The 144,179-nt window shown below is 34.6% G+C and overlaps 10 protein-coding genes and 1 pseudogene across 15 annotated transcripts; 5 read left to right on the top strand and 6 right to left on the bottom strand.

Moving 5' to 3' along the window:
* The first annotated feature begins 6,856 nt into the window (after positions 1 to 6,856).
* LOC142628039 (uncharacterized) lies at positions 6,857 to 18,589 on the top strand. The gene is made up of 6 exons (XM_075801979.1): positions 6,857 to 7,190; positions 7,288 to 7,424; positions 15,508 to 15,860; positions 16,849 to 16,945; positions 17,034 to 17,315; positions 17,429 to 18,589. Exons 1-6 carry the CDS (start codon positions 7,049 to 7,051, stop codon positions 18,437 to 18,439), a joined length of 2,022 nt encoding a protein of 673 aa, XP_075658094.1. The 5' UTR covers positions 6,857 to 7,048; the 3' UTR covers positions 18,440 to 18,589.
* A 9,906-nt stretch (positions 18,590 to 28,495) lies between these two features.
* LOC142627994 (F-box protein SKIP14) lies at positions 28,496 to 33,074 on the top strand. The gene is made up of 2 exons (XM_075801914.1): positions 28,496 to 29,899; positions 31,399 to 33,074. Exons 1-2 carry the CDS (start codon positions 28,973 to 28,975, stop codon positions 31,951 to 31,953), a joined length of 1,482 nt encoding a protein of 493 aa, XP_075658029.1. The 5' UTR covers positions 28,496 to 28,972; the 3' UTR covers positions 31,954 to 33,074.
* A 5,624-nt stretch (positions 33,075 to 38,698) lies between these two features.
* LOC142630072 (uncharacterized) lies at positions 38,699 to 39,212 on the bottom strand. The gene has a single exon (XM_075804147.1). It carries the CDS (start codon positions 39,022 to 39,024, stop codon positions 38,836 to 38,838), a length of 189 nt encoding a protein of 62 aa, XP_075660262.1. The 5' UTR covers positions 39,025 to 39,212; the 3' UTR covers positions 38,699 to 38,835.
* Positions 39,213 to 39,862: 650 nt separating this feature from the next.
* Positions 39,863 to 42,438, bottom strand: LOC142629982 (uncharacterized). 2 transcript variants are annotated; one of them, XM_075804040.1, is made up of 2 exons: positions 42,069 to 42,438; positions 39,863 to 41,029 (listed from the first exon to the last, which is right to left on the bottom strand). In XM_075804040.1, exons 1-2 carry the CDS (start codon positions 42,208 to 42,210, stop codon positions 40,029 to 40,031), a joined length of 1,143 nt encoding a protein of 380 aa, XP_075660155.1. In that variant the 5' UTR covers positions 42,211 to 42,438; the 3' UTR covers positions 39,863 to 40,028. The 2 variants fall into 2 exon arrangements, with proteins under 2 accessions (XP_075660155.1, XP_075660156.1); XM_075804041.1 differs by having other exon boundaries at positions 39,863 to 41,013; positions 42,069 to 42,397.
* Positions 42,439 to 47,072: 4,634 nt separating this feature from the next.
* On the top strand, positions 47,073 to 54,165 carry LOC142628251 (trihelix transcription factor GT-4-like). Of its 3 annotated transcripts, none has more exons than XM_075802316.1 (5): positions 47,073 to 48,034; positions 51,034 to 51,072; positions 52,602 to 52,733; positions 53,016 to 53,240; positions 53,578 to 54,165. In XM_075802316.1, the coding sequence occupies exons 1-5, from the start codon at positions 47,437 to 47,439 to the stop codon at positions 53,799 to 53,801; spliced, it is 1,218 nt and encodes a 405-aa protein (XP_075658431.1). In that variant the 5' UTR covers positions 47,073 to 47,436; the 3' UTR covers positions 53,802 to 54,165. The 3 variants fall into 3 exon arrangements, with proteins under 3 accessions (XP_075658431.1, XP_075658432.1, XP_075658433.1); XM_075802317.1 differs by having other exon boundaries at positions 53,555 to 53,682; XM_075802318.1 differs by lacking the exon at positions 53,016 to 53,240.
* A 1,906-nt stretch (positions 54,166 to 56,071) lies between these two features.
* On the bottom strand, positions 56,072 to 58,170 carry LOC142628250 (mitotic spindle checkpoint protein MAD2-like). The gene is made up of 7 exons (XM_075802315.1): positions 57,895 to 58,170; positions 57,755 to 57,770; positions 57,527 to 57,657; positions 56,928 to 57,048; positions 56,698 to 56,801; positions 56,488 to 56,609; positions 56,072 to 56,398 (listed from the first exon to the last, which is right to left on the bottom strand). Exons 1-7 carry the CDS (start codon positions 57,965 to 57,967, stop codon positions 56,342 to 56,344), a joined length of 624 nt encoding a protein of 207 aa, XP_075658430.1. The 5' UTR covers positions 57,968 to 58,170; the 3' UTR covers positions 56,072 to 56,341.
* Positions 58,171 to 66,594: 8,424 nt separating this feature from the next.
* LOC142628984 (uncharacterized) lies at positions 66,595 to 67,778 on the bottom strand. The gene is made up of 2 exons (XM_075802997.1): positions 67,465 to 67,778; positions 66,595 to 66,958 (listed from the first exon to the last, which is right to left on the bottom strand). The coding sequence occupies exons 1-2, from the start codon at positions 67,776 to 67,778 to the stop codon at positions 66,595 to 66,597; spliced, it is 678 nt and encodes a 225-aa protein (XP_075659112.1).
* Positions 67,779 to 83,540: 15,762 nt separating this feature from the next.
* LOC142628982 (zinc finger BED domain-containing protein RICESLEEPER 2-like) lies at positions 83,541 to 84,857 on the bottom strand. The gene is made up of 3 exons (XM_075802996.1): positions 84,231 to 84,857; positions 83,804 to 84,116; positions 83,541 to 83,680 (listed from the first exon to the last, which is right to left on the bottom strand). Exons 1-3 carry the CDS (start codon positions 84,855 to 84,857, stop codon positions 83,541 to 83,543), a joined length of 1,080 nt encoding a protein of 359 aa, XP_075659111.1.
* Positions 84,858 to 102,849: 17,992 nt separating this feature from the next.
* Positions 102,850 to 106,350, bottom strand: LOC142629869 (receptor-like protein kinase FERONIA; annotated as a pseudogene).
* Positions 106,351 to 107,280: 930 nt separating this feature from the next.
* Positions 107,281 to 117,188, top strand: LOC142626915 (putative ABC transporter C family member 15). Of its 3 annotated transcripts, XM_075800639.1 has the most exons (10): positions 107,306 to 107,641; positions 107,731 to 107,907; positions 108,409 to 109,103; positions 110,261 to 110,531; positions 110,620 to 110,695; positions 110,814 to 112,723; positions 112,820 to 112,905; positions 112,993 to 113,153; positions 115,023 to 115,146; positions 115,389 to 117,188. In XM_075800639.1, the coding sequence occupies exons 8-10, from the start codon at positions 113,061 to 113,063 to the stop codon at positions 115,460 to 115,462; spliced, it is 291 nt and encodes a 96-aa protein (XP_075656754.1). In that variant the 5' UTR covers positions 107,306 to 107,641; positions 107,731 to 107,907; positions 108,409 to 109,103; positions 110,261 to 110,531; positions 110,620 to 110,695; positions 110,814 to 112,723; positions 112,820 to 112,905; positions 112,993 to 113,060; the 3' UTR covers positions 115,463 to 117,188. The 3 variants fall into 3 exon arrangements, 2 of the variants coding, with proteins under 2 accessions (XP_075656754.1, XP_075656753.1); XR_012842689.1 differs by lacking the exon at positions 112,820 to 112,905 and having other exon boundaries at positions 107,281 to 107,641; XM_075800638.1 differs by lacking the exon at positions 112,820 to 112,905 and having other exon boundaries at positions 107,308 to 107,641.
* On the top strand, positions 111,503 to 111,940 carry LOC142628981 (ABC transporter C family member 3-like). The gene has a single exon (XM_075802995.1). It carries the CDS (start codon positions 111,503 to 111,505, stop codon positions 111,938 to 111,940), a length of 438 nt encoding a protein of 145 aa, XP_075659110.1.
* Positions 117,189 to 144,179: the final 26,991 nt, after the last annotated feature.

The following is a 144,179-nucleotide window of genomic DNA, read 5'->3' as shown; positions in this document are numbered from 1 at the left end:
TGATTTGTCGGTACATATGATCTGCAATGGATGGTTTTGAATGGACTATATTACGTGTTTGCAAATTGCAATGTTTGGTGAAAGGTAGTTGACAGGCCACAGTGTTTTATTATGTCCTCCCTGGATCAAAAATTTATGATATATGCAGGCTCAGACGCCACCTAGCAGCCCATCAATAGTGCTTTAAAGTTTACTTTTTTACTTTAATAGTCTATTCTAGTCCACTAGATGTTTTAGATGGGCTGTATTTCATTTACGATTCATGTGTACTAATAGTCCGTTTGGATAGAACTTATTATTGAAAATTAAAAACTGAAAATATTATAGCAAAATAATTTTTAAATGTGTAAATAGTACTGTGGGACCCACTTTTAATAAAAAAAAATTACTAAAAAAATACATGCACAGTGCGCGCACTGCACGCTTGTCCCCGCAGCAGCCAAAAAAAAAAAAGCAAAACGTGGACGCAGCAACTTTAAGCTGCATCCAAACGCCCTCTAAAGCTCCATTTGTATAGCTGATCCACTTCTTTGCATTTGTGTTTTTGCATTTTTTTTATACCAGCGCCTTTTACTGTGTTTAGAAGACATGAATAGTACATTAAGACAAATGTACAGTACATTCAACAGTAAATAGTACCCTAACAATTAGGTTATGTTTGGTAACAGTTTTTGTTTTCTATTTTCAAAAATTTGTTTTGGGGAATATAAAGAAAAACATTTTTCTTGTATTTTTGAAATCAAAAATATGTTTGGTTAGATGAAATTAAAAAAAAATTTGAAGAAAAAAATAGAAAATACTAAAATATGTTGTTATTAGGATTTGAACTTTAATACTATCATTAAATAAGACAAATTCATTAAATTAAATGTGCATTTTCATTAACTTTTGAAAATTAGAAACTGAAAAACAGTCTTTTGCATGTTTTAAGTTTCCTTCACAAATTGAGACTTGAGAACCGTTTTTGTTTTCCATCTTTTAGGTTGCCAAACAAGTTTTTTAATTTCAAAAATAGAAAATTGTTTTTGAAAACATAAAATAAGGGGAAAAACAGTTACCAAACATACCCTTATTTTTTTTTATTGTTTTTAGCAATAAGTTTTCAGTTTTCAGTAAAATAAACGGTATCCAAACACACGTAAAGAAAAAAAAAATCATTAGTTGGCCAACTTGTTTAAATCGAAAGTTGTTGCAATATAATTGTTTATAAGCTATATTAGTTTTTTTTTTTTTGAGAATCATATATGAGAAGTTGCTGAATAAGAGATATCATGTTTAAACTTTGATGTTTCTCAACAAAAAAAAATATGTTCAAACCTTGTCCACACTAAAACTTGATTGATATCTTAGCTTAATAATAAATAATAAAAATAAACTTTTATTATGGAACATACACCATATGTTAAAAAAAAATAGTCAAAATAATAAATAAGAAGCAAGTATCTTAAATAGTTAGATAGTGTGGGCATCAAAAACACCAAAAAAATGAATTTGGATTGAAGTTCTTGATCAATATAACTAATTTTCAAGACGTGGGAAACAAAAATCCACTGTGGGAAGATCAGTAAGATAGTTGAAGATAAAAAGCAACTAAATCGAATATTTATATATGAAAAATGTATTCTTAAGGTACAAAGAGGCTAAGGGTTGAACAAAAGTGAAAAATTCCTAGCTTTCTCCCTTCTATTCTTCCTTAGGTCTTTTCTTCTGGATCTCCCTTTCTGTTACTCTCCTCTTCCTTTTATGGTCCTCTCCCTTACTTCTCTAATTGTCTAGCTCTTAGTTGTGGATTTAGGGGGAAGGTTGTCTCAATAGCCCTTTATCCTGTCATTTATTGATCATGAAGAAGGACTTTTGGAGATGTTTCTACTGTTCAAACCAGTCATTCCATATCTAATATAGCTAATATTAGGTAGGGGGAGCTTATTAATACGAGGGTAATTGTTACATTGGGCTCTACATTTTCTTCATTGTGCTCCTCGGGAAAAAGGTGAATAAAGGGTGTCCTCAGCTTAAGAAAAATGTAACTTCCCAACTAGTCTACTTTTCCTCGAGAAAAAAAGGTTTAACAGATTACCTCGGCAGTGGGCTCAAATGGTCCTCAGGAAAGATCGGTTTCACGGATTACCTCGACAATGGACCCAGATGGTTTTAGGTCCACTTCCCCAGAAATAGGATTTAAACATATAATATATATTTCATGATTATTATTGCACATAATTTAAGCTCTAATTGTTTCAACATTAACATTTTTTTTATAGAAAATGAATCATTTTTGAAAAAGCATTTTTTTAAATTATCTCATTTTCCTATATTTGGTAGCAACCTTAAAATGAGTTGGAAACTATCTTTTGACTTCCCTTAATTGGCACCTCCTCATGCACAACGTGCTTAAGGGTCTAGGTGAAAAGAGTTCGAGTTGTAAAGTTAGCAATATATTATAATTATCTAAATAAAAAAGCTATACATGAGATAGTATTGTTTTTCTTATTTAGCTTTGCGTGAGATAAAATTGTTTTTCAAAAAATTTTAGCGGAAAACAACTCTATCTCACCCAAACTATATTCGGGAAGTTAAGAGATAGTTTTCCTTTAACTCTATATTTCTTTTATATATGATACAACCAAATTGGAGAATGCTAAAAACTATATTTACATAAAGTTTTCCAATGAAAAAAAACGAAAAAATTTGACGACAAATTATTTTATCAATTTAAATAATTAGAATTGAATGACATCACATGAATTCAAAGAATGACTAAAAATATACTTTTAACTTTTTAGAGTAATGCTAGGGATATGACAAAATTTATAATATAAGACTTACAAATTAACATGTCACCTGTAAGTGCTCAAAAGATATAGGTCCAAACCCACTTAGACCAATGGTACCTTGTCCTTTTGGTCAAGCCCAAAAAATAGAATTTATAAAGAAAGTGAGAATCAAGTCCAAAAGCAATTCCAAATTAAGCCCAAGCTGATAACGCCTTAAAATGTATACTTGTTATATATTTATGTGGGCATTATCTCCTTATTACTATGCTTAATTTGTATAATTAAGCCATGATTTGCATTAGTCTCTTTTATCTATCTTTACATAATTTCTTGAATAAGATGTCATTCATTGTGTGTAATTTTTTACTTTCAAGAAATCAGTGAGAAAAATGAGTTTACAGGAATTTGTGAGAGAATGGAAGCCAAACTAGAATTAAAGTGGAGCTAAAGGACCATGCTTAAATGTCTAAGGAGGTGCAGCTGGAGTGCTTGGTGAAGGAAATATGCATGTGTGCAGCGGAAAAATAACAGATCTACTCATTCATAAAAGTTAACATGTACTACATAAGTTTCAGAATTTAAGAACAAGAGAGTATGCCTTGGAGCGGTAAATTTCAAAACTAAGATCAAAATCGCTTGGGAACACTTTCAATCTTCACTCCAATTCCACTAATGCCCAAGATGTGTGGTCTCTCAATCAGTTCCAAGGGGAGAATGTCAAAGTGTCTAATACTTACATACACCACTTCACAATAGTGTTCATCTAAAATTCTCTACAGAAAATTCTGTATGTTTTTCCCTTTATGTCTAACCGAGTATCTAATTGGGTTGACCTTTTGGGTCTTTCCAATTGAACTTAAGTGTGTGGCTTGGAGTGTGACCAAAAGGGACCAATAAGACACTAGCTCCAATGGGTTTTGGGTTTTTTTGTCAACTCTTGACAAGTCCAAAGTTACCATTAACTAATTTAATACTACTATATAAATATAGTTGCACTCTAGGCCTTATTTATAAATTATATCCCAAGACTTTATTGTACATGCAATCCCTTCATAAAATATTTGTAGTAACGCAAAATCATGAATATAGACTGACACTTTGTAAATTACTACATCTTATCCTTGAGTACCCGATTTAATCCTTTAAGTCATTCATCATATATTTATGAAATCCAATTTCATAAATATATACTCTAGTAGCTATTTACTAAAGTAGTTAGACCTAACATTCTGAATAACAAACCCATTAAACTTATCTCAAGGGAATATTTTATACCTCCGTTAAGATATTATGAATTCTATCTTGATAATATATGTTCCATCAACATTAAATGTGGTTTCCCAACATACTGAGATTTTGACCGTTACTTTAGATCTCACTCTTGGTATATCAAAGTAACCTACACCTCATGATCAAGTCCATTATTCTCTCGGGATTAAGAGTTCATGGAAATATAAGTCGTGAGTTTATTATTCATTTGACAGTCATTAGGAGAATAATAAATCTCACACCGGTCCAGTTTAATATGTTTTAACTCTTAAAACATATCAATATATCAACTATAAATCTTTATTTCCATGATCAAGACAAATCATCTTAGTTGATATGTTATAGTCTTCGCAGATGAAATGTTCGATTTCATCACCAACTACGAACTAAAATTCTGAGTTTAAAAAGAACTTGTAATTTATATCTTCTGTGACTTTTCACATAAATCACATACTATGCATCTCATGAACTATATGATAATGTCTCAATATTCATGTTACAATTATTTTAGATAATAACAAAACAACTTTATTAAACACAACATTAAGTCATACATAATGTCATACATAATAAAATATATAGCATTATACAATAGAATTTAAGGGCACACATCCTAACACTTGGATCGTCTACCATGATTGGAATATTCAAATAAGGAAAGAAATCAAAGAGGCAGAATCTGAAAAGGAAAATTTTGATTTGAGCACTACTCAGTATTTTGGGCATATCTCTCTCCTCAAAATCCCAATTAACACAAGACTATATGGGTTGGAACCGTGACGTAAATATCTACAGCTTTCCAATTTTGAGTTTTTCGAAATTCTCAATTTTTGAAGGCCGAAATTAACTCACAAGTTACTGTTGTAAACTTTGATGGAAATTAAAATAGTATAAGTTTTATTTTCTTTGGACACATTAACGTTAGGGTTTTATAGAGAGGCTGTGTAGAACGAATTTGGTAGAGAAAACCTTGTATTTTCCTTTCTCTAATGGCAACCTAAACTCTTTGCTAGGGCTAGAGGTTATGTTTCTTCTATAAGGTATGAATATTCAATGTGATTCTTTCTAGGATTTTATCAACGGCATATTTAATTACTCAATTAGATTTATTTTGATGTATTAGTTTTTCCATGTTTTCAATAAGTTCAATCATGTTTTTCTTATTGTTTAGATGAACTTTTAATAGTTTCAAATAGAAATCAGGTTTTAAAGTAAATGAGTTTTTTTGAAAACTTTTCTAACTGCATTATCAATCTAGGTTATCACGCGTTCTTAAATTATCTCAGTTCAACCGAATCATAAGTATTTAATTGTATTAGAACAATCAATTATGAAAATATTTTATTAGATCACAAAGAATTTCATATCAATATAGGGAAACACACCGATGCCCTAATATATACATTATTGATTTAAATAAGTTTTTATTATTATTCTTGTTAACAATCACCAAGCAAAAGTACTTTTCTTCTTCACTAAAATTGTTATTTAATTATATTGTCTTTGAATTTACCCTGCTCCTTGTGGTTCGATCTCGGTACTACGAGAATTATATTGTTACGATCTCCTACACTTAGGAGTGAGCAAGCACAAGCGTAAAACAACGGTGCTTGAGTAACAAATTGTTTTGAATGAAATAAAGCTTGAGAATAAAGACTACCTTAGGAAAGTCCGAGGATCTGTTACTTTGTATTAAATATGATTCAAATATACGTCTCACTATTCTTACTTCTTTTTCCTATTCTAGTGGTTTTTTTAGGATTCATCCCCTTTCCTCTAAAGGGTTCCTTTCCTTTTATATCCCCTTCCAAGGCATCCCAACCCTCCACTTGTATGTCAAGGGGCACTTCCTAGGATATTTGTCCCATCAGGATTTTGATGAGGTTGGTAGAAAGGGTTGCTAACTATGGAGTTGCTAACTATGGAGTTACTATTCAGGGGTTATTTTCACATTAATGCAACTGATAAGGTTGGTGTAGGGCCTTGAATGCAGAGATGGAAGGTATACCCCCCATGAAACTTCTTCCCACCATCCTTATTCCCTTCACTATCCTTTCTCCTCTCCCTGGGCCTTCACAAGACACTAAACTACCCTGATTCTATTTCCATCCTCGGGCGAGTGAAATCCTTGGAGTTTATTTACCCTTTCGGACTTGGATTATGCAAGTTATTCCTCGGTCCTCAAACCCCCCACATCACTGATCACAAAGAAATAATTCAAAATATTCATTTTATAGTAGTGTTTTAGCGACACTAATCATATTACCATATTAATTTGTAAGCTTTTTGTAGTAGAATTTATATTAATTTTAGTTTTTTTTTTAATATGATACTAGGGATACCAATACCATAAATTTTTTTTGATGAACCCAATACCATAAATTTTATTATATAGAACTTACATACAAAAATTGCAGTAGAATAAAGTATTAACAATTTTTTTTTCTTTTTGGCCATTTTGGATATACACCACTGTAAATTTCTGTAAGACATTCTCATCTCTCCCATTGTGTGTGTTAAAAATATTTAGTATTCTAAAAAAAAAAAACATTTTTTTCTCTTTTCCTTGAGTAAATACATTCATTAGTCTGACTAAAAGCCAAAAAAAAAAAAAAAAATCATTCATTAGGAGCAAAAGAGGGTGAGAGGACCATGGTCCATTTCTACTTAAGTTCACACAAGGGCTCAAAAACTTCTAACCCATCACTCAAAGCTCACAAAACGATGGGCCCAGCTTAACCCGGAAATTCGGGCCAACCGGTTATGTCCCGACCCGCTTACCATTTTCCCGAGAAAGGAAAAAAGTGAAAAAAACAGAAAAAGAGTGGAAAACTGCGAAAACGAGAAGAAATCGTAAACCCCAGCAGCCATCTCTGCTTATCTCTATCCTCACTCCAAAACCTTCGTCTCAATCCAATTCTCACTCATTTTATTTATTAATTTTCCTAACATCTGTTTGGCAACCGAGAAAATCACAATCAAAGCTCTCAAGTCCGGAAAAATCAATGGCTCCGAAGCCCAAAGACAAACCAAAACCCTCTCATTCGCCGTCACAGCCTCCTCCTCCCATCGAAGATCTCTTCGCTTCGCTTAGCAAACACATCGAAAGATCCGATTTCGAACAAGCCGCCAAAGTCTCAGATCAAGGTCCATTTCTCGGTTTCATCACCTTCTCCGAATTCCTCAATTTTATTTATTTATTCCTAAATTTCAATTTTTGATTTTTGATTTTTTTTTTTTGCAGTTCTAAGAGTGGCACCAGGTGATGAGGACGCGATTCGATGCAAGGTTGTGGCTTTGATCAAGGCCGATAGGATCGACGATGCTCTCTTGATGATTCAATCCACAAAGAAGGTCCCGATCGATTTCACTTTCTTTAAGGTACGTAATTTCAAGCGTTTATACTGTTATTATGAAATTATCTTAAATTTAATTTTGTGCCACTCTCTTTCTCTGCTTGAATTCGAAGTACATTGCATTTACATACTTTGATAGGTGAATTTTCTTATCAAAATGCTTTAGAGATATTTAATCACTAGGCATTGCCTTCAAATTAAGCGTTTTTATAAAATTTATAAATAAAAAAATCCTAATGTTCTTGCGATAGTGGCCCGGGTCAACTGCTCATAGATTTTATTGGCTAGAGATGCATCCAAAGAGCTCTTATTTAGTGTTCTAGTGTTGTTGCACACGTTGTGATATGCCTATTAATTTACCTGGAAAATGGTTGTGGCTTGTGGGTCAGCTGCTCATAGGTTTTACCAACTAGAGGCGCGTCCAAATGGCTCTTCTTTAGACATGGTCTGTTGTATCACCATTTCTATTCCTGTAGACAAATTCTTTTTAATGTTATTGTAATTTGGGTTGTTAAGAACTAGATCCTTTAATGACATGGTCTGTGGTATGATTCCGTTTTAAGCAAATGTGAGATCTTGCTACTCATGGACCTTTTTTCCAAGGAATATATAATAACATTCATGCAGGATCCTTCACTATTGATGTTGTCTGCTAGTGGTTACAGGATGTGGTTTCCTTCATAGCTCCAGTTTCATGTTGTCTGCTAATGGTGATTAGTTTAAGTTAGTGGTTTTCTTTCTTTCGGTCATGGGTGGCTCTTTATTTTTCTTTGTTGAGTCAAAATCCTTTGAATTTTCTGTGGAAGAAGGGGGTTCTTTCTTCCTTCTTCGTATTTTCGAGAGAGGCAGAGGTTCTCTACAGTCTGTTTTCATGGGCAAAGAGTCTGCTAAGAGATTGTTATCTTTGTTGGAAGACTTTATTTACTCCAAACCCCCTGGACACTTTGCAAAAACTGTTAGAGATGGAGAGACAGTTTTTATTCTTCAACTGGGTCTCAATGCACATGGCTCTTTCCTTATGATCTCTGAACTCCTTCATGGCCGGCGTAAAGGCTTCATTGTAGTGCCGGAAGGTAAACTGGGCTGTGGTTGGAGAGGTTTTGGTTGTCACTTGAGAAAGGCAATAGCTCCTGAATCTCCTGCCTTTAACCAGCCCCCCAAGTTCTTACCTGGGTCTGAATTCTTAGCCTCCAAATCCTTTGCGGCAGCTGTGGAGCAAGGCTGTTGTAAAGAACCCCTTACTTTCAGGCAGGTCGTGGCGGCGAATCCTCCTCTGTCCTAGGATCCCCGCGGAGCTGCGAATCCAACTCATTTAATGTTGGACCCTCGAAAGTCCAACTTTGCAAATCTGAATTCTCAGACCCAGGATTCTCGCAGGAACAGTCTTGGGAAGGTGGATTCTCCTGACAGAGAGAAGATCTTTTCAGCTGAAAGTGATGATGGGATGAGTTTGGAACTCTCTTTTAAGCTGGTCCGTGGGCCCAGTGGTAAGTGGGAGATCTGCTGGTCCAATGTCAATGAGGTGGTTCCTTCTATGGGCCTAGCTTCTAACTTCAAGCCCACCATTTCTTTTAAGCCCAACTGCCTCCCCCTGGTTAACCATATTCCAAACCCATTACCATCTCAAGCCTCTAACCCAAAGCCCATTCCTAACCCAAACCCCCTGCAATCCTGTCCTACCCGTGGGCCTAACTCCAAACCCAAAACACATCCTTCCCAGCCTAACTCCAAACCCAAACCCGTGGGCCTAACTCCAAACCCAAACCCAAAACACTCCAAACCCAAACTGAAAACTGCCTTTAAATGGAAACCCAAACCTTCCCAGCCCCCCGTGTTTAAGTCTCCGACCCACCCACTGGCTGTCTTCTCCTCGCAAGCCCCTCACTCCCACCTTATTTCGTCGGCGACGGCGGATACGGAGGTTGCGCTAAGCTTGTTGGCGTGCTGTCTCTTCTTGGAGCATCGCGCTGGAACCAACGTGCCGCAGAAGTCTCTCTCGGTGCCCGATATCTTCGAAGCCTCCGTGGCCCGAGTCCCCCTTTGCTCCGTGCCTCGGTGGAGGTGTCCACGTGCTCAGATAATGAAGTGGGTGAGTCCACGTGTTCGATAATGAAGTGGATGGGTCCTGTGCTTCGATAATGTTTTGGATGAGTCCACATTGCTCGGATGCGAAGTGGCCTTGCATCGTGACATCCAACGGATCATCCATGAGCACACGAGACAAAGCCATCGGGAAATGGGGTAATTCGGCGAGTGGGTTCTTGAATTACGAGACGGGAAGAGTGTGGCTGTCCCGATTCTTATTTCTTTGCCACGGATCTTGCGGTTGTTGGAACAAATGAGTCGAACCGGTTGGTGTTGGTTCCCGGAGGGAGTCATCGGAACCTAGGGAGATTAATTCGATATGGATAAAGGGGTTGAGGTTAGTGTGGAGGATTGGGTATCGAATATTGGTTCGGAGAGGATTTTTCCCGAGTTCTCGATTTTCGGCTCCTCTCAATGTTGAACCCACGGCCGTCTTCTTACCTACGGGTGTCGGGGATATTCTGAAGGGTCAACAACTTTGGCGGATAATTTGCGGGAAAGGACAAGTACTCGGTGTGGTTTCGGGAAAAATTCGGTGGCTTTGATGATTTTCTTGGGACATCCCTCAAGGTTTGGAAGAGCCGGCTACCAAATTCTGTTGGCATTTGAAGCTAAGTTACGGCAAAGGGATTTTAAGGTTCATTCGATAAAGCATTGAAGAGCTCGGGGGGGAAAGGGATTAGGGAATTGAGGGGTTTGTTTAGCTTTTGTCAATTATGGTCCGGCCTCTTATAGGCGCGGTGATAATGGTAAGGACGGGGCTCTTTTTATTTCTCAATGAATCGAAGATTATATCTTGGAATGTCGAGGTACGAATGGCAAGGAAAAACGACTCAAGGTTCGTAATCTTTTACGCGCTCTTGGAAGAGTGATATAGTTTGTTTGCAAGAGACAAAGCTGGAATGGATTACAAGAGGCCTTGTTAGAAGTATCGGAGTTGTCCTTTCATAGATTGGCTTTACTTGCCAGTTCGAGGGAGCTTAGGTGGTATTACGCTCTTGTGGGATAGAAGGGTGGTTGAAAAAATTGAAGAAGCAGTGGGGTGTTTCTCAATTTCGTGTAGGTTTAAAAACGTTAGTGACCACTTTGAGTGGGCCTTCACAGGTAACTATGGCCCTAATTTTTATAGAGAGCGTCAATATTTGTGGGAGGAATTGGCAGGCTTGATTAGTTGGTGGAATTTACCTTGGTGTTTGGGAGGGGATTTCAATGTCACCCGCTTTCCTTCGGAGAGGTTAGGGGCGGGAAGATTCACCCGCTGCATGAATGATTTTTCAGAGTTTATTTCTCTTCATGGGCTAATGGATAACCCTTTGGAGGGAGGCCTTTTCACATGGTCTAACTCTACCTCGGCCTCTAGAATTGATCGGTTCCTCTTTTCTCCGGCTTGGGCAGATCACTTCTCTCATTTCTCTCAAAAAAGGCTTCCTAGAGTGTTATCCGATCATTTTCCTATTCTATTGGAGAGTGGGAATCTTCGTAGAGGGCGAACCCCCTTTCTTTTTGAGAATATGTGGTTGAAGGCGGAAGGGTTTCTCGATAAGGTGCAGTCTTGGTGGGATAATTACCATTTTCAAGGGACCCCTAGTTTCATTCTTGCCAAGAAATTATTGCCCTAAAATACGACCTTCGCCGATGGAATGAATCAGATTTTGGCAATATCTCAGTTAAGAAACAGTTGTTATGGAGCAAGTTGAATGCTCTTGATGTCAAAGTGGACACTCAACCTCTTTCAGATCAAGAAATGTTGGAAAAAGCTTCCCTTCGTGTCGATCTTGAGAAGGCAGCCTTGTTAGAGGAGATTAGCTGGAGGCAAAAGTCCAAAGTGTTGTTTTTAAAGGAGGGAGATTCCAATACGAGGTTTTTTTATAGGATGGCGAATTCTAATAGAAGAAGTAATTGTATTGAAAACCTTAACATCGATGGGTTTTGTCTTCCAACCAGGATAGAATTGCTGACCATATTGAACAATTCTATTTGAACCTTTACTAGGAGCGACAAGAGCAGCACCCTTTCCCAGATGTTTTGGATTTTCCTAGGATTTCTAGGTATAATGTGGATTGGTTAGAGAGACCTTTCGAGGATTCTGAGATTTTTGATGTCATCATGGAGTTTAATGGGGTTAAATCTCCTGGGCTTGACGGTTTTTCGATGGCTTTCTTTCAATCTTGCTGGGGGATTCTCAAATCAGACATCATGGCAGTGTTCCACCACTTCCATGATACTAGCCAATTTGAAAAAAGCTTGAATGCAACTTTCATTGCTCTCATTCTAAAAAGGCTGGCGGTGGAGGTAAAGGACTTCCGACCTATTAGCCTTGTTGGGGGGATTTATAAAATTCTTGCCAAAGCTTTGGCTAATCGTCTTCGCATGGTTTTAGGAGAGATCATCTCAGCTCCTCAGAATGCCTTTGTTCTAAATAGGCAGATCCTTGATTCTGTTCTTATTGCCAATGAATGTCTTGATAGTAGATTAAAGTACGGTCGACCCGGGGTTGTTATGTAAGTTGGACATAGAAAAAGCCTTCGATCATGTGAATTGGAGATTCCTTAATTACTTGCTTGAGCGTTGCGGTTTTCGGATAAGTGGAGACGTTGGATTTCCTTACGTGTATCAACGGTTCGTTTCTCTATCCTTATTAATGGTACTCCTCATGGGTTTTTGGAAGCTCGAGGGGTTGCGGCAAGGTGATCCTTTGTCCCCCTTGTTATTTGTTTTGGTTATGGAAGCCATTAGTAGAATGTTGGATAAGAATTTGCCCTTGAAGGCCGTTTATCGGCTTTAGAGTTGGTGTTTTTGATGGTAGACCTTTGATCTTTTCCCATCTCCTTTTCGATGATACTCTTATTTTTTGTGATGCTAACATTGATCGGCTTGACTCTCCGTATGGTGCTCATTTGGTTTGAAGTATGTCGGGTACGAAGGTTAATTTGGGTAAGTACGAAGTGGTGGCGAGTGGGGTGGAGTGCAAGATATGGATCTTTTAGTGGCTGTCTTAGGTTGCAATCATGGGTCCCTCCCTATGAAATACTTGGGTCTTCCTTTGGGGGCAAAATTTAAGGACAAGTCAATTTGGATTCCTATTCTTGAAAGGATGGAAAGAAAATTAGCAGGTTGGAAAAAATTATATTTATCCAAGGGAGGTAGAGTCACTTTAATTAAAAGCACTCTCTCCAATCTTCCTACTTATTTCCTTTCCTTATTCCCTATTCTATACAGTGGCCAACCGAATTGCTAGACTTCAACGTGACTTTCTTTGGGGTGGTCTAGGAGATGAGCCCAAATTTCATCTGGTTGATTGGTCTTTGGTGTGTTCTCCTCTCTCTTCAGGTGGGTTGGGGATCAAGAATTTGAGAACCTTCAATATTGCCTTATTAGGGAAGTGGTTATGGAGATTTGGGCAAGAAAGGGATGCTCTTTGGCGTCAAGTGATTGAGGTGAAGTATGGTTGTGATTGGGGTGAAGTATGGTTGTGATTGGGGTGGCTGGTGTTCTACCTCTTTCTCTGGTCCTTATGGTGTCAGTTTGTGGAAAAACATTAGACGGGGGTGGCACTCCTTATCTCGTTTTATTATGTTTGATATTGGAGATGGATCAAAGGTCTTTACATTACGGCTAGATCATTGGTGTGGTTCTTCTTCTCTTGCCGTTCGCTATCCGGAATTATTTAGGATTTGTCGTAGAAAAGAGGCTACTGTGGCGGATCTTTTGAGGTACACCAATGGAGTCCTCCATTGGGAGTTTCAGTTTTGTAGGGATGTGCATAATCGTGAATTGGAAGCTTTCAGGAGCTTCATCAATTCCATTTATAGCACTCCCGTAAGGGGATTGGGGAGGACAAGTCTTTGGCTGCCACTGTAAGAGTAAGGGGTTCACGGTTAGTTCTTACTACCATCTTCTTGTTGGCCATAAGGAGCAAATTTTCCCTTGGAAAAGCATTTGGAAACGAGAAGATCCCCTCTAGAGTAGCTTTCCTTGTTTGGACCGCAGCTTTGGGGAAATGTCTGACTGTAGACAATTTAAGAAAAAGAAAGATTTGCATCCTGGATTGGTGTTATATGTGCAAGTGCAATTGTGAAAGTGTTGACCATCTCTTTCTTCCTTTGCCCGGGTTGCCATGGAATTGTGGGACATGGTCTTCGGTTTATTTGGAGTTTACTGGGTTATGCCAAGGTCTGTTGTGGGGCTTTTGGCTTGCTAGCAAGGTTGTTTTGGTCGCCATCGTAATGGAGATATTTGGAAGGCCGTTCCTCATTGCTTGTTGTGGTGTATTTGGAAGGAGATAAATAGTAGATGTTTTGAAGACATCGAGAGTTCCATGCCTGTTCTTAAGTCTCTTTTTTTCCGAACCTTTCTAGATTGGTTCTCCGTGTGGAGAAGCCTTCCTTTTCTTTCTATTTTGGATTTTCTTGATTTTTGTAATGTTCGTCTTTGATTTGTTCTCCCTTGTATACTTCCTGTGTACTTGGGTGACTCTCTTTTTTTAATAAATTTCTTTATTACTTATCAAAAAAAAAAAAAAGGCTCTTCTTTAGAGTTCTTGTGTTAGAGCACGCTTTACAATATGCCTATTAATTTACCTAGAAACTTGGGTTATGGCGTGTGGGGGTCAGCTGCTCATAGATTTTACTAGCTAGAGGCACGTCCAAAGGGCTCTTATTTAGAGTTCTTGTGTTAGAGCACATTTTGTGATATGCCTTTTTGTTTTGTGGACCCTCGTTTCTCAATGATCTTATAAAAGAATTAGGGAGAAATTAACCGGAAAAGAATGAACAAAATTTGGCAAGTTTGGTGCTTATTGATAGGTGATATCAAATACTCTTGCACTTGGGTATTTCTTTAATGGCCAAAATGCAAAACTCACCCTCTAATTTTTACTTTTTTTCATTTCAGTCCTAAGTTTGGGTTTTGTCATTTCAATCCTTTAAGTTTCATTCATTCCCAATTGAGTCCTCCGTTAGTGTTCCATTAGTTGCTGCCATCCACTTACAAAAACAATGTTGTTTTGGATTTTTTAATTATTATTTCTTAATTTCAAAAAAAAAAAAATGAAAAACGTTAATTAAAAAAAAAAACAGAAACTAAATTACTCAAGGGAACGACATCGTTCCCTAACCCGCTGAATAAAAAAAATAATCCTCACCCCCACCGATATCTGAGAAATTCTATGTGCTTTGAACAGTTTTGCTTCTTTGGCACTTTGAATTCTGAAACAGACATGTATGGCCAAAACCAAAATGCTCCCATTAATCATGCATGAAGAATCTCTCAACAATTTCCTTGTCCCATAAAACCCAATAAACAAACATAGATATAGAGCAACAAAGTTGAGACGTCAAACTTGGTACAGTTGGGCAACGATTTCCTGTCCCATAAAACTTATAAAACAGCAATTCCATTTCAAATCTTAAAAGGTTTTCCAAGGAAATTCTAGACTTTGCAAATGAAAGGTAATATAAAAATCTATTACATTCCAAAGTGCAAACTGGACCTGCAGACATGAGGAGAATTACAGAAAAGGAGTGATTTGAATTTGAGCCTTGTCACCTGGTACGTGGACGGCAGCAACTAACGGAATACTAACAGAGGACTCAATTGGGAATGAATAAAACTTAGAGGTCTGAAATGACAAAACCCAAACTTAGAGGACTGAAATGAAAAAAAAGTGAAACTTAGAGGGTGAGTTTTGCATTTTTGCCTTCTTTTATCTGTGAGCAAATGCTGAATTCAAGGGTCTCCCTGGTCATATGTTAATTTTTCACACTAGTGAATAGGTCCCCTCTCTAGAATTGGATTGGTCTACTATTTGAAGTTAATGTCAGATGGTGCGTCCAATTTGCATGTTTTTAAGTATGTGATCCATATATGAGCTTAATCAACTGAAAATGGCCCATATGCATTATTATTGATATATAGCTTGGATTTTCTTCATCAAACCTTTCTGAGGGTTTTAATTGTACATTTGGCTGAATACATTATGCATTGTTGATGTTCTTAATTTTGCTTTTGCTATCTCTAAATAGGCATACTGCTTATACAGACAAAACAAACTAGATGAAGCATTAGAGTCCTTGAAAACCCAAGAGACAAATTCTGCAACCATGCTGTTAGAGTCACAGATTCTGTATCGTCTTGGAAAAATGGACGCTTGCGTGGATATCTATCAGAAGCTTCAAAAATCCAAGATTGACTCCTTAGAAATAAACTCTGTTGCTGGTTTGGTTTCCTCTGGGAGAGCTTCCGAAGTACAAGGAATGTTGGATGCACTTAGGGTCAAAGCAACTAGCAATTTTGAGTTGGCATACAATACCGCGTGTTCTTTGATTGAAAGGAACAAGTACGCAGATGCAGAACAACTCTTGCTGTCAGCCCGAAGGTAATGTACTATGTTGGTTGCAAACATTGCCATTGGTTATGATAAGCAAGTTGATTTCAACTGTATTGAATAATGTTGTGTTTCCAGACTTAAGTCTAATATTATTTTCGATGCTTTGTATTGAGTTTACTGCATTATTTGTCAAGCTTAAGTTGGTAAATCTATAGCTTGCTTGAATTTGGCTGGTAAGTATGTTTAGAGAAATTTCATACGAGAATGACCATGCTAAGAAACATCTTTTTTTCTCTATGGCTAGAACCCTAACGTCTTTTGATAAGTGACTAGAATCCTAATCTTAGATAACCACTGCAGCAGTCTTTGATGTAAAAAATCATCGATTTGGTGTTGTATACGTAAGTTCCTTAATTTGTTAGGGAAAGAAAATTACTATTATTAAACATTTTAAAATTCCAGAATGAAACTATTTAAAAAAAAAAAAATCCTGAATGGTTCTTTTTTAGAATCTGGTATTCTGTCTTCTGTATCATGTCTGTGCCTTACCTTTTGTTAAGTTTTCTCTATTTGCTGCTTATCAGAGGGAAGAAAAATTTCTCTCTATTTGCCATTTGCAGCACATCCTTTAAACTGGTTTCGCTCTCTTTAGGTAGTAACTATAAATGGTACTTGGGGGGGTTGAAATTCAAAAGGAAATCACTTTGATTGGGAAGGGGTTTACATGTTGGTTAACGTAAGTTCTGTTTTGAAGTCTGGAAGTCCTGTTTTGCATTTTAACACCATCACTTTTAATCTATATTTGTTAGTGGCCGTGGAGTTAATCCATGCTAATAATTCATATACATTTTTTTTGGTTTTGCTCTGAATATGAAGTAAATGAGGATTGAAGTGTGGAATGAATTGATATGCTCTGAACTGTAAGCACATGCATGTACTTAAAAAATGAGGGGGGATTGGGGGCAGAGCAGGGGGAAACTTCTGTAGGAAAAGTGGTAATATCTCCACTGGATGCTAATGTGCTTGTTGTTGTCAGAATTGGTCAGGAAACCCTAATGGAAGACAACTTGCTTGATGATGACATAGAGATTGAATTGTCTCCTATAGCTGTCCAGTTGGCTTATGTTCAGCAGGTAAAATTATTACATTATGTATATATTCGATTGTTTCTTGTTTTGGTGATGGATGCAGCAAGTAATGCAAATTAGCTTTATTCATCAGCTCCTTGGGCACACACAAGAGGCCATTGAAGCTTACACAGACATTATTAATCGAGATCTGGCAGATGAGCCATCACTGGCAGTGGCAGTGAACAACCTCATTGCATTGAAAGGTCCAAAAGATGTTTCTGATGGCCTAAGGAAACTTGATAGGCTGAAAGAGAAAGATTCACAGAACTTCCAGCTTGCTCATGGACTTAACTTGAAGCTTTCACCAAAACAAAGGGAAGCAGTGTATGCAAATCGAGTTCTTTTACTTCTCCACGCAAATAGGCTGGATCAGGTTTTGCACTCTTTATTTTTAACCTTTCTAATTTCAATTTAATCCTGACAAAGTGAGCCATTGTTGGTGGGATGATTTTCTTGATCAACTCTATTTCTCTGGATTCCTTACAGGCTCGAGAACTTGTTGCTGCACTGTCTGACATGTTTGCTGATAGTGTGATGCCTGTACTGCTTCAAGCTGCTGTCTTTGTGAGAGAGAACAAAGCTGTGAGAGCTGAAGAAGTTCTAGGACAGTTTGCTGAAAAGTTCCCTGATAAGTCCAAGGTTGTTCTCCTAGCTAGGGCACAGGTTGCTGCTGCTGCTGGTCATCCCCAAATTGCAGCTGAGTCCCTGGCTAAGATACCTGATATCCAGCACATGCCCGCTACTGTTGCAACCCTTGTGTCTCTTAAGGAGCGTGCTGGAGATATTGACGGTGCATCTGCTGTGCTTGACTCTGCAATCAAATGGTGGTCCAATGCTATGACTGAGGACAATAAGCTCAATATCATAATGCAAGAGGCTGCTTCCTTTAAGCTGAGGCATGGCCATGAAGAGGATGCTGCCCATTTATATGAGGAGCTTGTGAAAAGCCATGGAAACATGGAAGCATTGGTTGGACTGGTAACTACAGTTGCTCGTGTGGATGTTAACAAGGCAGAAACCTATGAGAAGCAGCTGAAGCCATTACCAGGTCTGAGGGGGGTGGATGTGGATAGCTTAGAGAAGACTTCTGGGGCGAAACATGTTGATGGTAGTGCTTCTCATGCTGGGGTTACTGAGGCTTATGAAGAAGGGAAGAGTAAAGCCAAATCAAAGAAGAAGAGAAAGAGAAAGCCAAGGTACCCTAAAGGGTTTGACCCTGCTAACCCAGGTCCTCCACCAGATCCAGAAAGGTGGCTCCCCAAGAGAGAGAGGTCGAGTTACAGGCCCAAGAGGAAGGATAAGAGAGCAGCTCAGGTGAGAGGATCTCAGGGTGCAGTTGTTAGAGAAAAGCAAGAAGCTGGGACTTCTGGTGCGAGTTCTAACTCTTCAAATTCAAAATCAAACCAAGTGAGTACCTCCAAAGGAACCTCACAGAATGCAGCTGCAGAGCCATCCAAGCCTTCATCCAAGTCATCCAGAAAGAAGTCTAGGAACTAACTAGAAAGGATTTATAATTTTTGGTTGAAAATTTTGAATTGCTGCATGTTTTTGGAAATTTTATTGGTTATCTTTGGGGATTATGCGAAGATTTTAGTCATTTACCATGGCCATTGTGCCGTTTGGATTTAATTTAGGACATTCAAAACATACTGGCCTTGTCGTGATGCCTTTATATTTTGCTGTTGCTTCTTGTTATTATCTCGTATGCCAGCATTTTCATCAAAGCTTTTAAAATGCTAAAAAACTATATTTTAGCAACACAAACCACAAAAGAATCTACATCAACGATGTTAAATCTTAAAATTTTAACATCCAAGCTACAGTGAGCTGCCAAAGAAACTTTAAAAAAATTAATTTTTTATTCCATTCTCACTTTTATCCTATTAAATAAAATTTGTTTATCTTTCTTCTTAAATTTCTCTATTTCTTATCTTGGGAAATTATTGTGTACTTCCGGAGTATCATAAATGTGTGTTTCTTCCTCTCACATGAATGGTAGGTCCCACTAATTAAATTCATGGTGTGACTCAATAATTATGTGAAAAGAGGAGTACGCATTTATAGTACTCTAGGAGCACCTAATAATTTTCCTCCTATCTTCTTCTCTATTCACCACACTAAGCTGAAACCCCACCATATTATCCAAATTGAAATCTCAAACCATCTATAAAAGGTTATATCTCACCATGGACAACTCTATTGTGTGCTTACTCACGAAATTTTTTAGACTTTGATTGTCAAATTTCGCATCTCCTTCTCCACTGAAATTTGTCATCGTTAGATCTGCATGAGTCCTCTGGCTCAAACTCTCAAAAAAATATGTGGTGGTGCTAAATGGTTTTAGGGTCGTAGTTTGTTGTGCTATGGTGGTGGTAGTTGATTTTGGGTCATGGGTTTGGTGTGTTGTGGTGATGGTAGATTTTGGGCCACGGTGGTTATGGTGGGCAACAGTGGGGGTTTTTTTTGTTGTTGTTGTTGTTGTTGTGGTTTTTTGTTTTATCTATCTGGTGGTGGTGGTGGTCTTGGTGGATTCTTTAAGTTTTTTTTTTTTTTTTGGGTGGTAGCTTGTGATTGTGATGGTGGTTGCTGTGGCTGGTGGTGTTGGTTTATTGTAATGGGTTTTGTGGTGGGTTGTTGATGATGGAGGTGGTTGTTGTTTTGGTTGTGGTGGTGGTTTTGTTTTTGTTTTTTTGTTTGGTGGGTTGTGATTCCCATGGTAGTGGTGGTGAAAGTGGCTAGTGACGAAAGTGGCTAGTGGTGGTTGTTGTGGGTGGTGGTGGCTAGTTGCTATGAATTTTTTGTTGGGAAGTTTTATTTTATTTTAATAAGTTGTTTATATTATTTTAATGAGAAGAATGTAAAAATAGAAGTTTTAATGTTGGGTGTATTGTAAAATGAGTTGTTAAAATAGATAAATGCTAAAAACTATATTTTTTAAAAGCTTTTATGTGAATGCTTTTAAAGATCCGTTTGTTTGGAGAGGTGAAAAAGTGGGAAGATAGAAAATTGCGGGAGAATGAAAAAGTTGGAGTTAGGATAGAAAATATTTTAATTTATCTATTTTTTTTTGGTTGAGAGTGGAAAGTAGGAGGATAGAAAAAAGAGAGTTTGTATAAACTTACTCATATATCCTCATTGAAAAACTATGCCCAATTAAAACAAAAAAGTAACAAACAACCAAAAAAAGAAAAAAAAACAAACACCCAATTTATTAAAAATAAAATCATGTCTAGTTAAACAAAAAGATAAATGGAAAAAAAAAAAAAAAAGGAAACCAAAACAACTCACGCCCACAGCCCAGGAAAAAAAAAGATAAAAAAGAAGAGGCAACTGTTTGAAACTTTGAATAAAATGGCAAGATGTTGAAAAGAAAAAAAAGTCATGATATTTTCTCTTCAGTTTTCTCTCAAATTTGGAGAGAACATTTTAGTAGGTCCAATTTCTTTTCTTTCACTCTCTCCAACCAAACAACCATAAAAAGTGTTTTCTCTCCCCATCTCTCTCTCTCTCTCTCTCTCTTTCTCTCTTTCCATCCTTCATAAAATCCACCTAACCAAACATACCTTAAGGATACGTTTGGTTAGGTGGATTTTAGGGAGGATGAAAAATAAAGAGTGGAAAATAGGAGAGAAAATGAGTGGGAAGGGTATTTGGTTGAGAGGGGAAAGGGGAGAGAAAAGTGGTGGGGCCCACAAGTTTTCTCTCCTCCCCCTTCAAAATACAATCTCTCCAAATTGGAGTAAAAAGTGGGAAAAATATTTGAACAAAACTGCCCCCAACCTCTTTTAACATTTCTGGCTTTTTATTTTTGTTTTTTTTTTCCCTTTGTAATGCTGGCTTTTTGTTTTTTTTGTTTTGTTTTGTTTTTTCTTTCCTTGGTTTTGTCAGGTGGTGGGTTTTTTTTATTTTATTTTATTTTTATCTTAATTTTTTATTATTCTTTTAAGAAAACACTTTTGGATGATTTCTTATGCTATTTTTTGAAATGTCCACTTTCATCTATATACAATATTTTTTAAAAAGTATAATATATTACTTTTTGTTTTATTTAAGAGGAACACGATGGTAAATTTATACAAACCTTATTTTCAACCAAACTAAAAAAATTTTCATCTCTCCACTTTTCCACCCTCTCAACCAAACAGAAATGAGGAAAACTAAAAACTTTTTTATCCTCCCACATTTCCATCCTTCCTCTATTTTCTATCCTCTCACTTTTCCATCCTCCCAACCAAATGGCCCTAAAACTTCGTTTGGTTGGGAGGATAGAAAAGTAGAAGAGATAAAAGAGATTTTAGTTTCCTTCATTTGTGTTTAAATAAATTTACTCATGTATTCTTATTAAAAAAAAAAAAAAAGAAGTAACCAACTAAAAATAAATAAAGAAGGCAATCACCAAAGTTTATTAGAAAAGAAAAATCATAACTAGTAAATCAAAAAAGAAGAAAGTAATAAAAAAAATTCACGTCTAGGTAAACTAAAAAAAAAAAAACCAAAAAAAAAAAAAAAAAATTTGAGATGAGGGATGGTTCAATCTTTTGACTGCAACTACTCTTTTTCTTTTATTTTATTTTTCTCAAAATGAGGAGATAGTATTGTGATGGGCTCGGACACACCAATTTTTCTTCTTAAAATCCACCCATTCAAACACTCAAAAAAAAAAAAAAAAAATCTTATATCCCAACTCCTTAAAGTCAGAAAGAGTGTGACTAAAATAAACTTATTCAACGAGCTAACTGTTCAAGCAATTAAAAAAAATACCCAATTTTCTTGCACTCACAAGCAGACAAGTGGATATATACCACTACTAGCAATGGACAAATCTCAATAAAATCAACTCATTGGCTTTGCGGCAGTGAGAATGCTCCTACTAGTCAAGATGCATCACGCGGACAAATCTGGAAAACCAAGATTCATGAGACTATGATAGGCTAGAGTAGAAATACATCTATGGAGGCTGGCAACGAATTGTTTCCCTACTAAATCCTTTATGGCAAGATTTATGAACATTGGGGATTCCTTCTACTCATTTTATGGAAGAAGAGACTAGCATCCATCTATTTGTTTTGTGCCCTCTGATGAAAGCCATTATGGTTTAACAACCATTATGGTTTAAGGTTTGATGGTTTGGGTCTCTCTTTTTCTTCCTAATTCATCCAAATCTTAATCTCTCGTCCAGATATAGTTGGATTGAACTCAAATAATAAGGCATATTTTTTTTACTTTGTGATGCAGTGATCCGTGATGTGGCCTAGAAACTAAGAAACCAAGTACAATTTGAGGGATTGACTCCAAAGTTGGATGAGATTATGTTAAAAGTATTCAATTTTGTTTTAGAATTTATTAAGGTCTTGGACTATCCAATATTGCGTGCTCAGTCAGTTTGGTCTAAACCTGATAGGGAACTTATTAAAATCGATGTAAATGCGGCTTGTAACCTTGAGATTTCATCCATTGTAGTTGTAGCCAAAGATTGGAGAGGGAAAGTGGTATTTGCTTGCTCGGAAAAAGTGAACAACACACTTCCTTTCTAAGCAGAGGTTGAAGCTATAAGAGCAACTGCATCATTCAATGCAAAATTGTGTAAAATACAAAAAGTAGTTAATTTTACATATTTTAACCAAAAAAAAAAAAAAACTCAAATCAGTGCTTGCAAAATTATGTATTTATACAAAAGTGCTACATATTTTAACCGTACATATATGCACAGTTACTGTAGCTTTGCATACTAATATTTTTTTAATTTCACATTTTGCTCATTTTTCTCTCTCTTCTCCCTCTGCAAAATCAACGCATCTTCTCTCCTTCATCATCTTCTTCTTCCTCTGATACTCACACACGGACACACCAACAGACCTAGCACTGCAAAATCAACACAGACTCACCATGCACACAGACCCAGCACCGTAAAATCAACCAAAAATCAATGACAAACATACCATAAAATCAACCAAAAATCATATACACCCACACATGGACACATTAACAGAGATAGAGAGAGCATTTTTGTGAACTTTTGGCTGCGGGTTGGTGCTTGGAGGATATCAGAATGTTTGGGTCGACTGGAACAAATCTTTGTGAATTGGTGCTTGTGGATTGGCGAGTTTCAACTATGGGGGATCGGTGCTTGTGGATTGGCGAGTTTCAATTGTGGTTGATTGGTGCTTGGATTGTTGCTTGTGACTGTGAATAAAGAGAGAGTTTCAGATGGGGAATGGAGAGAGAGAGTTTGAGATAAATAAATAAACAAAGTGAGGAAGATATTAATTTAAATAACATAGATGATATAATAGACAAACTGATGTAAGTATTTTATAAAAATAGGTATGTAAAATAAAAAAAATATATAAATTTTTTGCAAAATAGACAAAAAATTTGCATTGATTGATGTGTTTGCTCTAATCTAGGTTCTCAACTTGGCATTAAACCTTGACGTTGATTCCATTTGCATTGAGAGTGACCTAAAGTTGTGTGTTGATGTGTTGGTATTTTCCAACTTGGGAGTCCCTTGGAGAATTGGAACCATTTGCTTTGATGTTTTAGCCTTATAGACTCAAATCTTAAATTGTTGTAGTTGTTGGGTAGCCTGAGATGCAAATGTTGCCGCCTATGTCTTAGTTAAGTGGTTTTCGTTGAACAATTCTTTTGGTTTTTCTGACGTAGGATTGGGGCCTCCTTGTTTTGTTTATGTAATTAGAGTTGAGACTTCTACTCCTTTTGCGTAGTTGCTATTTGTTTGTCTTAATAAAATTTACCTCTGATTCATTAAAAAAAAAAAGCATTCACTCTACCCTTTTTTCTCCCCCATTTTCCATCCCCTAAAATTCACTCAACCAAATGGACCTTAAGGAAGCTAATGATAACTTGAGACCAAGCTCAAGGGAACTTTTGTATTGGTTAGAGAGCCTTGTATAGCAATGCAAGTTTTGTGAGGTTGTATATCTTGTACCCGGCATATATGCCGAGTACAAGATATAATTTTTCAAGTTTTGCATTATTGGTATACTACTTAAAGTCACATAAAATAGTGCTTAGAGCACTACCAAAAATTTCCCAACTCCAAAAAACCACAAACATATTAGCATAATCCATTGTGCAAAATTCATTTTTGCTTGAGTACGATATGCAAATATGCACACACTGTATTATACATTTCAAAATTTTTTTTTGTATTTTTCGAGAAAAAATGAAGAAAATTGGTAACGTCTGAAAAGCGATAAACACATTTAATGCATGAATTTAGAATAAACAATATGTGAGTGTTTTGAAAAGTAATTAGATAAAATAGAAAAAATAATTGTTAAAATATACAAAATTTTTTATACGAAGTTGACTTCAATTGCCTTACTGTCCAAGCAAAACCATTTCTTCTACTTATTAATTGTTTTGAGTGTTTTTACCCAAAAAAAAAAAAAAAAATGTTTTGAGTGTGACGTTTCATTTATTTTCTACTTTATTTTTTGGGTGGATTGGGGTGTCTCTATATGGTAGAAAGTTAAACATCGTTTTAGAGGTGCACTGTATGGCCCTCCAAGAGTGGGCCTATGTCATTTGGGTTTGGCCTTCACAGGATGGCTTTGTTCCAACTTTCTTTCATTTTTGGACAATGGGTTTTATTCCACTTGAAAATATGTTTGCTTCTTCGGCAAGTAGATGTTGAGATCTAGCTGAGAAGGTATCCTAGTCCAACTTTTCCACAGACTTCTTCTAGTGGAGACAATCAATTTAATTATTTTTTTGTTCCACTTGAGAAACTATGTTGCTTTTTATTTGTTTTTAGTTGGAGCTTGGACTAGGGGCTTTGTTCCACTCAAAAATATGTTTGCTTCTTTGGTAAGTAGAAGACTAGTCCTTGTGATGGAAGGTGACTGTATCTGTATCCTGGTCCAACTTTCCATGGAAAACTTCTTTTTGGTGGAGACAATTTTTGAGCTTTGTCCAAAATGTCTGATGCCTTGTCTTCAAGGGGATGCCTTGATAGATGCTTTGGAATTTGGTTAACATCTTTGAGAACTTCAAGTTATTTAAGGATACCTTGGGCATCAACCAGTGTAAAAAAGGAACCAACTCTGCCTTGCTGTGATAGATATAGGATTTATTGAACCTTCACATCGGCTTTGTGCAAAAATTGATCTATATTTTAGTATAAAAGTTTTTATTTATTTTTCATACTCAATTTTCAAAATATCACACATTAGATTATTTATTTTACACTACATTTTATTAAAATATCAATTTTTTAAAAATATTTTTAATTGTTTATCTTTTTTCATATACAATAACTGCCAATTATATCTTCCTTCATACTCAGGATACATAAAGAAAGAATATAAAATTAAATTCAAAATAATAATATCAATGTTAATTTACATGGTTATTGTAACAAGTTTGTAAATTTACATAATTATACACTCATTAATATGGATCAGTTTTATGCAAAAATGTATAAATTTTACAAAATTTTCTATTATACACGTTGATGTGAGTTCTCTTAACATTTGCACTGCAAATTTCCTATTAGATGTGTTCCCTTATAATATATTTTCATTTTTAAAACCCCAAAAAGGGGTATTTACACTTCATTCCCTTAAGGTATGAAGAAATTAACACTTCTCTCCCCTCACTCTCTTCCTTTTTACTTATATTAGTAATGAAATATTCTAAACTTTTATAAGAATCTCTTTACAAAATCTTAACCATAGTTAGTAAAAAATAACTAATAAATTTAGAATAAAAATGCAAAATTTATCAAGAACCAAAACACTTGTAATGACAAATATCTCCATACCCGTTAAAAAAATTAATAAGCAAAATTCACACTTAATATTTTAAAATACACTTTAATTAAGAATTTAAAACAATAAATTTTAATTATAAAATAAGATAATTTGGAAACTTGGTAGGTTAGTACACAATATTTTTAATGTGAATTTCACAAAATTTGGTCAATTGGATGTTAACAGGGGAGAGTGTTTTTTTTTTTTTTTTTTTTTTAAGTTTGCAGTGAAGTGTTATTTCTCCAAACCTTAAGGGAGGAAAGTATAATTGCCAAAAATAATAATAAAGAATAAATTAAATCAACTTTATTGAGTTCTATCCAAATGATACTTCCAAAATGAATTTTTTATAAATACTACATATAAATCTATCCTTTACTTTCTTGTCAAAATATTTCATTATGAAAAAAGAAAAGAAAAGATTCTTACCTAAATTATAGATCAGATGATATCCCTTTAATCTAATATGTAAATGATACTTCTAACTTTCCTTTTCTAAGATTTTTCTTTTTATACAAGTTTTAATCTGTTGTTTTAAAAATAAAATATTTTATATAAAAAAGTAGATATATATAGTTATTTGTTATATTAAAAATACACCATTTCACCTTACTAAAAAAAAAAAAAAAAACTTGTAATGGCAATCAAATCAATGCATCGAAGTGTGTTTCGGTAGGTACACAAACACTACCACCAAACCAACTTATTTGCCTCAACAAACACCCGTGCCCCCAACACGCACCCAAAGAATACCAAAAAAAGAAAAAAGAAGAAAAAAACAAGGGTCGTTTAGTTTGGGTTATGGTATGGACCATTGTTATTGATTCCGTTCCGTTCCGGCCGGAACGGCCGGAATTTTTCGTTCCGGTATGCAAACCGGTACCGAGATACTTAACGTTCCACCTCGGGCCAAATTTCGGGCCATTCCGGTCCATTCCGGCCATTCCGGCCAATTCCGGCCAATTCCGGCCGAGATGTGAATTCCGGCCGGTACGTGATTTGGCCTATGGAAAAAAAAAAAAAAAAAAATTTATTATTTGATGGCTAATATTATGTTATAAATTTTGTTGGCTTATTAGTTATTAATTATTATGGGCTTATGTAATGAGTAATGATTTGTATTATTTGAAATTTAGTTATTTATTTATTAGAATTGACAATTTTATGTTTTACAAGAATATATATAATTTAATTTTTAGGAACCCGAAACACCTTAAAACGGTACGCCGAAATCGGCCGGTACCGAAATATTCCATTCCACTAGACAAACCGAAACGGGGTCCGAAACGGTATTAATAACAATGGTATGGACGAGTAGGTCAAAGGGCACTTCCAGCTAAGAGATCCAGTTCTGACTTCTCATCGCACAAACACCACTCGATATACCAAAGTTTAAGGATCCAATTATCAATAAACTCAACAAATAAAGGTGACCACACGGTTTAATTTTAACCCCTAAAAAAAAACAAAGTAGGATCTATTTGGATAAAATCTTAGCCAACCCTAGTCAATCCACGCAGTTAGGGTCCGTTTTAAAGGTTAGAAGTCCCAAGTTTAACTTGGAAGCTTCTTCTTCTTCTAAAAAAAAGCTTGGAAGTTTCAAATAACCTAAACAAAACTTTGACCCATTAACACACGTCACAATCATTTCACAACTATCTTATGGTCAATATAATTCTGTTTTTAGAATTATTAGATGTTTCTAGAGTACAGTAATATGGTGCTCTACTTTCTCATAATCATAGTAAATTCTATTATAAATTTAATTCGTGAGATTTATTATAAATATGAGAGGAGAGAGTCTAATGTCACACTAGGATCTATTATCCAATTATACTAACATATGTTTAAAAGTTGTTACGTGTCATCATCTTGACAAGTCTACTACAACTTTTGATTATTTGTCATTATCTTAACGAGTCAAAGTGCAACTGGACATTGGACTTGTCAAAATAATAACAAGTGTCTAAAAGTGGACACATATCATTATCTTATCAGGTGCAACTGGACACTAGAATCAAGCCAAGTCCCTTTTAAAAGTATGTAAATAATTACTCCTTATCCTAAAACCAACCAATCTCAGTCATCCACTCTACAATCCAACACTCCACAAAAAAACAAACACACACTATCAACGGTGTAGAAAGAAAGAGAGAGTAAACCAAACAAAAAAAAGAAAAGAAACGAAGAAGAAGTTGAAAAAACCAAAATAGTGGAGGGAATCCCAATTCCAATTCCCATGTTTTTTACCTCCTCCCGCCACATCTAGTTTTGTGTAGAAAGAGAAAGAAAGAGTAAACCCAAAACATTTCCACCCGACACGTGTCCGTATCCCCCTCCCCACCCATCTCTCCTAAATTGGACAATTCACCGTTACCCTTCAATTCTCTCTCTCTCTCTAAAAAAAAAAATTTCTTTTATTGTATTTCTCTCTCTTCCTCTCTCTCTCTCTCTCCCCTTTCTCTCCTTGACAGCACGATCGACAGCGCTCGGATCGAATTCCGACCAGAGAAACAAAACCCTAAAATCTCTCCATCTCTCTCCAATTTCAATTCCTCCCAAACCCAAACCCAAAAAAAAAAAAAAAAAACCACAAAAGCTTTTGCTTTTTCTGCAAGAATTCGATACCAAAAAGCAAAACGCACACACTTCGTTCCTCGCCGTCGATTGCGTTCGTCCCCCCCCAAAAAAAAAAAACACTAGGGTTTTTATCGCCGTCGTAATAATCACCTCGATTATTTTTCCGTTTCGTTTCGTCGCCGATTCAGGTTCTGTGTTTTTTTTTTCTCAAATTCCTATCCATTTTCTTTTGATCCCTATTTTGCAAACCCTAGTTTTTGATTAGCTTAGCTTAGAAATCCCCAAAAAATAAAAAAAAGAAAAATAAAAAAAGAGAGACAATATTTGATTGATTCTTTTTATCTTTGTGGATATATTCGATTAACGGCGTCGTTTTTGTTTTCTTCTTTTGATTCCATTTTTAGCTGATTTTTAGGTTCTTTACAAGAAACTCTGTGAAATTTTTGGTGCGTTGTTTTAGTTTGTCATCTAAAATCGAGGGTTTCGTTGTTAGATTAGAATTAGATCTTCCACTTCACGAAGTTTTGATTTTGATTTTGAATTTTTCTTTTTTGTTTCTCTGAAAAGAAAAAAAAAAAGAAATCTAGGGTTTGCTTTTGCTTTGTTGGATTTGTAGAGAGAGAGAGAGAGAGAAAAAGAGAGAGATTGGGTTAAGGTTGTGTGTGTATATACAATGGCCTTGAACTTTTCACATCGACCAATCTTTCCGGCGCATCTGGCTGAGGACAATTTGGTTGCGCCAATGAGGATTGCTAATGGGTATCTTGTTGAGGGAGTTTCGGAGAGGAATGGAGATGGGTTTGGGAGGTCTTGGCGTTCTAGCCGGGATGTTGAGGATCGATTTGATTATGGAAGGGATAGGTGTGATAGGAGTGGGTCGCAGGAGTCTGTTTCGAATGATGTTCTTGATCTTTTGCCTTCAGATCCATTTAGTATGGATATAAGTACCACTTTTATGGCTATCACGGGTTGGCTGGAGGATTTTCAAGCTGATTATGGTGGGAATGAGGTTGGGACAAGTGATGGGAGTTATCACTCATTCACGGGGTTGAATTTTATTTGGAATAATGCTTTGAAGTACCAGAGTTTTTCTGGGAATATGGGGGTTGATTATAAGTTTGATGTAGCGGGTGGAATTAGGGGGCGTTCTTGGAAGATGGAAGTTGGTGATACATCTTGCCGTGGTGATTTTGGATCAGATTGTAATGTGGATGGTATTCTGGGTTTGGGCAATGAAACTCCGGGAGTGTCTGGCCAACAAAGTGAAGCTTGTCCTAAAGGTAATGGGATTTGTTCTGTTGGAGACAGCGGAGCTCCTCATGGGGCTTTGAATTTCGCCCTTGGTTATCTGGGTTTGCGGGATCTTCTTGTTGTTGAAACTGTGTGCAAATCTCTTCGTTCTACGGTTCGAGGCGACCCTCTTTTGTGGAGGAGTTTACACATTGATCAATCTTTGAATGAGAAGATTACTGATGAAGTTCTTTTGCAATTGACTAATAGGGCTCAAGGTAGTCTTCAATGCCTGAGCCTGGTGGAGTGCCCAAGGATCACTGATGATGGTCTGAAACGTGTGCTTGATAGTAACCCTAGGCTAACCAAGGTCAGTGTGACTTCATTTTATAAATGTCAGCTGTTAAATGTGTCTATGCATGCATTGTATGTATCTATTCTCAAGTATCTTGTTTTAGATTTTAAAATGGTTGGGGTGTTTTTTTTTCCCTGCTTTATTTTTGGAACTATATATCCTTCCTATTAAAATTCTTTAAAAGGATTGTCCCTTTTTTTAGATCATTTTAATTCAAATACCACGACCATGTGCCAAAAATTTTACTGCCATAACAAAGATAAAGATAATTTGACTCGTGAAGAGCCTTGTAGCTCAATTGGCACCTCTTGGTGTTTCCAATGGAGATGTTCAAAGGTTCAAATCCCCCATTCCCCATTATTGTAACTATGAATTATTGTAAAAAAATAAAATAGATAAAGATAATTTGACTTGTCATACACAGCTTGGATCCTTGCTTGATGTTTTCTTCTCTTTAAAGTTGTTCTTTTCTGCTTCTGGAGCTGCTCTTGATCTCACTCTTTAAAAGGTTCTTGGTATAAAAAGAAATTTTGTAGTTAATAGGATTGGAAGGTGCTTTCAGAATGGATTATTCCATACATCTTACCTGCAGGTTTATATTTTACTAGCTGTTTTCAAAATGGATTATTCCATACAAAAGTGTCCGTATGTTTTTCTACATTCATCTACAAGTACATCTGGAGATGCGAATCTACTCTTGACTTGTACTTTTAATTCTGTGAAATTGGGTTAGAAATCAAGCATGATTTGAACCAACTTTAGCCAAATCCAAGCACTAACCGGGTTGATGTCATGATTTTGAGGTCTAAAGTTGACCTATTGCATCTCATTCTGTTTATTTAGTCGCAATGACCAAATCCTAAGGTCTAATTCCAATCACCAATTGATAACTTTATAATGGATTGTGTCCTTATGAGAACATAGAATATACCTATGATAAGCTTGAGTTTTATTTATTAAAAAAAGGAAAAAAAGAGGGGGAGGGGGGTGGGGTGTAATAGCTTGATGATGTGAGGTTGGGTCAGGTCAGGTGGATTATTGGTGGCACCAAACTGAGTTGCAGATTCCTACCTTTCTTGCCATGTTGACACTTTCTGGGGGATATATAATAGAAATTTTATTAAAATATAAAATAATTAATATTCAAGATGCTTTATAAGATATCATCTTTAAAAATTACAACTGAAAACTTGAAAGAGAAAAGATCACAATGTATGCTGCCCAAAGTGTGCATCCATTCAAATAATGAATGTGGGAAAATGGTTTTGAGTAAGCTGGGTTTACACACGTTCACACATCTTATTGATCCTTTTATGCTCTGGCTGCCATAGCCACTCTAGACTATTCATTGGAATTTGTTGAAACAACAGGTTTTTTAAATACTTGACGTGGGGATGCCCTTTCTCTTTTCTCAACTTGTTACTGTATCAATTTCTATATGCAATAGTCTGTTTGAGCTCCATATGTCGCATGTTGAATTGACAAACTGCTAAAATTTATCTTCCTTTGTGCAGTTGAGTGTGCCTGGGTGTACAAGACTCAGCATTGAGGGTATTGTGAGTTGCCTAAAGGCTTTCAAGTCTGTGGGTACTCTAGGAGTGAAGCATTTACGAATTGGTGGACTTTATGGTGTAACACCGAAGCATTTTGAAGATTTGAAGTTTTTGTTGGGCATGAATGATAATATACAGCAGAATGCCCGCAAGCCACATTTCTATCACAGAGGAAACTTTTATCTGTCCTGTGATGATGATCGTTCGATTGATATTGAAATGTGCCCAAGATGTCAGAACATGAGGCTTGTTTATGATTGCCCGGCTCAGGGTTGTCAAGGGAAAGAACATGCAACTCAGGTATGCAGGGCATGCACGCTTTGCATAGCACGGTGTGTGCAGTGTGGTCGGTGCATTAATGACAGTGAATATGAGGAAACATTTTGTTTGGAGTTGCTTTGCTCAGATTGTTTGAACCAGCTACCAAAGTGTCAGGAGAGGCATGATAGAAAGTTTGGCCTCTCCAAGCCTGCTCTTCTACATGAACAGAGTTATAGCTTTTCTCTTCATGGCTAGAGACGGATATCTGTGTATGTCTGCTGGTTTCACATTGTGGATGAGATATAGCAAGAGTGGTCATCTGGATCGCTATCATGAATATATGTAAGGCAGCTTAGAAGAGTATGTTTCCATTTCTTTCTCAGTATGTCCTTCTGAGTCAGTTGACTGTCGGGTTCTGCCTGTGGGTAGACTTCAACATTGGCTGGATGCATTTGGTGTATTCTGAGTATGGAGTTAATGTCTGTATTGATATGGAGGGAAAGGGTGAAAAAAGAAAAGGAAAGAAATAAATAGAAAATTGAAAGAATATTATGAAGAAATTCTCCAAATGAATTCCAAGATGATCTTATTGTTGTAGGTGGTTCTCGTGAATAAATCTGATTAGTGCATTGATTTGTACTTGGATATTCAGAAGTGTCAGTGAGTAGGTGCAGAAGTGGGATTTGATATTTCAGCGCCGTCTTGCAGGGAGTACGAGATGTTGTAGAGAACAAAGTGAAAAGATGACTCGTCTGTTGTTATATGATATTGGTAGTCATTCTTCAATAACTTGTATGCTGCATCGGGGAAGGAAGCAGAGATATTTATCTGATAGCAGTGAAATGGGATGACCTGTTGGTTTCTCAGTCACCCAAGGATGTTTAATGGTTATTCTTCTTGCCATACTTATGCATGTGATGCAGACCGTTGTTGGAGCTGTATTTTCTGTGACAAAAGGCTATGAATAATGGAGCCTCTTTTTTGCAGGAGGATATTTCTTGTTTGAGCTGGGAAGTCTTAATAAAATGTGTGCTTTTAGTCTCATTTATTATTATTTTCTGGCTCCTAGTCCTGGGTTCCTTCCTCGATTGTAGAAGTAACAGTTAATTTTTACCTTCCACGGTGATTGTTATTTTTCATTACAGATGGCCATTGTACTTTATGTTTCTTCCCATTGGATGAAGATTCTTGTCGGGCTCAGACTATAGTTGTCAAACTGGTTAAGTTTAGATTGTCATGCCAAAAAGTGCTCTTGTTTCTTTCTCTTGAAAGATGTCAGTTTTTGGCATGTACCTAGAAGAAGTATTGAACACTTGTCATTTATTAAATTGAATGTTTAACAATTCTACTTAAGCAATAAGCATCTATTATTGACAGATCTCTCTTACATTTTAAATTCTGATTCTTTAGGCTGCTTTAGATGAAAATTCCTTGCTTATGACTTCTTAACCTTTATTTATTTATTTATTTTATTTGAGATAAAATTTTATTCTAACATAATCTAAGTGTATATATGTATAGTGTATATATGTATGAGAATTTGTAGACTTGAATTTTGATTTTTGTTATGTTATATTCTGAGTGTATATTATAATTTTATACTTGTGGAGTAAATATCACGGATTCATGCCAAGGGTATGCACACTGTCATTTACTGATTTTCCTTCGCCCCTTTGGCCTTTACGTTCACTGTAAGCCTTTTGTCATCTCTTGGCACTGTTTTGGAAATGGAAATAACGAGTACTTTTTAGTTTTTACTACTTAAAAAGCAGGAAAGTACTGAAAAACTGATTAAATATTGCTTTCGTTCAGTGTGATAATTACTATTTGGATTGGCTCGGTTCCGTTGGGGCAAGTTGACTGTTGTCCTGTGACTAGTGTTTTAAATTTTGCAATGATTGCTGAAGCAATCATCTGAGGATGCACGATAAATTTTAGAGCCCACATCGAATACGAATAACTTTAATCGATTAAAATGGATTAAACTTCTTTGTTATATAGTACGACATTCGATTTTTGGGTGCCACATTGAATCAACACATTGTGTATACATATAAAGGATTTTGCTAATGTACAATAATTAATCATTTTTAGAAATATTTTATCGGAAAAAATATTAACAGTTTTTTCAATTATCGAGAAAATATTTTCCAAAATGGATAGTTTAATGTGTGCCTAAATGAAATGAGAAAAAAAGAGTAGAATGTGCAGGGGCGAAGGTACATATATTGTTGGGGGCCAAAACTTTTGAGATCCTCTTATAGTGTTGTATAAAAATAAATTGGGCCCCTACAAATTATAATGATTGGCCCCTCCAAAAAATTTCACAGAACCTTCTTGCTATCTATGGAAGAAAATTGGTCTAGTATAGTTGGATAGGATCTAATACATGAGTTTAGTCTACTCTTAACTCAATTTAAATCATAATAAAAGAGAAAGTAACCAAGTTGCCCACTTACTTGCACAACATGCCACGAACCTAGAGTTTCCAAAATATTGGATAGAAGATAGTCTCTAGTTTTAGAGTTCTAATTAGCTATAAATATTCATCATTTTCACAATTCATGCTATTTTTTTTTTTACTGTTGTTTTGCTTAATTTTATCTTTACTTTGATTTTGGATAATGACTTTCCTTTAAAAAAAATGTCATTGAGATCTGTTCATTGTTAGTTTTTATATTATTTCCCTTTAAAATATAACAATGATTGCATTTAGCCATTTACAATTTCAATATTTAGTTAGTTTCTCAAGTGGACTCCACTCAGACAATACACACACTTTTACCAAAATCTTATAAATCCCTAATTTCTAGGTGTCTTTCTTTTTATTTTTTCTAAGAATAGAAAAAGGACGTTGTTCCTATTGTTTTCAATTTTTAAATGCAATGCACATTGTTCGAATTGGTGTGTTTTTCTTTTCATTCTTAGCCTTCAAATTCATTTATTCTGGTCCCATCATCATCATATTTTCACAAAATTTTATCATTTTCTCACATTTCCAATTTTTTTCCTTATATGTTTTTCTCTCATTATCATCATCTCATTTTATATATTTTAAGTTGATTTTTTGTCTTCCTTTTGAATCTAGGTGCCTTATAAGTTGTACCAACATTGATATGCTTCTATAACAGAATTTAGGTTGCGCTAGAGATAAGAAAGATTCTCAAGTCTTAACCCCCTCCCAATTTAAAAAAAAGGGAAAATTTGTTAAGAATTTCACTATGAAAATGATAATGAATGAAATTTATTTTATGAATGGTCATCATCAAGCACAATTCTAATAGGAGATGCTAAGGCTTTAAAAAAAAAAATCTTTTATATGTTTATAGCAAATTGAACAATTTTTTTAAAAAAATCTTATTTGAGTTATAAAATATTATAAAATGTTAAATTTGACTATTTTATATAGAATATAATTATTGTATTAATTATAAGTTATGACTAGTATATAAATATATAATTCGCCCCCAAGTGAAAAATCCTGGTTACGCCTATGAGAATGTGGTTGTGGTGGTAGTGAAAAGTGGTGTTGACCGGTTGGTAAAGATTCAACACATTGTGAGAGCCACCAGAGCAATATAATAAATGGCATGAAAATTTTGCGATTAGAAAGATATTAATTCCACACTTTTAATTCATGAACAAAATCAATATGTACGAACATGATTTTTTATGCATGAGAATCTAACTTGATGATATAACTTGAGGTGGTACGTTGAATATATAAATATCCTATGTGCATGATGCTACTTTATGTGTCAGATTCCAAATTTAAAAATGAAACACTTATTCCTCTAGGTGGTGCATGGGAATATTTACAGTAATTAAAACATGGCCTTATTACCAAAAATTTTAAAAAGTAAAATAAAATCAAAGGTTAGCTCACTATATAATAACTATTACCCTTTTCATATAATCAATAAATTTTACTTCCATGCATTCATACTTACTTTAAAATCATATTTCAACTAATGGAAATTCTCTCATGGGACTTAGTCAAAAATTTCAAATTTCACATATAAAATGATCAATTTGTCACTGAACTCCATAGCAAGCTATTATGATGTCAATTTTTACTTTATGTATAATATGGAATTTTCTGAACTCGTAAAATACTTAATATCTCTAAAATGGCCATCTCTTCTATTTGGAAATTTTTTGCCCTAAAATGAGAATTTTCCCATGATTACAAAAATGAGATATCTACCTACGATATCCATGAAGTTAACTACCCTAGGAAATCTCCTTCAAGTAAGAAAAGATTAGATAGCGGCACTCACTAGTCACTACATCCTCCTTAAAATAAGCTAGGCCTTTTTAAAGATACAAACTATAAACGCATCTAGAGTCTAGATTTGGAGATTTATTGTCATCTAATCAAATGTCTAGATCCACAATTTGATCCTTTCACAAATGGGCAAGGTTTAGATATAATTCTTTTAAGTATTAGTTCTGTTATATTCAAACACATTGTTGTATTAACAAGTCACTAAGAATGATTAAATTTAAAACTGTACTCAAAGATTTGCCTTTGCATATTATGATTATCCCCTTTATTTTAAGAAATTTGAAACATTCAACAATTGGATATGCTACTGCTTACCTATGCTCCAGAAAGCTAATGGCCAAAGCTGCCAAGAAAATTACCATAAAAATTTACAGCCCAAGCCTTTTCCAGGTCATCCACCTTATTCCAGTCATTGTCAAACAGCGAAGCAAGTTTCAATCTTGCATCTGTTTGTCACGTTGTGTGATTCACAGGTTGCCTTTATGACCTTGTAGTACACAGATGATAGAACAGCTGATGACAATAAAAGCCAGAATTAACTCTTTCAGGCTTTTTGAGCTGATTACAAGTACAAGATGTTTTGCGTTTTGCCATTCAATTCTGAATGCTGAATGAGTTCTCAAAGTACATAAAAAGATGGCAGATGTTAACATTTAATAGTCCTCTATTATTGATTATCTCTCTGTCAAGGACAAGCCTAGAAAAAGAAGTTACAAGTAAATTATGAGAAGTACCACTCAGAGTAGTTAAAATATTGATAAGGGATTGAAAAATTTAACACGGTACTGGTGGTAACTTTCATCCACAAAGGCATTGTTAGCAACAACATGAGCACATACCAATTATGTAAGAACAAGCTAGAACATGAACAGAGAAGAAGAATAGATTTTGCAGCTTCTACAGTAATTTGGTTGACTTTTTGAATCTTCGAAGACAACAAAATTGTTTTGAGTGTTTATATATAGTTAAAAGAGGAAGGGGAGCAAATTGCATTTTGAAAATCATCTCTTTGTGTGTCTAATTTGGTGAGTAAAACATAATGCTTAGTAATTTGATAGAGTCGAATTAGTGTCAATAATTAATTATGTGTGTGCATAGTTGATATAGTTAAGAGTACTGGAAAGTGGAAACCGATTACACTTTGAAAATCATCTCTTTTTGTCTGTGTATATTTTGGTGAGTAAAACTTGATGCTTAGTAGTTTTGACAGAGCCGAATTGAAAGAATTATTTTCGTGTCAATTCATCATTTTATTTTTCTTTTTCAAAGTTGATTTTTTCCCCTGTTTTTAATTCGGGTTGAAATTAGGTACCAAATTGGATATGACAACAAAATGTGGTTATATTAGAGAATTTTTAGGACTTAGGAGAGCCACAAATTTAAGAGTCAAGAAAAATTATTGCTAAATTTAGTATATGATCAATCATAGATGATTTTCAGAATTAAAGAAAAATTTTGAGCTACATATATTGATAGGTGGTTAAGTTGAAACTTGAAATATGGTTAAGTTGAAACTTGAAATATATTAAGAAATAATTTTTTTTCTTTTATTTATATTTTGTAAACACTAAATGAAAATTAGTTTTATTTTAATTTAGTGTTGAATATGAATATAATTCTCTTTCTTAAATGTTCTTTTTTTTTTCTTTGTGCTTTAGCCCCAAAGATGAAATTTCGATTTCGTCCCTTAGATGATGGTTTTTTTTTTAAGGAAAATGAGGAAGAGAGGAAGAGGGATCCGAATCCTAAAATCTCCTAATGAAGAAGAGCATGTTATGCTATTGAACTACAATGCTCTTAACCTAATAGGTTCTAGTTAGCTCAAATGATAAATAATAAATCTGCAGTTTGAATCTCATTTAACCCAAATGTCAATTAATACCCTAGAATATTGGTAAGAGCAATCATTATAAGCTTAACGCTCACATGAGGGGCTTGCATCTTACATATGGTAATTTATGGCATTAATGACCGTGAATATATGGAACAAGAACAACCATACTACGAATATAATAATTTTTACACTCAATTTCACAACTTTCTAACTTGTGTGACTATAAGTGGTTGACGAAAAATGATAACACTTAATTGGCTTAAAGTATCCATCACTCATAGTCACATAAGTCATCAAGTTATAAAATTGAGAGTGCGATTGAGTGTGTCTCCATAATGATTCGGTGAGGATTGTTTTCTTTCGGAGTTGATTAGTTCAGATTGTAGGAAACAGCTAATTATGTGACAAAAGAGGCGTGATAGAAAAGTGGGTCTGTCCAAGCCTGGCTCTTCTCCATGAACAAAGTTATGGCCAATAGCTTCGTCTTTATTACGAAGGAAAAAGTTAATTATCCAAGTCATTCGAAACCCATTATTCATGTTTTTAATGCCAACCACGGAATATCTTTGAAAATTTTTGAACGTAATCATGGTAACACGCATAAGATAAGAGGGCTTTGTAAGCAATGACAACATGTGCACATACCTTGCTTGTGCCACCCTTTAAGAAAGTCCAAGCAAGCATATGAACAAAGAGAAAAGAAAACACGAATGGTTGAGTAATGATGAAAGCTAGAGATAATTGAAGTAATCAGCTCTATAAAGCATAAACTATATATGTGGTAGCCTATCATTAGGCTTTTAACAATGTAACTCATGATACAAATAAAATTAAAATGGAAAAGAAATTGAAAAAAAAAAAAAGAATAACAAAAAGAATGGAGGATAGATTATAGTTAAATATTATTGAATCATATATGAAGTGACAGAGACCCCGGAAGCAATATGGGAGGGTGAAGCCTATAGAATGTATCTTCTTTTGTAGCAAAAGAGGCCTTCATAATCACAAGCAGTCCTCATTGTTTCTGAGATTTCTTGCGGATATCTTTCACCCATTTGAAATTTAATATTGACTTCCCAATCTTGCTCCCTTTAGACCCATCCTTGTTCTTCTTCTTGTCATTCTCTGATGCTGCTGCTGATGATGGTGGCGGGGGATCGGGGTTATCGTCCCATTGATCAGCCCATGAAAGTCCAGAATCCATCTCTCCTTCTTTTATTTTTTTCTAACTCTCTTTGAATTTCCTGAATTGGAACCTTTTTAGATAAACAGCTTTAGAAGTTTGTTTTAAAATTCATTTGCTTATTTTAGGCTCATGTTGGCTTAGCCCTTAATTGGACGGACGCAAGGAATAAATTTGGTGGATGGTGGTTATTTTGGATGAACAGCCATCGAAATTTGCTTAAGCTACCAGTTGCTTAATCAAAGTTGCTTAACTCAATTTGATTCTTAACGTGGTCAAATCCTTTTCTTTTGACTAAAGGAATGAATTTGGTTATTTTGGTGAACAAGGGATGTCCCTTCATGTAGCCTTTTTGACTGGGTCTCTGTTGCTCAAGGCAATGATCAAATCTACATCTATGCCAAACCTTACATTTGCCTAATTATCTCAGCCACTAACTTAATTACTGGCTAAATTAGGAGAAAATACATCATGTATTCGGAGCATGTTTCTTCCCTTTCACATGAGGGTGGATCTCATGCGTGTGGGGTCCACCTTGATGCGAAAGGAGAGATGCATGCTTCGGATGCATGGTATAACTCCTCACTAAATTGTGGGGTCCACCGCGACATGAGAGGAGAGATACATGCTTTGGATGCATAGTATACCTCCTCAATAAATTTTAGGACAGGTTTTTGTTCTTAAAGTGAGATTCATTTTAACTGTTTTAGAAAGCAAAGATTATCGAATAAAGGGACTTTCTAACTTCTTATTAACTTGTTTGCTCCAACAAACAACTCATCCTCTAGATAACAGGTTCTAACAACTCCAACAACACGAACAACAAAACTAACTGCAAAACAGGGACCCTGAATTCCAATTTGTTTGCGACATAATGAAAAGAAAAATATCTTATCAATAAGATTTGTAAGTTTACAATGAGAGCCAATAAACAAATACATGGAGAACCAATGGAATACAGATTAAAAATAGGGAGCACCAAAACAGGAGTCATTTGCTTAGCCTTTTTACTTGGGCATACATTATCACCTATAAAATTCAACATGACCAGCAATCTCCCTACACAACAACTTTGATTCACTAGCCAACTTCAGGCTCTTGACAATGGCAAGTCCTGTTTGTTTGTGTGTAGATGATGGCTTATATGACATGGCTGCTTCTTTGCTCCCCAGCAACAGAGCCCCCCTGGCAGGAATCACATTTTCCCACCAAAATTCACGTAAAATGGCATGTATCATATCCCAATAAGCACGGTCTCTATGTACACGGAATATTGTGCTTCCATTTGGTGTCCAGCAATACAAATCAACCCATTCTCTGTCCATTATCTCCATTTGACCCTGCACTTGAGGCATGTAATAGAATGGCATAGTTGACCAAGGCAGACCAGTCTCGGGCTTCCCCTTGTTATATGGGCACTTTACTTCCAGGATCCCACCTCCTGGAAAGCAACCAAGAAGACCATCAGGGGAAGCACCCATCCAACCAAAACGCTCCTCTGAATGAGTTGCAAACCCTAATAAGCTCACCTCACGACCTGTGATGCTTCTGTACCGGTCTATAGCCTCTGCTTCATTGAGCACACCCCACTCCATGGCACACTTTTTAGAAGTTTCCACAATTTCTACTTCTGATTCAAAGACTTTCTCATGCCAGAGCTCAAAGCGACGGGTTCCTTTCCAAAAGCCCAAGGCAGTGCTGAAAGTGCTTGTGGTCAGCTTGTCCTTGCGAAGGGCAAACCATTCTTCTGAACGTTGGGGAGCCTCAGATGGAGTAAGTTGTGCAGCCAACACCAAAGATGAGGGTGGACGGCCAATGAGAGGAGCAGTTGGAGAGATCAACGTTGACTTGCATGTGGAAATGGTTTTCAGGATTCCATTTCCATGCTTTTCTTTTGGAGACAGCAACAAAATTGATTGATGGTGAGTGCCACATGGTCTAGAGACACAAACATTGCTCATTGCTGAGATAATCATACAGTTGATAGCAACTTTATTTCGATGAAGGATCCTACAAAGGCCACATACTGCTTGAAAGTTTAGTTGAAGAGTTCAGCAAAAAAAATTTTAGGAAAATCTTCCTACACAAGATAATATTGTAGGAGTACAACATACTGAGAGAAATAGAGAAATGATTTTATAAAATTAAAACAAATAATTGATCTAAAATAAATATGAAAGGAAGCATTATGTGCTACTGCTAAACCACTAACAAGGGGTGTCAATGAAATCAACAGGCTGGACAAATGCCTTTTTATTTCTTCACTCTCAAGCAACCTTTCATCGAAATAAGCATATTTGATAAGCAAGGATTTGCAAAAGATTTTTGTGTCAAAGTAAAGAATTGAATTTATCATTCCTTATCCTACAGCAGCATTATGCAATTCCTTTTCTGGGAGAAGAACCTCGTAAAACAATGAAAGTGTATACTTGACTAAGCTATATTGATACAGGCCAAAACTATGAATCTGAACCCTTCATGTTCCAAAGGAAAGAGCCACTAATTTTAGTCACATATGGCCCATGCGAAATACATGTCAACACTTGGCAATGACATAGGCAAAAATTGATCGTTTCATGTCAATTCACCTAACCTTTTCTCAAACATGAATTTTATCACGTAACTTGATGCACTTATCAACTACGTTACTCTAACAGTGACATTCCCAGGACTTGTCAAGCAACTAGTTTCGCAAATAAACATTGCAAAAAAGAAAAGAATAACTTATTTGAAATTTGCTGCAAATAATCCTCAACCCTCAATAGTTAGAAACAAATTATTCACCCCCCAAAATAACAACTTTCTTACCCATAGCTAAGTTAATCTAATTGGAGGTTTTCAATAAATATACCCCACAGACCAAAAAGCAAAAAGATAAATTAAACAAGCAATTACTTCCCTTGTTTCCATTAGTGCCAATTAGAGGTTAATACAGCACACAAACTAAAATGGGCATGAGCACAAAAGCAAATAAACCAATCCCTGACAATCAAACAACACTAATTACTCAGCAGATAAGAGCAAAAAAAAAAGAAAAAAAGAACGCAAGGTGTTTGATTTAATACCTGAGAGAGACCTAGAGTTAAAGGAATTGACTTTGGGGAATGAAAAGGCAGAGGGCGGGCTCAGAATGCAAGTGGGTCCTCCATTATTAATCCAAAAATGGGAAGCTTTGGGTTGAGAGGAGGCGGCTTGAATGAGCTTCATCGCTTAAAGTTTGCTCACAATCATGACCAAAGCCATGAAAGAATAAGAAGATAAAGTTAGCAAATTACTGTAAAGTTCAGGTTTTTGTGCAGCTCAGTTTGAGGCTATGGCGGTAGTTGAATAAGGGCTTTCGCTGCAATTCATGGATGAAGAGAGGGAGAGAGAGAGAGAGAGCGAGACTGAGCCTATCAAATGATTTCAGATGCGCAACGTTTTGGATACTCATGCAATACGCCGTCGTTGCGATATTTTTTGTTTTAACTCTTTTTCACTTTTTCTAATATAAAGATTTTTTTTTGGGGTGTAAATTATTATTATTTTTTTCAAAATGATAAATTACTTTTTTCAACATAAAGTATTTTATTCCAACCTCAAAGCAGTGGTGGAGCTAAAATTTTAGTTTAGAGGGGACAAAATTAAAAGACGGTATTAAAAGTAAAATTTATCTAAAAAATATTAATCAATAATAATAACAAAATATATAAACAGTTGTAAGCAAATATGAATATATTTCATATTATTAAAATAAATAAACAAAAACAACCAATTCATAACTACTAAAAAATTTATAAACTGATGGAGTAAAAATATGATTAGTGTTACTTAAAAATATAATGAATAAATGTTTGAAATTATTTTTTGTGATTGGTGACATGCCAATTTGTAAGATATAAGTAGTAAAATTTGTAATATCTCTAGTATCATTCAAAGATAAAATGCTGGGAAAAGTATCATAAATAGTAAAAATGGTGTAAATAATGATAAAAAAAAAAGTGAAATAGGTGGTTTGGTCACTTTCAAGTTTCAACAAGTAGAAGTTTTTTTTTTTTTTTTTTCCTCCATGTGGCTACTAATACAAAAAAAAATTAGGAGTCAGGGGGGCAAATGCCCCCCTCTGGTTCCGCCAGTACCTCCAAGTTAGAAATTTTTGTTTAAAATTTCTATCATATATACTTATTTTTTCTATTAACACTATTGAATATCACATTACTAACTTTTTTTTGAGAAACAGACACACACATATACAGGAGAGAGGAAAAGGGGTTCTAACACAAAAACATACTACAACTTTACTCAAAAGTCATACATTACTAACTTGTTTCAATGAAATTTGAAGTTTAAGTGAAACTTACTATAATATCAAAAATAAAAATAAATTTACCGAATATTTTAGGATTTAAATAAAACTAAATAAAAATAAAATTTTATTAAAGGAAAATGGTTAAAATATACTATTGAATTAATTCAAAACTAGAACATCATATAGGTAATGCTAAGTAAACATTCTTATTTTTAATGACCTTTTTATGGCTAAGTGGTATGTGTGTGTGTATATATATATATATTTTTCTCTCTCTCACACTTGGATATTTAAATTTTAATCCATTTTAAGTGTTACATGGTAGAATTAGGTTAATATTATTATAGATTCTCAAAAAAAAAAAAGGTTCATATTATTATTATTCTATCTTTTATCTCAAAAAAAGGTTTATTAATTTATTTGAAACTAAAATGCTAGTAGTAAAAAAAAAATGCTCATAATAGTTTTAATTAATAACTTTTTTAAAGACAAAGCTACAAAGATGATTTGTATATAAAAAGTAGACCATAAAAAAAAATTCACTTACAAAACTAGTCAAAAAAAAAAAAAAAGAAGCAAAATTTCACTCACCTTTTTTTTAATGAGAAACAAACAAATTTTGATTTTTAGTCTGAGTAGACCTCTGGATATATGTTGGACTAAAACCTGTATGACCAACTGGCTCCATCATGTACAGCGCCACAACAATCCATTTAACAATTGGCATTTCTTGGACTTCTTTTGAAGGAGCCATTTCATGGATTTTAGTATGAGTTTTGTTGAACTTTGAACAAATATGACTTCTTTGGATTCAGATTTGGCGCAATAAAGAATCAATTGAAAGTTAAAAATTCATTTTTAACCTTAACCTTAACCCTTAGATTATAAATTTTTTTAACCCGTCAGACTTTTACATCTCATAACTATAAGGTAATTTGACCATGTAATTATTGCATAAGATCCAAATCTAACCAGTTTTTATTTTAAAAGATGATAAATTGGAAGTCAAAAGTCTTGTAATTTGATAGAATTATCTAAACAACTTGAGTTAAAATGCTCCTCTTCGGCTCTTCCATTTGTTGTTAAAAAAGTTTTTTTTTTTTTTAAGAGAAAAATGGAAATGGTGTCATCAAATTGATTTCAAATTCCTAATGCATTCACAATCAGCTTCGTAATGCCACCGCATACCTTTGGTGTGATGGTCACTCCACAAGTATAAGTGCTTGTAGGGTGTGGGCGCAAGGGCCGGGGTTCAAGTCTGTAGAAGGGAGCTTCACACACCTATACACTTAGATTAGGCTAGAGTAGAATTCTATCTTGTATAAAAAAAAAAAATCAGCTTCGTAATCATCTAAACATCATTATTTATTCTAAACATTAACAATGTCATAAAATTTAGTGCAATTAAAAAGATAAATGTTTAGTGCATTCTTAATTGTTCCATTTTCTCAAATATTTTAAATGTATTAAATGAAAACGTTCATATTCAAATTCTCTCTCTCCTCCTATCAAATTAAGAAAGAAAAAAGATAAGATATTTACTTGATATTTGCAACATATTAATTATCTAATTGATATAATTTCTTAAAAAAGTAAAACTTCTGCTAGTCTAACCCTTAGAGTCTTGGATGTCAACCCCAAAAAAAAATCATTTTGAACAACAATTCTTTTCTTTTGGCAAGTAGTAAATTTTTTATTTAGTAACATTGGTACAAAAATAAGGGTTTTACTAAAAAAAAGTATATACATCTTTTATGGTGGAGACATTTATAGTTTTCCTTATAGTATTCATAATTGAAAATTATTCATATTCTTTTGGCAGGTAGATGTGCCCCTTTAGCTCTTTTATGGTGGAGACATTTATAGTTTTCCTTAAAGTATTCATAATTAAAAATTATTTATATTCTTTTGGCAAGCAGATGTGCCCTTTTAACTCAATAGCATTAGGCGTTTTGAATGAAGATATTCAAATTTCCAATCTCTCGTTGCATTGCAAGTTTTTTAACTGTCAAACTATTAACAAAAACATATTTTATATATAAGAGAAAGTTTAGCTACAAAATTGGTTGTACCTTGAAACTCCAACCTTATTCAATATATTTTTATTGAAGGTGAATTTTGACAGATCCACCATTGGGTTACATCTCTTCTTATATTCTCCATGTTTACAAAATTTCTAGAAAATTAAAAATTTATAATTATATCATCAATAAATTGTTTAAATTGTAAACTTTTATAGTTTAAAATTATGCATAAAATATAAGCTTATAGATCATATAGTAAATAATATCCGATTGATACAAAATTTGACATATGTGTTAAGAGCATAAAGAACATGCAATATAACGGTTAAATTTTCAAAATATGAAGTAATATTTATTTTATTAAGGAAGATTGTAGTCTTAAACTACAACTAATTTTGTAGCTAAACTTGTCCTTATATATATATAGACACGCGCGCACACACACACACACATATATATATATATAGGATCTTGTTAATGGGGTTTTAAAATTTTTTTTAAAAAAATATAGTTTTTGTTACTAGAAATTTTTTTGAGTAATGTTACCGGTATAAACTATTTTACAATATTTTTATAAACTGTTGATATAACAAATTCTTATTGGTACTCACATGAGCCCATCACTAACATCATTTTTTTACTTACCAATAACCATCTATTACATTAGTAATTGTAAAAAAGTTTGTAAAATAGTTTATGCATGTAGTATTACTCAAAGAGTTTCTAAAAATATTTCTTAAACTAATGCACTTAGGATATTCCTTAACTTTTTTCTTTTTTTATATATATAAAGATTGGATCAAGATAACAAATGGTATTAGGACATTTGTTATTGAACTATTTTAAGAAAGTTTTGATATCACTTTTATAAAAAATATAAAAAATTATTAAAAAATCAATTGCTTTTTTATTTTCCCATAAATTTTTTATTTATTAAAACTTTGTTAACTTTTTTCCATATATATATATATATATATATATATATATATATATATATATATATTGGATAGTTCTTCCTTGTGGCTCTATGCCTAAAATCGTCCAATAAAAGTTAATAGAGTTTTCAAGGATTTTTTTTTTCAAAATAACCTTAATTTGCAAATAATTTCGTGAGTAAGCGCATTTTCAAAACTATTTAGCAAACTAACATCTCGAGTGCAACCAAGTCGATTTTGGAGTGCTAAATTGAGTCCACTGAAGTCGATTTCCTATACAAGTTGAGTTTGTAGAACTCGATTTCTTAGCAAACTCGAAAAAATCCAAAGAATCCAGATGCAACAACAACAAACCCAATGACAATAAACCCAACGACGCAACAATACTCCATCAATAACAACAAACCCAACGAAATTCAGAGAATCAGAGAGAAACATCAACAATCAAGAAACCGAAAGACCTAAAGAGAAACATCAACAAACCTGTCGCCGCCACCTAGAGCCTTTGCCATTGTCGTCGTCGCCTGGGTTTGATTTTTTGTTTGTTTTTTTGGCCTTAGTAGTTTGAGTTTGTTCTTCATGGGAAGAAGAACGTTGAAAATCGAGCCTTACAAACTCGATTTGTATAGTCCAAAATCGACTCATTTGTATTTAAGATGTTAGTTTGCTAAATAGTTAACTTATTAAATAGTTTTGAAAACATGCTAACTAACGAAATTGTTTTCAAATTTGTGTTATTTTGAAGAAAAAAAAAACCCGAGTTTTCAAGGATAGTACATAGGAGGAGCTGAAATGAACAGTTGAACACAAGAAAGAAAGAAAGAGAGGAGTCCATTTCAAGTTCAACCGATTCCCCCATTTCTCCGCTAATCAAACACAAAGCTTTTACTTCACGCACTTCTCTCTCTCACTTTTTCTCTCTCCCTTAGCTCACAAGGACGCTTGTTTGCTAAAACCCCAAAATTACCGTTTGCAATAAAGTGAAACCAAATCCAACAAAAGAGAAAAAAGAACCGCACTCATCTTCAATCCCCTTATTGCAACAACAAAATGAACTTTTTTTACTCTCACTCCCACTTCCTCATCTCAATCTAATTCTCACTCTCACTCTCACTCTCACTCTCTCTGAGGCATTTTCACAAAGACCTACATCAGAGAAAAAACACAAGAGCCCACCACTATCACTATGTACTTGTCCGAGAAGCCGCGCCCCATAGACTTATACAAAGAAGAAGGTGCACGCGACATGATGATCGAGGTCGTCTCCAATGGCGGCGGCGGCGGCGGCGGCGGCGACCTGGGACCTCACCACGCTCCTCAACCTCACCCTCACGCTCACGCCCACTCTCACCACCAGCACCAGCAAATGATTCTCGGCGACAGCAGCGGCGGCGACGAGGACCATGAAGTCGAAGTCGAAGTCAAGGCTCCCAAGAAGCGAGCCGAGACGTGGGTCCAAGACGAGACTCGTAGCTTAATCTCTCTGCGAAGAGAAATGGACGGCTTGTTCAACACTTCGAAGTCGAACAAGCACTTGTGGGAGCAGATTTCATCGAAGATGAGAGAAAAAGGGTTCGATCGATCTCCCACTATGTGCACCGACAAGTGGAGGAACTTGCTTAAAGAGTTCAAGAAGGCTAAGCACCAGGATAGAGGCAGTGGGTCTGCTAAGATGTCTTATTACAAAGAGATTGAAGAGATTTTGAGAGATAGGAGTAAGAATGCACAGTACAAGAGCCCCACTCCACCTAAGGTTGATACCTATATGCAATTCTCTGATAAAGGTACAGTTTTTGAGCTTTGTTTTTGGCAGAATTGGAAGTGGATATTGACCAAATTTTACTTTTACTTTTTTTGGTAGAGGTATTTGATTTGAATATGTGTTTCTGGATGTGGGTTTTATTGGGTAATGCCTGATTTGTGTTATCTGGGTGTATATGATTGGGATAGATAACTTACAATATTTTTTGTGTTACTTGAGATTGCCATGTGTAGTGTTTGCTGTCTTATGGAATAATTCTATTAGAAGCTATATTTAGAGGCCTTGGAAATGGGTATAACAGATTAAGTTGAAAAAGCAAACCTACCTTATCGAAGCATGCTCTTGAAATTGCTATTTTTAGTTATTCCTCATTTGCAAATATATATTGATAGTCACATGTTGACTCTTTCTGCAAGCCCAGTGTGAGACATTACCCAGAGTGTTGTCTGCAATGTTATAGTGCTTACTTTGAGTTTTCTGTACACCGCATACTTTGGTTTTCATATTTGGGTGGGTGGTGGGTGGTGGGTGGTGGGGGGGAACTGGGTGGGTGGGTGGGTACTGAGTGTGGGGGTATGTAGCTCAGTTTGTGGTGCAAATGTATGTTCTAGTTCTGTTTAGAAACCAGGATATCTCATCAACGTTACTGGGTGTAGGGGTATGTAGCTCACGTTTTAGTGCGAATGTCATGTTCTAGTTGTTTTTAGAAACAGGATATCTCATCAACCTGTTAAGGGATTCATAGATCAATGTACTTGAATGAAAATAATTTTCTTCCCAGTTTCATATGCATGTCAAGAAGGGAAGTCCATGCTAATGACCATTTATCTGCCTTGGCTTCTTGACTAGACTTGTCCCTTTTACCTTATTTTTCCCTAAAAGCTTACATTTTATTGGATTTCAAATCACTAGGTCTCAATTTATCTACAGGAAAGAAGTTCCTTTTGAATCATGAAATTATGTTTTTTAGTTTTAAACCTTGCCTGTTTGCAATTGTCTGATCTGAATGGAAAATGAATGGGGACTATCATTTCTGATAACTCACATATCTTGTCCTTTCAATTTCCTTCCACTCGATGATTATGACAATTTTCTCTTCTGTCTTTTTTAAGAGTAAAAAATACATGGACAGTTTTAGAGCTTTTTTCATTAGCAGCCTATATGTTGCTGATTAGTCAATTTTAAATGTTAGTATTTGTGTATCAATAATGATTCTTTCTGCAAAATGGTTCTTTTGGGTAAACAATGTTCAGAAGATTCTCACTCCTGTGATTGCGTATTCTTACAATCCTTGTGCCTTATTTGGCTCTCTGATTATCTGTAGTGAACATGCGAGACTGGATGATGCAGAGCATTCGGCGATTTTAATTGTTTCCGAATGTCATATGCTCCTGTGTATCGAGAGCATCTGTAGCCTCATCATGTAGATTATTGAATACACATCTATGGATATTAGGATAATGGATAGATGACAGTAACCACGTTGGATAATTTTCATACTGACTGATGCAAAATTCTTATATTTTTGGATTTGGAATATCTAAAACCCTTTATCCTTACCTTTCAGATCAAGTGCTTAGTTATTCTTCTTATGCCCATACAATTTCATTATATTATAAGCTGCTCTGGCTGTTCTTGCTCCCATTCCTATCCACAGTTGAGATTGTTAACCTCTGCAAATAGTGAAAATACATCTTCTATACAAGACCAATTTTCTAATAAAAAATTTCAGTAGGATCTGTGATGGATTACCTATATAAAAATAAGGAGCATCTGTGATGGATTAGTGGACTTGATTGCCTAAGTTTCTTTTAATCCTTCTAACACCATGGTCACGGCATTAACAGATAGTTGATATTCTGGCTATGTGGGTTAACTTTCTTCAGTTCTTCTCCATAAAGGAAGATTTAACATCTCTTCTTTTTGAAGTAACCATGGCTCATCCTGTTACTCTTAACTCTTATCATTGGTAATAGTTGAGAGGGGATTACAATGGCTAAGATTAAGCTTGGAACTGATAGCTACAGTGCTTTGAGTTGGATATTACTGGAAGTTGCAAAATGGTTAGAAAAGCCGTTTTGCATCTCAGTTGAGCCGACAACCCTAAGGGGTGTACATATGAAGGAGATTTAGATGCACTTTTCAATAATTTAGTTCTTGATTTTGTATTTCTGTCATTTTTACTTCTGGTGAAGTCCAATATAATGCGACGCAGAAGTGGGATCTCCAAGCAGTCGTATATAAATGTTTGCATGAAAGACATTCCTCCTGGTCAGGAAGTCAGGAATCTATTGTGAAGTCTAGCTGAGCTTGTTAATTTTTTTGCTATTGTTAGATTAACGTTTTTGTTAACCCAGTGCTAGTGATTTATGGATTTGGAGTACTTTGCTCATGTAAGTCTGTCTGATTTATTCTCCTGAATGCTCCCAATGACCCAATATCATAAGTTTTTAACTGAAATTTTCTAAATGGGGAGCCAAACTTTATGAAATATGGCTTCTGTAGTCGGTTATCTTTAATAAAATCTGAACAAGGTCTCATGCTTTTGAATCGTGCCATTCTAATGTTTGCTGAAGCAACACATGGCATTTGGGATTTCCTGTGCATGATTTAGTTGAGCATCCTTTTTTACCTTTTTCTTTTATTTTTTTTTAAAACACTAGTTGAGCATCCTTTTATGTTCTACTTCATTAGTTTGTTGCACACTTTCATATATGATTTACATATTTCCACTGCTTGGGCATCCAGTAACTAGTGTACTAAATGTTCTTTACAATTGGTTTCTTGAAATTCGCAACACCTTACCTTCTGGTTTAAACTGCAGTTTATATGGTTGTTTATATGTATTCACTTTTTTCTTGTAATAATATAATAGGCAACATGGATAAATCTTTTAATTGTATGATCTGACATGGTTCAAAAACATGTATAAATCTTTTAATTTTATTATATGACATGGTTCTGTTATTATGAACTGGTGCCAATATGGCAAACTGCTTAACTCATTTTGTGCTCACCCAGGTATTGAGGATGCTGGCATTTCTTTTGGACCAGTGGAAGGTATGGAGATATTTGATTGTCATTCTTTGATTTACATTTTATGTTTCTTTCTATCATATTTACTGGCTTGCTGGATTTTTTGTTTTTGTTTTTGTTTTTTGCTTGGGTTGCTCATGACTAGTGTGGATCTTTAAGTTTAGTGGTTTTTGTTTTATTATGTTTTTAGTTGTGCAGAAAAAGGAAATAAAAAAGGAAATTGCACACCATTCTTGTTGCATGGGACATGCATGTTCACATGCTCATTGTTGTTTGAATTTTAGTCTACAATAAAATATGGCTATATATTGGATGGAATCGCCAATGACCTCTAGGTCAAGTGGCATTTCTGAGTATTTTTAACGGAAACGTCCAGCATTTGAATTCCCCCTCCCTCACTTAAAATATATTAGAAAATATATATTGGATGAAATCACCACCGCTACCATAAACAATCATTTAGCTTTGAATTATATTATTTTATTGTGGATGCTGAGCTTTACATGTTAAAGGAAGTGTGAAGTATTCTCTACCCATTGTCAAGATACAGAACTCTTTTAAAGTTGTGATTACAAATAATTGTAATGAATCACCTATCATTAAAGAATTAGTTGCATGTTGAGACATTAAATCTGGGTTTTGGAAGTTTAGTTTATAAAAGAGCTCATTTCATATCAGCCCCTTATTCTTTGGTCTACCATTGTTACTTGATGACAGCTACACATAATGCTGATCTGAGTTTTTACAGAAAAGGTTTCTTTGTCATCATTGGCTGCTTCTTTTGTTTTTTCAACTCTGTAAATGAGTGAGTTGGTATAATAGCAATTGAAGCTCCTTATGCCTGGTTCTGTTCTCCCCTAAAAACAAATACCCTTATAAATGAAAATAGAAGAAATGGAGAAATGAGAGCAAAAAGGATAAGAATTAGCCATATTGGGGTAAATGATTTATGGACTTGCACTTACCTAGTTTGATATTGACTGAACTTGATTTTCTGCATGGATATACAGATGCAGTACCACTATTTGTAATCAGCATTTCTGTTGTCTTTCTTCAATGCAAACACCATTTTTCATTTCCTGACTTGAGACACTTTATTGGAGGGTAGTTAAAATGTATTGCCAAAGTTCTCTTGATTATCTCCTAGTTATTCTCTCTATGTTTCTCTAAGTTTTGAGTGGATAATTTCTTTACTTGTATTGATTTGTTGTTTAGGTCTAGTCCACTTCAATAATCCATAGAACAATCTATTAAGGTCCAATAGAGAGGACAGAGGCTTGACGATACTACTGCCTATATCAGAGTTCAGTATTTTGTTGATACTTACCTAAGTATATCATACAGCTGAGACCTGAATACTTTGACGCAAAGCAATCATCTGAATTACATGTATCTCTGGTTGTTTAGATACTTTTGCACAGCCTTTTTTTTAATTATTTTATAATAATTATTATTATATACTTTATCTGTTTTGGGAGAGAGAGGTTTCTTTATTATCTATGTATCTCAAAGAAAAATGTTTTCCCCTCCCATTTAAGTTCCTTCATGTGCAGCTACTGGCAGGCCAACACTCAATCTTGAGAGACGTTTGGATCATGATGGACATCCTCTTGCCATTACCACAGCTGATGCAGTTGCAGCAAGTGGTGTTCCTCCTTGGAATTGGAGAGAAACCCCTGGAAATGGTAACTTTGCAGTTAATCTGACTGTTTTGAAATTATCTTAACAGACATCTTTATTTGTGACTTCTCCTTCAAGTTGTGGATAAGACGATGAGTACCATTTTGTTAATAGTAAGAACATTTTGTTTATGGGTGGAATGTCCTCTGTATGACCTGCCTAAGTGAGTGAGATCAAGGTCACTACTATGGATCATGAGCCTTTTGACTTCTTTTCTTTTTGAGAGGACAATATAATAAATGATTTCTTTATGTTGACTTTATAGTTCTCTATTCCCTTACTTGTAGGCGGGGAGAGTCAGTCATATTGTGGGAGGGTAATATCAGTCAAGTGGGGTGATTACACTAGAAGGATAGGTATTGATGGCAGCACAGATGCCATCAAGGAGGCAATAAGATGCGCTTTCAGGTTGAGAACCAAACGTGCGTTTTGGTTGGAGGATGAGGATCAGATAATCCGAAGTCTTGACCGGGATATGCCTTTGGGGAATTATATGCTTCATCTTGATGAAGGTACAATTATATGTGGTTTCCATAAAGGTCATTATGATTCTAAATATTTCTCAAGAAAAGGATCACCCCAAAAAAATAAAAGTTGAAAGGTAGCAGCTTTTATTGATGGGATTAATTATCACATTTCTTTTTGTTTCACCTTTTCAAGAGCTGTAGTGCTGTTACGAAATTGGATCTTTCTAATGAAGTATGTTCCCTATAGCCGCATTCCCTAACCCAGCATAATAACTTTAAGAGGTCGACAATAACCTGGAAGAGTTGTAAATATCTTTTTCCCCTTATGCTGAGCAATTTTTTTGATTGGGGCTAAGCAGAAATGTTGAACTCCTAATTGCAGGATTAGCCATTAAAGTGTGTCTTTATGATGAGTCCGATCACATACCAGCAATGCATACTGAAGATAAGATTTTTTACACAGAAGATGATTACCGTAATTTTCTGTCTCAACGAGGCTGGTCATGTCTAAGGGAGCTTGATGGGTATCGAAACATTGATAGTATGGATGATCTTCGACCTGGTGCAATATACCGTGGTGGTGCCATATACCGTGGTGAGAGTTGAAGACAGCTCATCATTGTCCGGATGGAGGGACCTCATTCTGTTTTCTTCTTGATATGAATGCGACCGGCTTGGAACCGTCTAGCCCAGTTGTGTATAATGCTGTTCTCCGGTTAATTTGGTTAAATTCTTACACTGGAGGGACTTTGTTATTCTGTTTACCATACCTACTGATCAGGTTCCATGTTGCTTAGTTGTAATTCAGTATTATATAGTAGCACATGGAAAAAGGCCTGTTGCACAAATTCTGATCTCTATGTATAGTGGCCTGAACAGTTTGTGTGTAAATATGTATTTCCAATGACAACAAAGGGTTTCCAAGTTCATTACCAGTAAAATCATTTTTCCCACTATCGATTTGCTGCTATTTGCTTTGCCGATTCTGGGCTAATGTATTAGTTGCTATTTGCGTTGGTGTGTTTCTGAGCATGCGGTATTACTGGTTCTTGAAAATGAGCACGTTACTAAACCTGTTTCTTGAAACCCGTCATTAATGTTCAAAACTATTCGTTAACAAGTTTATGTACACAGGTACAACATGCCTGGGAAGAAATACATTAAAATTGATTAAATTTAGAGACAGGTACAATATGACGGGGAGAAATGCAATATGCCTGGGGAGATTGTTCTAATTACATTTTAGACTCAAAAAGCTACTATCTTTAACAACTTACTTTACAAACACCTAACAACACTTGAGAATGAAAAAGAGAAAGGTAGTGAGAGAACTGAGTTGAGAGAGAGAAAAAAACTAATTAATATTGAGAGGAATGGGGAGTGGGATAGAACTGGAGCCACCATTGTGAGAGGAGAGAGTTGTGAGTTGTGACAGAGGAGAGAGAAAAGAGGAGTAAAAGAAGAAATTAATAAAAAAATGTAGCAACTTACTGTACTAGAATTTTTTAAGTTTGGCACTACTAATAAAGAAAAGTTTTTTGGTGTTTAAGTTGTTAAAATAGCTATTTTAACGCACCAAAAAACATATCAGTGGTGCCCAAACTTAAATTTTTTAGCAACTTGCTATATGTTAAGTTGCTACTAGTGCTTTGGTTGCTACCATGGTTGTCAAAATTGCGATCTGGATCGTAGGATTGCATGATTTTACGATCCCACCTCATCAAAACGTTTAGAATCGTACTAGGATCGTATGAGATCCTACTAATTCTACCGATCCTGTCAAAACATCAGTTTTTGGTTTTTATTTTTTATTTTTTATTTTTTTTGAGGGATAAATTTTTGGTTTTGATGAAACTTGGGTTTTTATTTTTCTATGTTGTGATGGAATGTCTTTTTATTTTTATTTTTTATAAAATTATGTTAACCTAAGCAAATTTTTTCTAGTTTATAATAAAAATGAAAGAATGCTTCATCATTTCTAAATGAAGAATTTATATTGGCTTTGCTACATTTTAAGCTATAATGTTGTTAAATTTATTTGATCAATATACTAATTTGTGTTATAATATTGTTAAAATGTTTTTCTTATATATAATTTTATTTAGTATGCTTGTATTTGTATATTGATTGATTGATTTTTTTGAGCACATTTTGTAATTGTTGTTGAGCGGTATAACTTGAATAATTGAGTGTTAACTTGGATATTTGTTGCAACTCTACTATACAAATATACAATGTCTACATAGATGATAAAATGGTCGATGATGATTAGATGGTGGTCATAAAAACCCTATAATGAGTTTTAAACTTGGAACTCAAACTTGGAAAATATTTCCATATTGTTGATAAATATTTTGGTATTTGGTTGTTAATTAAACATTTATTAAACTTTTTAGATACATTGGGTCAAAACGTAAATATATTTGTTTCGTTAGTATAGACGTAGTGATGTAAGATGTGCAAATTACATCATATAATGCAAATCTTTGTTTTTTTATGGATAAATTCATAATTTAAGTGATTATTCAACATACAAAGTCATTATCAATGTGTTTTTTGTTTTAAATATGAAAATATGTAAGATCTTATAATCTACAATCCGATCTTACGATTCACGATCCCACCTACCTTTTACGATCCTATGTAAGATTCTGATTTTGACAACCTTGGTTGCTACTAGTGAATGCTCTTAAAGACTCAATTGCCCTTTTTTAACGTGCAGCCACATTTTAGTGTTTTGGTTGCGAAAAGATCGTAATTACCCTTTTTTAACGTGCAGCCACATTTTAGTGTTTTGGTTGCGAAAAGATCGTAAATGCTTCATTCAAAACTATTCCTAGAAAATGAAAAAAAAATCGTTCAAAAAGGCTTAAAATGCAAAACAGATGTGCTTATACATAACAATGGGGGAACGGATTACAATGCAAGAAATATTTTTTACTTATTCTCATGTTTATTCCCTCAACAAAACAAACAGGCTTAAAACTCATATTTCTTCTTCACTCAGTGTTTTTTCATCAACCACTACAAAATGTGAATAAAAGATTCACAATGACCACACAAAGAGGTAAAAAAGAAACAAATGCAATTTGACCATCTGTGGCTCTACTGCTCATGTAAAAAGGCAGCCTTCTCTAGCCTTCTCTCTACTGCTCATCCCATTCGTCATTCTTGTATGACACAAGAGTGTCAATCTTGTGAATCTGCATAACCCAAGCAAACACATCACATCAACTATAGCTAACCAGAGTTTGTCACTTCAACCAAATCAAAAATACCATTGCAGACTCACCTTGGTATCAAAGGAATGCAATTTGACCATCTGTGGATTAGCAATAAGTTTGGGGTCACTCTCGATCCAAGTGAATGGGACTGCAACATCTTTGTCAGTGTAGGCCAACACATCAAAGACACCTAAAAGGAAGTAGGCACAAACAAAGGGTTGATTGGAATAAACACCAAGCACAATTGACATAATTGGGGAATGATGAATGGTTCTTACAGGCTTCGTCGAGGCATGGCAAGTAGGTAATGCTCGAAGCAATCTGTCGCATGATAGCTTGTATCTCTCTCATGATTTCCTTGTCACTCTTTTCCCTAGACACACTGAAACCAGAAAAAAAATGAAAACAATGAGATCTTACCCACAATTAGAACATTTCAGTAACTTCTTATTAAGAAGCATACTAAGCAAAAGGAAGAAGAAATTAAAACTAATATTTGGTTCATTACCCTTTCTCAACGACCTCGCTATCAGTCTCAATGGTAAAGTTCCACCTCTCTAGGACCTCATTGGTAGCCTTACTCATTATCACAAGAACAATCCTTTGCAACTGTCCAGCTTCCAGCCATTCTTTACAAGAAAACCATAAGCATTTCAGTCACGAACATTGTACACAAATGCATCAAACGTAATCTCTAGTACGGTTTCTTAGTAATTGGAAGAGAATACAACCCAAACAAATGAATAAAAATCTTAGTTTTTCTTGTTTTCTACACTCAGAAATGAAAAACAGAAGTCAGCGAGTAAAGTCAATTCTTTGTAAATCCAAATGAAATAAATGACACATTCTTTTCTCCTCCTTTTTCATGTACATTTAAATCGACCCATATCATGCTAATCACATAAAGCCAACAAACAAATTTGTGTCCCATGACTTCTATTGAATTGTTTCATGATAAAGAGAAACTGGCCTCAATAGAGCCGTGAAACTGTTCTAGATCCACTAAATAATTTCCTGATTCTTTATTTCTTATATATATTTTTATACCAGAAAATCTCTTGTATCCAAACAGAATAGAAAATGCCTGTTCTAAAAGGCAAAACTTACCAGAAAGCTGAGTGTTTAGATTGGCAATGAAGGATTTAACACCCTCATCCTGAGTAAGCAACATAGGAAGCCCATATTTCTTCACCTTCACAAAACTTTCTTCCGGATAAACTCCGCGATTGTAAAGAATACTAAACAATGTTCAATCAACATTAATTTTCAAAACCCATCAACAACAAAATTCCAATAAAAAAAAAGAAAAGAAAGAATATTAATATCCGATCTTACCTATTCGCAGCATACCCTGAAAGAGGAATTGCAAAGAAATAAAAAGATCAGCCAAGATCTTCTTCAAAACCCAACAAAGAAAATAGAGCACTGAATTTCAAAAGAGGGTTTATCTAAGTATATAACGCACAATAACATACCAAAAAACTCGCTGACAATAGCCGCTGAACCACGAAGAGTGATGATATCTTTAGCCACTGTTTTTGAGGCCATAATCTCTCACCTTCTCTTCTCTAAGCCAAGAAAATCAAGATTCGTTCAAAGAAATATCAAACAAACGCACAGAATGATGGGATTTCGTGAAATCGATGGAAAACGAAAATTATGGGTTTTGTTCAATAACCGAAGAGGAAAAATGGGTTTGGGTTTTTTTTTTTTTTTTTTCTCTGTGTCTTTAGGGTTGAAAAGAAATTTGCAAAAAATAAGGGTTTCACAATCGAGCAATAGCAAATATACGATGGATTAGGGGCAGAGTTGTGTAACGGCTAGTTTTTTATTTGGCTGGGAGTGGAGGTCCAACGGTAGCATTTTAAAATTAAACGGGAAGAAAGTGGGACCGGACCAATGGGGTGTTTACTAGATTTCTTTAGATTGGACGACGGATATCTTGCACACGTGGCTGTAGTAGTCTTGAAAAGCTGCCACGTAAGAGCATTAGTGCATTAACAGTAAGGTTCTAAAAAAAAAAGTAAAATCGCAAATTACACTTTAAATTTAAATTCTGGAGTACCATGGTGTAAAATCTAAATATCTTAAATTTCAGAGAGTAAAATCTAAATTTTAAAATTTTAGATTGTAAAATTCAAACACTCCAAAATCTTAAGGAGTAAAATCTAAACAGCCCTAAAATTCAGGGGATAAAATCTAAATTTTGAAACATCAAGGTGTAAAATCTAAATACCTCTCAAACTTCAAGGGATAAAATCAAAATTCTAAAATTTTAGAATGTAAAATCCAAACATCTCTAAACTTTAAGGGTGTAATTTGTAATTTACCAAAAAAATATAGTTTTTAGAAATTTAAAAACCTATTTTTATCTATTTTAACAACCCACTTTACAAAACAACAAACATCAATGGTTTTATTTTAGCATTTAATACAATAAAATAATATATCCAACACAATAAACAATAGCTACAACCATCACTGCCATAGCCACAACCACCCATAACAATCACCACTATAGCTATGGCCAAAACTCAGCCAAAAGCAAATCACAACAAAGACCCATGAACCTACCAAATCACACCCATTGAAATCAAATCACAAAACCCACTAAAACAACCCAAAATCAAATTACAAACCACAACCACACTTGCTCAACCACCATAAATCTAATCAAAGCCCAATTGGCACAACCCATCAAACCTATTAAAAACCAATAGTCATCAACCAATGAGACCCATCATTCAGCACAATGAGACCCATCAGCCACCAATCGGCACAACCTATCAAAACTGGCAAAACCCACCATCCACTAGCTCTTTGATCTGTTAGCCATCAACCAATGAGGGGGGGCTAGGCGGAGAGAGAGTTAGGCTAGGCAAAGAAAGGGCATGAGCTATGGTTGGCTTGCTTGCGAGTGAGAGGGCAAGAGTTGTGGTGGGCGAAGGGTAGACTTGTAGAGGAGAATGCGTGAGAGAAAATTAGGGGAGAAAGAGAGGTTGGGCTGGGCTGGGCTAGGCGAAGGGGAGAAAGGGAGGGCTGGGTTGTGTGGGTGAGAGAACGAGTGAGAAAAAAATTAGGGGAGAAAGAGAAAGAGAGGCAAGCACTCGTGTAATGAATAAACAACTATTTTTTCCTTTGAGTTTTAGCTACAGTGAGCTGTTAGAGATAATATTGTAGCTCAATCTCAAGAATTTTTAGCAATACTTCTTTGATGTAGTTGGTGTTTTTAAGGTGTTGGTTACTAAAATGACTTTTTAGTGAATGCTCTAATGGAACCAAAGTTTTTAGCATCTTAAAAACTTGTTTTATTTAATTTAACACACCACTTTATAATACACTCAACATCAATAGTTCTAAATTTTTAGCACTTCATTTAAATATATTTTGTATTCTTATTCTATGCTCTTTCTCTATCTTCTTTTCTATCTCTTTCTCTCCTCACCCACACTACTGCCACCATCTCTTCTTTGCCACCCACACCCACTGCCACCAACCACCACCGCTGGTTAAAAAATAAAAAATAAAAAATAAAACAAGAACTCACAACCCACTGCTAGCCACCACCACCGGGAACAAAAAATCCCATAAAACTTCAAACATAAACAAGAACCTAGCAACCTACAACCCACTACTACCACTACCACTAGGAAAAAACCCCCACAAAACCCATCAAAATCACACCCAAAAAACTTACGACACAAAAAAATTACAACCCAGACAAAACCTTATCCACAACCGGTCATAAAACCCATCACCACCACATCCACATCCACATTCACATCCACAACCAACCACAAAACCCATCACCACCACAAAAGAGAGAGCCAAGAGAGAGGAAAAAAAGTTTTAGTTTGAGGAGAAGAAGTGAGGAGAAGAAGAGAGAAAAAAAAAGAAAAAAGAAAGAGAGAGAGAGAAGCGGTTGGGATTTGGAGAAAAAGAGAGAAAAAAAAAAGATAAAACAAAAAGAGAGAAACAACTAGGATTTGGAGAAGAAGAGGGGAGCAAAAGAGAGAAAAAAAAAAAGATAAAAGAAAGAGAGAGAAGCAGCTAGGAAAGAATTGGAATATATATATATATAACTTTGTAGCTATAGTAAACTGTCATCTTTGGTAGTTTACTGTAGTTTAAATGCCAAAATTTTTAACTTTAACATCACCATTGTAGCACATTTTTTTTTAGTGTTTTGGTGCTAAAGATAGCAATATAACCTTTTGGCACCACCATTGTGAGTGCTCTAACAATACCAATAAGGAAAGACATTTCTAAATGCATTACGTGGCAATTGGGTACAGGGTGTTTGAATCTAGATATTTTAGGTTTGAATCCCCACTAGCAGTTCTCTTAGAGCTTTCACTAAAACCATAATAACTAATGTACATATCTTTTGATCCTTACATGGTTTGCCAAACTCAATCCTTAAATCCCAAAAATCAACTCCCAAAACTTATTAGAAACATTGGATTGGATAGTGGGACACCCAAAAATTTATCAAAACAATGTCTCACTAAACCAATACATATGTGTTAGGAGCCCAATCTATGCTTTATGCTTTGCATTGTGCGAAATAAGGCCAAGCAGTACAACCAAGCCCAAGCCATTATGTACATTGTTTGGTTCTATATCTATAGGATAATTGGCAAATAGGTGAACACAAACTTGTCAAAGTATAGATCATAGTGTCTATAAGATAGATTAGACAATGCTCAAGATGTTGCAAGTCAGAATACAATAACAAGAAAGTTGCAAATGTAAGAAATCAAAATATGACAATTTCGATTGATTGAAGCTATTGTTCGACTGATCGAAACATGATTCTGCAAATTTTAAATTCACCCAATTAAGCCTATCAAGTGACTAGAGTTTCAGTCCATATTCACTAAGTATATAAAGAAAATCCTAATGCATGTTTTTCAAGACTTGGATAGCTATTCTTTTGAGATTTGAGAGGTGCTGTACCTTCTACTTTTTCAAGCATCTACTAAAGACCACATTCACCCTCTTAGTACGGTGGAATCAAGTTGCAACCTAAGCTTTAGCTATTAAGTGTACTGGAGATCTAAAGCGTGAACTGAGGTTCATGTAGGAATAGATCCATATTAGAGAAGTCTTTGAGATTCAGAGCTAAGTTTGTTAACTCTAGTTAGGTTTACGATGAGTTAAATATTCTAACTGTAAACTTCTATTTGATAGTGGATTGTTTTTCTTGGGATTGGTCCCCTTAGGTTTTTCCTTTGGAGCAGGATGTTTAATAAGGTTTCCTAGGTCATCATATCATTGTTTGATTTACCTTTTTGTTATGCATGATATGTTTGATTATTTGTTTAACCTAAAGCTTGCATAATTGACGTAATTAATAACTTGTCCTTAAAATTGGTTAAATCATAATTTTTCTCACAGGCCTAAATCTAACATACATTCAAGCCCAGCTTGTGTGCCATGTGTAACCAAGTCAAAAGCCAAGTGAAGACACATGTTCAAGGCATGTGTGAAAGTGGTAACATGATCATGTGTAGGAAATTATGACATTTGAGGAAAGCGGGCAAGAGTGCTATAGATTGATTGTTGTTAAGAGCATCCACAGCAGATGTGGTATAAAAAATGCCATTTTGTCACACAAAACCCTACTTTATTATTTTACCACATTATTTTACAACATCCCATTTATTGGATGTTTTATCATTCCATTCTATACATTAAAATAATATTTACTACACATTAAAATAATATATTATCTGCCCCTATCATCATCATCAACAACATCAATGTCACATCCGCCACTGCCGCAACAACGGCCACCAACAGCAACAACACTAACCAGCCACTACCGGCACAAACCCACATCCACCAGCGCCACCTTAAAAAAAAAAAAACACACACACACACACACACACACACACACACACACACACACACAACCAGAGAGATCAGCACAACCACAAATCCCAAAATTAACCAACCACCACTCAAATTAGCCAATCACGAGATCGGAGAGCCTTAGACGACCTGGATGGCGAGATGGTGGCGAGCGAGATCAGCAAGACCTGGACAGCGAGACAATGGCAGGCGAGATTGAGTAGAGTTTGACAGAGGCGAGAATGACGTCGTCCCATTTGTGGTGTTTGGTTACGCCGCTGAGGCGAGAACGACGCCGTCCCATATGTGTGTTGGAGTTTCCATTTGCTTGAGATCGAGATCGGGTTTGTGTTGTTTCAGATTAGGAAACTTAGTTTCCTTTTTCGGTTTGGGGTTTTTGATTGTTGTGGGGTTTATTGCAAGAGGGTTTGTGATTTGGGAAAGTCCACGTTGTTACTTCAATCTTGGTGAGAAGAGAGAGAGGTAGATTGTGATTTGAAGAGGAAGAGGAAGACTAGAAGAGGAGCCAGGAATCTGATCTGAAGAGGAAAGAACACCAGTTGGGAGAGAGAGATAGATTGTGAGGAGAGAGAAAAAATTAATTAAAGAAGTGAGAGAAGAGAGAAAGATGAATAAAAAAATAATAAACATTATGCCATTTGGTGTCCGTACCGTGCCAAAATTATAAGGGTACTGTTCAATGTTGCAAAATTTTGGCACATTTAACATATTTGATAAAACTCCGTTTTTGGTGTTTGATGTGCCAAATGTGTCATATTATAGCATTTAGCACATATACCACATCTGCTGTGGATGCTCTAACTAGAGTAATTTTGAAGCTAGTTCAGGCTAATCTTAAGCATATCTTGATTAAGGCTTTGTAAAAGAGCATGAGTATGAATGGAACCGTGTACTTGTAATTGCTCATTATGACAATATTAAGCAATTTCTCTAGATTCTCATGGAGGCCTGGCTACCTCAAATTTTGCCATCCTTTTCTAATGTATAAACTTTTTAACCAGGCGCTTTGACTACAACCACAATTACCAAATTTACATATCTTTTAAACCTTACACGCTTGGCCAAACCCACTCCTTAACTCCCAAATGTCAACTTCTAAGATTAATTTGAAAATTTGGATTGGATAGTGGGATACCCAAAATTTTTTAGAATTACAATGCTGAATCACAACTTGTTAGGTTTCTAGTGTGTTGGTATATTATGTACTAAAGTTTTCTTATCATTAAAAATGCGAAATATTATGAAATTTTGTATTTGGTGGGCCTATGTGTAATTGGGTTGAAGTTTTAAGTGCTAAAATTGAAGTTGTAAAAGTTGGAGTTTTGGTCAAGCAAAGTGGAGAAGTTGTCTAGCGAAATGGCAGGTGATAGCATTTTGAAAAGCAGTTAAGGAAGTGATCTCGTGGGACACTTATTCGATTGAAATTGCAAAAATTGTAGAGAATTCTATAATGAACTCTCTCATGCTGTAGTCTCTGCCCAACTTATAAATACATAATTTCCCACAAAATTAAAAAAAATTCCCATCTAAAGATGGAGAGAAACCCAACAAAAATTGAAAGCCAAACACTTTCCATTTTCTCTACCTTCTACTTCTCATCATTGCCAAATTTTAAGAGAGGAGATCATATCCATCACACCTATCACTACCTTTGAGTTGTGAGTATTGATTGGAGTTTTGGGAAGCATTGGAGCTACCACAGGATAAGCCATGGAAGCTTGAACTTGCAATTGAGGCTCAATTGCAGATCTAGATGCAAAAGTAGAGAAAGGACTTGAGGAGTTAGTTGCAGGTAGGAGTTTCGAGGCTTTGAGCACATCCTTGCTACATTACTTGGAGGGTTTTGTGAGTAAATTGTACTGCAACTATCTACTCTAATGATTTGGTTTTGGTGGTGAGTTCAGGGAGAGGTTTTTACACTTGGTAATTGGGTTTTCCTTTTCGTAAACAATTTGGTGTCTTTGTGAGTGTTTATTTTTCTATAGTTGTGTTGATTTTCTTTTTAAATGTTATTGTAGAAACCCTTCCACAGTCTCTCACAGTTATTACAAGCATGCTTATGTTAATTGGTTAATCATGTAGACAATTGGATCTTAAATTGATAGATTAGCCTAAAAATAACATTAGCCATAATTGTAACTTGGGGTCTAAATCATAATCAAGTTGAATTTGATTGTTCTCGCAACTAAATATGCTACAATACATTAGATGCTATTAGACTGATTAAATTTCAAATCTTGGTGGCAAGGGTCCTCTTTTTGTTGGGGGATATGGGAGTGGCACATGTTTCAGATTGGCATGTGTCTGGCAATCATGACAACTCTTGACATAGTTCATGAAATCGGTCTCCATTGTAATCTAATAATACCCCATTTTTAGGATCTTCTTTGCTAAAATCCTCCTATTCATGTGAGAACGACAAATTTCTTGGTGGACTTCTTCCATGATTCTTTCAGTCTCACCTCTCTTCAAAAAATGAAGGTGTCTGCCATCGTAGGATCTCCTATAAAGTTGACCTCCACATAGGATACAAAGCATTGCCATCATCCTTATTGAAAGACATTCCTTCTTGTCAACCTTCTTGGGGTAAATTCCTTATTCCAAGAATTTCAAGATTCCACAGTTCTAAGGAATCTCCTCTTCTTCTATGGCTAGGATGACTAGGTCTTGCGTCTCCTTGTGCACCACTTGGTATTTCTGCTCAATCTCCAAAGGACAAGTCCACACTCCATTGGGTATTTCACCAATGTAGGCTAAAGTAGCTAAAACATCTGCAAATTTATTTTGAACTCTTGGGATGATGGTTTACTCAATTCTACTTATGTGCACAAAATATATTCAATAAAATACCCTCATATTTGCATCTTTAGCCTCATTATTATGCTATTTTATGGCTGATTATAAATAATCTTTGTTTTATAGGTGATAAAGCTTTACATGATAATGTGAATAAGTAGATGAGATGGAATAGAAAAAACATTGAAGAAGCAATTCACGTGAAAGTTAAATGGTACAAGATGGGCCCAAAGTCAAGCCAAACCTTGAAGAGATCTTGCGAAGCAAAGAAAAGGAAAAATAAAAGAGAAGAATGAAAAAAAGCGCAAGTCTGATGTCCAGGCATGAGGTGTAGAAAGAATAAAAGAACAAACAGATGAAAAATTAAAGAAATAGAATGGAGGCCAGGTCTAATGTTCTGGACGTGTGGCCTACAATTAATAATAAAGTTCTGGATGTGTGGCCCACAACTAATAAACTCCTTGTCTGACTTGTACTAGGAATATTTTAGGCGACTTCTCTCTTTTAAGTGCTATAGGTTGGTGTGTTTTTGGGAGAATATATATATTAGCAAACAGAAAACTTGTAACCGAGATAGAGGTGGATTGCCAGGGGTTGAACGTGTAGCATGTAGAGGCAGGTCAGCAGGCAGCAGCTGCATGTGGCTTCTTTGTAACTACTCTCCATGACAACACTGTGGCTATTTCTGTTTCTATTTTATTTATCTAGTTTAATGCTTAGTATTTTATTTTTGTGTTTGATTTCAATTACTATGAGTAGCTAAAATTATAATTAAGGTTGATGATGAAACTTTATTAAAGATTATTAGTATTATTTATGTGATTTAATTTTTCCCACAATAATTATCTTTAATGATTTAAATTGTTCTTGCTTTATATCAATTGACTAGGATAGAATTCTTATATAAGTTCAATCATGTTTTTCTCATGATTTTGGATTTATCTTAATTGATTGAATGATTGGTTTATTAATTTTTGATTTTAAAATTGGATATCTTGCGATTCGTTTGTCAATGGATACAATTGATGATTTGATATTATATCTAGGAAGTGAAAAAAGAAAATGTTTTAGATTTTTAAAATAGAGGTTTTAATGATAATATTTTCCATGATAACAAGATTGATTTCTAGATTATCATGCAGTGGTTGGGGAAAATTAATGATCATGAATATATGATGATATGAATTAACAAGACAGATTTCAAAACCTTAGTTCATTTCTCTTAATTGTTTACATCTTTTTACTTCTTCAATAATATCTTTGCTTATTAATTACTTGCTTAGCTTTATTTAATTTCAAAACAACCAATTTTTATCAAACTAGATTAGGAGTATTTTGGGTAAGATTTGATTAATTTTCCTACGTTCATACAAGTCTCTGTAGGTTCGAACTCGTTCTTGTCAAACTATAATTTGGTACAATTTGTGCATTTACGAGTACATTAAAATTTCTCAACACCTGCCAAAGGTTCCTGTCAATTTTTCCAAGTACTATTGGTATGGTTAGAGATGCTCTTCCTTCACCTTCCATAACTTTTGGGCTTGTGCTATAACAAACAGTGAATCCCCATAAACTTTGGCTTCCTTTTCCCCTAGCTCAGGCAGAGCTTCGATTCTGGTGATACAAGTTTCATATTTTTTCATGTTGTTGGTTGCCTCAAAGTTCAACTCAGCAGCCATGGGTATGTGTGATCCATCAAGGATAATAAAAAACACTCCTGTCCCATTCCCATACCAATTTACTGCTCCATTGAAGTACATCTTCCATGCTTCAAGTTCTATGTTCAATATATCCTCATCTGGAAAGTCTTCTCTACCACTTTCTCCTTCCACGGGGTTTTCGGCACAGAAGTTTGATATGACACTCCTTTTGATAGTTTTCCATGCCGCATACTTCAAATTGAACTCGGCCAATAGGATTAGTCATCTTGACAATCTTCCAATCAAGGCGGGTTTCTTGAATAGATACTTTAGGGGTCCATTCTGGCTACAATCCATACTTGGAATGGTAGGATAACACGTCTCAATTTCTATATGGCCCACACAAGAGCAAAGAAAGACTTCTCCTTTGGTGTGTACCTATTCTCATAATAATGTAGCCTTTTACTTAGGTAATACACGGCTCTCTCATTCTTGCCATCGTCCTCTTGGGCTAACATAATCCCTATGACATCTTCTATGACGGATCGGTAGAAAAGCAAAGATTTCTAGGGCTCTAGAGCTACTAGGACAGGTGAGTTGAGGAGGTACTCCTTAATGTTCTCAAAGGCCTTTTAACACTCCTCATTCCATGTGTGGGGTTCATTCTTTCTCAATAGCTTAATGATGGGTTCACAAGTAGAAGTAAGCTTGACAATGAATTGACTAATGTACAGTGGTTGACCTAGAAATCCTCTTATCTCCTTCTCACTCTTGGGTTGAGGCATGGCCAAAATAACTTTGATCTTTGATGGATCAACTTTGATTCCTCTATCGCTCACTAGAAATCCTAGTAACTTCCCAGTGATTACTCCAAAGGTAAGCTTTTGGGGGTTCAATTTGAGCTTGTATTCTTTGATCCTTTCAAAAAACTTCCTCAAGTTGACAATGTGGCCTTTTCTATCTCTTGACTTCACTATGATGCCATATAACAAGGCTGTGACCATATTTTGATAAGTTTCTCTTGCATTCTTTGATTTGAACGACATTACTGTGTAGCAATAGATCCCAATTTAGTGGTGAAGGTGGTCTTGGTCATATTCTCAGGAGTCATCTTGATTTGGTTATATCTGGAGAAACCATCCACGACGGCGTTGTTATCTACTAAGACATTTATATGGGAGAAGAGGAAGTCATCCTTAGGACAAGCTTTGTTTAGGACTTCGAAGTCCACACACATCCTAACCTTTCCATCCGTCTTAGGTATGGATACAACATTGACTATCCATTTAGCTTGGTGCATAGGTTTGATGAACTCTATCTTTAATTGCTTAGTAACTTCTTATTTGATCTTAAGGAGTCACTTGGTTCTCATGTGTCTAAACTTTTACTTGATAGGCACTATATGGGAGTGAGTGTTAATACGGTGCTGTGTTATCTTTGGATTGATCCCTGACACATCTTCATAGGACCATGCAAACACTTCCTGGAATTCACTGAGTAGTTCTTTGAGATCTTTCTTTTCTTGTTCATTTAAAGTGGAGCCAAATTTAATTGAGCATGGACTCTCATTGCCCAAATTAAGGGTTTCAAGCATTGGTTCCATAGGTTCAAATTTCTTTTTCAATTGTTTATTAATTTTGTTTTCAAATTCATTGGAATCATTTAAGTACATAATTTCAATATTATAGGGCACATCAAAATAAGTCAAATCAAATTTCATTTTGTTAAAAGTATATCAGAACTTGGATTACATGACATTTTCCTTATGACTTTAGAAAAATTGACCCAAGTACAAATGCTAAGGTGCTCATCAGTAGGCATAATGAATGTAGACGGATCACTTTGCTCTTTATTATGCTCCTCTTCCTCCTAAGCGTTGGTAGCGTCGCGTTGCTCCCTTCCTTGAACAAGGTCTTCAACTCCATGGACTAATCTTCATCTTCCATAGGACTTCGCACGTGTATTGCTTTAGCTAAGTCTTTTTGAGTGTCTTCTTGATCAAAAAAGGTGTAATCTTCTTCTCCAATGGAGTAATCGTGGACTCTCAGTCCAATGCTCATGTTGTTGTCTTCCTTGTCCTCGTCATCATCAGCTAAGACAATATTGCCCTTCATCAATGGGCCAATTGGGTCGTGCTCATCCAAGTGCGAGTTGGGGAGTGCCTAACTTGTCCTTCGTTGGTCAACTCATGATCCTCCCAATATCCATCACTTTCTTCCTTGGGGAAGTCATTAAAGCTCATGATGGTTCATGGACCTAGAGCATCCCTTAATGCGAGAAAAAGCAAGCAAGCCACTCCTTTGACTGAAGCGTGGTCAGTCTCCGCTTGAGTTGTGTAGTTAGACATCGTGGCATGCGGAAAATGTCCTCCAAGACATTCTCAAGATAAACACAAGTCCCAAATTAAAAGCTTTTGTCCATAAGATAATCTTTAAGTTCATTTTAATGAAGGTCCAATCACAAAATTCACTCCATTTTCTCTCATCGGCCTTACCCCTTGTTTCATAGGGCTTGGTCCATTTACAAAATGCTCTCATCTCACACTCATGGGCTTTCATTAGAATGTGCTTATAAATTTCCAATCCTTTGTCTCAAATATGGGCCTATAATGCATTCATCACTGTTGGGCATTTTTTTTTCATTTATTTAAATAATTTTTTTGAAGTAGCTTTCTAGTTATAATAAATTATGAGATTACTCTCAAGGTCCATGAGTCGTTCATCATCTTGGCCTTTACAAACAACAAAGAGGCTTAAGATTAAAGAGGTTCATCGACTTTGTAGAATCTTGGATGCTAGGTTCATAACATACTTGTTACCTTAGACTCAAAAATTCCTTTTTTAAAAAAGGCTTTGATTTTGGGCTTATGATAGTAAATGGCTTATGGTCATATGAACTTTTCAAGTTAAGACATACATTTGGGCTTTGAGATAAGTCTCTTATATGTGAGACACTTATTGTCTTTTCATCCCAAAATCTTAGGGTATGCCATAACTTTTAGGTCATCATTCCAATTTTAATTTTTCATGTCCTTTAGAATTAGGTGATCATAAGATATATGGTTGAACAAATAAGAGATATAAAAGGTACCATCTTTTAATAGGATTTATGATCTCTTTAAGTGTAGGTAAGCTCCTTAAAGCTAAAAGAATAGGTCAGTTGGTCACTCTTAATTAGGTGGACCATTATTCCAACCTTGAGCCTAAATGGACCCCATATGGATTGATGGACAGACCTTTAGTGTACTTAAAGTCCATCATAGGCAATGGCATGGATTGTGAATTGGTGGAGTGAACTTCGGAAAGTCTTGGCCCTAGATGGAACCTTCACTTTCCCACTCACCTCCAACCATGGCAAAGGGATAAAGAACCAAGTGAGAGTATCTGCAAAACCATATTAGAAAAGCCTTTGTTAAGATTTGGAAATGGAACACATTGAAGTCAAACTTCTTTATCCCCAGTGGAGTCTCCACTGTGAGTGTAGGCGCCTCCTTCAAATGAAGGAAAGTGGTTTCCTAATGGAAATTACGTCTCAGCCTAGGGTGGACCAGGCATAGGATATAAATGGAGTCGCCACCTAGATTAAGTCTAGGAACCATATGTATAGCGTCCTTATGAAAGGATTGATCTATACTAGAGCATATTTCCAGAGTTTAGGTATGAGGATAAGAAAGTGTTAGGCACCTAACCCTACCTGACCCATAGGTCGGCCTCTACTCTTTGTGTTCCAAATCCTAATCCCATCAAAGGGTCTTCTAATATGTTGTTCTAAACTCACACACACACACACACATACACACACTAGCATGCATCTAAACACACAACATGACATATTGTCCCAAGGGCCTAGCATTCATCTATCATGGCATTCTCATTCATTTATCTAAGGGTAGCAAGTATATCAAGGCAATATCATGGCATTTAAACAAGCAATCAAGCATGGCATCATAGCACTAAACAAGGATGTTCATCATTTTACTTAACCAATTCATAATTATGTTAGGCAATTAAATCAAATTCATGTTCATGTGATTATGCATGACTTACTTCACTTACCTTACTGCATCATAGTACCTATGCATCAATGCATGTTCATGGTGTTCATCCAAACATAAACCCTAATTATTCAATCTAAGCAAAAGCAAATAAAAACATGTTAATTTATTGACTTAAGTCCTAATCATGCAAAATTTAATTAAATAGGAACTAAAACATGCATTTAAATATAAAGGAAAATAAGAACAAACAAATGTGGGTTTCTGGGCTGAGCCTGCATAAGCATGTAGAAGTATGCATGTATACGCAGGGTCATGAAATGCGTACACATGCATGAGCCTATGTACGCATCCCTACCCAAAAATTCAGCATGCAACACCAATCAAAACCTAAACTAAACAACCTATCATGCCTTCTAATTATCAAAGTAGTAAACCTAAACTACACATAAGAATATTAAATTGAAAAGCAGCAGTTAAAAAAAAAAAGAAAAAGAAAATCAAAGCAAAAAAAAAACTACCTCACAAAAAAGCTTTAGAGCTTGATTTTGATCGTTTCCCTGTCAATCTAAAACAAAATATCTAGAGGGTTAGTAAGTTTAATTAGAAGGCTTTAGATTAAAATAAGTCCCAGCTAAGAAACTTTAGTTTATGATGCTTTTTAATGTAAAAAACCTCTCTTAAATCTCTTTTTTAGAGTAGAATCTATATTTTTGGGAAAAGGGCCAATGGGCCTTTTTATATTGTTCAAAGAGAAGGGGCAGAGGTATCTCCAAGTGATGTGGGATTGTCTTTGCTGTAAATTTGATAAAAAAAAAAAAATTCATTATAGAAAATTTTGAAACCCTAGGTGTGTACGTATGCTTGTAACTGCGTATGCATGGGTTAAGGATGCTACACACCCTTATGGGTTTGTAAGTTTTTTTTTTAATTTTTTTTAATTTTATTATTATTATTTGTTTTTACAAAAACATCCTTCAACTAAAGAGTTTCCATAGCTAGGCCCTAGATTAGCTCTAAACCTTTTTGTGTTATCGTCATTGGGGAATGGGGGCTTGAGTTGTAAGGGGTTAAAATGAGGTGTCCAAAAAAGGATCCATTATGACTATATTATTTGGTTTCAAGGTGTGTCCTTATATTTGTGGGATGTACAAGGCAAGAAGGTATGCCTACTCAAGATTTTATTAAGGAAAAAAAGAGGATTGTTGGAAACTTATTAAGGAACAAATTGGGGGGATGGTAATTGATTCAATTGATGTTGTAAAAGAATTTTATAGAAAATATATGTTGATACCCAAAATATTGAAGGAATAGCTTCAGCCCAAGAAACCAAATCATGGGCCTTGCATGGATATAAGGGACCCATGGCTCATGAATATGCTTTTACAAAAGAGGCAAATGAACCAAGTAGAATGGGGCCAAAGCCCAACAACAAAAGAAAGAAGAAATAGGGCCTTGAAAACAAGGTGCAAAATACCCCACAAAGGGGGGGCAAGTGAAGAGGTCCTCGAATGAGATCAACCTAGCAAATGTGGGAGCCCAAAAAGGGTTCAGTAGGGAAGGGGCCATAAAAGGCCAACTTCCCAGGAAAAAAATGATTGAAAGGGATAAACGATCCCACCAAACCTTGGGACCAAGAGGTGAAAACCAACCAGTTCATAAAGGAGAAACTTGAGGGACCTTAGCAAGAAAGAGAATGTTAGAAGAAGTAAGATGCTTGGGGGCTTTAGATGTTCTCCCATCAAACCTTAAGAAGAGATCCTTGTCATTGACCTCAGTTGACACCTGGGTTGCCTGGAAAAGTTAACTTCCATGAATGGAAATTGATTAGAATAATTTCAAGCATGGGTTCCTAGGAAAAAGAAATAAGAACAAAGAAGAGAAAGAAAGCACATAGGGACTCAATCCAAGGGAAAATGGCAAGATCAAGAAGAAAGGAGGAAATAGTAATTTTAGGCCCTCTATGACTAGTATAAAAGGGGAGGAATCGACCATGGAAGAAAAACAAGAAGCAAAGAACGAAAAAGAGAAACAATAGAAAGAGAAGGGTAAGAGAGAAAATTGGCAATTATATTGAGAATATAGAGCTTAGATCAAGTTCCCAGAAAGTAGTGTGCCTTGTTTGTAGTATTGCTTGGGGGCTATAAACTGATCCAGGGATCCAACCTTTGCAAGTTTTTGTGAACCTTAGGGTCCAACTAAGTCTTTGAAGTTTAGGACTTTTGGGCTTTGTACCATTCTCTTGAAGAATTAGTATTTGGGGTTCTTTGACTTGTTAATAAGATTTCATTGAATATATTTATATTTTTCAATATTTCTTTGCTTCTATAGTACTTGCAAATATATGTCTATATTGTTGTATTTATTGGACTTGCTTGTGTTCAGATCAGTTTATTGACACAACTTAATTGGCCGTGGTAGGACCCAAGGACAGAACCACAATTGGACTAGTGGGGGCAATGGCCCCCCTTAATTTTTTTTCTTAAAAAAATATTATTATACATACGTGTACTAATTTTTGTAATTTTGTTCTATAAAATTACATTTTGTTTTCCTTTAACAATGTCATTGATTCTTTTAAGGGTAATACTATACTCACAAACTTTTTTATAATATTTTTACAACCTTTTTTGTAGTAGGTTCTTATTGGTTCGCATATGAGCCCCACCACTCACATTATTTTTCTTCTTACCAATAATCACTTAATACATCAGTCATTTATAAAAAAAACTTGTAACTTCAGCATTTTTCTCATTTTAGTGACCATAAAAAATTTGTAAATCTAAAATCTAAAAGAAAATATACAAGCCCAAAAGAAAATAGCTCAACAACAAAAATTACATGTAAAACTAAAAATAAATTAAGCTCATTTAACTAATTTTATCCAAAATAAATAACCCCACTTTTTAAAATATTTTAAACAAAAATAATTTTGTTCTTACTCTCAGTAGCTAAATAGTAGAGTCAGAGGTTAAAACCGCCGCACAGAGTCAACAATAAAGCTGCCCCCTTAACTCAAAATTCTGGCTTTGTCCTTAGTTGGATCGAGCCTAGTTCCCTCACTCAGCATCTCACAATTTCTCTTGCCCTTCAATAGATCCATAAATTTGCATTGGGCTTGGGCTTAAGAAACCTTGCAAAAAAGATATATATATATATATATATATATATATATATATATATATATATATATATATATATATATATAATATGAAAGATCATGATGCGCATTCGAACTATATTAACTTAAATAGTAATAATCAAGTGGGAACATATAGATTCAAAAATTATGATGCTTCTTCGCACTATAAAATAAATAACTAACTGCCTAGCCCACATCAATAGCCCTTTAGTCATGTCTTAGTTGAAATTAGAGGTTTTTTGGGTTTTGCGTACAAGTTGAAATTAGCTTGAGAGCCCTCCACAAGTGGTAATTAGCTTGAGGGCGAAATAAGGTAGCAACAATTTTATCACAATTAATATACTTATTTTAAGTTGTAAATGACTCGTTACATATTTAAGTAAAAAATAATTTAAAAAATTATATATGAAACATAGAAAAATTTAAATAATGTTAAACAAATTGAATAACAATGGTTGTTCACATGACTACATGAGAATCTACTAGGCAAACTGGAAGTGTTTTCCAACGAAATATACATTGACTCACACATGCATATACATATATGGATTCTCAGAATCCTTATAGGAGTAATATAACATATCTTCTGCAGAACGGAGAAAAGAAATTAGGGAAAAAGTACTAGAGGAATGGGAATGGGGATATAAGTGAAAAACAGAACAGCTGAAAAGAAATACACTGCCACTGCCACGATTCAGGGGGGGGGAGGGGGGGTGAGATTACTACCGTGGCTAGCTATCAGCAGCGGCGATTATAACCATTGGGTTTTACGCACCATTGATGCAGTCATTATATTGTTCTGGGTCTCTACTTCTCCCGTCAAGGAAAGAGATGGTTTTTAGGATCATTAATTTGTAGGACCAGTACGACCACTGCTTTGGAGCATGCGGCTTCTTAGGTAGGGATCCACAAGGAACCCCATGTCATCCTCAATAACGCACTCATCAAGGCTGCCATTGCACGAGGAACTGGTGTCGCTCTGCAACCAGGATAGCAGAAGCACAACAATATGCACAAGTGAAAATCAGGAGGACAAAGAATGCCATAGGATATATCCTATTATAAGCTTCCATTTCAATATATTAATATTGTCCCTCTATTTAACTTGCCACCACAAACTGATCTCCCTCCACAACTCATTCACATGCATTGTCTACTGGAAGTGAACATAAAAATAAGGATATAGAAATTATGTATGCGAGATTATCATCTGCCCCCCCTAAGTAAATGGCCCTATTGCGAACTGGAAATGTTTTCCAACAAAAGATACATTTATTCACACACGTGCCGAAGTGTCAGAGATATATTAGTCTATTAGCACAGGTCTAAGTCTAATTCTACTTTGTGTAAACTAAGTCTCTTATTTGTACTAAAAGTCTATTTAATCTAGGGTTTAATGTATTATATATACTCATGTTAGAATTAATTGTAACACAGGTTTTGTAGTATACTCTTATTTTATAAAAATGTAGTCTTTAAGAATTTCTTCTGTGGACGTAAGCTGTAAGGCTGAACTATGTAATCCTTGTGTTCTTGCGTTCTTATTTTATGTTTCTTTCTTCCGCATCTATTCAAGCTTATTCAACATAAAATATATCATAGCTAATATTTAACATGGTATCAGAGTTTCCTTCCTTTGACCGTTATTTTCTTTCCTTACAGTATGTTTAAGAGTAATCTTTATCTTCTTTGGCTTCCCATTGTTACAGTCAAAACTCTCTGATATAGTCATGTCACAATTAGAAGTCCCATTAACACTGCAAGACTATTGCCTTTCACAAACCATTGTCACAGAACCAAACTTCATTCAAGGGATCTTCTCAATCTTATTCAATCTCAATGTTTCATCAAACTTCTATCTTGAGTTTGAGAGAGGGTGTTAGAAATATATTAGCTCATTATCATAGGACCAAGTCTAATTTTACTTTGTGTGCAAGTCAAGTCTCTAAATTGTACTAGAAGTCTGTTACTTTAGGGTTTAGTCTACTATATATATATATCCATGTTAGAATTTTTTGTAATACAAGTTTTGTACTACACTCTTATATAATAAAGATGTAGCTTAAAGAGTTTTTTCCATGGACATAGGTCGTAAGACTAAACCATATAAGTCATGGAACAAACACCTATAGAATTGGAAACCTTAAACTCTTACTCGTCCATACTAGACATTACGAACACCATACTAACCAATGCAACTTTACAGCACACATTCAGAACTGTACATTTAGCCAAGTTCCCCCAAAGATAAAACTATTGATTACTCTGGCCTTCCTGTCAAGCTCACTCTACATAAAGCCTCACAGCTATGATTTTTTTGTAGTTGACTCTATCCCAGAATTTGATTTCAAGTCGATTTCCTTGAATTCTTGCACTTCTCAGTTCTCTGGGACCATATATGGTAGTCTTCTAAACTCAATACAATTTTGAAAATATAGCATTCAAGCTTTCAGGTTAGCTAGCTAGACCCAATCCACCAATCTACACCACTCAGCTTCAGGACTATTAATTAACAAACATCTCATAGCTTCTCTCCATATATATCCAGCAAGTGCGTATTATTTCTATAGAAACACACCTTAGTTCACCTTGATACCCCCACCAAGCTAAAATATCACTTCTAATAAGCCTATTCCTCACAGCCAGGGAAAGAATAAGGGATGTCTTGGAAATTTCTACAGAAAACCATAAGCCTACACCAATTCACTTCAGGCAATTAGAACCTTATGGCATTTTTTTTTTGTCTCTGTACTTGGAAATCGACTTGATTTAGAGAGAATCAAAACAGTTCTATCCCTGCTGCCAATTGTTACCATAGGTAGCTTATTTCATTTAGTAACTAGATCCTCATATCTTTCTAGCATCCTCACCTTTGTTTTCTCCTTAAGAACACTTGGTACCTATGCTTTAATGTTGTTGGCAGCATTATGAAACACCGGCCATCTAGGTACCACCAATCTAACCCATAAACAGATGCTGCTTCCATCCCCCGTTTCAAATTTTAGTAAGGTTCCATCATTTTCTCTCAATTTGAGCAGCTTTCACCAAACCCAATGTCGCCTTGGAAAAATATCACAACCTGAAGACTTCTCCCTTTCAACAAAATCACTTTTAATCCATGCCACTGATATGGAACTGGCTTGGATAAATATGTTCCAAATATGTTTCTTAATGGCTGGCTTGTTCAAATACTATACTCTTTTTAGATTTAACTTTCCTTCACATTTAGGCACACAGATTTCCAAGATATTTTAGCTCCAACGATTATCACTTGCATTTTGTAAGAAGCTATGAGAATTTTGTTCCATCATATTGATTAACTTCTTTGGCAGAACCAAAATGCTTGTTTAGTAAACTTAAATATGGTCCATAAGTGAGGGAGTAGCTGCCATCTATCGGGGAAATGATTGATGTGTTGAAATCTTTCCAATAGAGGCTTGCAATACTAGGATCTAGTCTTTGAATATTTTGAGGAACCCCTGTATTGAAAATCTCACTCTTTTCCTGGCTTAACAGCAAGTCCTGAAAGGGAGTTTTACTTTATTGACACATTTGTGAACGTTTGAATAGAATCAATAAGAATGCAAAAACCATAAAAATTATTTTAAAAAATTATGAAAGTATTTTTAAAAATTATAGGTGTGCACTAATTATAGAAGTATTTTCTATGGTTATTTTATTTTGAAAAAATTTATATAAGAAAGCAAAAATATCATGTGAGAGACCATGCAGCTCTGCAATGTGGAACTTTGTTAGAATAATTTTTCAAATAGTTTTCCACCTCACCTTCTTTACATATTTTGGATTATAATAAAATTATATTTGCATGATATTATTATTTCTAGTGAGCGTTAAACCTACCACAAGATCTTGTATTCTTATTTTATGCTTTTCTCTTATGCATCTATCTAAATATATTTAACATGGAATATATTATAGTTAATATATAACACGAGGTACATTGATTCACAATCCCTATAGGAGGTACTCTATATAAAGCATATATTTTGCATAACGAAAAAAAGAAATACGGGAGAAAAAAAAAAATACAGGAATGGGATATATAAGTGAACAGCTGAAATGAAAAATACGGCCACGTTTCAGTGGCCGTCCCGGTAAGATTACTACGGGCAGCCGCGGTAAAGGTCATCGGGTTTAACACACCCCTTGAAGCACTCTCTATATAGTTTTGGATCTCTATTTCTCCCACAAGGAATGGCTGCGTTGTTAGGATTGCCGGTGCCACTAGTACGACCATTGCCTTGGAGCATGCGACTTCTTAGGTAAGGATCCACAAGGAACTCCAAGTCATCCTCAATCACGCATTCTCCAAGGCTGCCATTGCACGAGGAACTGGTGTTGCTCTCAGCAAGGATAGTAGAAGCACAACTATATGCACTAAAAGTGAAAATCAGGAGGACAAAGAATGCCAGAGGATAGATCCTATTATAAGCTTCCATTTCAGTAAATTAGTATTTTTGTCACTCTAATTGACTTGCCACTAGCTACGAACTGATCTCACATGCATTGTCCACCATGAGTGATACATATATTTATAGTTAATAAAAAGGTGGGTGTTACTAAATGAAAGGACGAAAATTAATAAGCTAAAAAAAGTGGGTGATCTCCCTCCACAAACTGAATCACATGCATTGTACTACACTTGAAAAGTATCTTATCTTTCTTATTTGTTGTCGTAATTATTTTAACATATGGACCCCCCGGGTTTTTGCAAATGGCATTGCATGATTAGACCTTTTTTTGTTTTTGTTTTGAATAACACGATTAGATTTTGGAGTAAAGCAATTTATTCTTTCTTATATTATTACCTAGCCATTCGAACAGTGTTCAAAAGCGACTGGGCTCTCACATTGCCTTACACCAGTACACCACTATATGCCTAATTTAAATTTCAAGGAAAAAAAAGATACTAAAAATTTCAATTAATTTTAGGCTCTAGAATGTAAAGAGTACGATATTGGTTTGGAAGCTACAAGAAATAGAACACGTCTACTTCTAGAAAGTAAGAATACATCTCTTTTTTTAAATTTTATTTTAGGGGTCGCCATCAACTATTGATTTTGTATTAGTAGGTGTGATTGGTTACTTATGGGTCTAATTCATTTTAATTTATCTAATTAACTAAACCAATATTAAGGATTTATTAATTAATGTAAACGAAAAGTCTCGAACCAAAAATCTTGGACTCGAAAGTTCAGTGACATGCTCGAAAGTTCAGTGATGTGTGTTGAAGGTGTTAGGCACCCCATAAAGCCTATCCAAAGGATAGTACCTCATTTTAATTTATTTCAAACATTATCTTTTGGTAAAGATAGAAATGAGATACTTGAAATTTTGATTTTTGAAAAAGGTTGTGACCAATCAACACACACACACACACACACATGTGAGTATTTTTTTTTATAAACCACACATGTGAGTATTTATTTACTTATAATGTACCATGTGAATATTAAAGTCAAAGAATATTTACCATCAAAGCATGTGGGATATATACATAAATATCATGTGAGGAGGCATGCAAAATAGAGGAATAGTATACAATAGCATGTGAGTAAAATATTTATTAAATATCATCCACATTTTTCTCATTTTTACCATGCAAAAAAAAGATGACAATAAAAATATGTTAGTGCCAAAGAAAAGAAAGGGGCTATGTAAGGTTGATGGGTGCCTATGATTTCAATGGAGATTGAACCATAGGCACAAATTCTCAACAATGATATTCTAAGGAAAAGTTTTAAATTACAACGCATGAACAATTTTTACAAAGTTAACTCTATTTTCATTTTTGGAAGAAAAGTTTGATAGAAAACACATATCTTTGAAGAAAAAATTTATTGTTTTAAGAGGATTTTCAAAAATTATTTTCAACATTTTTTTAAGGAAAAGATCTCTTTTGAACAAGCGAAGTTTGCAAAGAGGGAAATAAGTTTTCATCTATTAGAAAAAAGATTTTTTGAAAATACCATTTTTTTAGAGGAAGCAGAAAATTTGGGAGGAAGACTTGAAGTTTCAAAAAAATCATTTTAGAAAAAAAGAAAAGAAAAGATATTTTAGTCTTAAGAAAACAAAGATTCATGGGTTTATTTCCAGAAAAAGAAGATTTAACTTTGAAAAATCCCACGATTTTTATGGAGAGAGGAAGTTTGTGTAAAAAGTCTTTTTTTTTTTTTTTTTTTTGTGGAAGATTTGAAAAGATATTAAGAAACAAAGTTCATGGGTTTTCATTTTTGAAAGAAAAAGTTTGGGTTCTAAGAAAAATCCCATTATTTTTTATGAAAAGGAGTATTACCTTTTGAAAATTTTCCCACTCAAAAGATTATTATTATTATTTTTTTTTGAAAGAAGTTCCAATGTAGTATACGAAAACATTTTAAGATTTTTTTTTTCAAAAGGCTTGATTTTTCGGGTTTAAAGGAAATGGAAAAAAGAAAGTTTTTCAGCATTTTTGGAGAAGGCATTTTTGAGGAAAAAGCATTTTTTTGAATGAAAGGTTTAAATGAATTTTTTTTTTTGGAAATTTCAGAAAAGGCTTCATTTTAGAAAAAGAAAACAACTTTTGGAAAGTAAAGGAAAAAGAACTTTTTGAAAACCATTTCCTTAGAAAGCATGTAAAGAATTTACCCAAGCATATTAATCTATAGCATATTTATTGATGAGAAAAGTGAAGAGAAACAATAGTAAATAGTAAGAGTGCTATAAACTTAAAGACGAGTAACATAAAGTGTTGGAAAATAAATAACAAAGAAAATTAATTGTTGGAATTTAAATGACAATAACAATAAAGTACTAAAATTTAAATGATATTAATAGTAAAATTTCATTAAAAGGGGTTTTTATTTTTTATTTTTATGATTATCCCTCTTAAATAAGTCTTAATCTCTTTCAAGACCTATGGGTGCTTCATCAAAAAGAGATGGAAGTTCAAAGCTATCAACCATCCTTAAGAGACATACCCATATTGGTGTAGAGCTAATCTCACATCAGTTGGGAGCCGCCCTGCACCCGTTTATGATCACTATAAAAGGCCCCAAAGGCTCTTTTTCAAAAGGACACCGAATTCACTAGTAAGAATCAAAGGAGTTTTTATTCTAAAACTTCCTCATGTTAAAGTTTATTTGGTTGGGACTTCTTCTGGTCTTGAGCTTAAAGTTTTAAGCTTACTAACCTTCTGGTTTAGTCTTGATTAAATTGACTGAGGGGAACGGTCAAATTAAAACTGAAGGAGTTCTTGTGTTTGAGGTAAGGGTCTAACATTGTCTCTCTCATTTTGGTCTGTTTATTTGCTTGCTTATTACTTTATTTCTTGCTTTGATATCTCTGCACTAGTTTAGGGCTTTATAGCTTTCATATTAGAAACATGATAGGTCATTTTTAACTGCAGTTTTGTTGGTGCTTTAGAACTGTCTTTTTGAGTAGGTATGCTTGGGCATGCTTCATGCATGTATACGCATACTCAAGGCATGCTTATGCATACTTCATGTATGCGTACACCTGCTCATGTTCAGAAACCTATATCTTAGGGTTTTCATTAATTTACTATTTTGTCTTGTTTCAATCACCTACATAGAGCCTGTTTAGCTTAGATTTCACATGCCTAAGTCTAGGGTCAGTAGAATAACATATTTTATATGCTTTAATTGTTAGCTTGATAATAAAGGTTTATGCGCTTTGATTAAAAACATGAACATGCATAGGTTATACAGACATGCATTAATGCATAGGGGCTATGATGTAGTGAGGTAAGTAGAGGTGAGTCATGCATATGAATATGAACATGCATCTCTTGATGTGATGATTGGTTCCTTCGAATAATGAATGCCATGATTCTATGCTTAAATGATTGAATATGCTTGATTAATGTTATGTTGTTGATTGGCTTTTTTGTTGATGTTATTGCCATGTCTATGCTTGCTACCCTTGGTTTACATAAAGCATGATGTTTAGATGAATGTTAGGACATGAACGTGATGATGGAAATATGTATGTACGCAGCGGAAAATAAACGGATCTACTTTATTCGTAAGTGTTAACATGTACCATGTAAGTTTCAGAATATAGAACAAGAGAGTGTACCTAGGAGTGGTGAATTTCAAAACCGAAGATCAGAAGCACTTGGGAACACTTTCAATCTTCACTCCAATTCCACTAACGCCCAAGATGTGTGGTCTTTCAATCAGTTTCAAAGGGAGAATGATAGAGTGTCTTACTCTCACATACACACCATTTCACAATAGTGTTTCTCTTTTTTCATACATTAAAATTCTGTATGTTTTTCTCCTTATAACTGATTATCTAATTGGGCTAGCTTTTTGGGCCTTTCCAATTGGGCTTTAGTATGTGGCTTGGAGTGGGACCAAAAGGGACTAATAAGACACTAGCTCCAATGGGCCTTGAGCTTTTCTATCAACTTTTGACAAGTCCAAAGTTACCATTAAATATAGTTGCACTCTAGGCCTTATTTATAAATTATATCCCAAGACTTTATTATACGTGCAATCCCTTCATAAAATATTCGTAGTAATACAAAGTCATGAATGTAGACTGCCATTTTGTAAATTACTATATCTTATCCTTGAGAACTTGGTTTAATCATTTAGAATTATTCAATTTATATTTATGAAATCCAATTTCATAAATATATAGTTTAGTAACTTCTCACCAAAGTGGTTAGACTTAACTCTCTGAATAACTGATCTATTAAACTTATCTCAAGGGAATATTTTATATATCCGTTAAGAGACTATGAATTCCATCTCGAGAATATATGTTCTATCAACATTGAATGTGGCTGCCCAACATACTGAGATTTTGACCATTACTTTAGATCTCACTCTTGATATATCAAAGTAACCTACACTTTATGATTAGGTCCATTATCCTCTCAGGATTAAGAGTTCATGTAAATAGAAGTCATGAGATTTATTATTCAATTGACAGTCGTTAGGAGAATAATAAATCTCATAGCGGTCTATTTCAATATATCTTAACTCTTAAAATATATCATCATATCAATTAAAAATCTCCATTATCATGATCAAGACAAATCATCTTAGTTGATATGTTATAGTTTTCGCAGATGAAACACCCAATTTCATCACCGACTACGAATTAAAATTCTGAGTTTATAAAGAACTTGTGACTTATATCTAGGGGTGTCAATTCGGGTTAGCGTGTCGGGTTCGTGTCGTGTCGAGGTAGGGGTATTCTGCTAAATGACTCAACCCTAACCCGACCCATTTAATAATCGTGTCAGGATCCTTCAACCCTAACCCGACCTGTTAATAAGGCGGGTTGACCTGACCCAACCCATTTAACATGTTTAATAAACGAGTCATGTTAGGTTGACACGAATATAACACAACCCATTTCAACCTGCATAATATTAAATATAACATCCATCTCTAAATAATTTTTTTCACATCCCAAAAAGCAATGCATACACTTCAAGTCTTTAACCCACATTCAAAATAATATAGTTCAACAAAAATATAATATTCATCTAGAAATAAGTTCTTTACACTCCAAAAGAAGTGCAACACTTCAGCTCAAAATCAAAATAACATAGTTTAACAAAATAACATAGTTTAACAAAAATAAAATAACATAGTTCAACAAAAATATAATATCCTTGGAACTCGCCAAATGCTAAGTATCAATATTGAAAAAATTTGAGCAAACAGTAGACTGATCTTGACTATGACCATGATTATCATCCATAGATTCTTTGTTGATATCCAAATTCATAACATCTTCCACAAGCTCATCCAATTTCATTTGTGCAAGTTCTATGCAAAAGAAAAAAAAAAAGTATTAGTAGTTACAAAATATGATCATGCATCAACAGTTTTACAAGAACTAAATAATAATAATGTGAGAGTAATAATAACTAATTAAACAAATAAGATTACCTTTCTCTCCATACAGCCAATCTCTAGTGCAAACCAATGCCTCAACAGTGTCTGGCCTCAATGAACTCCTAAATTGATCAATCACTCTCCCACCAACACTAAAAGTAGACTCTGAGGCAATAGTAGAAATAGGAACACTCAAAACATCACGAGCCATGGAAGCTAATTCAGGGAATCGGAACTGATTTGCTTTCCAAAATGAGAGAATATCTAAGTTTGCACGCCTATCCACTCTTGACTCATCCAAATAGAGTTCTAATAGACTTTTTTGTGAATGGGCAGACTCTTCATCGATTTCAAATGAATCAAATTCCTAAATAAACAACAATGTCAATAAATATCACTCTTACAAAAGAGCAAATAACTTATTAAATTAAAATAAAAAATAGCAATATAAAATAACATATTAAATTAAAATAATTTTTACCTGCATAACTGCTCTAGTCTCTTTGCTAAAAGATTGAATTGGACTCACATGAACAACCTTTCCACCACGTTTTCTAGTAGCTGCTAATGTTGTAGGAGCATTACTTGCATATTCCAAGTAAAGAGAAAATAATTTCTCATGCACATTCAAATATGCAGGGGAACCACTATATCCATAAAGCTTCTTATAGCAAAAATCCACAAATTGAAGCTTATAACGAGGGTCCAAAGTAACTGCTATAGCTAGTAGTGCATTGAAGTCCAACCAATACTTCTCAAACTTGGCAAGCATTTGGACTGCCATTCTTCTCATGTACTCATCTTCATTCTCCATATGTTGCCTCAAGGTTAGATAAATCATGAACATTGATGGAAAGTACAAATTGGCAGCAGGATATTTGGTTTCAGAAAATGCACAAGTAGCATCATAAAAAACAGCCAAGAATTTGTCAATCTTTTCTACCTTACTCCACTCATCAACAGTGGGACAATTCTTATAATTAGAGTCCGTCAATTCTAAGTGGCAAAAAGCACGCTTGTAGTAAAGAGCATTCTCAATCATAAGAAAGGTAGAATTCCACCTAGTGGGAACATCTTGTCTTAAGCCTCTCTTACCATCTAAAGACATTTGATTTACCGACTCTAAAAATTTTTGCTTCCTCACTTGTGAACCTTTCACATATTTAACACTTTCTCGAATTTTTTGGATAGCAATATTAATCTCCTAAGCCATCTTGTACTATTAAATTAAGAATATGAGCACAACAACGAAGATGAAAAAATTCACCATTACAAACAAGTGCTTTCCTAATACTCAACTGAGATCTCAAGATGTCAACAGAAACATCATTAGAGGAGGCATTATCTAATGTCACAGAGAACACCTTGTTCTCAATTTCCCACTCACAAAGCAAATTATACATTTTCTCAGACAAAGAAACTCCATTGTGTGGTGGAGGCATAAAGCAAAAATTCAATACCCTTTTTTGTAGAACCCAGTTTCTATCAATAAAATGTGCAATAATGCACATATATCCATCAGTGATTACAGAAGTCCACAAATCAGATGTTAAACTAATTCTACTTGGAGCATCTTTTAACATGAATTTAAGCTTTTCTTTCTCCCTTCTATGCATCTTAATCAAATCAGCCCTAGCAGTATTTCTAGTAATAATGGTAGCTTCAGGGCATAAATAAGCAAATATAGCTCTTATGGCAGTATACTCAACAAAACGAAATGGTAATTCATGCATAACAATAGCAGCAACTAGCAACTCCCTAAATTTATCAGGTTCAAATTTAGATACAACCCCACCATTTTTACTCAAAAGTAATTGACCCACATCTCGTGTATCTCTTCTCACACATGTTTCCAAATAACGCTTTAAGTTTCCAGTTCCGTAATTACCTGGAACCAAGTAAACAAGTCCACATCTCTTACATTTGCATCTTGGCTTCTTGTCTGGTCCAGGAGAAATCATTTCAAAGTGTGGCCAAACTAGTGAAGTTTTCCTACGCCTTTTCTTTTTTTGACCCTCCATTAGAACTGTTACATCTTCCAAGTCATCAACTTCTTCCTCAGTTATAATTTCCACATCATTTGTATTTTCCACGTTATTGCTATTATTGGTTTCCTCCATCTATACCTACACAGTTTACAAAATGCAAATAAACAACACATTACAATACAAATATAAACACGGTTCTTGATGTTTTATTCTTATTTCCATCACAAACACTTTTTAATTCTATAATTTGCAACATATGAAAGACACTTCAAAAAATAATATACGAATCCAAGGGAATTAACACATGTTTATGAGATGGCCAACAAGCATAATGTCAAGTTGTCTTATTATCATTCAAAGAAACTAAAACAAGTGGGCCATATCATGCAATCAAGAAAAACACAAGGCACATGGGTTCAAACTTCAAAGTTTATTGTACAAAAGCTGAAAAGCATTATGCAGAAAAAAAAAAAAAATTAGAGAGAGAGAGATAACCGGCTGGAGAGTTTAGTTTACACTTGAGTATGAGAATTGGCGTGTGAAAAAAAGTACGGCTGAAATAAAATAAAAAAATTAGATATTTATAAGAAGGTTTAGAGGTTTAGGGTTTGTAGGGTTTAGAGATTTAGGGTTTGTAAAGTTTCAATTTTCAATTATATCCCTTGTAAATTTTTGTAATTACTCACTTTTATTTTTAAATTTAAAATATATGTTGGATATAAAAGGTATTTGACAAATCTAAAATAAAATAAATATTTATTTGTTATATGAGTTAAACGGGTTGTGTTAAGCGGGTCATTTCAGGTTTGACCCAAATAAATTGGCGTGTCAAACGTGTTTATTGCGGGTTACACGGGTTGACTCGCTTATGACCTGTTTTTTATCGTGTCGCTTTCGGGTCGACCCGTTTATGACCCAAATCCATTAAGGCTCAACCCTAACCCGAAAAAATCCGTGTCGGGTTCGTGTCGTGTTCGCGGGTTGGGTCGAACATTAACACCCCTACTTATATCTTCTGTGACTAAATAACATAAATCACATACTATGCATCTTATAGACTATATGATAATGTCCCATATTCATGTTACCATTACTTTAGATTATAATAAAACAACTTTATTAATCACAATATTAAGTCATACATCATGTCATACATAATATCATACATAGCATTATACAATAGGATTTAAGGGTACTAATCCTAACAATCTCTCACTTGCCCTAAAGACTATTGTGCACCAATCTAACTCCCATTCCCTCTAAATGTGACTCGAAAGTCCTTTGAGGCAAGACTGTGGTAAAGGAATCTGCTAGATTATTTGCACTTTCAATCTTTGCTACCACTACATCTCCACGAGCAACAATGTCTCGAATGATGTGGTACTTCCTCTCAATGTGCTTTCCTTTCTTGTGATTTATTGGATCTTTGGATTGAGCAACCGCTCCACTATTGTCGCAAAACAATGTGATGGGATCTTGCTCCATTCTTACAACACCAAAATTGGAAAGGAATTTCTTGACCCAAATAGCTTGCTTTGCCGCTTCACAAGCAGCAACATATTCAGCTTCCATGATGGAGTCCGCAATACAAGATTGCTTAACACTCCTCTAACTTATGGCTCCACCACCTAAGGTGAAAACACATCTTGAAGTGGATTTCTTAGAATCTAGATCCGATTGAAAATCTGAATCTGTATAGCTAATAGGAATCAAATCCTCACACTGGTAAACAAACATATAATCTCTCATTCTCCTAAGATACTTGAGAATATGCTTTACAACTTGCTAATGTTTTGGTCCTAGATTTGATTGATATTGGCTGACCATGCCAATTGAATAACAAATATTTGGTCTAGTACAAAGCATGACATACATAATACTTCCCATTGCGGAAGCATAAGGAACTTGTCTCATCATATTTTCTTCCTCTTGAGTCTTAGGCCTTTGGTCATCAGACAGAGGAACTCCATGTCTAAAAGGAAGTAATCCTTTCTTAGAGTTTTGCATGCTAAACCGTTCTAGAACCTTATCTATATATCCAGCTTATGATAAGCCTAACATCTTATTATTGCGATCTCGCCAAAGCTTGATCCTTAGAATAAAGTTAGCCTTACCCAAGTCCTTCATATCAAATTGGCTAGACAACCAAACCTTTACTGATGATATTACCCCTACATCATTCCCAATGAGTAGAATATCATCAGCATAAAGCACTAGGAACATTACTACTTTGTCTTGATGTCTTTTGTACACACATAGTTCATCAAGATTTTGTTCAAAACCAAAAGACTTAATGTTTGCTTAAGTCCATAAATAGATTTTTTCAACTTGCATACCATATTCTCTTGGTTCTTTGCTATGAAACCTTCTGGTTGCATCATATAGATTTCATCTTCAAGATTACTATTGAGAAATGCAGTCTTGACATCCATTTGCCAAATCTCATGATCATAATGAGCAGCAATAGATAAGAGAATTCTGATAGATTTAAGCATTGCTACTGGTGAAAAGGTTTTTTCATAATCAATACCTTATTTTTGTGTATACCCTTTCGCCACTAGTCTTGCTTTAAAGGTTTCAACCTTTCCATCTATCCCTCTCTTCCTCTTGTAAACCCATTTACAACCAACATGTTTAATGCCGTTCGGCACCTTTACAAGATCCCAAACTTGATTGGAATACATGGAATCTAATTTAGATTTCATAGCATTGACCCAATGATGTGTATTTATATCATTCATTGCTTCATCATAAGTGTAAGGATCCGATTCAGCCTCTTCTGAGATAGCTTCATAAGTTTCTTCCAAATCTATAAATCTCACGAGAGGCCGAACAATTCTTCCACTACGACGAGGCACCTATGTACTAGACATCTCATGAGTATTATCTTGTGGTGTATCTAATACAACCACATCATCCCTAGTTTTATCCAACGGTTATTGATTTACAGATTCATTCATTTCAGCCAATACAACTCTACTTTTAGGAGTAAAATTATTCATATAGTCATTTTCCAAGAATTTAGCATTTGTACTAACAAAAACTTTGTTATCATTTCTGCTATAGAATAAATAACCTCTAATTTCTTTGGATAACTCATAAGCAAACATACTTCTGATTTTGGTTCCAACTTATCAAGCTTTCCCTTTAACATATGTACTGGACAACCCCAAATGTGGAGATATCTCATATTAGGCTTACACCCATTCCACAATTCCATGGGTGTTTTGAGAATAGTTTTTGATGAAACTAAATTCAAAAGATGTATTGTTGTATTTAAGGCATACCCCCAAAAAGAAATTGGTAAAGTTGAGTAACTCATCATGGACCTAACCATTTCCAAAAGAGTCCTATTCATTCTCTCCACTATACCATTTTGTTGAGGAGTTTCAGATGCAGTTAATTGGGATACAATCCCATTCTGAATTTGGTAATCCTTGAAATCCCCAAGAAGGTATTCGCCACCTCGATCAGATCGAATGACCTTTATGCGTTTACCTAATTGATTCTCAACTTCAGCCCTAAACTCTTTGAACTTTTCTAAGGCTTCGAACTTCTGTCTCATTAGGCATACAACCATATCTTGAGTAATCATCAGTAAAAGTGATGAAGTACTCATAACCTCTTTTTGCTTGGGTTGACATAGGACCACATATATCTGTATGAACTAATTCAAGCAACTCTTGGGCTCTTTTACCTTTTGTATTAAAAGATCGTTTGGTTATTTTACCCTCCAAACAAGATTCACAAACTGGAAATTCATTAAAGTCCATGGGCTGTAAAAGTCCATTTTTGATTAGTCTTTGAATCCTATTTGAATTAATATGACCCAAATGCAAGTGCCAAAGATATGCATAATTTGTAGAAGAAAAATTTCTCTTTAATGATTTTACATGAGAGTCATTATCTAATTCAGAATTATGTAATTCATGCTTATCAGGAGTTAAAATATAAAGACCATCCACAATATTGCCAGAATAGATAAACATTTTATCATTCTTTATTACAACATTGTTCTTTAGGATAACACAATATTCATATTTACCTAAATAAGTTGCAGAAATTAAATTTCTATGAACATTAGGTACAAATAGACAGTCTTGCAATATTAGAACTCTAGAATTAAAGCATAAATTAACAACACCAACAGTTACAACTGAAATCTTGCTCCCATTAGCCAAAGTAAGAAACGATTCCCCTTCATTCAGCTTTTTGGTCTCCTAAAACCCCTGCAAAGAATTGCAGATATGATTAGTACAACCTAAATCCACACACCAGGAATCCGTAGGATTCTGCACCAAACATATTTCAAGATTAAAGGCACTTTTCATACCCTTGTTCTTGGTAGCTTTGAACTTTGGACAATTCCTCTTCCAATGTCCTTTCTCACCACAATGAAAATACTTTCCTTTGTCAGCAACCCCTAAGGCAATTTACTTACCTTCTTGTTTAGTGAAGTCCTTCTTCTTCTTTTTCTTACTCTTGCCTTTCGACTTAGGTTGAGAAGTAGAAACTTTACCCACATTGGCTTCAACACTAGTAGTACCAAGGATGCCTTCCGTCGCCACTAACTCATTCATCAATTCAGACAAAGAATAAATCTTTTTGTTCATGTTATAATTAAGTCTGAATTCCTTGAATGATTTCGGTAGTGATTGGAGTATTATATCCACTTGGGATTCTCCATCAATGTCGGCACCTAAAATCTCTAATGTATTCAAATTAGAGATCATTGTAAGACAATGCTCTCTTACTGAACTACCTTAAGCCCTTTTGGTATTATAAATTTGCCTCATGGTTTCTTGCCTTACTGAACGACCTTGCTCACCAAATATCTCCTTCAGACTATGCATAATATCCAAAGCTAGTTCTACATCCTGCATTTGATGCTGTAGAACATTTGAGATGAATGCTAGGATGTAGCACTTGGCCATTTCATTAGATTTCTGCCAACGATCATATCGTTGTTTTTCCTTAAGAGGAGCATCTAATGAAGGAAACCTAGGACATGGTTGTGTAAGCACATATTTATGCTCTTCAGCTGTAAGAACAATGTCCAAATTTCTTTTCCAGTTAACATAGTTGGATTCAGTCAGTTTGTTTTGATTAAGAATAGAAACAAGTGGACTAAATGATACCATGTTCAAATCTGAAAATAATAAACATGAATATAATAAGTAAACTAAACATTATCAATTTAGCATATAAGCATATAATATGGAACCTTAATAAAACCATAGAATAATATATGTAACGACAACTCAATCCCATGTTTAAAATTCCTTGGAAGCAAGTAAGTTATAAACACTATGATTGATTGAGAACTATTCTCATTATTAGTGCTGTCATGATAACTCTTATCAAATACTAATAATATGTCGTTTTTCCTTTAGCCTCTAAGTAATAATGACATAGCTCCGAAGGGAGGTTAACATTAAACTTAGTCTAGTGTACACCATTGACTGAATTCTATGTGAGTCATTAAGTAACTCCACGGTGGTGTGGTTGTTCTTAATGTAAAACACATATTATTCATCATTAAGAAGTTTAATCTGTAGTACCATGAATTAAATACCCTTCGAAGGGAGCAAGACATATACGCCAAGGCGAGGTGCTTAATCACACTATTATAAACCGACAATGGAAGCCGTGAGATCCAACCCTTGTATCTCTTTTTCACTAGATGTTTTAAAAGAAAGGTTTTTAATTTATAAACATGTATAATTTAATTACACATAGCCTTGCTCTTTATACAATTGAAAACAATTGGAAAAAGTTTAGAATTCCTTTCAGTGGCATTTTTGCGGGTATCTCGCGACTAGGCTCTTCCTGCGAAAATGAATTAAAGCAAAAAATTGAAAACAAAAAATTCAGACAGAGAGTTTCGCTACTATCTCGCGAATGTTTCGTGAATAAAACTTACCCGCGAAAGTTTTTGCACAAAAACAAAATTCAGACAGAAACTTTCGCGACTGTCTTGCGACTATCTCGCGAGTAAGGCTTACCCGGGGAAAACCCGTGTTTTCAATTTTTAAAGGGATGATCTGAAACGTTTCCAACGGTTTTCCATGAACATACAACCACCATATGAACACAGTAGATGGAATTTGATATCTAAATTGAATTCTATTGATGCTATAGCCTTAAAGATCAATTTAACATACTTAAATTAACAATTAAATAACATCATAACATCAATATCAGTTTTTATCAAATCATAGTTTCAACAACCATGCAGAAAATTAAATACATATATAATCTTCTAACATCATGAAACTATTATCTCTAATTCTAAAACTCACAAAACATGTTATACAGATTCGAATTGAAGACTGCTCTGATACCATTTGATGGAAATATGCATGTACGCAGTCAAAAATAAACGGATCTACTTTATTCGTAATTGTTAACATGTACCATGTAAGTTTCAGAATATAAAACAAGAGAGTGTACCTTGGAGCGATGAATTTCAAAACCAAAGATTAGAAGCACTTGGGAACACTTTCAATCTTCACTCCAATTCCACTAACGCTCAAGATGTGTGGTCTCTCAATCAGTTTCAAAGGGAGAATAATAGAGTGTCTCACTCTCATATACACACTATTTCACAATAGTGTTTCTCTTTTTTCATACATTAAAATTCTGTATGTTTTTCTCCTTATAGTTGATTATCTAATTGGGCTAGCCTTTTGGGCATTTCCAATTGGATTTTAGTATGTGGCTTGTAGTGGGACTAAAAGGGACCAATAAGACACTAGTTCCAATGGGCCTTGGGCTTTTCTATCAACTTTTGATAAGTCCAAAGTTACCATTAATTATATTTGATACCACTATATAAATATAGTTGCACTCTAGACCTTATTTATAAATTATATCGTAAGACTTTATTATATATGCAACCCCTTCATAAAATATTCATAGTAATACAAAGTCGTGAATGTAGACTGATACTTTGTAAATTACTACATTTTATCCTTGAGTACCCGGTTTAATTACTTAAAATTATTCAACATATATTTATGAAATCCAATTTTATAAATATATACTTTAGTAACTTCTTACCAAAATGGTTAGGCCGAACTTTCTGAATAACTGATCTATTAAACTTATCTCAAGGGAATATTTTATATCTCTGTTAAGAGACTATGAATTCCATCTTGAGAATATGTGTTCTATCAACATTAAATGTGGTTGCCCAACATACTGAGGTTTTGACTATTACTTTAGATCTCACTCTTGATATATCAAAGTAACCTACACTTCATGATTAGGTCCAGTATCCTCTCAGGATTAAGAGTTCATGTAAATAGAAATCATGAGATTTATTATTCAATTGACAGTCATTAAGAGAATAATAAATCTCACAGCGGTCCAGTTCGATATGTCTTAACTCTTAAAACATATCAACATATCAACATATCAACTAGAAATCTCCATTTCCATGATCAAGACAAATCATCTTAGTCGATACGTTATAGTCTTCGCAGATGAAACGCCCAATTTAATCACCGACTACAAACTAAAATTTTGAGTTTACAAAGAACATGTGACTTATATCTTCTGTGACTAAATCACATAAATCACATACTATGCATCTCATGGACTATATAATAATGTCCCATATTCATGTTACCATTACTTTAGATTATAATAAAATACAATATTAAGTCATACATCATGTCATACATAATATCATACATTGCATCATACAATAGGATTTAAGGGCACTATTCCTAACATGTGATGAGATGAATGATGATAAGACACCATGCTAGATGAATGTTAGGATGCATGCCATGAATGTTTTAAGATGAATGTTGAATATGAATGCCATGTTAGATGTTAGATGCATGTTAGGGTAGACTTAGTTTGTGTGTGTGTATAGAATAACCATTTAAAGGAACCTTTAATGGAATTAGGATGTGGAATACAAGGAGTGGAGGCCGACCCACTGGTCGGGTGGGGTTGGGTGCTTAACACCCCATCCCCATACCTAAACTTTGAACACGTGCTCTAGTAAGATCACTCCTTCACATAAAGGCGCTATACATATTGTTCCTAGGCCTAATCTAGGTGGCGACTCCCTTATTCACCCCTCTGCTTGGTCCACTTAATCGAGGCTTACTTCCTGAGGAGAAACCCTATCGCGGGTGCTTGCACCCACAGTTATTCCATAACAATTATTAGATGTTCTGATTCCTCATAAGAGGCACTCTCCCACATCATTTAGAATTTCACACTTATTTTTCATGATTATGACATTTAACCCATTGTCACAAATTTGACTGATAGTTAACAGATTTGCTTTCAAACCTTTAACATACTACACATCTTCAAAAACTAGTAAGCCTAGGAAGTCAACTTTTCCAATTCCAAGAATAAAAGATTTGCTTCCATCTCCAAAAGTGACATATCCAACTTTCCTTTCAAGGAGTGTCATGAAAAAAGATTTGGTACCTGTCATATGCCTAGAGCAACCACTATCCAAATACCAAAAAAAAATAATCCTCACTTAATTTTACAGCAGTTAAAGTAGTAAAACATACATAATTGTGTTTAAAACAATTTGTGTTTAGTCTAAGTTTTGTGACACCTAAACACTTTAGGATAACGTTTAGACAAATCTTCATCCATACTTTCCAGGAGCAAATTTATTACCATCAGCATGAGATGGAATCACATGTGTGAGATCACAATCAATGACAACAGGGTTAAGGATCAACTCAAGGTATAACTACCCTATCAAGAGCCAACCTGCTTTGATACCACTTGTTAGATTTTGACCCCTGAACAAATAGTGTTTAACTAATTTTAAGGCCAAGTTGTTAATTAGATCGATTATGCACACCATGAGTTAAACAATTACTTAAACATATATGCACAACGGAAAAGTAAATGACACAAGATATGATGACTCAGGAAACCTTATGAAACAACTTGTTCCAAAGGAAAACCCTGGGGGACTTGACCTAATCAATCTTGAGGTAATAGTTTCATTATAAGATGGAGATTTACAATAAAAAAATAACAATTCGTAATAAGTCTAAGTTCAGTTATCAAATTGAGCTCTAAATCCTATAGACTTTCTTTATAGTGAACTGCTACAACATGAACCTCCAATCCATGCACTATAAAATCCCATTGAAGCTTTAGATCTATAGTACACTTGTTAGCTAAAGCTTAGCAACTTAATTCCACCGGTTCAATGAGTATGTATGTGATCTCCGATAGAACCTTGAAAGAGCAGAAGGTACAAAACCTATTAGATCTTAAAAGAGCAACTCCAAAATCTTAGTAAATGTGCATTAGGGTTTCACTTAAGTATTAAGTGTAGTTGGAGTGAAACCCTAATCACTTAATGGGCTGAATGGGTTGAAATATTGATTTTGGAAAATTGACTCTCAATCGGTTGAAGTTAAGTTTCGATCGGTCGAAACTATTGAATTTTCTATTCTTGAACCAGTAACCTTTTTGCTCTTGTACATTTATTAACATCATCTTAAGCATTGCCCAATCTTACCTATAGACACTATGATCTATATCTAGACAAGTTTATGTTCAAATGTTTGCCAATAAACTTATACACATAGAACCTAACACATATATTGAATTTTCAAAGAGGACTATATTTTGAAATATCACAAAACAGAATAAGGGGCCAAAAAATTTGGGATGGAGGAAGTATGAGCTTATTCTCCATTATAGTTGATTCCTTATGTAGATCTATATAAGACTTGTGAGGCTGTGCTTTGATACAATATATTATTGTTTTCCTATGGCCATCTATTATTAGTACTTAATTGGTTGGTTAACACACCAAAATATGAAGGCAAAAACACAACAATAGAGATAGAGGCACTGACCTAATTATGTGAAAAGGAGCCTCAAGATATTTGTCTCGTATAGTTTTTTTTTTTCTTTTTTTTTCAAGTATAAAAATGCGAGTTGTTAAAATGGCAGTGTACCCTTTAATCAAGTGAAAAAAAAAGGAGAGAGAAAATGCTAGTATTAATTACGAATGTGATGGAAACCAATAGCATTTAATGATATTTTTTTAGTTGTTAGATCTCTTATGAATCTATGGTATAAAAAATGAGTAACTTTACAAGAATTACACCAAGTGTAGCTTGAACCCATCTCATATATATAGTCTTATTCAGATAAATGTATCACTGATGTTAGTATGTGCATCCACGTATGTTTTGAAAGTTGAAACACTAGTAAGTATTCTATGGCCAAAATGTAAAGCAGCCATGCTAACTGTATCTAAAGCATCTAGACTTAACTTCATCTATGTTTTGTTTGAAGAGGATTCCCATCTCACATTAAAGGTAATCAATGAAGAAATCCATTTGAATTGGGAGCTTTTGTTAATTGTCAAGAATATAAAGTGAGAGAGAGAAAGATTGAATAGTCTGTATATTGATGTATATTCTATCTAAACACTGTACAGTAAAGAGATATAGGCTAAGTATGTGTGACATACAAATAATATGAGTATACTACAGGTACAATATACTGGACTAAGCCCGATGAGATAGGCTAGACTAAGCTATATGCTAACATCCTCCTCAAACTCAAGGCAGCAAGGAGGAAGCCAACTAGAGTTTGGATATAAGATCTCAAAGATGACCAAGTGCTTCCTCATAATCTAGCTTATTGGGCAGCATCTTGTAATGCTTGGTTCTGTTCCCATCTCCTCCATACCCTCTTAGGTTTTTCCTAAAGAGTAAGATGTGCTAGTCTCTTTTTGGCTTCTGTCCTTGTCCTTGTATTTGATATGTATTTTGTTTTTTCTTCTAATGAAATAATTTATTCAGCAGAAAAAAATAATGAGTCCTAAGCAAGTTGTCCAGTAATGTTTGGAAGGAAATAGAGAATTTGTGCTACGCGCGAGATTTTTGGATACTACGTTGCAATAATGTTTATGCATGTGCGCCACTTGCCATTCGAACAATATTCCAAAGATATTTTTGGGTTCTAATCAATTTCATTGGTAAATTTTTTGTCATCAAATAAAAGATTTATGTTCAAAACTCACCTCCACCAAAATCAATTAATGTCTATCAAATACTAGTTGGTATTTTGACCTAAATGATAAAAAACAATTATCATAAAACAGATATTATTAATATAAATTTTATCATATTTATATAGAAAAAATATATATACATTCAAAAGATACCTGTCAAAATAACTTTCCAGCACTATATACTTATTTTAAATTTCAAGTAAAATTAAAGAGATTGAGTTTCAACAAACTCTAGGATCTAGTTTAGTAAATGAGTTCATTAATTTTTTAAGTTAAGAACCCCATAACTTCACTAATCTCTAGAAATACACTATCTAGGGATTTTGAAAAATTAGGAATTTGGCATTTTGGGATTGATCTGTTGATCTTTGATCTCCCTTTGTCAAGACCAACACTTTCCAACTATCATCTCTTATTGCATTCAACTGTTGGACGATAATTTTTTTAATTGAAAACACCCACAATTTTTGAGTTTGTTTCTACTTGACCTTAAAAAAAAAAAAAGTGAAAATGCATGATAAAGAAAATAATTTTCTAAATTCTCTAACAAAAATATGAACATGTATGTTAAAGAAACTATAGCAAGAAGTTTCAATTACGCGTTTATCTTATTTGTTTTCGATTTTTATATCTAATTTTCTTTAGTGATTCATAGTACATAAAAATGCTAAAATATTTATATTGTAAAAATTTACTATTTAAAAAAGAATATTAAATGTGTCAAAGTTTTATCTTACATGGAATTTGTATAATATGTTTTTAGTGTTTAATAATTTTCTATAATATGATATTATTGTCTTTTTAAAACTCTTTTTAAATATTTTTAAATTACATGGCTTAAGCAAAAACTATCCTATGCAATCCATACATAATCTTACCATGATTATTTATTTTTTGGTAAAATTAAAAATTCTAGTTATTATTCTATTGACTTTATTTCTTATTTTATTTATTTATGTATTATTTCAAGTCTTTGTTTGATGTAGAACAGACAACACGTGCCTTCTTGGAGCAGCAAGGGCATCAAAATTTACAACACAAGATTAAAAAGGGGTGTCAGTAGAGGCTATCGGGGCAATAGTGTCGTAATTGCATGAAATTTGGCAAGTTGAATAGAAATGGAATTCTAATTCAAACTCGATTTATCTCGAGCATTGCTTAAATTTAGGCAAATTCCTTCATTAAGGGCCCAAAAACAGTGTTTTTGCTATTTATAATAATCTTTGTTTTTCCTTAATAACTTTTAGTTTATAAGTCAAAATACGGTCATGTCTATGTTGGGACGACCCTTAAGGTTACTAGTTTTATAATTTTGCATTTAACTCAATTTTCCTATTTTTGGTAAAATTCGGTGTTTTGCCACCTAATTTTGTAATTAGTGCGAATTAGGGTTTGAGATGTTTTCTAATCGTTCTAGGGTTTTATTTTCTTAGTATTTATATGTTTTGTAGCCTCTAAAGGCAAAAACAAATTATTATCAATAAAATTGTAGAGTTTTTCTCAAACTTTTCTCTGTTGTGGATTCCAGTTTATCACATTGTTGTTTCAAGGAACCCCTTATAGATTCGAGGTTTAATACCAGAAACTAACAACTTAGTTTCCATTCCATAAAAGAGAATATCATGTGTGCTTTCTTCTGGCTTCTGCGACATCATTATTTTCTTATTTTTATTAAAAAGAAGTAAGCAGAATATATTTAAACTTTTTTAATTTTTACAAATAAAAAAGATACAAGTAAATTCGATTTGTGAAAAATCAAATAAGTGTAATAGGTCTGAAAGACCATTTAAGTTAACTCGCTTCTCTAAGCCCAACTGAATCAAACCTGAAGCTGGTTGAACCAAACCATTTACCAGGTCTAACTGTATCCATTGCTTGCAGATAGGATGGCCCCGTCAAAATTGTTTGGAAGCTTTCAACAAGTGGAAAAGTAATGACATAAGTTGGAGGTAGATGCTTGGAAAGGGAATCTCCCAACCCATGCATAATATCGCCCAACTTTGATGGGAAATGATTTTGAACCCATCCTCATTGCTTATTCGATATAAGCTCTGAAAGTCACCCCTGTCAAGTGAGGACAATGACCATTCATAAAATCAATAATCACATAGATAGTGTATGGGTAAGAAATGGGGCATGGGATGAATTATTAAAGACTAGTCTAGCTTTGGGGGCCAAAGAAAAAGAATATCTATGATGTAAGCCTAAAAGTTTTCTTGGTGTTATTTGAGTGGAAAAGAACTATGCAAATAGAATGCAATGAGCACAACCAAAAAAATAAAAAAGTTAGAATAATTTTACATCATTTTCAAATTAGTATGCCATATAATTTAAATTAGAGATTGTGGAAGGCTCGTGTGAATTGGCGTCCTAATTTGAGAATATTGTGAAGTTGTTGTAACTTTTTGTTATATCTATAATATTACACATATTGTAGCAAGAATTAACAACAAAAAGAAACATTTCAAAAGATGAATACCATCTTAAAATATGTGATAAAAGTTGAGGATTAAGCGTGCTTTTGGGATTAGTTTATTTAGTTTTTTACTATATATATATATTTATATTTATTGAGAGTGTGCCAAAATATTTTTGTATTTCGAAAAAAGTTGCAAAAAGTGAAGAAAAATGGAGGTTTTAAAAATTTGTACATAAAAGCTACAAGTTAGCCAAAAAGCTGAACCCAAACCAACACTAAATATATAATTAAACCTAAATTTTGTTATCTTACAAGATAATTCTTCATTTTTAAACATAATGTATAGAGTATTGTAATAAAAAATCTCACAATATTTTTTCAGCAAAGTTGAGATGTCAATTTACCATATATTAAAATAAAATTATACCCAAATTCACAACAGTTCAAAATAGATTATTGTGAAGATATTGTAAGATTTTGTTGTGTCCTTAACATTTCTCTAATATATAAATAAATAAATAATAACTAACTAAATATTTATTTATTAATTATATTATTGTTTTGACACTGATCACATTTATTGATATTTTGATTTAAGCTTTGATCATTTCATATTTCAGTCTTCGTACTCTTTCACATTTGTATAATATAATTGTTGATGTTTATTATGCAGATCCTATTATACATAAGTTTACGCGTATGAATAAAATGCATTGAAATTGAAACTCACATATTTCAATGCTTTTTATAAGTGTTATTTATTTACTAAAAACAATTCTAGTGTCATAGCAAAAGGTACAACTTGTGTCATAACTCGCCATGTGATAGAAGGGTGATGATAGGTCCATGTGAAAACACATTTTCATCAGTCACAACTCGTCACTTGAACGAATCATGGCACAAATTATACCTTTTGTTGTGACACCAGACTTTTTCATTTACAAAACGTGTGTTGTAGTATTTACCCTAATATGTGTCATGTGAGACATTTCACATCAAGAAATGGAAAGGAATAGTTGATAGATGTATGAAACCATGACCTTACACCACATGTGAAGATGGAATACAATTAGTCTACGGCCCATGGGAAAGAAACTTTTTTCCATTGGAAAAGTTGTTTAGAGCTTCTTCTTGGAAGTATCAGAGAGAGAGTACCCTAGTCCGTGATTGTGGGTCCAATACCTTTCTCAGCCTTTCGGCTAAGATCAAGTGTTGTGATTGTGGGTCCAGAAAAGTCTTGCCAACATTTAATTTTGTCTCATGATGGTCTTTTCGCATTCAAAATTCCAAAATGTCTCATTTACTCTCATTTATGATTTATGAAGTATGGCCCGTTATTGTGGTCACGGTTTGGCTTTTTCTAGTAGAAAAGTCTCTTGTGGATAGATAATAAAAAAGACAAAAAGTCACGCACCTCTCAATTATTATGATATTTTCTTTACCCTTGTAAAAGATGAAAGAAATGAAGGTTCATACCACCTACGTTATAGGAACCGTAACCAAAAAGAAAACCTCGAAGAAATACTGTAGACATTTTAATCATTTATTTAATTGTTGTTTTAATAATTAATTGATTTAAAAATATTAGTAAATAAATGTAGATGTCTTTTTTGTTTCACTAAATCAAACCATTAGGCAAGTCCGATATATGTTAAAAAAAAAATCCAACATATGTCATTTTTTTTTCTAGCTTTATTATTATTATTATTATTCTCTCTTTGCAGAATTAATTATTCGTTAAAAATATCATTTGGTGTTAGATATCCTTTAACTGGGCATCATGCGCATGTAAGACGATAATTTAAAATATGCTTTAGAACCAAATATAATTGTATTACGTTTCTCAAAAAAAAAAATTTATATTATTATTTTAATATCAACATTAATAGTAACATTGGTCATTAAAATCAATGTTCATGGTATATGTAAATGTTTTATCTTAGAAATTCAAATAGATTCGATGAGCATGGAATGACAATTTTGCCCCACCACACTTGACTTGCCCCTCCATGTTTTGTCCTGCGCTAGTTTTGCCCATTCAGCAAAGGTGGTGGAGCATAATGGGAATGTGTTTAAACTTTTTAGACCCACCTTGCCCTATTCTTGCCCTGCATTGATAAATGTTATAATTGTAAATTTTTCATACCCTAAAACTCTACTAGTTAAACAAACATATCAATATTAATTTATTTTATTCTATCCAACATAGCTCTCTTCCTCTATTTTGTTATGTGTTATACTATAAGATTTTTGTTTTTGTTGTGATATTGTCTTATAAAACACTCAGATAATATTATTTAGTTTTTGCTAAAATTAGTCTGATTTGATATGGGATAAATTTAGTTGTAATTTCAAAAATATTTTTATTATGAAACAAGTTTTATTAAAAAAATTGTAATAGTTATGGGGGCAAGTTAATAAGAAGTAGAGTTTTACGGGATGGGGCCGGGCTTTGCGGGACCCCAATGGGGCAGGGATGGAGCTTGAAATTTTTTCTTGTTATGTGGGAATGAGGTAAAACAAAATCATGTGAGGCGGGAATGAAGATCCCATCTTTTGGCCATGTCTTACCCCATTGCCATCCTACCGAAACCATCATGAGAAACAAAGTGTCATGCTGCAAGGAATATATTCCAACAACCTAAAGAATATACATTAAGTGAAAGCATAATCATAGTTTTGAAGCTCCTCGTAATTATTTTTCTAAACAATTCAGAATATCACAAAACTTCTTCACTGAAATTTTTAGAAAAACTCCAAGCAGATACGCATTTACCATGAAAAGATTAGTAACAATATGAGTTCCTTAGAATAAGTAATAAAGTTTAAATCGAATTAGCTTGCACAAGTTTAAAATCAGATTCAACAAATACATGTGGAAGACGAACTCATAAGTTATTACACTGAAAGATAAGTTAAATCATCCAAAGCAATGGTAGCCTTTATCTTTTTTGTATCTGTGCGAACCGAGAAGTTTCTCCATCTTAAAAGATATAGATATTTTGCTCTAGAAAAACAAAATAAAAATAAAAAGTTTATATTAATATGACAAAATTTATATTTAAATTAAAAAAAAAATTTCACTTAGTTCAAATCCCTTGTGCCGTTATAAAAAAGTCAATTAATTGTCCCCCCCCCCCCCTTTAATCAAGAAGTCTTAATTTCAACTCATTAGAGAAACATCTTTGGTACTGTTGCAGAAAAAGCAAAAGGGAAATTTTTTGACTTCATAGTATTTTTTTTCTTCTTCTAAGTATTTCCTTTTCTAGAACAATAAGTCAATAATCACACCATATTATAACTATTTATGACTTTAGAAAGACAAAATAATAAGGCTAAATGTAAATTGCACTCTCTAAATTTGGCTGAAATTCATTTTAGTTCTCCAACTTTACTTTCATTCAATTGAGTTATCTAAATTTCAAATTTATTCAATTCAGGTCTTCTTTCTAATTTTTTTTTAAAATTTCCCTTGCAAAAATATTATTTTCACATTAAAAAGAGCTATAAAATTAATAAAAAAAATTTATAGCTTTTTTATTTAAGATTTTTTTTTTCAAAAAACACATTTTCATTACAGTATTTTTAACAAAATTAGAAAAAAAAATGCCTGAATTAAATAATTTTGAAATTTAGAAGATTCAATTGAACGAAAGTAAAGTTCAAAGACTAAAATGAATTTTAGTCAAATTTAGAAAGTAAACTTTGCACTTTAGCCAAACAATAATTATAAAGCTTAAGAAATACTGTTTTTAGTGCTCGAGGAAACATCTAGACTTGTGATACTAATAGTAACAGAATCAAGACTTGGGTAACTTAATCCAGTACTAATTGTACTTAACTCAGTTCCACTAGTCGACCCCAACACTTGTCCATGGTAAACACTGTTGTTCCAAGGAGCTCCATTGTCAGTGGCAACACGAAATGATACCACTTCTGAATCGTTATCCTTGGTCACTTCTGCATGCTCTTGGAGCTCTAATGCAAACTCCAACTTTTCCATCACATCATTCATCGTGGGCCGTTGGATTCCATGATCACTTACACAACTCTCTGCAAGTTCCACGTATACCTTGAAACACTCTAGTGCTATCTTGTTCGTTAGATATGGATCAATGATTTGACTGATGGTCCCATTCTCAATACATTTTCGAGCCCAACTTGCCAAATGTCGTTGCTCTTCTTTGAGTCTTTGATTCAGTGCTTTTCGAGCACACAACACTTCAAACATCACTACACCAAATGAGTACACATCAGATTTCTCAGTTAATTGCTGGCGCCTTGCATAATCTGGATCCAAATACCCCCATGTCCCCTTTACTAGGGTACTAACAGCACTGTTATCCAAACCCATTTTGGACAATCCAAAATCCGAAACCTTGGATACCCATTTATCATCCAATAGAATATTTGTTGTCTTCACGTCACGGTGGATAATAGGGTGCTTTTTACAAGTGTGGAGGTAGTGCAAACCACGTGCAGCTCCTATGCATATCTGGAGCCTTTGTTTCCAGGTGAGGGGATCGTTAAGGGTCTCATAGAGGTGGTGGCGGAGGGTACCATTTGTCATGTACTCGTAAACAAGTATCATCTCACCCTCATCATTGCAGTATCCAATGAGAGACACAAGGTGCACGTGACGAAGTTGAGAAAGCATCTCGATCTCTGTCATAAACTCATGAGCACCTTGTCGAGATTCCTGTTTCATGCGCTTGATTGCCACCATCATATTACCTGAAGGATGAAATATTTTATTATTGTGTTTCTAAAGCCTAAGAAATGTGGCAAAGAATATGTTGGTGGATTTCAATAATTTAATGAATAAGTGTTGGAATTGGTTTTATGTAATTGAGGATACATTAGTTTGTATATTTTATGCATTAAATTTTGTACTGTCCCTAGCACCACTCTTGTATTATGGAGTGTAAACGATATATATGACTTATGTCTAGTTCATACGCTATTTGAAAACTATAATATGCGAAGACATTTCCTAAAATCTGACAAGATGATCACATGTTTACAGTTCACATATGAGTAATTATACTCTATCATCGACCTTTTTAAAAGTGGACATTTTCTTTTAGTCTTATAAAGTGTGTACATTAGTACATCAATTGTGAATATTGTGTAAAACAATTAATAGATGTAAAATGAGTGGAAGATAGTATTTTTCCTTCATCATATATGGCCCTGTCCAATAAGCATAGGAACTGGGATACAAGCAGGATTTGATCAAATTATTTAACAACTCAACAAAATATGGTATAAGTAATCTTCATTATATGAAATTAGAATTCCTAGTATATATAACTACAATTAGGACAAACTCGGGGTAAAAAAACTAAAAATAACTGACAATCATGGGATTATACATTACCTTGCTCAATAAGACCCTTGTAAACATTGCCAAAGCCACCTACACCGATAATTAAATCTTCATTGAAGTTGTTGGTTGCTGTTTTGATTTCATCTAGTCTGAAGTAGCGGCATAGTTCTCCAGGTAGTGATGATGCTGTTCTCCTTGAGAACTCTCTTTTGTGAGGATCTGGCCTAGACCAACACCACCACTTTGCTAGTGGATGGTAAGAACCATAGCGCTTGGTCTTCTTCAGTTTACAGAGAAACATGCAACACACTAGGATGAGCACGACTAATAAGCCCACACCGCTTCCTATGGCAATGAACGTTGTCTTCTTTGTCTTGGACTCGTTGGCTGCTGTAGGAGGTTGTTGATCCAGCTGTGGAGGCACCATATGTAGTCTGGCAAGATTGCCATCTGGGTTGCTCAATTTGAACGCTTCCACACCGTTTAAAATGGCATCGATCAAAGTTCCCTCTGATGTTCTAGGTTGTAGATCAATGGAAAGCTGATGCGTGTCCTCACCTTTGTTTTGGATCATTACTACGTAGTCCTTGTAGTAAGGCGTATCGTTACTGCCAGTCCACAATATTACATCGGCCCTATCTTCAGCTAGCTGATAATCTATATAGATGGCGAATTCCCTATTGCCAGTGGCGTTTATTTTGGACTCTACTTCGCAGAAATGGAGCCTCACCAGATATTTGAATCCCGTATCAACAGGTAATCCCCATGTCAAATTAGACTGCTTGTTCTTGGCTCTATTCGGACCCATTGTTATTGCAGACTGATAGATAGGATCAGGTGCAGTGTAATTTGGTATTTTTGAGTATTTGGGTTTCAAAGATGGATCACGAGGGATTACACCGACACTCCACGAATGTTTATCTACGGCCTCAGACCATTCTCTAAACATGCCAGTGTCTTCCATTGGTGGTACCAAGCTCCCGCCCACGTTTAATCGATCAACCAGCTCTAGTGCCATGCTGTAGTTTATGTAGAATTGAGGAGCTTGGGCGACGTATTGGGGGACCCAATCCTCTTTGATGAAATCTTTTGGCTATAATACAGGTCTATGGGCATGGAGACTATCTCAATTCCATTAATGAAAGCATAGTAATCACTAGAATAGGGGATGAACGTTAACTTCAATGTCTGATTCTCTTCAACATTGATGCAGAACTCCTTGAAAAAATTCTTGCTTTCCATTGAATCAGAAGTACTAAAGTTTCCAAGTAAGGTGAACGAACCTGCTTTGACAGTGAAAAAGTCTTTAGACTTTTCATAACCCGAGTAAGAAGCCGAGTAAAAGTACAACCGAACAAATTTGGGTCCAGCAGTCACCGGAAACGCGTATGTGAACTGGAAATATGATAGACGGGCTGTCGTGTAGGGGATAATCCCAACGGAGCTGTGGGTTTGGGCGTCAGAGAAAGTAGATTTGTTGTTTTCTTCTGTGGGACCGTACTTAGAACCTATCTCTCCGGTCCAGTTACGCCCATCGGGAGGATATGAGTTTCCAGAAGTGCCACAGTTGAGAGCTATATGATCAACAGCTTTGTAAGGGGGTGTCGAAGTAGCGACTGTGAAATGACAAAAAATGAAAACTAGGCAGAAGATGAAGAATATAGGTGTCAGCAGTGAGTGGTTCTTCATGGGAGCAACCGAGCAAGAGTTTATTGACTGTAACAAATTGATAGAAAATTAGAGAGAAGGTAGTATTGATTGTTTGAGTTTATTGACCGTAACAAATTGATAGAAAATTAGAGATGAGAAGGTAGTATTGATTGTTTGATCATGTTGTCTACACAAATAATTGTAGGTTTGTAGGGAGTTGTAAATGCTGTATCAATATACGCGGGTGGTGTTTGGGACTACTAGGTTGCTTGTGGTATTCATGAGAATAACAATACCATAGATATCATTGAGTGAAGTTGCAAGAGGGAGAATTTATGGTTGCTTTTGGCCGCGGTCATGCTGAGAGAGTTTTTACTTTTTCAAGGGGTTTCCGCGAATCTGGGGTACTTAGAATATTTTAGAGTGGTGAAATTGTGATAAACTCTTTTTTTTTTTTTTTTTTTTTTTTTTAAAATTTAAAAACAAGGAAAATGATAAACTCTAAATGCCAATTTTATTATAAACTATTTTACAACTGGTAATTACCCGTAACATACGTGTGTATACACAACAATTAATAAAACTCACGTATACCGTTTTGTTTTCAACCGTAAGGCAAAGTTCAAGTTATTTTAGAATCAGAGTTTCCTTCGCATATATTACTCAGTACTCACAAAAGTTAAAATCGGTAATAACATTCAGGCTTCAATGATGATAAAATCCAAGTGATAACGTTAATTGCTGTGCTGTCAACCAATTGGTCAATAGCCCTCTCAACTTCAATTATTATATATATGATGGTTAATCCATAAGTACAAAGTTTTTGTAGGGAAAAGCCGAGAGTGGACATGCATCCCAACCCAATATGAATTATATATTTAAAAAAAAAACATTCATATTCAGGTGCATGAATCAGACTCATTCACATGTATTCCTGAACCACCTCTTCTTCTGAGAGTGAGCAATGTATCCTCCTATTACTCGTAATTTCAAACTTCAATGGGCCTACTAGAAGTTAATTCAAGTCACTTCAGATTCTCTGTGTTTTTGTATTTACTCAATTTAAGAATAAAACTTGTTAAATGATACAATGGCATAGCAATGGCATCTCTGTTCTTCTTTCGGTTTTGGTATAAATGGCCTTGAATGAATCCACATGGGGTTCACATGTGGATTTGTTTGCTTTGAATAATTTTCTTCGTTTCTTACCATTACCTCTTATCAGAGAAGTTAAAATTCGTCTATAAGTATCAATCATGTTATGTAACTCAGCTGCCAAGGTTGTTTGGTTGCTCTCTGTTGGACTCTTGACCATCAACTTTGGTAAGAATGTAACTATTGCTTTGGCAGTGTTTTATGTACTCAAGATGCTTATCTTTGATTGCACGTGATGCTCACTATGCTGAAGAGGATGATAGTGACAATCCTTCATTATTTAAGTCAGTTGATCAGTTTCCAGTTCATTAGAGGATTGGTATGATCAGTTTTTATTCTAGTAATTTAGCTTCACCTGCCTTAACTTATTTCTGTGTCTGAGTCTATTCTATCTCATCTTGTTTCTAGTACATGGGATTTGGTGGCTGTGCTGGCATCATCTAGCACATAGAAATCTTTAAGGACTTGTGCAATGTCAAATCAAACCAAACAAGCCTATGTTGCTGCTCATGAACTTGCAATCGAGGGGCATGATGCCAATTCAGCTGGATGATTTGGACGACAAGTTCACCAATGGCCATGCTGGTAATGCTGAAACTTTCTAATTTCTATGTTGACCTTTTTTTTTTTTGGAAATTTTGATTTCCCATTTTTTTGTTGCTTGTTTGAGATAAACAAAATTTGGTTTTTATTGTTGTTCTTTTAGTATTCAACCAAGTTGAAATTAACACAATGTTTGTATTCTTTGGTCTTTTCAGGTATGGGAAATACATAGAGACAATTAATTAATTTTTGAACAATTACTAATCGTTTACTTTTTTGTTAACAATTTTTCATAGCTATTTATTCCTGTGAAAAGGATAAAAAATTGAAACTTATTTTTTGGGGTGTGAATTTGGCTATTGATTTTGATTGATTTAAATTTGGCTATGAATTTGTTTTTGTGGATTGTTTGGTTGTTGAGGAAGTAAGAGAAAAAGATTGTTTGAAAAAAAAAAAAATTTATATACTGTAAATTAAACTCTGAAGTGCCCAAGTGTGTAGCAAGTAGTTTTGATTGTAATGGTCCAGGTTTCTAACTGGCAGTTATCCACCGATGGAAAATCGACCAACATTAACTGGCAGGATATGTGCGGTTGGAAAAGTTGATCAACAAAAATTACTCAAACAAAAAGGATGCATTATGTGGATCACAGGTCTCAGCTGTTCAGGTTCGATGCTATCATTTGCATTGGCATGTGTTGTTTTGTGTGGCTATGTATTCATGTGGAACTATAAATACACTATACAGAAACACATATAGATGCTACTAAGCAAACTTATCTAACATTACATATTTTTGTTAAAGATTGATAATGTCCCATTTAGGTTGGATCTATCCATTGTGATTCACCTTATATTGGAGACAAATCCTGCTTGTTATTTGTTGCTTTCAACTCATTTTGTATTTCTTAGAGCTTGTTTGACACAAGAACATTTTCAAATTTCAATAAGTGACCTTCTTTCAGTATATTTTGATGACCTTGGTGATTTCTTTGCCTTGCATCACCAACTTGTGTGCTGAAATTCCATCTAAAATGAGATGGATTAATATGATCTTCTTGGATATCCAACTTACCGTATAGAACTTAGTGAAAATAAGTTTAACAGCAGGGTTTGAAGCAGGTTTATTGTTGCATTGCCAACATATGGATCGATCATATCAGGAATGCAACAGCTTTTATCTAAGTTTTCATTCAACATCATCGAATCTTGACGATTGTAACAGAGTGGTCTATGTGGTAAGTTTGTTTGACCAGGATGAAGTATGTGTGTCAAGAAGTAGTTGTTGTTGTTGTTTTTGTTTTTTTTTTTTACCGTGGCATTATTTTATGGAATCTGGACAGACACTCGTATATATTTTAGTAGGTAATCAGAGGTGATGAACTTGTAATGTTGAACACAGCAATATAAATGTTATTTCAATGTTTAGGTGTAAAAAAAATTTCTTTGAACATAAATCCTTATATTAATTAGAGTCATCAAATGTTATAACTTCAGCCACTTATTATAAATCTATTTTAATTATAGCAACATGGTAAAAGGACTAAGGAAAATGGAGAAAACATGCTCTTACTGGCAATGGATAGCTTATTCTACTGGAAGCATGTTTACAATGCTATGACAATGAAGCATTGTGAATGGTGAGAGGCTAGTTAATTCTTAGTTTACATGGCTTTGAACTGCACTCCATGCGTATGAGCTTGTGTGCACAGCTTTGTTTATCTGACTTTGATACCAAGACTGATACTTATATTCAAGCATTTATAGCCTTGCTTGTACTGTATCAATGACTGGACATTGAAAATAGATGTTTCAATCGTTTCCATAAAGGCCAGGAACAGAAAAGCTGTGTCTTCATGGTTGCAGGTGCGATAGTAAATGGCAGGCACTCAAATAATTCTGTTTGTATATGCATGTCTGTGGCTCCGTTTAGGGAGAGAATGAGGATAACTGTTTCCAGATATTGACTTCTTTTCCTTGCAACCAAATGTGGCTTTCTTCTTTGTTTCCTACCTTGCAACAAAGCATGGCTTTCTTCAGCCTTTCTCCTGATAGATGCTTGTAAGCAAACTTATCAGACATTCCAAAACGAAACATTTGGGTTTTATTTCTTTCAACAAATAATCAAGTCTGAAAAAATAAGAATATAAGATTATCGTACTGAGCGTAAATGTCTCATCATTATTTCTGTAACAATTCCTATTATTTTTCTAAAACTTTAAAGTGATATTAGTATATAAAATACTATGGCCATGATCGCTGTAACTTTTAGCACAAACTATATGGACAAGTCGTGTGTTTTTCCATAATTAAGAAATATCTATAATAATATGTAGTTCCAAATGAACTCAATAAAATGAAGTCACAACAATAATATGTTTCATCTTGTATTTAGCAAACACAGTGGATGGATTCATTTACTGAAAGACAATGGCATTATGGTGCTCATCACATTGGTATACGGGTGGCTTCTTACGCTGGTTTAAGAAACAGTAAAATCATTAGTTTAATCAATATGCATGCTGAAAAAATTGGAGACCTCTGCTGGTAAATCCATGGAATTTGGTTGGTTGCTTCCTGGCCCTCATCATCTTCAGAGCAAATTCAAGCCTCTCTCTAGTAATATGGATCCTTTGCAACAGCACTTGGATAAAAAGATTTGGAAGGTTAGAACTAGACATCACAATTTTAAAATAATCATATGAATCTTCTCCCTCTTGCATTTTTTTCAACTAAGATAACTTGATATGTCAGGATCTCAACAAGTATAATCTCACAATGATAGTGAATCAAGATCAGAGGCTTCTTGGTGCACCAGGTGTAGAAATTAGTAAGTAAGACGTTGCAATATAACTCCTAGTTTCTTTTACTCTCTCTTTATCAAAATTTACCATCTATCTTGTATTGCTAATTGGGTTTTTCATTCTGGAATCTGTGCAAGGATGCAGTTGTGGAAGATAGAGAAAATTGGAGCAGTGGACACCTCACAGCTGTACCAGTTCTACTCCATTTTGTGCTTCAGAACTAGGACATTTTTCTAAATCTCACAGACCCACCATGTGTAAATCACCAATGCCTCCTTGTCACCACCTGCAATGTCATTTTGAACCTTGGTTTTGGTTTTTATGAATATTGGAATCATAGATTTATCACTAGCAAATCTGTGTTCTTAGTCATGACTTGGGTCTTAGCAACTTTAGTTATAGTCTTTTCAAAGAATAGAACACTAAGTGAAGACATAAGGTGGCCATTAATCCTTATCCTCTTGTGGATCTTTTTCTTCATCTTTGATTCTGATTCTCTCTTTACAAAATCACCCATTTCAAATCCATTGATTTGCCAAGTCCTTTGCCAGAACCTAACATATTTGATTTTGCTCCCTTTCCTTTGGCAATACTGCTTTGTTTCAATGCTTTTCCTACTAGTTGTTCTAGGAAACACAATGACATAGTAGAACCTTTACAGCAAACAGAAGTTGAAAGTTCCTCTGGTGATAATGATGCATTCTTTAATTGAAATCCACTATGGTCTGATTCAAGCAACCATTTTCTTCTTTGCAAAGACAGTGGAGTTCCTTACTCAAAGATAATGGACTATTGGTGCTCAGCACATTGTTGTATGAGTACGAGCAACTCTAATGGTATTGATTTACAAGAAAACTCTATCAATTAAGCATGCTGGTTCAAGCAATGACAAAATCATAAATTCAATCAACTTGGATGCTGAAAAAATTGGAGACTTCTGCTCATACATTCGCGGAGTTTGGTGGCTTCCAGTCCAGGTCCTTCTGGCCTCAATCATCCTCTATAGGAATCTAGGAGGTGCCCCCTCCACGGCTGCATCTTTTGCAACAGTTTTGGTGATGGTATGCAACACACCTTTGGCCAAAATGCAAAAAAAGGCTTCACTCGAAGATTATGGAAGCCAAGGATGCAAGAATCAAAGTGAATTCAGAAACTTTGAAGAGTATGAGAGTGTTGAAGCTGCATTCATGGCAATCCACTTCTTGAAGAATCTCCTTCATCTGAGGGAAACTAAGAGAAACTGGCTGAAAAGAAACCCCTTTGCAAGCTAAGCAATGGCCTTTCTCTTCTGGGCTTCACCAACTTTTGTTTTTGTTTTCACTTTTGGCGTATACATAGTATTGAACATATTATCATTGACAGCAGGAACAGTCCCTACTTTAGCGACTTTCCATGTTTTACAAGAAACCATCTACAACCTATCAAAGTTCATTTCAATGGTGGCTCAAACAAAGGCCTGTATTGATCGTATCCAATAGCTCATTGGGGAAGATCATAAGAAGATAAATAATCATACTTTCATAGCTTCTAACATTGCTGTTGAAATTTACATTGGGGAATATGCTTGGGAAAGTGATGAAAAAAATACAAAGACTGATAATCAGAATTATGGAGAAATATGAGAGTATTGAAAGGTGAAAAGGTTGCAGTATGTAGTTCTGTTGGATCAGAAAAGTCTAGCCTTCTCTCTACAACACTAGGTGATATTCCATGGATTTCTAGTGAGGAGTAACAGTTTATGGAAGAAAGGCCTACGTGCCCCAGAGTGCTTGGATTCAAACAGGCATGATTAAAGAGAATGTGTTGTTTGGCAAGGAAATGGACAAGCCATATTATGAGGTTATGAGGTTATACTGGAAGCATGTGCTTTGAACCAGGACATCAAGATTTGGCTAGGCAGAGATTTGAATGTAGTTGGAGAGAGGGGATGAACTTGAGTGGAGGAAAAAAGCAGAGGATCCACTGGCAAGAGTTGTATATACTGATGCCAGTGTTTATTTTCTAGATGACCTTTCAGTCCTATTGATGTGCAGACCGGAACGTATTTGTTCAAGGCAAGTTACATTTTATCATTGTGTATTAACTTGATTCTTGTTTTGCATGCACCATTAGATGTATTTCAATTAAAGATAGAATGCTTTTTGCAAAAGTGTTTCCTGCAACTATTGTCCCAAGAGCCTATGCCATCTATGCTACTCATGAAGTGGAATTTTTAGATGCTGTTGACCTTGTTCTGGTAATTTATTGGAATTCTTGTCCAACCCCAACTTGAAATTGCCTCTCAAGCTGCTTATCACTTGGTTTTAAATGCACATTTTGATAGGTGATGAAAGGTGAAAGTATGAAGATCTGATTGCAGATCCAGATGGTGAACTTGTTAGACTGGATATCATGCACAGTGTTGGTCTTGTGGTTTTTGCAGTGGGTCTTATCCATGAAATGGGATCCCTTTATGCACGTTATGCTGCTGATGAGATTATTCAGGTAATGAGTAAATGTGAATAACCATATTCAATTTGCTTTATGTCAAATTTATTTGTCTTTAGGCTTCTAATGTATATTGTCCTGAGAAAATAGAATCTTGAACAACTAGAATTAAAAAGTTCCAAGGTAGGTAGCTTGGGGAAAGATTCTCACTATATATAATCTAATTAGAAGACATGGTGATGGAAAAATGGTGTCTAATATGTAAAAATAGTGTTGAAAATGTAGATCATTTGCTACTTCATTATTGTCCAGTAGCTATGGGTTTATTATATTTGTATTTGTAGCTACTAGGGTGAAAGGGTGATGCCTAAGATGGTGAAAGCAGTGCTTCAATGCCATCAAAGTTTTAAGACTTTTAGAAATAGAGCATGTAAGTTGCTCTTTGTTTAATGCATGTATGGAGGGAGAGGAATAGGAGGATGTTTGAAGAACATTAATTATCTCTAGAGAGATTCAAATTTCAGTTCCTAGGGTCATTATGCTATTGGCTATCCTTAAATGTGAGTAGACTACCTTCAATATTTGATTTCAATTATTCATTGTATTTGTAACTGTTTGTAAGGGATTGTTGGGTATACAACCTGTATACTCCTTTGGTTCCTGCATTTAATGAATTTCTACCCATCCAAAAAACAAAATGAAGGTTGGCTGGAATAGTATCATAAGTAGGTTGCTTATTTTTCAAGGAGCCTTTTGGAACATCTTATAGAATCTATTTTCAAATTTTGTACTATATTGGATCAGATGGTTGTAAGGGACCAAAGTTTATAGTTTTATGAAGAAAGATTATTGATAATTAGGTTGTTACTCTCTTTGCATCCACTCTTATTTTATGTCTTGTGCTTCTTACCTGTTTTTCTGCAAACGTTTTTGAATCTTTATGGGATTATCAATGTCTACATATTTGGGTTTACGACATTCAAGAGTGAGTAGGTGGTGATTTTTCTTCTTATTGTTCTTTTACATTTGCAAGTCTATTATTGTTAAGTGCTTCTGCTTCCACATTGTAAGTCTGATTTTTCATCTTGCTTCCACATTCGCTGCCTTCCCCCACCCCTATCTCTCTCTTCCCATTCTTCTGTAACAGCTATTAATTAGTTAACATAAACACTTTTAGCTAATACTGTTTGTGTCTGGGACTTTTGTTCAATTGTGTCTGGCATTATGTTGGTTATAAAGTTACAATCTCATATGAGACTGAATCAGTTGTGTCACATGGCTCATAAATGTCAAGGTTCATGAAGTTCTTGTTTCAAATATGACAAGAGAAGGATATGATTATTGGATAGGTTTCTAACATACCTACTGGTTGAATATGAATCCAACAATTGTGTCTGGCAGTGGAATAGGGAAAAAGCTACCTAGTTCATGAATAAGTTGCCTCTCATAATCTCCTATCTCTCCTTTCCTTGCATTTATATTCAAATCAGTAAGATATTCCAGTTGGAGATGCCATTTTTTTCCTCATATGTCACGGAAGAGGGAAGAAAAAGAGTGTTAAATTATTCAGCCAACCTTTAGCCTGTTTGGGGATCTTACAACTTTGATGCCTAGACATGCATTCTGATATTTATTGTTATTTTTTTTTCCTTTTTCACATTCTATTGTGTTTCACATTGATATCCAGTTATACCTGCTATGATCAAACTTATATATAGTTGGAAAGAAAATGTACAGCAACATCACACTACACATAATCAGTAATGAAAAAGATTATATTTTTTTATTATCTAACTATAGTTTTAAAAATATATGTTGCACGCATTTTTTTTTCTTTTAATCTTTAAAAATTTTACATTTCTTACAACTAACATGCTACATCACTAACATGGTGTTCATTGCACCTTTCTGAATGCTTATTCTCAGGTAGCCTTTCACAATTCTGCCACAATGGAATGGTTGTGCATTTGGATCAACTTTATCTTCAACCTCATTTTCTTCCTTGTTTTGATAATCTTGGTGAGCCTGTCAAGGTCATCTGTTGACCCGAGTAAGTTTACATGTCTCTCTTGTTCTTAATAAAGTAAATTACAAAAATGTGGGCAGAAATTGACAACTACATAAAACTCAAAGAATGGAAGAAATTGAACTCTTATGTCTCCCCAAATTTAAAACACTTTAATGTTAATGTGTGGAAATTTACACATATCAAGCATGTTTCTACCTACACATTATCTTCAGATTACTTTTAAATATCAACGCTTAACTAATTCACTTGATGATCCATCTCAGGCTTAGCAGGACTGGCAGCTACCTATATTTTGAACATAAATGTTCTTCAAGCATTGGTGATATGGAATTTGTGAAATGTTGAGAACAGCATCTTATTGTTTGAGAGAATTCTCCAATTGACTAATGTAACAAGTGCATCAGCAGCACTGAAGGGGTCATCCAGGAAATAAACATTCGCATCATTATAGATAGCCTTGACCAGTTGGATTCTCTGCTTTTTCCATCCACTTATGTTCATTCCCCTCTCTCCAAATACACTTAAATTTCTGCCTTGCCAAATATTGATATCTTGATTCAAAGCACAAGCTTCCAATACATCATCATAGAATGCCTTATTTATTTCTTTGCCAAACAAGACATTCTCCCTAATTGTAACTATTTGAATCCCAACACTCTTGGGGACACTGGCTTTTCTTCCATAAACTATTCCTCCTCTCCCATAAATCCTTGGAATTTCACCTAGTATAGACTTTCCTGACCCGACAGAACCACATACTGCAACCTTTGCACCTTTCAATATTGTCATATTCTCCATAATTCTGACTGTAGGTCTCTGTATTTTTTCATCACTTTCCCAAGCATATTCCCCAATATCAATTTCAATAGCAATATTGGAATCTATGGAAGTATGATAATTTATCTTCTTTTGATCTTCTCCAACTCTTGGGCACGATCAACAGAGACCTTTGTTTGAGCCATCATTGAAATGAACTCTGGTAGGTTGTAGATGGGTTCTTGTAAAACACAGAAAGTGGCTAAACCAGAGGGGACTGTTCCTGCTATCAACAGTATGTACAATATTATGCAAATTCCAAAAGTGAAAATAGAAACAAAAGTTGGTGAAGCCTAGAAAAGAAAGGCCACTACTGAGCTAGAAAATAGGTATCTTTTCAGCCAGTTTCCCTCAGATAAAGGAGATTCTTCAAGAACATGGGTTACCATGGATGCAGCTTCAACGCTCTCATACTCTTTAGAGTTTCTGAAGCCACTTTGATTCTTGCAGCCTTGGCTTCCATAATCTTTGAGTGGAGCCTTTTTTGCATTTTGGCCAAAGGTGCATTGCATACCATCTCCAAAACTGTGGCAGATGATGCAGCAATGTAGGGGGCAGCTCCTAGATTCCTATAGAGGATGATTGAGGCCAGAAGGAACTGGACTGGAAGCCAACAAACTCAGTAAATGTATAAGCAGAAGCCTCCAATATTTTCGGCATCCAAGTTGATTGAATTTATGATTTTGTCATTGCTTGAACCAGCATGCTTAATTGATAGAGATTTCTTGTAAACCAATACCATTAGAGTTACTCGTATTCATACACCAATGTGCTTGTAGGGAATTTCCACGAATTCCTAAACCTATGAGAAACAAAAAATAGAGAAAATACACCCCAAAGAAAATAATCACACGCACAAGACATTATTTACGTGGTTCGGCAATTTGCCTACGTCCAGGGAGTTGTAAAGATTTCACTATTATCAGGAAAAAAATTCAAAATGCGGCTACAGACAATCTCCCATTAAAAATCATGCAACATTATTCGGGTCGGATCGGGTCAGGTTGTCAACCGGATCAAACATAAACTAGGCTCCACAAAGCCCAACAGTGCTGAGCATTGATTATCCATTGTCTTTGAGTAAGGAACTCCAGTGTCTTTGCAAAGAAGAAAATGATTGCAAGACTGTAACTCTAGTTGCTAAATCCCAAGTCACGGAGAAGAATGATTTGCTACTGATAATTCTTTGATTCCAGTATTCTCTGTACCTTTTAGTTCTGTATGGAATATTATTATAAAACAAAAATCGAATGGAGACCAGAATTTTAACAGTCATTGCTTCTCCTTTATTGGATTTATCATATCTGTTTTCCTGAATTCAAGCTGACAATTTTTGCGTACTAAGAATATGCTCTTCATTTCAACGTTATATAACTCCTTAGTCCTTTTTATTTTTATTTTTTAATTTTCAGTTTTGAAAGGAAATTAAAATAGAAGAAATCACATTTGATATTGACCCTATTGAGTATATCGATTTACATTAAACGTCAATGTTGAATGTAAAAATGGTGGCAACAGCCAACAATGGATCATGTTTCCATCAAAAAATTGTGAAATATATAATTTAAATTCCTATCATTAGTCCATGCTACAAGGATCTTGAAATTTATACTACAAGGGTAATGCTACATTATGCTGCCTATGCACTTTGGTAATTGCTGCCCATCTATAGTCCTTGAAAAAGAACTTGACAGAGAAGGATAACAATTAGCAGGAACTAGAGCTCCTTTATAAGCAAATGTGACAAAGGTTGAGTTAACAATCCATTTCACTCTACAAGTTTCTGTTTCTTCTTCTTGAGCTCTCTTTGTAAGTTTTCCATTGTTGATTGGACTTTCAAAATTATCTTACAGGGTATACTAATTAAGGACTTATAATATTGGAGTGGGTTGAATTGAATAATGATATTTTATTGCGAAGTATGGCTTGTCTCTTCTCATTTGATTTTTAAATTTAAAATTCAATCCTGACATGTGAATACTGAATGGGTGTGGTATCAATAATATTTACCAATTTTCATTGTAAAATTTCATCTTTTGCAATCATGTCTCCCCTAACTAGGTTTTCTCTAAATGGGGAGAATTGTACAAATAAGTCCTTGTGTGTGTGTGTGTGTGTTTGAAGTAGTGTTAATGCTACTGTGCAAAACCTTGATTTGAGGTGAATGGCAACACGGATGATTAATTTCCCTTTTTTCCCAGAATTAATGGATATTGTATATCATTCACATAGCAATGTGAAAATGTGCAGCTCACAGAATTTTTAACGATAAGAATTTGCTTAGATAAGGTTCCAGATATACAAAGAATTCTGAGTTCAATCCTGAACTAGTTTTGTGATATCAATGCAAAAGCTCAACCTATGATTACTTTTGCCCGGGGGGGAGGGAATAAGAACAAACACATACGAGAAAAACCTCTATTCGAGTTTGCATCAACTAAAGTTTGAGATTGTCAAGTTGTCTGATTTAATTTTCTGATAGCTATGGATCCTTTGGTTAAGAATTAGAATTGGCTAACATGTCACAGGCAGGAACTTCCATGTCTTACATCCTTAGCACAGTGACATAGTATAGGTAGCATAGCATCTCACTCATCTACAACCAGAATTGTCTTGCTGCACTGAATACAGTGCAATTATAGGGTTCATGCTTTGTCTTATACCTTCAGCCCTGCTTTTCACCAATATGTAAGGATCCCGAATGCTGACACCTCGTATTCCTTTCATGTTAGAACTTAGAAGGTCGAAAGAAAAAATTGTACTTGACAGCTCTGGCTACAATGATTTCATCTTTTTTGAGGCGTTTGCAGAAGGCTTGGACCATCAATTATTTAAAGATTTTGAGCGTGGAGTTGAAGAATTTTTCTTTGGGATTGGATCTCTAGGATCACAGCATTGACACATAATACATTTGTAAAACGTGGGAAGGGCATGGGAGAGTTATGGCTTTTTCCCCATCTCTCTACTGAAGAAGTGGTATTTTACCAACAATTTTCTTGTTTTAGCTCACATTGCTAAACCACATTATAGAGGCAGAATTTAATCATGCCAATTAATTTCATGTTAACAAGAAAAGATTGGCTTCCCCAATCCAAATGGTAGTACACCAAATTTCATGAGACAGAAGTTCATTGCAGTTATAGGTTTTGTTAAATTTGCAATTGCATTAACAGTATCTCTTTAGTTATAATATTATATTACTCGGTCAATGATGATCCTTTCATCTCAACCTAGCCCTCCACCGTTGTCCCTTGAGTTTCGGTCACCCCTTAAGGGTCAAAATTAAAGATTTAAACTCTCAATTTGGTCATAGTTCGATAGTTTTGAAGGTTTTTAACAAAAGATGGGTTTTAAAGTAACGTGTTTATTATGAGAATTAAGGTTTTTCAATCTGGTAAGGGGTTTAATTAAATTGGATGAAATAATATGAAACTGGGATATCTACTAAGTGTTTTTAACACCAATGGAACGAAATCATCATAGATTTGGGATTAATCAAAACACTAAAATTACTAAGATTAGGGTTTAGGGCAATTTGGGGCTTTTGGTGTTCTTAATGCTTTTATGTGAAATTGAAGGTGCAATTATCATATTAAGATATCCAATTTCAAGCATGAACATCTAATTGGTGAAGTGACCAAAAATAGTATTAATTTAAATTTATCTTAAGTATAGTATAAGGATCTTACTAGTTATTAATGTATAAGATGAATATTTGGAATTTTGGGGTTAATAATATTTCTTATATTTTGTGTTTGTGTGGGTGTGGAATTATTTGTGCCCTCATTCGAATTATTTGCGCATTAAGCCAATTGGGACTTCATTCACCACCCCCTTACCTTCTGCGTGTTCTGCATGTTCATTGATAAAACCACTTGAATGTCCATTTTTTTATATTATAAATTTCCATGCCTATTGGATATTCTTAAATTCATTGTCGTTGTCTTTACATCTCACATTTAATTCTTATATCTTTGAGTCATTTCATTTGTGAAACTCATTTTATTGTGTTTATATGAAACTTTGATTGTACAATTTTCTATAAATTAATTTCAGTGATCCCACCCATGGGGAAAATGCGTGGGCCATGATCTAGTGAATGTGATTGGTTTTGTGGAGATTAGGATAATGTGGTGGTAGATGTAATTTTGAGTTTTGACTGGTGATTACATGTTTTTCAATGGCCTTACCCATGGGGGCAACACATGAAAGTGACCCTTGTTGCGGGGGCAAGACACAATACATGACATTGTGCTTATAATTCTGCTATGTATATAGTATGATCATTCATTTATGAATATATAAGTATACAACTATCACCTTGTTTCCCTTTATTTTTATGTTGGAGCGTTCTAAATATAAACTTGTATGGTTGTATATCAATTACTACTTCTTGAGCTTTTAGCTCATTCTCATTGTTCCTATATTTTTCCAGATTAGCTACTCTGTTTCGTAGTAACAAGTCGGTGCTAGAATGTAATCATTGTGCTGTAGGTGAACTATTGTTGGGATTTAAAGCACTTAGTTGTTTTAAGAAAGTTTCTTATGTATTAAGCTTTTAAGTTCAAATTTCTTATGTATTAAGCTTTTGTGAGGAGTTATTTAAGATTGTTGTTTATGTTTAAATCATTTGATTGTTTTGAAAATTAGATGAACTTGTCACATATCCGCGGCTGTGGTGCGATGCACAAAAAAATTTGATGATTTATTTTTTGTTTTTGTAAAGTGAAAAATGAAAATAGTATATGAGACTAATATGAGTTAGTTTCAGGGCAAAATGGCGAAATAGAATTTTTTTGCAAAATATTCAACAAAATAACACTGTTCGTGAAATATGAAGCAAAATACCATTATTATAAAACTTCATTTTCAAAAAATCAAATTCTACATAAAACTCGATTTTATAGAAATTGAGTTCCATTAGTGAAGTGCCATAGTAGCACTCGGTCACCAGGCTTTTATCAATTAAAAATTCAACATAGAACTTGATTTTAGGAAAATCAAGTTTTGTGTAATGTAGAACTTGATTTCTTGAATATCAAGTTCTTTCTTAAGTTGGTTAAATAAAGTCTTCGATTAGATGGTATGGCGGGTGTCTCTCTACTAGACTACCGGCCAGAACCACTTAAGTTGTTTAAGTAATGTCTTCAATTAGATAGTCTGGTAGGTGTCTCGCGACTGGACTACCCGCCAAAACTGCTTAAGTTGGTTTTTAAAGAGCAATTGACAAATTTTGTTTTTTAAACCACCCTTTCTCATTCTTGTGACTGCCATTCTCTCAAACCCTCTATTTTCATCGTTCAGCAATACCCAACCACAATCATTCACATTTCACTCCCCAACTATATTTTTAAGGTACCTTCTAACAATTTACATTGACCACAATCCTTAGAGTTCGTTTCTGAGATTTTGAGTTCTCGGTTGGACTTCACTCTATGGGAACATAATTTCTTGTCAAATTTCCTATCCATTTTTTGTTTATCTTTTATGAAGTTCTTTGAATGTTAGTCATTGTCAAATAGTTAAACATATAGAAAATGTAGATTTTCACATGTTCATCATGCATTGCTTCATATACAGATGGTATGTTTGCACGTAAGGTGTTTGATAAAATGCCTCATAGGCATTTTCCAACATCTTTTTTAAAAAAACAATTTACACAAAACTTGATTTTCTGAAAATCAAGTTCCACTATATTTTTCTAAAAAACATTTACAAGAACTTGATTTTCTAAAAATTGAGTTCCACTCAATTTTCACAAAATCGAGTTCAACTTGGCATTTTTTATTGCGAAAAGCCACATCACTGGGTGCCACCGTGGCAAAAAACTCATGGAACTCGATTTCCTTAAAATTGAGTTATATGTGGAACTCGATTTTCTAAAAATCGAGTTCCAAAAGGGTGGTATCCTGCTACATATTTTACAAACAAAGCTATTTTACTAAGTATTTTGCGAAAAAGTTCTATTTCGCCATTTTGCCCGTTGGTCTCAAACCCTACTTAAAATGATGTGATTATTTTATAAAAAATTATATTTGGCACAATATATTAGATTTTCTAAATTAAGCTATTTATTTTTTATTTGATTTTGTTTTAAATTTAGTAAACTTTTTTTTATAAAGGAAATAATATGGATTTTACATTCAATTATTATATAAAGCGAGATAATTTGTAAATAATGTAATGTGTGGTTAGAATTTGTTTCTAGTGCTCCTTACAAATGGTTCATTCCTCTATACTTCTTAAATGACATAAAGAGGAAACAAATATACATAAATCCATTATTTCCATTAGAAAAAAAAAAATACCAGACTTCAATAACATAAGAAAAATGTAGGCGAAAATGTACTTTTCTTCCTTACATTTTGGGTCAATTCCCATTTTGGTCCCAAAATTGATTTCGTTACGAATTTCGTCCCTAAAAAAAGAAAATCGTTTTTAAAATGGTCCCTGCCGTCAACCCATTGACGGAAACCTCCTACGTGGCAGACGGAAGGTCCTGCTTGCTGATGTGGCGATGACGTGGCCATTAAAATATTATTAAAAATAATTATTTAAAATTTTTAAATGCCACGTCAGCATTTTAATTTTTTTTAAACAGAATCACGTCAGAAAATTAATATAAAAAATAAAATAAATTTTAAAAAAACCTTAAATCTAATTTAATTTTTAAAAAAATTACTTATTATTATTAATTTTCACAAAATCATTACACTTGTTCTTCATGCCCTTCCCAATCAAACCCAGCAATATTCTTCCCAATCAAACCCAGATTACAAGAACACAAACCCACAACCAATAACTCCAATCCAGATCACAACAACACAGACAAAAAAAGAAAAAAAAAAAAAAAAAAGAGATCGGAGACCCAGATCAAAATCAAGATCAACCCAGATCCACCGAGGCTCGTCACCTCTACCATTCAGATCTTCCTTCGACTCGGTGGACCTGAAGAAGAGCGCCGCTGCTTCGGTGGTGGAGGTGGAGGTGGACTTGCTGGGGTCGGCGGAGGAGAGAAAGGTCGATCTGACCCACCACGCAAAGCCAAAAGACCCGACCCAGAGAGATCGGAGAGAAAATCCGACAGCCCAGATCCACCGAGGCTCGTCACCTCCATCGTTCAGATCTTCCTTCGGCTTGTTCCCTCCACCACCCAGTCCGTCTTGTTCAACCCAGATCGATATCTTCCTCTCCTCATCCTCGTTCTCTTTTTCTCCACCGACCTCCGCCACCTCTTCTCCTTCTCCTTCTCCAACTCCGATCTCCGTCTCTCCTCTCGCGACCGCATGCGCGAATCCGAGCTTCAAGCTCTCTATTTGTGGAACCACTCTCAATCTAACTCCAATTCTACTTCCATTTCCAATTTCTCCCAATCTGACCTTAACCTCGCTGTGCTCAACCAGATTTCACTGAACAAACAAATTCAACAAATTCTCTTATCCTCACACCGCAACGGCGACTCCTCTCAGGGATCCGAACCCATCGATGTTTCCGATCCTCGCTTCGGGTTCGACGCGTGTGCCAAGGTGGGTCAGAAGAACAAGAACGAGCGAAGAACCATTGAGCGATGCACTTTTGTTTGTTTTTTATTATTTTTTAAATTAAAATTAAAATTGAGGAATTAAAAAAAATTTTAAAATTTTTTATTAATTAAAATGCTGATGTGGCATTTAAAAATTCTAAATAATTATTTTTAATAATATTTTAATGGCCACGTCATCGCCACATCAGCAAGCAGGACCTTCCGTCTGCCACGTAGGAGGTTTCCGTCAATGGGTTGACGGCAGGGACCATTTTAAAAACGATTTTCTTTTTTTAGGGACGAAATTCGTAATGAAATCAATTTTGGGACCAAAATGAGAATTGACCCAAAATGTAAGGACGAAAAGTGCATTTTCGCCAAAAATGTAATGTTATAAAAAAAAAATTCATCAACATTACGCTGAGAATGTAACATAATTGTCAATAAAACAACTCTTCTTTCTACAAAAATCTCTTGTCCCAAAGCATCATCGAAATGGACCGAATGGATCAAAGTAGACCGAAATGGACCAAGCTAGACTAAAATGGATCAAAGTGGATTAGATTGGACTGAATGGACCTAAGTGGATCAAATTGGACTAAAGTGGATCGAAATGCTAGTTGATGCGGCTTAACAAGAGCGTGACAACAATTAATGCTAATTGAAAGCTCAAATCATGTAAAACACTATAGCTTGTTTAGACCCCCAATTCTTAATTATGGCTTGATTAATTTTAATCCAAACATATTTGATGCGGAATATATGTGATTAGCAAATTAATTGATCAAACCACTCAAAAATTGCATGGATGAACAAATAAGTGCAATGCTAAAATGGAAAGGGCAGTGGGTAAAATAATAGCAAACCTAAGATAACACGATGATGTGTTATCGAAGAGGAAACTGAAGAACTCAGCTAAAAACCTCTCCGCGACCCTTCAAGTCGAAATAATCCACTAGTGAATAAGTTAGAGTACAAGGATACCAAAAAGACTCTCCAGGCCTAATCTACCCAAAGTACTTAAGCCCCCCAAGCTCCAGATATTAACGGACTTTTCAGAGTTTTTTCTTCACTAGTTATCCAGATCCCGCAATACTGCCCGATTACATCCGCCAAGCCTCACCGGCTTATTTTGGCAAATACCAAATGCTTCCCAAACTCTAAAATGCTCTCTACACTCGGAATAGGTGTGGGTTGTGTTTGGGTACAAATCTCCTCTTAATGTATGACAATGGGAGATGTGAGGAGAAGAGACTACAAAGATTTCTCTCTTAAGGATGGGTAGCTCTCTCTAACAAGGTGGGTGTTGTAGAAACCTATCTAGGGTTTTCTTCTGAATAGCCTCCTTACAATTTTGTGGATAATGAGTGTATATATAGTATGGGTAAAGGGTATCAGAGTCATACTTAAAATCATCCAAGTAGAGAGTTGCCAAGTCGCAAAGTGACTTGCGAAATACAGTTTGGAAAAAGAATGTTCAGATTCCAGTATGTGCTTCTCACGTGACCTTTTGGGGGTTGTCCACTCGTGAGTCAGTCGCGAACTTCACTGTTTTGAGCAATCTTCACGACTTAATATTAAACCCATTGCAATTAAATCCCACAAAATACAAGGAAATAAATTAATGAAATTACAACACTTTTTATCATGGAATAAAGCCAATATAAATGTTATGTCAAAAACAATAACTTAATAATCTCTCTATTTGGCTATTCCGTGACAAAAACGTCCTATAATAGACTCTAGACATAAACGTAAGTTTAGGAATAATAGCAAAATTCACTCACACCTAAATCTAAAACCTGCGATGAACTTGGAACCTGTAATGAGGTTTTCTATTATAATTAAATGTATAATTTATGAAGGGGAAATAGTGTGTATTACACCAACATTCTCAAATAAGTGATATTTATTATCATGGATGATCATATAATGTATTGATTGTGATTAATAAAAATGTAAGAAATTAATGAATCTTGGCCCTTTTGCCCTGACAAGAACTTTTAGTACTTAAGAAATATATTCAAAGTGTTACTAGCCCTTGATTTAATGCCTCATTTCTTGGGAAAATTTTTTTTAAAAAAAACCCTCAAGATTTACAAATGATGCTCACATCACACCACACATTAAACCTCACAAAGTAGGGCTACTCATATACCTGGCCAACGTTGCCTAAATCGTCTGACTCGAGCATTCACAAATGACTTTGATAAATGTATCAATATATCATAACTAAAAGCTCAAATAGTGTGAAACACTACAGTCAATTTAGACCCCCAATATTAAATTACGGCTTAGTTGCTTTTACTCTAACTTAACTAAGTGTCGAACAAGAGTAGATGATATGCAATAAAACCAGAACACTACTCTAAGGCCTAAGCAAGTACAATAAATAATAAATGTAAACCTTAAAGAGTAAGGAAGAGAGATACAAACACAAGATAATACCGAGACGTTTTATTGAAAAGCAAATTGAAGTATTCGGCAAAAACCCTCTCGGCAACCCTCTAAGCCGAAATCGATCTACTAGTGAATAACGTTGGGGTACATGAATAACGAAGAGATCTTCCAAGCATAATCTACCCAATGAATTTGAACCCTCCAAGTTCCTGCTACCAACGGGCTTCATGGAGCCATGTCTTCACTAGTTATTTGAATATTGCAATTAGCTCTAAATTGCATCCGCCACTCAATGGCTTCTTCCAATAGTTCCCATATGCACCAAAACTTCTCTCAACACTCAGAATGGGCGAGGTAAGTGCTTAGACTAAGAACCTCTCAAGGGTGTGTAGATGGAGAGGTAGGAGTAAATGAAACTTTAGAGAAATGGTGTAGATGATTGTGGGTAAACAATCTCTAACTCTTAAGTGTTTGGCTAAGGTTTTCTCTCTCAAAAATTTCTTTGAAAAAGTCCCATTTTTTTTTTTTTCAATTTCGTGTTTAATGAGGGTTTATATAGTATTGGTAAAGGTATGTGAAAAGGCACACTCAAATTCATCAAGAAGAGAGTTTCGCGGGTCACTCGCGACTTGGCTTGACTCATGAATGACTCACAAAATCCAACTTGGCAAAGACTCTTTAAATTTCAGCATGTGCTTCTCACGTAGCCTTTTCGCGGGTTGGCACTTTCGAGCCAGTCGCGAGCTAGTCGTGAATTTTTCATCTTCATAAAATCTTCACCAATCTCACACACACAACCCTTACATTAAATCCCACAAAAATACAGGGAAATGATTGAACAGAATTACAATCAAATTTGACATGGAATTAATGCCAATATAAAATCATAGTTGTAAATCACAACTTTACAATCTCTCCCTTTGGCTATTCCATGACAAAACCCCTAAACAGATTCTAGACTTAAAATGTGAGTTTGGGAACAGAGGCAAAACTCACTCACACCTAAATCTAAAACCTGTGAAGCACTTGAACCATATACACATGTATCCTGAAACACTTGCACATAACAAATAGATTCATTAAGTTTGAGACAAGTTGAATACAAGGCATGTATATAGAGCAAGTAAAATGCGATCAAGTAAAAACAAATGATATATGAACATATAGCATAGCTTGATCAAACATGAACAGTCAATAAGAAATGACCACAATGAACATTTAATGAGTAAATGAACATTCAGACACACAAGCAATTACGAGCAGTACAAAAGTTAATTGCATGTCCAACAAACACATGATGCATTAAAGAAACTAAAGCAAGAGGCAATAGATAACTAAAAGCACTAAGAACGGCTATAAAAACCAAGCTATACAAGTACTAAAGAAAATATAGTTTTAGACTAAAGTAATTAAAGCTTTAAATAAAGCAATGTAAATAAACTATAAGAGTAGTAAAAGTTTAAAATTCTACTCCCCCTCAAAATATACTTCCCCTCAAGCTAATACCACTCCCCCTTTTTTACTGGAATGGCCAAAGATGCTAGTCTTCACTCCCCATATCTTGTATTTGGGTAGAGAGAGCGGTGATATGTGCTTGGAGGTAGGTGAACTGACGTGTTGAGTAAATAGAATGCTCATCAAATAATCGCTACAAGTGATCTAGATAGTAGAGAATAAGATCAAGGCGATCTAGAGCATGAGCTGGTGCCTATAGCTACACCTGAGGCTGAGCTTGTGGCTACTCCTGTTGAGCCTGAGTAGGTGAGGAGTCCATATCTTTGTAGACACTTGATTTTGCACCTATGATTTAATCAAGGAAGATGACTGGAATGACCATTCATCTACCCAAAATTCATGAATGCATTACATGCATTAATTTGTTTATTGCATATCATAAAAATGATCTCAAGGTTCTAACGGTCGTGACGGTAGGCCAGATTTCCAAATCGGACCATCGGATTGAAAGATATCACAGGATCAAGTTTGCACGGTTAGCATGCATTGTGTCTATGTAGAGTCAACCACACATGATTAATTTAAATTAATTCTGATTGGTTAAAAATTAAAATTAATTAAATAATTTTGTGATTGGTTATTAGTTAGTGTCAAAAATAGGATTGCTTACATGAGAATAAAGGGGATAATTGGATAATAATAAAATTGTGGATAGTCTACACTTTATCAAGATTTTTTAGAGTATTTATCAACAAGACAATTGTTGCTGAAAAGACCTAAATTATTCAGAAAAGAGTTTAATTTTTAGAATATGGATTAAAAACGCGTCTAAGCACAAGTCTCGGCTCAAAAAACCTATAAAAAAAAGTCCAAAATGCACCCAAACTCAAAAGCAGGATTGGCACCCAAAAGTGCCGATCGGCACTTTTGGAGTGCCAAATGGCACACAATTGGGCTTCAACCCGAGGGCATTGGGGTGAGCTTAAAACACATTCTTTTCGATTTTTTGTAATAAGGATGCGTCCCAGCTCGTATTCTAATCTTCTAAGCTATTTTTTCAAGCCTTCCATCCTCTATAAATAGAGACTGGATCTTGAAATTCAGGACACTTTTTCACGCTCTCAGATTTCTCTTCTTTCTAACTTCCCTTTTTGGTATTTTCTCTCTTACGTTAAAGAAGTTCTGGAGGCTTTAGTTTTAAGAATTTCTTTTTTGTAAGTAAGGCTTTTTAGGTTTCAAAGATAATTGCATAAATTTCTTTGAGCCCTAAAATATTTTCTCAAGAAAAAGAATACGTCCATGCAAGAGGTAGTTTTTCTTTACTTCTTCTTCTTCTAACTCTTTTAATTTGATAATGCATGAATAAATTTTTGTTTTAGTTTTAATTTTTAAATGTTCATATCATGTGTTGTCGATATTTTCTTTATTGGAATATGTTTTAATGTTTTATTGTAAAGATCTATTTTTTTTTTTTGTTTCAAAAATCTGCTTGTTATCATATTTTTAAAAAAAAAAAAAAAAAAAAAACTGATTTTCACGTTTATTAGATGCAGATCCTAATTTTTCCTAATCAAAAAAATGATTTGCATCTTCATTAGATGCAGATTTGAATTTTTTAACAAAAACTGGTTTGTATCTTCCTCAAATACAAATCTGAATTTTTTTTTAATCCAAAAAAACTGATCTATATCTTCTTTAGATACAGATCTCAATGTTTGTCAAAAAAGCAGATTTTGAAATAAAAAGAAAGTCATGAGTAGTTTTGTTTGTTTTGTTTGATGCATGTAGCATAGGTTTATTTTATGAATATAGGCCTCTTCTTAAAAAAAAAAAAAAACTTTTTCTTATTTTATTTCACATAAAAAACAGATTTGATTTTTTCTAATTCTCTACAAATCTAATATTTTTGTTATAAAGTAGATCTGATTTTTTTTAAAACCAAAAGACTTTGTTTTATTTAATAAACATAGATTTGAATTTTTTATACAAAAAATATTTTTTTTTACATTTACAAAAAGCAGATCTGATTTTTCTAACCCAAAATCAATTTTTATTTATCACAACACAAATCTGAATTTTTTAACAAAGAAGAGGATGCATTCATAAATAGACTTATGTGATTTAGTTTTTCATGTGTGCAACATATCATTCATGTCATGCATAAAAGGGTACATCGGTCATGAGAGTCTAGAAGACCAGACTCTATCTAGGCGAAATGGGTGTCTAACACCTTCCCATTCGGTAACCTAGCATCTGAATTTAATGTCTTTAGATAGGTAGACCTAGGCATTATCTTTATTTTCATTTGGGATAAATTGTAATTAGGAAAAAAAGTCATGTAATGCTTTGGTAGTTTGTAACTAGGACCCAAAGTCATGTAATACTCAATTTATTAAGTTTGTATTTTTATTCAATCAATGATAAAGGAATAATTCAGTCATGTAAATTTGTATTTAATTTTTTCTTTTTCTTTTTTTGTATAAAAAATAAGTGGCGACTCCACACTACTTACCCAAAAATAGAGGTGCCCTTAAAAGCACTTAAAAATCTCTTTTTTGAAAGCACCCCTAATTTTGGCTGTCTTTCACAATCTTCTGGTCCAAGGGTGAAGTTGTCAATCTCATCATCAATGTTGCCACCCTCATGAGCAGTGTCCTCACCTGGTGCTCCTTCTTCCTCTTCAAGACCACGAAGTCAAGCTTTGCTCCTAGTCATGGTTTGAGCAGAAATAGGATCGTCCCTCTTCATGACTGGCAAACCTAGGGGAATCTTGGCCCACTCTTGATGCAAGATAGACATGATCAATCCCAGGAATGGCAAAGTCATCTAGGTCTTCTTCTTGCTGACACACTTTGCAAGAAAATGATAGATATGAGCATAGATGTCAATGTCCTTCTTGTACAAGTCATGAAGAAACAGTGCTTGTGGTTGAGAAAGAGTTGTCAGAATCTGCACTGGGTAGAGGTTGAAGAGCATGATGTAGGCCAATGTTCTTATATCTGGAGAGAAGCTAGTAGTGTGTAGGGATTGTCTCTTCCGTTCTCCCCCAAGATCTAGAACTTCTTTTGAAATTAGTGTTTTTCTCTTGCCATAAGGAAGAAAGGACATAGGGATCACTGGTCGAATTTGCAGCAAAAATTGGATTGACATGGTTGAGATAGAGAACTCCTTTCCTTTCACTCAACAATTGAGGTGATCTCCTTCCACAAGGGTATTTGATAAGCAATTCTGAATCAAGATATCATGCACCTCTACTAAGCCTGTGAGAAGAGGAGCCCAAGTGCGATCTTTGAACACATTAGGAATGAAGGTGCTGTCAAGAGACTCAAGGTCCACCTCTCTCTCCATAATAATCACCGCTTTCTTATAGAATTCTAAGAATGCCTCAAATACATCTCTATTTCGGAAGCGATGCTCTTCGTATTGTTGACGCTTAAGGGGTTTCTTGGCAGTGGTTTTCTTGTGAGGAGACATCTACAAAAGGAAACAAATAGAAACCGTACACAAAAATGGCAACAAACTTGATTAAATGCAAGTTAGAACAAAAACCAAGTAAACAACTCTTAAAAACTAAGTAAAAGAGCATATACTAGAACACAAAGACATGAAAACAATGCTAGAAGTCTAATTAGACAAAGAGCATGAAAATATGCATGACATGTCAATTGTGATGGGGTGTGTGCATCAAGTGTGCATAAGCAAAGCACGAACAAGTACCCATGGGGCAAAATGTGGAAAACATACAAGCAATGATAGAAACATGTTACAATTAAGTAAACATGAAAATCCCCAAGTTTGGTACTCATTGGAGTCCAAACGAGTGCCAAAAGGCCTAAGGAGCATTTTATCAAACACTTACCATGCATACAATTATCCTATATGAGAAAAAAATGCATGAACATATGAAAATATGCCTCAAATACATGTTAAAATGGTACAAGGGGCCAACACAAACAACATCACCACAAATGGGACTAAGCCCAATCAACAAAATTTAAAAAATTTACAAGAAATTCAATTTTCCTAACCCAACACAAATAAAACCCAACCCTAGGTTTTAAGCATTCTAGAACAAAATCTAACGAATTGAAAGATTAAAAGAGATGAAAAATACCTTAGAGAAGTATTAGAATAGAAATCCAAAAGAGTTTGGTTGAGTTTTTGAAAAAAATTTGAGTTTTAGTGGGTGGGAGTCACGGAGTAGAAAAAGACAAGGTTTTTGAAAACTAAATTTTCGAGCCCTTTAAAAACTGTATTTTTCTACCTTTCGCGAGTCAATGACTCGTGAACTAGTTGCGAGCCTACCCACAAAATGTGCAGATGCGTAGGGAAGAATTTCGCGGGTTAGGGCTAAACCGTGAAACTCTCTGCTTAAAATTTTAAGAAATCAAAATATCTTAAAAATCTTGCGACTTGGAACCGCTCGTGAAAGGAGTCGCGAAATGGCCAAACACAAAGTTTTTCAACATAAAGAATTTCACATTTTGAGAAAAACTTTCACAACCAAAGTGAAAAAAATCACTTCCAGAAACAAATAAAATACTAAAAAATCTTTTTGGGTTTGATTATCAAGCAATTAAGAATACACACATCATATTTAAACACGTACAATCACACAAATGAAATAGATATTCATTGAATAGTACACTTGTGTGTTGTGTGTGTGTGTATCAAGTATGAATTAGTCCATAGTTTAGTATGAAACTTCAATGGTCAATTCAATCAAGTCATACACAAATAGCACGAAGTCAAGTGACCTATCTCACTAGTAGAAATGAACATATATGACTCATCACCAAAGTGTTTACAATGATTGAAAGATTTTCATTTGACTTCCATTTTTCATACTTTTTGATCAATACAACTCAATTTTTGAGCAACGATGCCATGAAATTTTTGATATTTCTTTGAAGAATAAGCCTTTAGCTTTGGCATCAAACAATTTGAATACATTTTTGCTCCACATTTTCCTAGTTTAACTAGTTTTCAAAGCAAGGCCTTTTTAAGCTCTTTGTCCTTTTAGAGAATGACGTTTGAAGAGCTTTCTGACATAAAAATAAATGTGAGGAGATATATAGGATCAAGTCTACGCATGTATCAAGATCAATCAAGACTATTGGCGAGACATTCATGACAAGCTTGAAGATCTATTTACAACAATCAAACATAGATTTCTAAATTTTACTCACATTCAATATGTGCATACATAACTAGCTAAGCTCATAAATACACTATGCCATTAGTATGAAGGTATTAGGCCAAACTCACATATGATATGACACAACACAAGCGATCAAACTTTTTGGAATTTTTTACTTTTTATGAGTTTTTGGATTTTTACTCACAAAAAAAGAAAGCAATAAAGTAAGATCAACAAATAAAACAACCTTTTAAACCAAAAAAAAAAACATTAAAAGAAACATGCTAGAGAAGAAGCATTGTAGCAAGAAGAGTGCACATGGTATTATGCATGATACTATGACCCTAAGCCATTGGAAGTATTAATGCATGGGCATAGTGGATGAATCATGTATGAGTACCCTTCTTCACTCACACCGCACGAGTGCTTTGGGTGAGATCCTTAGACGGATGGGTACAACCAACATAACTCTTAAACCTCGGGGTGAAGCTAGCTAGGCGTGATGAGATGATCTTAAGCATTTTCATGACATCTCCAATGAGTTGACCATCATTTTCTCCCTTAGCTTGCTTTCCTCATGACGTTCTTCTTTCATTTCCTTGAGCATGCAGAGAATTAGCCCTTTTGAGAGCATGAAGCTAGAAGCAATTGGGTCTTATGTGCCCTCGAATACCACAATGGTGACAAAAATGCTTCACTTGAGGTCCCCTTTAACTCTTAGGTAGTGACTTTCCTTTTGCCTTTGATTTTGGGTCAATGTCCTACTTCTTAACGATAGAGATCTCAATCCTGGGCTTTTCTACAACCTTTGTCGATACGAATTTCATCTCCCTTCCTGGTTCTTCACTTGAACTTCCTTCACTAGTGTAACCTAGTCTAATTTTGTTTGGAAAAGGCTTTTGAGATGAAAGAACACTATCAAGCTTCTTGGTTGTGATGTGCTCTACTTTGACATTAGCTTGAATCACTTCAAGTTCGAGAAACTTGATCTTTAAGTAAGCATTCAACAGCTCCTCTTTCAAGTCTTCAACTTCACATTTGGCATCCTTAAGTTGTGCAAGAGTGGATTTATGGTCTTCTTCAATTCTCTTCATCTTCTTGACCACACTCTTACCAACTTTGGCATACTTGCCACAATCCTCAAGCAATGCTTCATAAATGAAAGCTCAATTAGTGTAGAAACACTAATGATTGTTTAGACCCCCAATTTTAAATTATAGCTTAGTTGCTTTTACTCTAACTTAACTAAGTGTGGAACAAGAGTAAAAGATGCGTAATAAACCGGAATGCTACTCTAATGCATATGCAAGTACAATAAGTGATAAATTTAAAGCTTTAAAGAGTAGAGAAGAGAGATGCAAACACAAGATAATACTGAGATATGTAATCGAAGAGGAAACCGAAGTACTCAGTGAAAACCTCTCTACAGCCCTCCAAGTCAAAATTGATCCACTAGCGAATAAGTTGGAGTACACGAATAACAAAAAGACCCTCCAAGCCTAAACTGCCCAATGTGCTTAAGCCCTCCAAGCTCCAGCTACCAACGGACTTCTCGGAGTCTTGTCTTCACTAGTTATCCGGATTCCACAATTCTGCCCGATTGCATTTGCCACTCAATGGCTTCTTTCAATGCTTCCCATAAGCACCAAAACTTCTCTCAACACTCAGAATGAGTGAGGTAAGTGTTTGGGCTAAGAACTTCTCAAGGATGTGTAGATGGAGAGGTAAGAGTAATGGAAACTTTAGAGAAATGATGTAGGGGATTGTGGGTAAACAATATCTAACTCTCAAGTGTTTGGCTAGGGTTTTCTCTCTCAAAAGCTTCTTGTAAATACTCCTTTTTCTTCTTACATTTCATGGGTGTTGAGGGTTTATATAGTGTTGGTAAAGGAATGTGAAAAGACATAATCAAAATAATCAGATAGAGAGTTTTGCGGTTGCAACTTGGCCTGAGTCACGAATGATATGCGAAATCCAGCCTGTCAAAAACTCTTCAAATTCTAGCATGTGCTTCTCACATGGCTTGTTTTGCGGGTTGGCACTCAAAAGCCAGTCGCGAGCTAGTTGCGAAATTCTCATCTTCACAAAATCTTCACTAAACTTTCACACACAGCCCTTACATTAAATCCCAAAAAAATCTAGGAAATGATTGAACAGAATTACAATCAAATTTGATACGGAATTAAAGCCAACATAAAACATAGTTGTAAAACACAACTTTAAAATTAACATCTTGAAGTTTCTTATCACCTTCATTAAGGTACACTTCCTCACCATCCAAAACTCCATCTTCTTCAACACCAGTGTGCTCACTAAGTTCCTCAACCAATTCCTCTCAATTCTTCTTTTGAATTAATTGAGGTAATTGCCACAAACGTAGAGTAGTTACCATCACCATCACATCCATCTTTAAAATCTGAGCTTGAGTTCTCTAAATCACTGAGGGTGCTTGTTAGTACCTTACCCTTCCCTCTCAAATATTTCAGGCACTCCTTCCTCAAATGTCCTTGCCCATTGCATTCATAGCAAAAAATGCCTTCGGGTGGTGATGACTTTCTTACATCCTTCTTCTTGAAGTCTTTCTTGTCATTCTTGCAGGATGAAAATTTCCCTTTGCCAAATGACTTCCCATTGTTATTCATCTTTAGAAATTTGCAGAAGTTCTTGCAAGATAAGCGACCTCTTTCTCAACATCATCCTCATCCAAGGAATCACCGGTTCTCTCATTTAAAGTTTTGAGTGCAAGTGATTTCCTAGACTTATGAGAAGGCAAGCTGAGCTCATAAGTTTGAAGAGAAATGACAAGCTCTTGGATCTTAATCTTATCCAACTCTTTACTCTCTTCAATGGCGGTGACTTTGGTTAGGAAGCTTTCGGGTCAGGATATTAAGACTTTCCTTACAACTTTGGCATCCTCAATCTTTTCTCCACAATTGAGCTTGGCAATGACAATCTCATTGAGTCTACCATAGAATGAGTCAAACGACTCATCTCCATTTCCTCAAACAAGGTAGTGAGCATTTGCAATTTGGTGTCCTTAACCTTCTTGGTTCCCTTATAAGTGGTCTCAAGAATTTTTCACACCTCTTTAGCGGTCTTCATAAAAGAGATCCTATGAAATTCATCAGTTGAAACACCATAAAAAATTGCATTAATAGCTTTGCTATTGGCATTTGCCAAAAGAAGGGTAGCCTTGTCCCACTCGACCTTGGGTGTTGTTGGTCTCACCCAACCATTCTCAACAGAGTCTCAAATGGTCTCATCAATAGCACATAGAAAAGCACGCATACGTACTTTCCAAAACGTATAGTTACTCCTATCAAAGAAAGTAGGTGTATTGAGGGATTGAGATCTATCCATCTCAAATAAGGTCTAGGATCACACAAGGATAACGAAATCCAAAAAGTGTATCAGCTTTGATACCAATTGAAAGCTCAAATAGTGTGAAACACTATAGCCAATTTCGACCCCCAATATTAAATTACGACTTAGTTGCTTTTACTCTAACTTAATTAAGTGTGGAATAAGAGTAAATGATACACAATAAAACCAGAACACTATTCTAAGGCATAAGCAAGTACAATAAACAATAAATAATAAATGTAAAGCTTAAAGAGTAGGGAAGAGAGATGCAAACACAAGATAACACTGATATGTGTTATTGAAGAGCAAACCAAAGTACTTGACGAAACCTCCATGACCCTCCAAGCCGAAATTGATCCACTAGTGAATAAAGTTGGAGTACATGAATAATGAAGAGACCCTCCGAGCCTAATCTACCTAATGTGCTTGAACCCTTTAAGTTCTTGCTACCAACGGGCTTCATGGAGCCATATCTTCATTAGTTATTCGGATCCCGCAATTAGCTCCAAATTGCATCCACCACTTAATGACTTCTTCCAATGCTTCTCATATACACCAAAACTTCTCTCAACACTTAAAATGGGCGAGGTAAGTGTTTGGGCTAAGAATCTTTCAAAGATGTGTAGATGGAGAGGTAGGAGTAAATGAAACTTTAGAGACATGATGTAGATGATTGTGGGTAAACAACCTCTAACTCTCAAGTGTTTGGCTAGGGTTTTCTCTCTCAAAAATTTCATTGGATTTTTTTTTATAACAATTTTATGGGTAATAAGGGAGTATATAGTATTGGTAAAAGTATGTGAAAAGGCACACTTAAAATCATTAGGCAGATGGTTTCGCAGGTCACTCATGACTTGGCCAGACTCGCGAAATCCAGCATGGCAAAGACTTTTCAGATTCCAGCGTGTACTTCTCATGTGGCCTTTTTACGGGTTGGCATTCGTGAGCTAGTCACGAATTCTTCATCTTCACAGAATCTTCACCAATCTCTTACACACAATCCTTACATTAAATCCTACAAAAATACAGGGAAATGATTAAATAGAATTACAATCAAATTTAACACGAAATTAAAATTAACATAAAAACATAGTTGTAAATCACAACTTTACAATAGCCATAACGGTTTGGGTCATCTAAATTTGGGTAAACTTGTTAACCAACAGTAACACCTAATGTAATTGGGTCAAGTGATGGGTTAACACCAAACCTAATCGAATCAACCCATGAACAATTATACCACGTATTATTCAAGTACTCCAAAAAAGAAAAAATCTTTTTACATACTCATCATTGCAAACTTTGTAAATATTTTTTAAAATTGACATAATTTCAAAGAGGTATATGAAATGTGTAATAGAGAGCTTGAGATAATCATTGTCCCTCATAAAGGGGTGTTTGGTAAAATAGTTTGAGATATGATTTTTATAGTTTTTTGAAATACGTGAAGGTGAAAAAGTGTGTGAAAATGTATGCAATATTGTTTAAAATGTAAAAATGTGAATTTAAAATGCTAAACCAAACAGGCCCAAAATGTGGGAACTTTTTTTTTTTTGGGAAATAATAAAATGTGGGAACTTGGCAGTAAGAGCGTGTTTAGCGTTCAGCATTTTTTTTTTTTTCCTTTCTTTTCGTTTCTGTTGCAGGGGATAGGCACTGTGTGCGTACTGTGTGCGCACTGTGCACGCACTGTTCACGTACTTTTTTAACAATTTTTTATTAAAAATGAGTCTCGTAGTACTATTTACATATTAAAAAATTATTTTGCTACAGTTTTTTTCAGTTTTCAATTTTCAATTTTCAACTACATTCAAACAGACCCTAAATCTCACCTATCTTTATAAAAACATTTGTGTCATACTCCACTATTCTGATTCCATTTTTTCAAGTGAGCCCCATGTATAATAATTGAACCTTAAGACAAAAGGTGCAACATACCTTTTTACACTTTTGTTAAGAGAAAACGTGCTCGAATTTCAGTAAATTTGGGAATTTTTTTAATTGTGATAAGACGTAAAGAGGTCATTAAAGACGGCTAACATTCATGTATCTATTTCACCCAAAAAAAAAAAAGAAAATTCATGTATTTAGCCTAATTAAATCAAAAGTTTTGTAGTTCAGCACGCATGGCTTTCCCAGTGTTTTCAATGGGAAGAATTCAAAACTCAAATCCTCCCGCTCACAACTAAGGATGTCTAAAAGGAAAAAAGAAAGCTTTTGCTATATAAAGGACTGACAGAATTATTTTTAGCAGCAGAGAAAATTAGTGTCAGCACAAGATGACAATTTGTCAAAAGTGTTCTGGTTCAAAAGAAAGGAGGATGAAACATCTAATCAATTTTTGATGACTTTACCAAAAAAAAATCAATTTTTGATGTGTGATCAACTTCCTTCAACCACTGTCTAATGATACACTAGCTCTCTAAAGATTAGGATAGGATTCTGTATTCATGATTTTATGTTTATGAGGGAGAAAGATGAAAGGAGCACATGTAACTCCATGATTGATGATTCATGTTGGTGTAAGATAATTCTGGCCAAGGAAAAGAGTTGAAATTGTCAAATCAAAATCTTCATGGTGGTGTAAAATAATTCTGGCCAAGAAAAGAAGTTTGCATTGTCAAATCAAAATCATCATACATGAATGATCAAAGTAGGAAAATGAAATGGAGGTCCAGAGCTTTCCAGAAGATAGTACATGGGACTAGTAGGCGTGAATCGAAATTCAAAAGGTTGGGAAGTAAGTGGTCCTTTCCAAGTTACAGGCTATTAGGCTGCCAAGGAAAAGTTTACATCTTTTTCTCCCTCCTTTACTCAGAAATGTCGACACCATGTACTCATTGATATCATCAATTTTGGTAACAGTTAAGCGTACCATTTTTTTTTTTTTTTGACTGAAATGATAGAAAGTGTACCATGTTTTTGAAGTTTACTGTTTTTATTCTTGCTATTATAATTATTATTATTATTGTGGCTGTTGTTATAGATACATTTATTACATTTTTAACGTAATATTAGTTGACCCAACATGAATTATGGAGTTAAATATGGCAGAAACTCAATTACTCCACCATGAATCATAGATATTACTTAAATTTGGATTAAGAGTCTTATAACTTAATTGACATCTCTTCATTCATAGAGTGTTTGAAAGTTTAATGAAAAATGATTCAAGAGGTTAACAACATATGATAACTATGTAAAATAAAATAAAATAAAAATAAGTTCAACTTTATAGTAATTGAGTTATTCTAGCAGCCCATCAAGAGAAAAATATACCTTGTATCAGGTATACATTTCCCCTCTCTCACAACTAGTGGGTCTTATTGACCCACCAATTATAAAAGAGGAAAAATAAGACTCACCCACGGTAAGAGATGAGAAGCATATACTCGATACAGGGAATTCCTTCTCCCATTCTAGGAATCTTATATTGTATAATAAAATCACCATCATGGGTGAGAGACAGATATAGAAAAATCATTTCTCTCTCTCTCTCTCTCTCTCTCTCTCTCTGCCTCTTCAATCCGGGTCCATATATGCACTAGGCACTCTCAACTCAATATAATAGTATAAGTTCTATTCAATCAAAACAAAAAATATACTACAGTACTATTTCTATAAACAGAAAGTTTGATCCAAAATCTTTCTTAAACAAAGAAAAAGAAAAGATAAATAAACTAGTCGCCAGAAAGCAGAAACTTTATTGAGTGGGGAAAGTGGGTGTCATGTGTTAATATTTCAGAATAAAGTTGTAGTGCTAAATCAAGTTGTAAAGAGTGATGTGATAACGCACACTGGACTGGATAACCTAAGGTCCCTAACCCCATAAATGCACATAGATTAACTAACAATATAACATTAACTTACGTGCATACAAAAGGACCTCTTTTTAAATTTAAGGACAGAAAGGACCACCGTCCCTTTTGTTTTTGTTTTTGTTTTTATTAAAGGTTAGACACCATTATTTTATTTCAGAAAACTACAAAACCACCAAACTAAAATAGAGATTTTTACAAACATTTCCCTGAATTGATATTAATTTAGTTTTTGAACATTACAATTTCAATTATTAACCCATTAATTAGACATTAATTTAGTAACAAAAATGTTTTAATAGTGTTTTATGAATTTATTTTTGGATAATTCAAATGTTACAATAAGTGGGAAGAGAGTATTTAAAATTTTTTTTTCTTAAAAAAACATTTTTTTTTTCTTTTGAAATGAATATTTGCACCTTGATTATCTTGAATATTGGTAAAAGAGACCTATTAATTTCATTAAATTACGAAACTCCGGTTGGTGGTGTTTTATATTCAAACTTAATAAAGTTAAACAAATATTATAATTCAACACTATGACCTTTTTTTTCCTTACCGGAAACATGAGAAAAATTCACTCAAACAAAAAGATATTATGACGTAATGATGTCTGTCTCATGTGATCAAATTCCTTTTTTTTTTTTTGGATTAGCATGTGATCAAATTCCTTAAGATAATACTAAGATAATTAATAATAGAAAAGGTTTTGATTAGAAAGGTTCTACCTTTTGCTTTTCCAATATCAAAACAAACCCGCCAGAGATATGAAATATACTCCTTAGGTTTTTTTTTTTTTTTTGATTTTTTAATAAGAATGACGGTCACTCCATAATAATTACTCTTAATATTAAACTAAAAAATTAATTAATTCTTTGTGTATGCTGAACTCAAACCTTTATATATATATATATATATATATATATATATATATATATATATATATATATATATAAGAAATGAAATATATTCCTTCGGTTTTTATTTTTTATTTTTTATTTTTTAATAAGAATGATGATCACTCCATAATAATTAATCTTAATATTAAACTAAAAAATTAATTAATTCTTTGTGTATGCTGAACTCAAACCTTATATATATATATATATATATAACCTTAGTTTGGTATATCAATGTTCTAATCAGTAATCACAATTCCTTCCTCCTAATTTTATTATAAACTCACACCGATGAGTGAGCAATAAAAGTCATAATACACACAAAAAAGAAAAGAAGACAATTCCTTCCTCAAGAGAAAAGTACTAAAAAAATACAATTGATTCAATAAAGTATGAATGTATATTTTCATACATTTTTCATAATTGTATGAGGTGTCTTATTATTAGGCTAACATATCAATTGATTTATGATGATTCGAATTCCATAAATATAACCTTAGTTTTGGATATAATTGTTCTAATCACAATTACATCCTCCCAATTTAATTACAAACTTACATAGATGAGTGAGCAATAAAAGCAATAATACACCCAAAAAAAAATCTTTCCTTAAGGGAAAAGTACTAAAATAGTTTTAAATGATGAATGAACAAATAATGATAGTAATAAGTGTGTGTGTATATATATATATACCAATCACAACTTGACATCTTAATAAATAGTAAGAGCGGCTAATTTAACATTGTGCCCATAAATATAACCTTAGTTTTGGATATCATTGTTCTAATCACAATTACATCTTCCCAATTTAATTACAAACTTACATAGATGAGTGAGCAATAAAAGCAATAATGCACCAAAAAAAAAAAAAAAAATTTCCTGAAGGGAAAAGTACTAAAATAGTTTTAAATAATGAATGAACAAATAATACACACACACACCAATCACAACTTGACATCTTAATAAATAGTAAGAGCGGCTAATTTAACATAGTGCCCACAACGCATAATAAGGGTCTGTTTGAATACCGCTTATTGATGAAAATTGAAAACACAGTAGTAAAATAAATTTTAAATGTGTGAATAGTGTCGAAGATCCAGTTTTAAATTTTTTTTTACTAAAAAAAAAGTAGTTGCAGATCCCGTAAGCAATGCACGAAACCCATAAAAAAAAAAGCAAATGTGCGTTTGCTTTCCTTTTCAATGCAATCTAAACGTGCACTAAGAGCATTCTCATTAGATGTTTCAAAAAAAAAATGTCATTTTTACACACCAAACACCTACTTTATCATTTTACCACATTATTTTACAATATCTCATTTATCAGATGTTTTATCCTTCAATTCTATGTATTAAAATAATATTTATTACACATTAAAATAATATATTAACTCCTCCCTATCATCATCATCAACAACCACAACAACGGCACAACCGCCACTGCCACAACAATGGTCACCAACAAACACTGTCGCAACAATGGCCACAGCCACCACCAGCACAAACCCACATCTACCAACGCCAGCTAAAAAAAAAAACACAACTAGAGAGATCGGCACAAACCCACATCCGCCAAACCAAACAAACCCACATCCACAACCGGCACAAACTCACATCTACCAAATCAAACAAACTTACATCCCGAATCCACCAAATCAATTATAAAATTAATTACAATTTACATTAAAATCATAAATTGAATCGGACATACACCGAGACATTTTGAATCGGACGCCTCCATCACCGTCGCTGAGGGAAGTTTTCACTTCCGGCCACCGAGTCCTTCACACTGGAGTTCCTCTTCGTCACAAAGTGGGTCAGTGATCAGTGGCAAGCCTAGACGGTCTCTGTCTCTCAGTGTGGTGAGATCGGTGTGGCGAGACGGTGATGAGAAAAAACAAGATCGGCGTGGCGAAACGGTGATGAGAAAAAAGAGATCGGCTTGGCCAGACAGAGAGAGAGATGTGTTGCAGACGAGAGAGAGTGAGAGACATCTGATAGAAGGAGAGAGAAAAAATGAATTAAATAAGCCAAATAGTGTTTGACACTAATGTCTGTACTGTCTCATATTTGAGACGATACTGTAACATATCTCAAAAATTTGACACATTTAACCCATCTCATAATACTATTTTTTGATATTTTAGTATGTCAAAAGTTAAATAATTGACATTTGGCACATTTAACATATCTGATGAGAGTGCCCTAAAAGCCAGAAATATTGTAATAATTTCTTAGATTTTTTCTCATTTTACTATTACACCTAGGATGGAGCAAAAAGTGCACACTTTTACTGTCGGCTGGCTTTTCCTCTCCACACTCCTACCCTAATTTACCACGTGTCCAGTCCAATCTGGGTAGCCATCTACAACTCAATGGCCGCCACTTGGCAGGACCATCGGCTACGATTGCTTTCGTGACATAGATACAAAGTCACGGGACTTAGGAGTGAACTATATCAGTGGCGCAAAATTGCAATTCCAATTTTTTTTTTTTGGCTATTCATAGTATGTTTTGCCGACAATAGCATGGATTGGGGTCCACTTAAGCATTTTTTTTTAAAATATGTAGAAAAACATGGGTCCACTTGGGCACGAGCACACTTCAGTTTGTCCAAGACATCCCGTTGACACTTGTGGTGTTCTTTACCTTTCCCTTAAAAAATTATGTCAGCTAAGAGAAAAAGAGAGAGAGAGAGAGAGAGAGAGAGAGAGAGAGAGAGAGAGAGAGAGAGAGAGAACAAAGCAAAAAGATAAAAAAAAAAAATATATATATATATATATATATATATATATATATATATATATATATATATATATATATATATATATATATAAAGCAAGCAAGAAATAGATAAGGGTGCATAAATTTCAAAACCTTATTTTAGAATAGATCAATGTTAGAATACAATAGAGTTCACAATTTATTTAGGCAATATGTTGAATTTTTTTTTTTAAATTTAGAAAATGGCAATATGTTGAAATTGGTTGAGAAAGAAACATGGTCCATAACTCCAATCAATACCAATATTGTTTTCCATTTATAACTAAACAAGTTGTAAAAGAAAGTATTTGAAATAGATTTTGTCCATATATTTGCTCTATTAGTCTATAGTGTCATAGTAAGATCTTTTATATATATATATATATATATTCTTTTTTAATTTCCTTTAAAAACTGAAAAAATAAAAGATTTATAAAAAGAGTTGTATGACATTGTAATGAAGACATACATGAACACATTATTACTTTCTTAATGCTCAAAAAATGACAGCTTGATGTTAGGAAAATAGATATGGTCAATCCAATCAAAGAGATGCAATGACTGTTAAGATTCTAGTCTCCATTCAATTTTTCTTCTTAATTGAATTGGGATCCGGTGCAATTCACCTAAATTCTTCATAATTTGTTTCTCAAAAAAAAAAAAAAAAGTCTTTTATAATTTTTTTTAGTACTTTATTACCTTTACTTTTTTATTTTATCTATTTTTATATTTAATAGTTGAGATTTAAAGTTACTTTTTATAACTTTAAATCTCAACTATCTATACTAATCAAGTACAATAATACCCTAAGTATTCCACCTCATCTCAGTCCATAAATATTATTCCATTCAGAATTAAAAGTGACAGAGATAGCTCCAA

This window comes from Castanea sativa, chromosome 3 (genome assembly GCF_040712315.1).
Source record: "Castanea sativa cultivar Marrone di Chiusa Pesio chromosome 3, ASM4071231v1".
In the NCBI taxonomy this organism is placed as follows: domain Eukaryota; kingdom Viridiplantae; phylum Streptophyta; class Magnoliopsida; order Fagales; family Fagaceae; genus Castanea; species Castanea sativa.
This window is presented reverse-complemented; position numbering and strand designations above follow the sequence as displayed.

Bases quoted from the DNA above. Each gene is read 5' to 3' on its own strand.
- LOC142628039 (XM_075801979.1), top strand. From the start codon at position 7,049: ATGGCTCCGAAGCCCAAAGACAAACCAAAACCCTCTCATTCGCCGTCA. The intron at 7,191-7,287 runs GTCCATTTCTCG...TTTTTTTTGCAG, and splicing joins CGCCAAAGTCTCAGATCAAG to TTCTAAGAGTGGCACCAGGT. The intron at 15,861-16,848 runs GTAATGTACTAT...TGTTGTTGTCAG, and splicing joins CTCTTGCTGTCAGCCCGAAG to AATTGGTCAGGAAACCCTAA.
- LOC142627994 (XM_075801914.1), top strand. From the start codon at position 28,973: ATGGCCTTGAACTTTTCACATCGACCAATCTTTCCGGCGCATCTGGCT. The intron at 29,900-31,398 runs GTCAGTGTGACT...TCCTTTGTGCAG, and splicing joins GTAACCCTAGGCTAACCAAG to TTGAGTGTGCCTGGGTGTAC.
- LOC142630072 (XM_075804147.1), bottom strand. From the start codon at position 39,024: ATGGATTCTGGACTTTCATGGGCTGATCAATGGGACGATAACCCCGAT.
- LOC142629982 (XM_075804040.1), bottom strand. From the start codon at position 42,210: ATGAAGCTCATTCAAGCCGCCTCCTCTCAACCCAAAGCTTCCCATTTT. The intron at 41,030-42,068 runs GTATTAAATCAA...ACTTTCAAGCAG, and splicing joins TAACTCTAGGTCTCTCTCAG to TATGTGGCCTTTGTAGGATC.
- LOC142628251 (XM_075802316.1), top strand. From the start codon at position 47,437: ATGTACTTGTCCGAGAAGCCGCGCCCCATAGACTTATACAAAGAAGAA. The intron at 51,073-52,601 runs GTATGGAGATAT...CTTCATGTGCAG, and splicing joins TTCTTTTGGACCAGTGGAAG to CTACTGGCAGGCCAACACTC. The intron at 52,734-53,015 runs GTAACTTTGCAG...CCTTACTTGTAG, and splicing joins GAGAGAAACCCCTGGAAATG to GCGGGGAGAGTCAGTCATAT.
- LOC142628250 (XM_075802315.1), bottom strand. From the start codon at position 57,967: ATGGCCTCAAAAACAGTGGCTAAAGATATCATCACTCTTCGTGGTTCA. The intron at 57,049-57,526 runs GTAAGTTTTGCC...TTTCTTGTAAAG, and splicing joins TCTAAACACTCAGCTTTCTG to AATGGCTGGAAGCTGGACAG. The intron at 56,802-56,927 runs GTAATGAACCAA...TTCTGGTTTCAG, and splicing joins AGCGAGGTCGTTGAGAAAGG to TGTGTCTAGGGAAAAGAGTG.
- LOC142628984 (XM_075802997.1), bottom strand. From the start codon at position 67,778: ATGTCGTTCAAATCAAAGAATGCAAGAGAAACTTATCAAAATATGGTC. The intron at 66,959-67,464 runs GTACATTAGTCA...AACTATCAAAAG, and splicing joins GGATTTCTAGGTCAACCACT to GAGTGTCATATCAAACTTCT.
- LOC142628982 (XM_075802996.1), bottom strand. From the start codon at position 84,857: ATGTCTTTAGATGGTAAGAGAGGCTTAAGACAAGATGTTCCCACTAGG. The intron at 84,117-84,230 runs GTAAAAATTATT...TTGTTTATTTAG, and splicing joins AGACTAGAGCAGTTATGCAG to GAATTTGATTCATTTGAAAT. The intron at 83,681-83,803 runs GTAATCTTATTT...TCTTTTGCATAG, and splicing joins TTGGCTGTATGGAGAGAAAG to AACTTGCACAAATGAAATTG.
- LOC142628981 (XM_075802995.1), top strand. From the start codon at position 111,503: ATGGTATTGATTTACAAGAAAACTCTATCAATTAAGCATGCTGGTTCA.
- LOC142626915 (XM_075800639.1), top strand. From the start codon at position 113,061: ATGCACAGTGTTGGTCTTGTGGTTTTTGCAGTGGGTCTTATCCATGAA. The intron at 113,154-115,022 runs GTAATGAGTAAA...GCTTATTCTCAG, and splicing joins CTGCTGATGAGATTATTCAG to GTAGCCTTTCACAATTCTGC. The intron at 115,147-115,388 runs GTAAGTTTACAT...GATCCATCTCAG, and splicing joins AAGGTCATCTGTTGACCCGA to GCTTAGCAGGACTGGCAGCT.